We start from the raw sequence: 115,014 nt of genomic DNA on the forward strand, positions 1-115,014 counted from the left end.
ACCTAGCCCATCATGTGCACCCTCCTCCATTATTCACTCTCTCACCAATCACATCTCCCCCTCATTTCTGTCCCCCAATCAGAAAAGAGAAAAAGGAACTATTTTTCTCTCTCATCCCCCATCTCTCTCTCCCGTATGCTTTCTCTCCCTGCAAAACCTTCAAACGAGCTTCAAAGCTCACAGATCGAAACCAAAAACCACACCATTGTACTCATCTCATCTTCACGATCATAACCATGTTCTTGAAACCTGGTTTAGACGAGTTTTGACTTGTTAACTCGTGAGGTCCAAACTCAGGCACATTGAGTTTGACGTGTTTTCGAACGAGTTAGGACGTGTTGAAACTTGGGAAAGCTTCTACACGTCATTCTAAAGGTCCTAGGCTTGTTTTGGAAGAAGGTCGACGTGAAACGACCGAGTTTCGAAGAGTTCACTTTTGGTCGGAACTTTCGAGGCTTTTTCCGACGACCTCCGTCCACTTTTTGGACTCCAAACATGTATAACACGATTCTACTCTTTCCTAGCTTCAAATCCATATATAGTACGTCGAAAATGGTTGAGAAATGAAGGAGAATAGTGAATTTGAAATTTTTCCAGAAATCCGGCGAAAAACCGAGTTGCAGACGGCAGCGAATGGCGGAGACAACGAGGCTCACCAGAGAAGGAGGCGGAATATTCCTAACGGCGTCAGGTAACGCCGTTAACTTCTGTTAGCTTTTAATGGAATATTCCTGACAGACGTCAGGCACTGGCCTACGCGTGGGGCATGTCTAGCCGTGCCCTTGATGGCGCGTGGGGGCACATGAGCCGTCCAAAAAATTTTCTGAAAATTTGAGGATGTTTGTGACGTCGAGTAGGTCACGATGGTATATTTAAACCCTAGGTTTGAGCAAACTATGGGGGTTTTATTTAGGTTTCCGTATATGTGCTTTAATTAATTTTATTTTAGTTATTTCACATATAGGGGAAACGTATCTCGAGGACGTTCGAGGCCAAGCTAGGCTCGGGGGTTATGACCCAGCAACGTATTTGTGAGTGGGCAGTTTATTTTTATATCTATATGTATTTATAGTTTCCAAATTTCATAAATACACCACTTTGTGTATATATTGCCAAATAATTGATAACTACAATATAATTGTGATAAATGCTGCTATATGGTTGAGATATTACTGTCATGGCATTCATACATATTTGTACATGCTCAACTTGCTGCACCGCGGTGTTAGTACTCGCTCTAGGGCCAGGGCCAGTCCTTCACATGTATGTTCACATCGCACCATTCGCTCGCCTTTGATCCAAGTTCGGTGTCAGTCCTGTCGGGTAGATTGCATTAGAGAATCCGACTTATATGTGATGTGCTTATGCACCAATCTTCACGTGATCGTAGTACTAGAGCATATTGATTAGACTCAGTCATGTTTGTGTCAGAAATTATCTGCTCGAACTCGTGTGTCAGCTTAAATGGATGAGCACTTAGTTATACTTGATTTTCACATAACTATATTATTATGGCATTTGATACATCATGATTTGGCATACTTCTGGTTATATAGTGTTATATTATTGTTGTTTTATTGTTGACATACTTACGTTGTGTGTTTTAAGGAAACTATACTTGTTTTACGGCGAGGGGTTAGTATATTCGAAAATAAAAGATTTTCCTTTAAGCATTGTTTTGCTGACCCAGTCAACTTTGTTTTTCGCTCCTTCAGGACCTAGCACTCGAGGGATCGCAGTAATTCTGACATTCTCTTCTGATTTGACGTACGAACTTATCACTGTTGTGTAATAAGTGTACTTTAGTTACCTTGACTACTCTTTGTTGGAAATGTGCCCTAAAACCAATCATATGATGATACTTTACGGACATTTCACATGTTAAACTAATCTAGTTTAATATCAAGGGCAAAGATTATTGTTTGAGCCGTCTCATATAAATGTTATATGCTTAAACGATAAGTCCAAGGAATATGTGATTGGGAGAATGCAATCTAAAGAAGTTAGATTCATGAGACCATTCTTTCGTAGACACATCCTAAACGTTCCTGATCATAGGATTGCCAATTGGGCATTGACAGTCCGTTAAGATCAGTACGTGCTGTGTCTTCTCTCAGGGAGAGTGACTAGTCTCGAGTCATTGGTGTGTGTGACATCAAGATAAGTACGTAGGTGCTCAATAGAGAATGAGTTCACTGAACACGATCAACGAAGAGTTCTCATATTCATGTCACATGAGAACTCATGGTTGGGATAATGCAAAGTAGTCCTTTGACCTAAGGCATCATAGTTGTCTTGTGGTTAAGTCCTTGATCTTTGATTATGTCAAAGTCACTCCATCAGGAGGGTGTCCACGGCATAGTTGGGGTTAAGCCACTTAGCTATGGAGGCAAGTGAATGCGCAACAAGGGATCTCTAACCTTCAAACCGTTTGAGGGAGAATACTTTATGATATGATTAAGAATCTCTAGCCAGAGTATGAATGAGATTTAGGAAAGTCGTTCCAAATCACATTCAAGGTAATCATATAAGCACACGAATTACATCGGATAGTAGACATGAATAAACTATCAAACCAAACAATGTGGTCAAGAGTATTGTATTAGAGAAAGACCGTATTGCATTTGTAATCCTAAACTGAATAGGTTCTCTACCTCTTCTGATTAGCTTGGGTAACCATGATATGCTGCTAGGTGTCACTCTTAGTTTGTGGAAGCCCTAAACGTGTATAATCACTGAAGGGAGAATTGAAAGTAAGTTTCAATTCACAATCGATGTGAAATGGTTTTAATCGCCCACTGCCTCGCTAAAAGGAACCTAATGGATCGTACACCGTGTAAGGTGAAGATTGAAGAAACAATGGAGATGAGTAAGAATAATTAAATGGTTTAATTATTTATGGCAAGGATTAATTAATATGTTAATTAATCAAACGAATAAGTTCATTAAAGACATCGGGATAGTTTTGGACCTTAAGGCCCAATGGGCTTCGAACGTCAAGCCCATTGACTTAAGTTGCATGACAATTTAATGAATAAAGATTCACAAAGGCCCAAAAGCCCAAATCCCTTATATGGGCGGCCATGTGTGTTGAATTAGGGTTTTTGGTTCTTTAGGTCATTTAAAGAAGTGACTATATAAAGAACTTTATAGCCTAAAATTCATTAAGGATTTCTTTTGGAGAAAATTGGAGATAGCATGTCTCTCCCTTTCTCTCTAAAGAGGCCGGCCTCCTTGGAGGGTGTAGCTAGCAATCCTACTACTCCAAGGTCACTCATTTCTTCTCCAATCTAACCTTGGTGAAGATACTTAAAGGTTCTCAATTTTGGGAACTTGGAGAAACCTATTCTTCCATCCAAATCCATAGATTTTAGATGCAAGGAATGAAGGCCCTCTCTTTGGGTGATTAGCCTTTGCTTATGCAAAGAGGAATCTACAAAGGTATATATTTCTCAACTCACTTTGATTTGAGTTGAGTCTTGGTTCACCAATCTACTAGGCTTTGAATTTCATGGGTAATGTTTTGTTTTTGAATGCATGCAAGCATGATTCCGCCTTTTAATTGTTAAATGCATGCTATAGATGTTATTCAAATGAACATGTTTTCACAAAATCATCCTTCACTCTTTTGTAGTCTCACTATCTATTTCGCTTTGAATAAGTGTAGTGGGTTCATCCCACGATTGCGCACTCTTTCCCTTTCATTATTTAGTATAATTAGTTTTAATTTTATTCAATTTTTGTATCACTTACCCTTATGGTTACGTCACCTCACAGTATGCTGCTTCGACCTTTCCGGGTCGGGGTGTGTCAATTATTGTGTTGATGGCATCATTGGTTTGATCCCAAGGGGTTTTAAGGTATATGTATTATGCCTATAAAACAACATGAATTGCAACGTGCAACACTTTAAAGAACCAAACAAGTAAAAATCCAGCATTATACACCACAACTTTGTTCTTCTACTCAGAAAATGCATAAAGTGGAAAGAAAAAATAAAACTTTTAATCCCAATGGGTTTATTGTTAAATTTTACTTTTATGGTTTATTTCATCTTGTATTTGTTGGTATTTATGCAATACAATTCACATTTAAAGTTTACATTTGGTGTAAAAATATCATATCGGTTCAAATAAATTTCTCTTTTCATTAACCAAATCAAAGTACATCAGTAGCCGATATAAATACCAAACAAACTCAAAGACACAAAGGTTGTAACTATTGCAATCTTCAAACAACATATTTGTGCATGAAATCATGGGGCTCCTCGATTCAATATCAAGAATTGCCAGCATGAAATCATAAGGTTCCTCAATTCAATATCAAGAATTGCCAACATAAAAAACATAGCGAGTTCGTGGGCAAGTAACACCATTGGCTTGACAACAAACATGGTCAAAGTTTATTATTTTAAGTATTGCGGTAAATAAAATAGTGAGTCATTAGAGTAGCCTTCTACATTTAAAGTGAATAGCATCATAAAGATATCGTTATTCACTAGGGTAATAGAATTATAGTAATAATAAATTGATAATATTGGGGAGACCATATTATATGGACATACCACTAAAAGAGTCAATGCAAGAAGTCATTTATCTTTCAATGATGACTTTGCCACACAAGTATTATAATTAGAACTAATTATTTTTTAGTAATGCTAGAGAGACCAACTTATTTGAATGATCTTTCTAATTAATCAATATTTGAATTGAAAATTGTTATTGACACCCGCATATGTATGTACTAAAAAATAGTTGCTAGTCAATTGTGAGGCTAAAGCCCACTCCCTCTCCTTAGGGTGCGTTTGTTGCACCGAACCATCTCAGACTGAACTTGCTTCAGAGACTAAGCTAGATTGACTTAGACTAGACTAAGTTGGTCTAACTTAGTGAAACATTTGATGTAGTGTTGGACTAAGAAATAGTATAATGAAAATCAGTGAAATATCGACCGTATTTGAACAATCACCACAAAGTAATTCCATACAACATCATAAACTAACTCACAATCAAATTCTAAATTGAAAATTACCCAAGAAAATAACTATGCACAAAATATCAACAAAAACCTAAATCAGGTTTTACTGAGATGCAGATTAACCATTCTTGGTGCTTGGTGAAACACCTTTTGACGGACCTAGTTTTCTTAGGACGTAGATTAAGGAGAATGAGCTTCTTGTTCCTATAGACTTCTCTAAGAGCCACCCAAATCACAAACACAAACCAACAAAATTGATCAAATCAATTCATCAATCAATAACATTAGAGAGAGCTGCCCACCTTACTAAGCTCGTGGACCTTAATCCTTGCAATTACATATAAAAATTACGAAAAATAAATAAAAAATTAGACCGACCCAGATTCAAGTTCAGAAGAAATTAAATGAGGAAGATGATAATTTAGCAGATGGTAACGCAAACTAAGCAAACAACGCAGGTTGCCAATGCAATTGACTCAGACGAAGCAGTACGAGGTTCTTAACAGTTCAGTGATATTTGGGAGGCCTAGCTAAGAACTTTTAACGACTAAGAGAGTCGGGTTTACTCCCACTAAATTTAATCCTTGTACCTAACAAACATGGGACAACACCACTAACTAGTCTCCAATGAGAGTTAATGAACCCAAACAAACACACTTTTAGTGTAGATAACCATGAAACTCATAGAACACTATAAAAAATTATGAAACACTTGAAAGAATTTTTTATTTTTTTATTTTCACCATTAGATTTAAATTCAGACAATTAAATATTTATTTTTTTTACCATTGGATTTGATCATATTAGATCTTAGCCTTTTGATTCAATAAATTTATAAATATAAAACTAAACAAAAATACACCTATATAGTGGGCCAGTCCACTAACTCAGGGAGAATCCTGACCTAAAAATGCCACATAAACGAGTTTTTGGTCAACTCATATTTGCCCCAATGGTTGGAGAAGTTGAGATAAGTTTAGAACCTAAATTTTGAGTTTTACTTCAAGAATTAAAGTAGGTCTTAAAGAGTTATTCTTATTAAAAATTAAAAATAAATATTAATACTTCTGCTTAACTATATAGTTTTAAATTATAAGCTCACAACTTCTTCCACAATGCTTGTTAATCTGACTTCTAAGTGTTTTTAATAAAAAATAAAACAAAATTGTTACGGTCAAGTGGCTTCATTGCCTATAATGGGGCTCCACACTGAGTTTTTGTATTTGATTCTCCTTACTTTAAAGTCATATGTATGAAAAATAAAATGTATAATTAATGTTTCTCGCCAATACATTATAGATTCATGTTATGGAAATGATGTCTGAGACATATTAAGAGCTAAAACTATTCTCTCGTTAGACAACTTGATATGTTATGTTGTATACGATGAGTATGAGTGGCAGTAAGAGCCGCTTCAACCCACAAATTATGAGGTAAACCAGTAGTGTGGAGTAGGAAACGGATTAGAGTGGTGATGTGTTGCTGTTTCCTTTCGGCAAGCCCATTTTGTTGGGGTAAGTGTAGGCAAGAATGGTGTTGTTTGAGTAGTCTCATCGAGCCGAATTATTGTGTTAATGGCATCATTAGTTCGATCTCAAAAGGTTTTAAGGTATATGTATTATACCTATAAAACAACACAATTGCAAAGCACAATACTTTAAAGAACCAAATAAGTAAAAATCCATCATTATACACCACAACTCTATTCTCCTACTCAGAAAATGTAGAAAGTAGAAAGAAAAAAAAAACTTGTAATCCCACATGGTTTATTGATAATTTTTTTATTGTTAATTTCATCTTATATTTCATTGTAATTATGCAATAGGGTAAAAAAGACAATTCACATTTAAAGTTTAAGTTAAGTGTAGAAAGAGATTATATGAGTTCCCTTCATTAACTAAAGAAAAGTACATCGGTAGCAGGCTAACAGTCGACATAAATACCAAACAAACTCAAAGACACAAAGGTTGTAACTATTGCAATCTTCAAACAACATATTTGTGCATAAATCATGAAGTTCCTCGATTCACTATCAAGAATTGCCAACACGAAGAGCATAGCGAGTTAGGGGGCAAGTAATATCATTGGCTTGGCGACAAACATGGTTAAAGTTAACTTTAGTGACCTTCGATGTTAGAACTTTGACATCCTCAACTATCATGGTTTGTTATTGATAGTATGGTTGTGAGTAATCGCAGTTATTAAATTTTATTATTTTATGTATTGTAGTAAATAAAATATTGAGTCATTCGAGTAGCCGTTGATAGTTAAATGAATAGCATCATAAAGGATGTCATTATTCACTAAGGTAATATAATTATAGTAATAATAAATTGATAGTATTGGGGAGACCATTTACATATGGACATACTGCTAAAGAAGTCAATGCAAGAAGTCATTTATCTTTCAATGATGACTTTGAATTTGATCATATTAGATCTTAACCTTTTGATTCAATAAATTTTTAAATATAAACAAAAAAAAAATACGCATATATAGTGGGCCAGTCCATTAACCCAGGAAGAATCCTAGCATAAATTTGCCACATAAATGAGTTTTTGGTTAACTCATATTTGCCACAAGGGTTGGAGCAAGTTGAGATGAGTTTAGAACCTAAATTTTGAGTTTTACTTCAAGTTAAAGTAGGTCTTAAAAAGTCATTCTCATTAAAAAATTAAAAATAAATATTAATACTTCTGCTTAACTATATAAGCTCACAACTTCTTCCACAATACTTGTTAATCTGACTTCTAAGTGTTTTTAATAATAATAATAAAAAAACAAGTTGTTACGGTCAAGTGGCTTCATTGCCTCTAATGGGGCTCCACATTGAGTTTTCGTATTTGATTCTCCTTATTTTAAAGTCATATGTATGAAAAATAAAATGTATAATTAATGTTTCTCACCAATACATTACAGATTGATGTTATGGAAATGATGTCTGAGACGTATTAAGAGCTAAAAGTATTCTCTCGTTAGACAACTTGATATGTTCTATTATATATGATTAGTATGAGTGGCAGTAAAAGCCACTTCAACCCACAAATTATGAGGTAAGCCAGTAACAGGCCAGGCCCAGGCCCAGTGCCACCAAGGCAGTTGTCCAGGGCCCAAAACTGAAGAGAGCACAAAAAAAAACCCAAATAACTAGGTATAAAAAAATAATAAAATAAAATATGTCCAGAGCCCAAATAGGCAAGAGCCCAAGTACAAAAGATGAAAAAATGGCCCAGGTTTTAGGCATTACAAAAAATAAATAAATAAATAAAAACAAAAAACAAAAAAAAAAGACAAAACAAAACATTAGAGGGACCACTCGGTCCCCAATTAACCCTAACCCCCCCCCATATAATTCCACCCTTTCCCAATTTCCCACCCCCTTTGTTACCCATTTCCACCACTTCCCTCCCTAGTCCCTGTTGTCCCTGACCCTGACTCCTTTTTCCTTTCTCTCAATTCCATTGGCTGCAAGTGCCAAAAGTGATTTATTGTTTCCTAGTTGGCAAACTCAAGTCAACAGTTGCTGCGCGGCGCAGCCAGTCAGCCTCATCCTCAACTCAGAACCATTCACTATTGGACATTGTCTGCAAGTGCATTCACTCCCCACCAACCCTTTTGAGTTTTAAGGTAAACTAAGTTATAAAATTTGAATTATCAATTCATAAATCATAATTTAATATAAAAATTTGTAAGTGACATATAATTATATTATAATTGATGTATAGAATTGTTGTTATTGATGAATCGAATTCTTGATTAATTGAATTATTTGATTTCATTTCAAACCCAACTTTTAGGTTCAATTTTTATAATATGTTAGACGATGTGTTAGTGTCTTTATAATATATAATGTGTTGGAATGATAATTTTGATAGGAAATTTTTGTTATATCATGTGTAGGTAATTTTTGCAAACAAATTATTGAAACCATATCTTTTAGGAAACAACTCTCTGGTAATATGAAAAGATAAAAAAAAGCCAAAGGATAACGAAATTGCCGAAAGTTTAAGAGGATCTCTTAGTAAATTTTTCTCTACAAAGAATGAGTCAGTTAAAAATTTGAGAGAAAATGATGTTGGTGAAGAGTCACAAAATGTTGTTGGGGAGTCTCATGATCATGAAATTGACGGTTATGTGGAGAAAGATGTTAATGACGAGTCTCATAACCATGAAAATGGTAGTGATTTAGAAGAAAATGTTGGTGATGAGTCTCAAGACCATGAAAATAATGGTGATGTGGATGTAAATGTTGATGATGATCATATTGGTGTAGAGGAAAATATTGAATCTCCTGAACCTATTTTCCATTTAAACATTTATGATCTAAGAGTTTGGGATGATCTTAATGCAAAAATGAGAGACTTACTTGTAGAAAAGGGACCAATTCGAGAAATTAATCTCAATTATCGTAAGGACAAACTCTCTAGAAAATTTTCCTCACACTACTATGATCGAAAATTACGAACGAATGAAATTTATTATAGGAAATGGCTCGTATACTCAAAAGAGTTGGTTACTGACCTAGACTGGCAGATCAACTCAAATTGCCGAATTGCTACATGAATAGTTTTTTTTTTGGCGAAATAAGAGGTTTTTTTTTAAAGTGTTTTAGATTTCAGGTGATCCCAAAATTATTATTCTCTCTTATTATCGCGAATGGTTGCAAACAAATAGTATTACTTTTCATAAAGTACCCAATGCCCTTTGCTTTTCTTCATTGGGAACCGCCTCCAGAAGATAGTTTAAGGGAAAGGGATCCTCCTTGGATCCCTTCCTTTTAATCCACTAAGTCCGGGGATCCGAGCCATTGAAATTTGATCAAACGACTAAAATTATTAAAATTTTTAAAGTATGCCTATGTTTATAGCCGTTGGATCAAATTTCAATGGTCTAGATCTCCGGACTTGGTGGATTAGGAGGAAGGGATCCGGAGATGATCTATTTTTCTAGTTTAAGGTCTAGTTTGGTATTATTGAAATTTTTTTAAAAGCAGCTTTTTAAAATGCTGAGGTTAAAATTGTGTTTGGTAAATGAAAAAAAAAATGTCTTTGTCTCAATTTTGAATCCAAAACATCAAAAAGTAGAAACAACTCTACTCCTGCTTCTGAAAACAGTGCTTTTTTTTTCTTTTTTCATAGCACTGCAACCCAAACTAGCCCTAAACTCAATGTGGATGGTTGCAGAAAAGACCCTCTTACTTTTACTAGAGCAGGTGGTGTTCTTAGGAACTCTTTGGAGCTTGGGATACTAGGTTTTTAATCTTGGGCATGGAAAGATTCTCAACGCTGAAATTTAGGGCATCTTTTTGGGATTAAAACTTGCTTGAATAAAGGTTTTCAATGCCTTTTATTGGAGTTTGATTCTGCAATTTCTGTCCATCTTATATCACATGGTGCCACTAATAATCATCCTAATGGTGAATTCATTCAAGCTTGTCGTGCGATATTACTGTGTGATTGGAAATGTAATATTTGACATACCTATCGTAACATGAATTTTGTTGTTGATGCATTGGCCAACCTGAGCCTCTCTCATCTTTTGGGTCCGGTCTATTTTGAGCAAACTTCATCTTCTTGTAAGCTGTTATTATTTTCTGATAATATACTTCCTGATCCACGGTGGAATCAAAGAGTTCCGCAGACAAGTTCTTGTTGGGGAGATTCCGCCAGAGATGTTGCTCAACATGTCCTTTGCTCAGCTGCAGCAGAGGTACCCGCTGCCACCCAGGTATCTCGACTACATTTATTCCCAGTAAAACTATGACCGCAATGTCTATGCCGTCGAATTCAAGTTGTGTTCTGGTAGCCATTTGGTAGTTGGATCTCTTGAAGAAGAAGAGTCTTAGCTCGCACTTAGTCATCTCTAGTGTATTTCGATATTTAGCTTGTTCAATTTTCACAAATTATTGTTATTGTTTGGGATAAAATCTGAACTTTGGGCCAGAGAGAAAGTCGGCCCAAACCCAAGGCCCAGAGGAAAACTTAGGCGGCAGGAAAGAGGCTTTCGGCTAAAGCAGAAGTACGACAGATACCCTCAACCGACGCCATTCTCCCAGGGGAGCTGTGTGCTCGTCCGCCAGGAGATTCTTGCGACGAACAGTTATATTATTTTCTCGTAGGATTTCCTCATCTTTTGGTTTTGATTGCCAAACAAGAGAATTTGTTGCTAGAATAAATATAAAAAAAAAAGTGTTCGATTTTAAACGAAAATGCACTGTACGTATTATGGTTTTGCTTTTAGTAGTTGAGTTAGAATAAATTTGTAGCCATTGATTGCCTAATGAGTGTATTTTTAGAGCATTGATAGTTACAAACCATCACCGTTTTTAAATGACTGAAAGCATTTTTAGAAAAAATGTTTTAAAACCAATTCTTAGTAAATATGCAAGTTAATTATGGAAAAACACTTGAGGTGCTTTCTGCAAATTCTGCTTCTTGCAAGAAACATTTTAAGTACTTTTAAAACCCAAAAACATTTCTAAAAACGCTTTTAGTCATTTAAAAAAAAATTCTTAAACATTAGTCCATTTTGTTAGTAAATATTCAAGTTAATTATGAAAAAACACTTGAGGTGCTTCCTCCAAATTCTGCTTCTTGCAAAAAACACTTTAAGTACTTTTAGAATCCAAAAACATTTCTAAAAGCGCTTCTAGTCATTTAAAAAAAAAAGTTTCTTAAACATTAGTCCATTTTGTTATACATTGTATTACGCCTACGTATAAAAACTATTAATTTTCCTTTTTTCGTACTTCACGGTGGAATTTTTCAACATACTAATGACAAACAAACAATTTGTTGATCATACAAGCAAGACTTATTATTTATTTATTTTCCCTATACCATACCTCGTAGTAAACAACAATGTGCAGCTCTCACAATTACAGTATTGTCAAGTTTCATTAATCACATCTTTATCTGCCCTAATCTCTCGAAAACTCTGTAGATGTTTGAACAATTGTTATTGGTGTTTGTCCCTCCATGATATTTGTTTCTCTGGTTTGAGAAATTGGTGGAGAAAGAAACAAGCTTCAACCGAATCGACTTGATCCGCTCCAACAAAACCAAGTATCTTTACCACTGGCATCACTGTAATTCTGAGTTCAATATTTTCTATCAAAACAATCAATTTTACAACAGTGAACCCAAAAAATGGACGTCCTCGGGATCTCTACGCTGAATTGTACAGGAAAAGTACAAATTCCCCTTGCACAAGGCAGGATGTCATATAACGTATGACTTGATGAACACTCGAAAAACCAAAAAAGAGAAGGAAAAACGAGATACTGATTTACAGATTCCCGGGATATAAAAAAAGGAAACCTACATTTTTCTCTATAAGCATGTCCAACCATATAGAGTGGAAATTATGAAGACCTGAGACGACTGGAATCCAGGAGAGGTACTGGGTTGACAGAAATCATGCCGGAATGCAAAAGGAGGAGCTCAGAATCGGAGGCAAGACACAAACCAGATGAGGCCCAGCAGGATTGCAACTTATATTCGATTCACCAACATCTGGCAGACCAAGTTGTGGGGGACGAACATAACCCGCCACTAGAGGCACACATAATATTGAGATTTCTATCCTTGAACCTGCCATTGCAAGATTTATGAGCCAGAAGATATTTTCCTAGACAATAGAAAAATATGTGGAGTTTAAGTAGTTCACAAAACCTTGCTTTGACGAGAGAGAAACATGCCCTCTTTTCCTCCCAGCAATCATCCAATTCTCAGTATTTGCACCGACTTCATATAACACCTCATCCTGATGCACAAGCACTAAAATTATTAATACACTCCGAGTCATAGTCACCTATTGTACTCCTCAGCTTTTAACGACAGTTGAAACACTTGAAGATACAGAGACTTCAGTTCATGCAGTGACGACAAAGTACAAGGTGCAATTCTGATGACGATTCACAAGTTTCTACACATGTTTTTATTTTCCTTTCAAGTGAAACAACTCAACGCCATACACCATACCACCTCAGGTTTCAAGTGAAACAACTCAACAAGTACACTGCAATTACCTACAATTCTAGTAGACTTAAAAACACGGTTGAAAACTGACATTAGTGTTCGTTGACTTTGTTCAGAAATAAAAGTGAAAACCAGAAAAGTCGTAAATTATCAGCATTTTAAGATTTGATAATCGCAATCTAAATTGTCCAGTGTGATCGGGCTGTGACTTACATTGTTAGGAGAAACTTCATTTTCCTCAAAATCCTTCAATCTTTCAACCCTCCATGTCATAGTAACTAGCTGGCCAACCCTAAGGCCACCAGAAGAGAGAGGAAGAAAACCAACAGCCAGGACTGGATCAAGCACAGGCCTTTGCAAAGCAAGAGTGCTTCTGAAAATTAAGTCCCGTCTAGCCCCCTCAGACCCAGAAGATTCTGCGAACACAGGTGGGTGCGCTCCGCTGGTTCTATCACCAGAAATTCCATATCTAATGTTTAATATACTCTCTGACTGAAAAGCCTTAGCTTCATCTGCAGGAAAATCAAAATCGTATCATCAGTTCTGTCAAATGTACAAAAATGTGAAGTATGAAAAGATTCACAACTATATCCACATTTGCAAAATGAAATTGCAGCATGGCAGTGACTTGTTAGCGCTTGGTTTACGCATAATCTTTAAACGAAGTCCCAATCTTAACCTATTGCAGGAGATAAACAAGTGATTTTCCTTTACCGTAATCAGATAGTATGGAAGCTTAGAAACATGCAAGCAAGCATTTATAACATAAATGAACAATGCGTACCTTCAACATTAGTTTTCCCTAAGCATATACTGAATAGCATTCCTGCTCTAGAATTTGGAGAAACAACTAGTGGAAAGTAGGCTGAAGTCGGTCTCCCATCACCTTGTCCAGTATTAACAAATCCATCTTGAAGATCAAGCCAAGCATCAAAGATGGTCACCGTGGCTTTCACTTCAGAGTGTAGACTGACCTGGAAGTAATCAATTAATGCAGACGTATGAACCACCAACCTCCAAGGACTCCGCAGATATATTATACAAATAAACTTTCCTATTTAAAGGACTTATAAGTACTTATTTTGGTAATTGAAAAACAATCTTAGTGTAACATGATAGAATGCACTCTCAAATCATATCCAGCCAATGCACAAAAGCATTACTCATGCTAAGATAATGGGTTACAATAACTTTTTGTGGAAACAGAAACAATTTCCATGTTTCAACACATAGGATATCACACACTTCACGTCTTATTATCTAATCACCTAGCCAGGGATGCATCAGTAAACTTACATACAAAAGTGTGGTTTTGAAAACCATATCACACATACCTGGAGAAGCAAAGTACCATCATTGCATTTATCTGCAACTCGTGTGCTCACATGGAAAGGATCTGTAAAATGCACTGCTAGGGTCCTGCACAAATTAATAATCAATAAAAGACATCTACAATTTTGAAAGATAAGAACAAAAAGTAGAACAAAATAAAAGAAAAACACCTCTCAAATATCTGATTGTGAGATGCACCAAATTCAAGTTTGAGCGCTATCATCCTCATTCCATCCACAATGCTCTGTCTCTGGGGAGCCACTGCACAATGCATTATGTACAGGTAAGCAGTTGGGACTCAATAGAGTATTTAAACGTAGAACACACATATTCACAACCTGAAGATGATCCTACAGCAAGCTTTTCACTGATAGCACGAACTGGAATCCATAAAATAGACGTCAAATTGCTTGCCCAATGTGGAAACTCTACTCTATCATCAAACAGAGGCAACTGCTCAAAATTTTTATCGATAGCCAAAGAACCATCCTTTAGAGTGCCATTACAGTCAGCCACACCAACTGAACTCTTTGATGCATCAGTGTAGCTCTCCATCTCAATGAAATGTGAATCTTCAATTTTAAGACCAGGTCCAGTATCAACATACAAGATAGCACCTTTGAGAGAGTAGTTAATGGGTCTTACAATAATGCCCACCCACTGAGGTTCATTTATCAGCAGAGCAGCGGAAACAGCTGCAACAAGATCAACCAGAGGTCTTGGTTTGAATACCTGAGAAAGAAAGAAAGGGTCATTTAGATGGTACGATACCCTAAGTAAATCTTAAAAATGAACTGAAAAACTTCGTCGCAAAGTTATGTACTGCTTTTATTTACAAGTAAATTTAAAACAACAGGGATAAACTAGTATTTTGGGATATAATGGGTAGCAACAAGCTATATCTTCATAAGTTGCACCTTCAAGATAGGTCTAGGAGGCTTTTCATAACTCATGAAATCCTCGCTGTCTTCAGGGCCACCCTTGGAAAAGCTATGAGATCTGAATCTTAATTGCCCAATTTTCCCAGTGAGAACCCCCAAAACATATGAACCTGGTTTCTGGGGGGGTAAATCCAGGGTAACGGTGTTCCGACCAGGCTTTAATACAATTGCAGTAGAGCTCATTAATGCCTGAAAAATCAGAACAAATAATCTGTCATATCATAAACAATGTTCATACAACATTAGACCTGAAACGGTGAGATGAAAATGCATTGCAAGTCCAAGAAAGCTTACCTTAGCAACCTCATCAGTATTAAATATCGCATTCAATGTGAGACTAAGTGAATCAAGGGTTATATCATCAGGAAAGCCACTCCAAAATGTTACTGATAGAGTACCAGGATCTCCATCACATAATTCTAATGGAGGCCCAGGATTGCCAGAAAAAGTAATTAAAGATGACACATCTAGGGGCACTGGTTGCTCCATTTCGCCATGTGCAAGACGAACAACCTCTGACTGAAAAGCCTGGCGTTCCCTAGTCAAAAACAAGCCTTTATCCAATGAAAGCAACCTCACGCAAGATGATAGATAGCCAGCTTGATCATTGAGTATTTTCTGACACTCTGCTAAATTGGGGAGGACTTCTGCCAATAAATCCTGCCATCCTTCACCAGCGTAAAGTGCACAAACCTTTTCATATGACTTTGCTGCCAGATCATAGTTTCCATGCTTAAAACATACAGATGCTATTTCTCCATCAAGAACAACTCCATGTCTTTTCCACCAGGATCGATGATAATTGTCAGCAGCCCCTTTAGTTAGTTCAAGATATTTTTGCTGTCAAAACAAGAATTTGTGTACAAGACAAAAGATCAACAAAAAATATTATACAGCATGCATAGAGGAACTAATAATTTGAACAATCCTCCATGGATAGTAAACTAAAAATTAGCAACTGTTCATACCTCAAACTCTTCTGTAGACGACAAAGACTTCCACAGATCAGGATTAGAAACTGTGTTGTGCAGAGCATATTCAGCAGCAACATAAATTTCAGCAAGCCTCATGGGGCGATCAATTGAGCTCTCAGAAATTCCTGGTGAAGAGTTAGTACGCGCCATAACACTTGCTTGCACTTTTTGTAATGACGGCATCTTAAATGATGCATCTGAACCTGAACTGCCATCATACATCGTGACTCCATTATCACTCAAACATGCCATTTTTGAAAACATAAAAATAATAAAGGAAAGGAGAATATTTAGCAAGACTATTAAAAAACAAATGGGGTGTGATATCCACACACCCTTTTTTACTTCTCACACACCCCTCTAATTTTCGGCCGTTGGATCGGATGGATTGAAGAAGATCAACGAACATAAATTAACAAAGAGTGTGTGAAAAGTAAAATAGGGTGTGTGGATAGCACATCCCAAAACAAATTACTCTTAGAAACCGATAGCACTACATTTGCTACAATTCTTGAACTTCCATTACCCGTCAATAAAATTTTGGCGGCCATCAAACATTTCAACCACATTCCCGGCAGAAAGGGAAGCTCTCCTCCGATTAGCCTCACGTAACAGTAGAGAAGGTTCAAGAGGCAATGGTTTTCTCTGAATACCAAAGTGCTTGAACGATGGAGTTGACTGTAGAATTACCTGCAAAAGATAAATGACCAACTTTTTTTTGTCAAAAAAAGAAAGACAAAATGAAACAAAAAGTTAAGGGGCAGAAAATGCTTTTGCATTGCATGAAACTCTATAAAAGCCAACTGAACAACAACAACAACAAAGCCTTTTCCCACTAAGTGGGGTCGGCTATATGAATCCTAGAACGCCATTGCGCTCGGTTTTGTGTCATGTCCTCCGTTAGATCCAAGTACTCAAGTCTTTTCTTAGGGTCTCTTCCAAAGTTTTCCTAGGTCTTCCTCTACCCCTTCGGCCCTGAACCTCTGTCCCGTAGTCACATTTCCAAACCGGAGAGTCAGTAGGCCTTCTTTGCACATGTCCAAACCACCGAAACCGATTTTCTCTCATATTTCCTTCAATTTTGGCTACTCCTACTTTACCTCGGATATCCTCATTCCCAATCTTATCCTTTCTCGTGTGCCCATACATCCCACGAAGCATCCTCATCTCCGCTACACCCATTTTGTGTACGTGTTGATGCTTCACCGCCCAACATTCTGTGCCATACAACATCGCTGGCCTTATTGCCGTCCTATAAAATTTTCCCTTGAGCTTCAGTGGCCTACGACGGTCACACAACACGCCGGATGCACTCTTACACTTCATCCATCCAGCTTGTATTCTATGGTTGAGATCTCCATCTAATTCTCCGTTCTCTTGCAAGATAGATCCTAGGTAGCGAAAACGGTCACTTTTTGTGATCTTCGCTAGATTGCTCCGGTCATTAGTGTGGATAAGTATATAAATGGATAGAGATAGGAAAGCAAACACAAGATGTACGTGGTTCACCCAGATTGGCTACGTCCACGGAATAGAGGAGTTCTCATTAATTGTGAAGGGTTTACACAAGTACATAGGTTCAAGCTCTCCTTTAGTGAGTACAAGTGAATGATTTAGTACAAATGACATTAGGAAATATTGTGGGAGAATGATCTCGTAACCATGAAACTTCTAGGTACCGGAGTGTGGTATCGTCTTGACTTTCCTTATCTGTCTCATAGGTAGATGTGGCATCTTTTCTGGAAGTACTCTTCCTCCATCCAGGGGTGGTATCTGTAACTGGTGGAGATGCACAAGGTAATGTATCAATGTCACTTGAAGCTTACTTGTAGTTTCAGGCTTGGTCAAGCGCGATACAAACCACGGAGTAGGAGTCCTCTACTCCGTTAGATCCAAGTACTCAAGTCTTTTCTTAGGGTCTCTTCCAAAGTTTTCCTAGGTCTTCCTCTACCCCTTCGGCCCTGAACCTCTGTCCCGTAGTCACATTTCCAAACCGGAGAGTCAGTAGGCCTTCTTTGCACATGTCCAAACCACCGAAACCGATTTTCTCTCATATTTCCTTCAATTTTGGCTACTCCTACTTTACCTCGGATATCCTCATTCCCAATCTTATCCTTTCTCGTGTGCCCATACATCCCACGAAGCATCCTCATCTCCGCTACACCCATTTTGTGTACGTGTTGATGCTTCACCGCCCAACATTCTGTGCCATACAACATCGCTGGCCTTATTGCCGTCCTATAAAATTTTCCCTTGAGCTTCAGTGGCCTACGACGGTCACACAACACGCCGGATGCACTCTTACACTTCATCCATCCAGCTTGTATTCTATGGTTGAGATCTCCATCTAATTCTCCGTTCTCTTGCAAGATAGATCCTAGGTAGCGAAAACGGTCACTTTTTGTGATCTTCGCTAGATTGCTCCGGTCATTAGTGTGGATAAGTATATAAATGGATAGAGATAGGAAAGCAAACACAAGATGTACGTGGTTCACCCAGATTGGCTACGTCCACGGAATAGAGGAGTTCTCATTAATTGTGAAGGGTTTACACAAGTACATAGGTTCAAGCTCTCCTTTAGTGAGTACAAGTGAATGATTTAGTACAAATGACATTAGGAAATATTGTGGGAGAATGATCTCGTAACCATGAAACTTCTAGGTACCGGAGTGTGGTATCGTCTTGACTTTCCTTATCTGTCTCATAGGTAGATGTGGCATCTTTTCTGGAAGTACTCTTCCTCCATCCAGGGGTGGTATCTGTAACTGGTGGAGATGCACAAGGTAATGTATCAATGTCACTTGAAGCTTACTTGTAGTTTCAGGCTTGGTCAAGCGCGATACAAACCATGTAGTAGGAGTCCCCCAAGTCGCCGAGCTAGGGGATCTGCTGAAAGAGGTGACAGACAAGGTAAGCAATCAGAGCTCCGGCTGATTGTTCACATTCTCCCTATCTTGCAGGCAGCATGAAGGATAAAGAGAAGAAAAATGAGAAGAGATGATATGGGATACTTTTGCTTTTGAAGAAGTAACTTTCCACAGACTTATTCTTGAACTGAGCTGGAGGGTTTTCTGGTTTCCTCCAGAGTATAAGGCCGACTGAAGAATTTGAGGGTCAAAACAAGTCCATCCCATAAGGATTCGACGTAATCATGGAGTGCCGGCTGTCGACTACCTGACGCCCTCCCCCTCCTCCTTTATCCGGGCTTGGGACCGGCAATGTAAGATAAACTTACACGGCGGAGTTGATCATCATTCATCAATAATCAAAGGTCTAATTTCCTATACACCACCTTCGTTTACCCCATGTAACAAACACGGCACTAATACTATTGTAGTAGTTTGATAAAGGTGCTAACTGCTAAATCATGAAATCCACTTAACTATTTAGTTAAACTCACAATTATAAAGATATATTATGAAATTTGAGGGATTAGAAGATCTACTATGAAATTTTCATAAAATGGGTGAAATATTAATTTCATCACTTGAAATTAATTATGATGTTTTTTTGTTATATTAACACCGCAATCTACAGTAAAAATCCAAGGGATAAGAATGTCACAAATCTGTAACCGGGAGTGGTTGCATAATGCCTTTTAGCATGGCCAAAACTTCATACCACATGACAGGTCAAATAAGAAGATAAAAAGCATGAACAATAAACAATAAATCCCAATATTAGAATTTAGAAGTTTATGCTGATTTATACTAAATGTAGGCTGGACAGGCATAAATTGATGTAGTCTCAATTAAAGAAATTTACATCTAGATATTTTACCCGGAACTATATTAACATATTAGCTAACATTAGCTAGTCCTATTAAAGAATAAAAACTTTAGCTAATCCAATGCTACATTTACTGTATTAAGAACTTACCTTTTCTTTGGCCAGCACCTCAGATGAAGCATCAGGTGGAACTGAGGGCCAAACCGCAGGCTTGGGCCAGGGAAGCATGCTGAGTGAAGCACTGTTCAATGAGTAAACGGAAAGGACAATTAGTTTAGAAAAAACATCTGCAACTTTTAGGTGCAGTAAAACTAATTCCAATGATTACATGTCCAAGCTTGATTCTAGAATGCTAAAAGATGTTCTCATCTTCAAAGTTTCAATTGGTACCTGTTTCCAGGACTCCTTTCTATATTCGTCCCATATCCAATTAAATATGCAAGCCTCATGAACTGCATAAACATACAATACAGCCCTTGATTACTAAAGTGCAAGCATGTTAAAAACAAAGTTTCTAGTCAATTCTCAGTTGAACAATGGATTCAATTTCACTTGTATCAATGCACTCCAACAAAGGTGTAACAAGGGATTAAAGAACAAAACAAACGATATTTTTGAGTTCCTCTATTGCATATGAAACACAAAGAACTTTTACCTTAACCCTGCATAATGAATAAAGGTCGCCTTGAAGGCGGTAGAATTCTTTTTCTATATCAGGTGCTGCAAGTCCATCCTTATAATGTGAAGCAGTTTCATTGACTAAGGACATGCAAGCTGTTATCACCCACACTTCACGCATACAAAAGGGTAGAATACTCTGAGAACAACTCCAAAAGGAGAAAACAGGAAAGGTAAGAGAAAGAAAAGAAAATGGAAAAGTCAGATATGATCATTCATACTGAACTTCAACATATGTATGACATTACGTTAAAAACACTTTTAAACAAAATGAATACCAGATACCTCATATACAGCCAGAGACTTTGAGAAGCTTATAATGAATGAGTATCCCCTTGATGCAACTTCAAACGGGCGATTCAGCTTGAATAAAAGCTACATTTAACCATCTATTAGAGATGAATTTCAAATTTTGTTTCAGCAAAATAGCAAGTCAATTTCTGCGTAAACTAGATTCTGAAGGCACCACCATTGTTTTACTGAATGGTCAGATTATTTTTCGATTTGAAGTAATGGTCAATGAAACTTCTTATATGTCCATGGTAAACTTGTATTCATCACTTGCACCATGTGGTTAACGTAATTGTACACTTAAGTTCCAATTCTTCAACTTTATCAATGTAACAGGCACAAGTTTCAGTAGGGAGTATTTTACATCTTATGTTAGAGAGAGGGAGAGAGAGAGAGAGAGAGAGAGAGAGAGAGAGGGAGAGAAAGAGCACTATAATATGAAAAGGTTGAATGACCTTATCAAAGCACTTATCAACACATATGTGAAGCGTTAATCATAGAAATGCATTTTCAATGAGACAGAATGGAACAACAATTTACTCTATATGCCAAATGAAATTTTCCAGAGTAAACTAAAGGATCCAGCATCCAAACAAGCAGAAAATTTGAAAGTTTGAAACTAATGACATCACTGCATACTGCATAATGTTAATTCGTTTTTTTAACTGATTTAAGGTCACAGGCTTGAATCGACCATCTGTCTCACATACCTTTGCTTGGCAGGCAAACAGATACTGTCTAAATTCAAATTCTCTAAATGAGTCATCTTGAACAATTTGTGTCAATGATTTCTTTCCAGAATTGAGCAATGCTGCCTGATCATCACCATGGTCAACTCCTCCAAAGTCCTTCCGTTTTCCAGTCATTTCAACTGCATCAGATGAAAATGATATTGGTCTCCAGAACAAAAAAGAAAGAGAAAAGGTCCATTATTGATCAAAATCTTATCATTTAAAAGCACTACGCTTATAATGGAATTGCGATTTTCCAATTTTTAGTTTCCTTCAAAGTGGAGCAAGAACATACAAGCACACATTCAAGATCTCCCACTCACCGCTGAGTAGACAATCATTTTCACCAATCATTGGATCAAAATCAAAATGCTGACACTTATTCAAGAAGAAAAGGTCTTTAATGAGATTTGTATATTAGGCGATGTAATTAGAGCATGGTATGGATTTTAAGAAAATGAATTATGAGCTTGGCTCCCAGGGAATCTGGATCAAAATTGTGTGCATGTTTGTGTTTGTGTTTATGACGTAGATTCTTGTTTCCCTTGAGGAGATATGAACAACTACAGGATTGCAATAAGCAATTAACGGAATCATTTCAACCAAACTTGACAGCACAATAATTAAGACATGAAGTGAAGATTGAAAAAAAAAAACTGGTTTAGTGTAAAAAGATACACTCATTAAGTTTTTTTTTTTTTAATACCAGAAACAAACATTTTATGTACATCCTGTAGTCATAGAATGAAAACAATGAACGGATCTCAATATAAAATGACACGTACAGCAGTCAATGGTTGCTCATATCTACAACACAAGGTACCCAATTCATAAAGACTGCTATACCTTCATAAAGTAAGTTTCAAAATCAGTTAGTGTTTCATAAAGTAACACTAACTATAAAAGTGTTAAGAACTTAAAAAATGTAGAAAAATAAAAGATCCCCCATTGATGTACTTGAAGGCGGCATTTGTATTTCCATGTCAAAATAATATTTTCATTAAAAACACATGTAGAAATCATAACAGGTATCTCAACACTAAAAGTGATAATAAGATATATGCGTAATGCACCTGTTTCCAAATAACAAATTTCTAATTCATCATATTCACGTAAAGAATCTTCATGAAGATGAGCCATCTCAAACAAAAAAGCCAAGCTTTCCTGAAAAGAGAAGCAATTATGGTAAGACGACAGAAGATGATTAGTAACTTGAATTATATGGATCTGAAAACACAAAGGTTTGCGGTACTTGTGCCTCATATAATTGCCTAAAGTAGGATTTGAAATGTGCTTTTATAATACCAGAAAAGTATTTAGTAAGCTTTTCAATACAATTGATTTATGCATGAAATCCACATTCGAATCAACAACCCTTTAAATCCTCTTTTTGCCCGAAGCAGCTTAATAAAATTCTTCTAGTAAAAATTGATAAAAAATGGAACTACCTTCAGAATAAAAAAATTGCAGAAGTTCCAAACTGGCATGAAGCGTTGTTCACTGAGCTTGCGTATCTCGTCCTCATAAAATTGTACACGTCTATCTAATGTATTTCTGATGCACTCCATTATCTTGGATTCCAAGTCTTCCCAAAAGTTTGCTTCAGGAGAATATAAATCGAACTTGCAGCACCTGAGCAAAGCATATTATGATAAAGTAACATGATGTTAGGTAAACTGAATTTTAAACAAATATATCAAAATATTATTGAACTTTATATTATAACCTGTAAAATTATATTTGATAGTCTACTCATGTTTTATGGTAGAGATGATACCATATGCGACTTGCTGAAAAGAAATGAAAGACAATTTTATACATATAGGTAACTTTAAAACCCAACCCAATTATGATTATGCTGGTCAGCTGATCAGTCTACAACACTTGATGAAAACAAGATGCTTGCCAAGTTCATCTTAACAACCTTCAAGGAAACAGATGAAATCGACATCAACAGTCTTTACCCATCTCTGCCTTTGGCTAAAAAGTGTAAGTAAATGTTGTTATCAATTTAATATCAACATTGTCAAATTTGTATTGTTATAGACGAAGTATCTCAATATCGCATGTTGACTTAATTAACAAGCAGATGATGTAAAGCTTAAGTATGGTAAAAAACACTGACTAATCTTCATATTAGAATTTTGCTCTCTGGAACACCTAAATAGAAAAGGGGGGGAAAGGGGGGGGGGGGGGAACTAGGAATAGCTCAATGCTCAAGTTATCATATATAAAAGTCATCATTTTAGTATAAAATAATCACAGTACTCATTTCTCAATCGACCACTTTAAAAAAAAAAACCATATTTGATTACAAAAGCAATAAACTCACCTTTCTCTCTTCTTGGAACTGAAATCAACTTCAAGTTTGGCATATACTTTATTTGCCAATTTGGTGGCTTGATCATTATTCGGGTGAGCCTTGGATACAAAAACAATAAACCATTCCCGTTCATCATTTTGGACAATTAACTTTAGGCGTGGTTTAAGGATGGTCTTGAACTCATCAAGATCCTAATGAATAAAAACAAAAGATTGTTAGTTAACTATCAGATAAGCAGCATACAATCAAACTGCACATGGTTTGGTCTTATGATTACCATAATACTACCAGCACATGAAAATAATAATATTGATAGAAATATGTGGAACTAAACAATGGAATGACACTAAGTTTTATTGCTACAATTTCTTATCAAAACCTAACAAAATGCTCAAAGAGAAAGCTAGTTACTTTCCCAATTTGCATAAGTTAGTAAGCAAAGTACCCTTTACAACCGTCTAGTAGGAAAGCTATATACAAATCTGACTTGACAATTAATATCATAATGTAATAGACGTATAGTTGGCATTCTTCATATATATATATAAATAAAAAATAAAAAATAAAAAATAAATTTAGAAAGAGACAATTTTATTTGCTTTTCTTTTTACTGATAACTTGAGGTATCAAGATCCCCAATACAACTAATCGCAAAGGCATGTCTAGATCCTACAACCAGAATGGCTGGTACAAACAATTGGAGGGTTTCCCCATAGGGGTGTATGAATTGAACAAGAGACCTTTGTTTACTAGGCTTCTTATCTTGGCCCTTCCTAAGACTGGACTAACGCATGGATACAGATATAATACATTGGTTATGAAATAATAACATCAAGATAAGTGAGGTGAAGGAAATTGTGTCTTACCTCACAGGTGACGAGGACCGCAGTTGCATATGGCTCTCGAAACCAAAATAATGATTGCTCTTGTGGGAACCGGCTACGAAGCCTCGAATCTGTGGTTAGTATGAATTCAGCAGGGAAATTCTCTACAAACACGGGATTACGGGTTTTGTTATTTAAGCAAGCTCTTTTGAATGGCAAGTGTTCCTCAAACCCATTCTTGACAGTAGGCCACAAATCGCTCACATCTTCAACTGAAAATGAGCTCATGGTTAAACTGTTAGATGGGAACATGAAGAAAGGCCAATGATATAAACTACTACAGCAGAAACACACATTAGCCATCTGTTTCACTACTTGTGAGCTCAATACAGACTAAGAGCATGACTGGAATATTAGCAGAAATTGTCGAGGGATCGGTAGACTAGCCATTTGGCTGTCCATGGGTTCCCACATTAAGCATAATCATATACTTTTGTAAGATAAGCATAACCATACATGGCTGATAACATGACAATGTATGATTACAAATAACTAAATATAAATTGTCATTAAACAAATTACTAATGCCGCATGAGCTGTTCAGTAATTACACAAATCCAATAAATGATTTCTTGTTCTGGAAATACCGAAACAACAAATTTCGCACATTGTGCGAAAATTCATTCCCATTTCCGGACATTCAATTGAAGAACTACTAGTTCCCAAAAACACTCCGAAACTGACACACTAAAGGCATCATTTTACAAACATTAGGACGACAAAATTTGCACTTGCTGCATCACTTTAATAGCCAATTAGCTATCCCTATACTTAAACAAATATGAATATGTACTACCAAATAGCACAAATTAACACCTTTAATTACTTACAGAGGTCCCCAAACCTCAATCAAGAAGATCAGTAACTTCAAATGCGTAATTGATTAACAAAAAAGTGAAACAAGAATGGTTAATTTGAAATTACAGAAGAAAAATGGAAGCGGAAAATTGCATAGGAATGTCGAATTGGGAGATTTACCTGCAATCACGAGATGATCGAGGGAATTCTTGATCGTCTGGAACTGAGCAAGATAGTTCGCCATGTTCGACCTCGATCTATACCAGACGTATGCATTTGTTCATGATCGATCTAGAGAGAGAAAGAGATCTATACATACATGTATAGAGGGAGGCAGGGAGGGAGAGAGAGAGAGAGAGAGAGAGCTCTGAGTGAGGTGGTGGTTGTGTGGGTTTGCTCTATCACTGTGTAATTGGGGAATTGGATCGAATTTCGGTAATGCAAGCCGGTACTTCCGTTTTTTACCGGTTTTTTAACAGTTAGATTTGGAGGCTTTGATCTAACGGCTCAGAATAATTTTTTTTATTGTAACTAGGAAAATGGATATGGATGGTATACCGCATATTTTTATATAATTGGTAGAAAATTATATTTTTTAAGTTATTAACTTTTTAGTACACATATTCTACCGTTGATATAGTGACACATGGTGTACCACCACGTGTTTCGGTGAAAATTTTCTCCTTTTTTAACGGTTAGATATGGAGGCTTTGATCTAACGGCTCATAATAAACTTGAAAATAACCGTATAAATTATTCACATCCGCAACCATACAAAACCCATATTCCAGATAGGCGTTTAAGGGATGAGGCGCGCCAAAACCTCTCTGCAACTCCCAACTTCCAGCTCGAGCCTGCCATGGCATTCCCTCTATCCTCCGCCATTGTCTCTCACAAGCTATCTCTCAATGTTCCCATTGCTCCCTCCACTCGAAGGCCGAATTTAAAGCCAACCCATTTCATAGTTTGCTTCAATCGGAAAAATAGAATTTTACGGCTTAACTTTTTTGTATTCCATAATCCTGAATAAAAGTACATACAATCCTTGTTACAAAATGAAACAAGAATAAACGACACAATATCCTTCTTAAAATATGACTCTAATAATTACAAAATATTTATATTATTTTTCTCCTAAAATATAGACTTACGCCAATACTCCCCCTCAAGTTGGAGCATAGATGTTACGTATGCCCAACTTGATAAGTGAGTCATCGAACCTCCTACTACACACAGCATGAGTAGGATATCCGCAAGTTGTTCCTCTGAGTTCACGAATGGTATTTACACAAACTTCTTTTCTAGCTTTTCTTTGATAAAATGTCTATTAACCTCAACATGCTTAGTCCAGTCATGTTGCACTGGATTATCAGCTATTTCTCTAGCAGACTTATCGTCACAATACAATTTCATCGCCTCCTTCTGTTTAAAACCAAGACCCCAAAGCAACTTTCGTAGCCAAAGGATCTCACACACACCATGTGTCATACCCCTATACTTGGCTTCGGCAGAGGATCATGATACCACATTCTGCTTCTTGCTCCGCCACGTAATCAAATTACCTCCAACAAATGTGAAATACCCAGATGTAGACCGTTTGTTAGTCACATCACATGCCCAATCAACATCAGTAAATCCCTCAATCCTCATATGTCCATGATGTTCATACAAAATTCCCTTTCCCAGGGCAGACTTCAAATATGCCAAGATTCTCATTATTGCTGCCATATGATCCACACTTGGTGAGTGCATAAACTGAGTAACCACACTTATGGCATATGCAATATCCGGACGAGTGTGAGACAAATAAATCAGCCTCCCTTTTAGCCTTTGATATCTACCTTTGTCAACTAGCTTCTGATCTGGATAAATCCCCAAATAATGTTTCTTTGTGATGGGAATGTCCAAAGGTTTACATCCCATCATGCTTATTTCCTTTAGTAAATCCAGAACATATTTACATTGAGACAAGAAAATACCTCTAGAATCATCACCTGACGACTTCCACTCCAAGGAAATATTTCAAATCTCCCAAATTCTTCATCTCCGAATCATCACCCGGTATTATCATGTCATCCACATAAATAATTAAGGCCGTCACTTTACCACTTCTCCGTTTCACAAATAACGTGTGATCAGAGTGACTTCGATAATACCCAATCCTCTTCATAACTTGAGTGAATCTACCAAACCATGCACTAGGTGATTGCTTAAGCCCGTAAAGTGACTTTCGCAACCTACATACTCCGGTTTTGCCTCCGGCATTATACCCTGGAGGAAAATTCATGTATACTTCTTATTCCAAGTGCCCATGAAGAAAAACATTTTTTACATCAAACTGTTTCAGTGGCCAATTCAAATTTGCAGCTAAAGAAATAAGAACTCGTACTGTATTCATCTTCGCTATTGGTGAAAAAGTTTCCTAATAATCAATATTATATGTTTGTGTATAACCCTTTGCTCTAACCTTGCTTTATACCTGTCCACTGATCTGTCTGCCTTGTATTTGATTGTAAAGACCCATCTACATCCAACCAGTTTTTTTCCTTTTAGTAGCTCTGTTACCTCCCACATATCATTCTTATGCAGTGCCATCATTTCTTCATTTATTACAGCAGCCCATTTAGGATCCTTCAAGGCCTACTCAACTCTGGTTGGTGCTTGGATTGCTTCCACATTATTTACCTAGGTTTGACATTCCGGTGCAAGGTTTGAGCATGCCACATAATTAGTTATTGGATACTTCACTTTTCATTTAGGAGAAAACTTGTCAGGATGAACACCACGATTTTACCTTGGCGGCAACTTATACGTACTCATAATATTATCTGGATTAGTTACACGAGCATCAGTTGTACCTCAGAAATATTCAGAGAAGACACATTGGGTTGCACTATTGAGCTTCAGAGAAAGGGGGTACGGGTTCGGTAGATGCTGGTTCGGTAGACTCATGCCGATATTTTGCATCATACTAGGCAGACTGTTGCCGAGAAATATCAACTGTTTCAATGCCTGGCAGCTGAACATTAGTCCAATTTTCAGCAAGCTGTTGCCGAGAGCCTTCACTGTCTTCGCTGTCTTCATTCTTAGTAGTGTCTTGCCGAGAGCCGTCACAATTTTCGTTTTCAATACACGTTCCCCCTGAGCTACATATTACATTGTCTGGTATCTCCAACCACCCAAGATCACCACTAGTATTCTCTCCCAGGTGATGGAATCGAAGCATAAAAATACTCGGATTCCGAGAAAGTAACATCTATGGTTACATACTGTTGGGTTTTTGGCTCAAAATTAGGATGATGCAATAAATTAGGTTTGTGTTACTTATTTGGTTTTGGTGTCCTATTTGGGTTTGGTTTTGACTTCTTAGTTAGTTTCCTTGGTGGAGAGCTTTTATTAATTACCTATTTGATTAGGATTTGGATTTATTTCCTATTAGGATTCTTATTGTAACCTAAGTCCTATGCACTATAAATAGGACCTTAGGGTTAGTGTATTTAGTGTGGCTCATTCATGTGGCAATTTGGTGAGAGTCAATTTGTGAGTTTGTGAGTTAGAGAGTAATTTGGGAGAATCTTCTCCGTTAGTTTTGGATTCTTTACTCGTTTGGTATAGGGTTTGTAATTTGTGGGATTTGGGTTGTGAGAGTTTAAAAACTCTTTTGTAATCTCCGTTTGTTTAGTGAAATTCCTCGCCATGCTTCGCTCGTGGACGTAGGCTTTACGCCGAACCACGTAAATCTCTTGTGTTAGTTTGAAATTGTTTGTTTTAGCTTTCACTTACGATGTTGATATTGGTACTTTGTTAGAATTCACTTCCGTTTCGCATAAAAATACAACACATACATATGGTGAGTTTCAGGGTGGTAGCACTTATACCCTTTCTGTTGGGGAGTAAACCCAAGAAAGACACACCGGAAAGCACATGAATCTAATTTACTATCATGAATCTTGTGAATATGAACATAGGCTACACATCCAAACACACGAGGAGTAAGAGTTTTAGTGGACATTACGAGAACAAATTATGTCAACACTTGGAGATGTGTACGAAAGTTCACAACCCAGGATGGCATATGGTTAATCACATATATGACATAGGTAACGGCTTCATGCCAAAATTGTTTAGGCACGGATGCACCAATAAGCAAGGCATGAGAAATTTCCAAGATATGACGATTTTTCCTCTCAACAACCCCATTTTGTTGCGGAGTATACGGACAGGTGGTTTGATGAATAATTCCACGATCTTGTAAAAACCGGGATAACTCAGAATATATGTACTCTCTACCATTGTCAGAATGCAAAACTTTAATATCAGAGGAATACTGAGTTTTAATCATCTGTTGAAACAGACGAAACACATCACAAACCTCACTTTTATTTTTCAACACATACAACTGTAGAATTATCAGAGAGACGGGCCATACGGCCCACTTTCAACAACACCGATATTGTCCCCAACTTGGTAATTACCACCTGCATAATCCGTCAGGTGTGAGATTTTATCACATAACGCCTCGGTATTAGTTGAAGTGAGGTTAGGATATTTAAACTCTTATTTTTCTCATTGATACGGTCGATGTGGGACATTTTAACACGCCCTCTCACGTAGGACCCAATTAGTGGGTCACACCTGGGAGATCTACACATCGACAACCATGTGGAGCCAAGAGGACTCACCCTACAGGCGGGGCCAAGAGACCCACCATGATTATGCCGAGCCAAGGGAACCTACCCATCACGTGGCAGTACAGTACAAGCTCACTCCTTGGCTCTGATACCATGTAGAAATATTAGAGAGACATGTCATACGACCCACTTCCAACAACATCGATATTGTCCCCAACTTGGTAATTACCACCTGCATAATCCGTCAGGTGTGAGGTTTTATCATAAAAGGTCTCGGTATTAGTTGTAGTGAGGTTAGGATATTTAAACTCTTATTTTCTCATTGATACGGTCGATGTGAGACATTTCAACAACAACCACGTTATACAAGTGCAATCAATCACGAAAGTAACAAACCACCTAATTCTTGTAGTAGTACTAATAGGGAAAGGCCCCCACACATCAGAGTGTACTAGCGCAAACAAAGAAGATCTTCAATTCATACTTGGAGGGAATGAAGCACGATGAATTTTGGCTAAAATACATACTTCATATTTCAATTCTGAGTCTTCAATACCATTGAATAGATCAGGTAATATATGTTTCAAATAACCACACGATTCATGCCCCAAACGACGATGCAATAACAATACCTTCTGTAGATTACTATTACGTGACACATGAACCAAATTAGCTTTTCTAGGAACCACGTCATCCACATAATATAGCCCCTCTCTCTTAGTGCCACGCCTAATGATCTCCTTTGTCTGAATATCCTGAAGCAAGCAAAATGAAGGATATATTAATACAACACAATCTAATTGTTCAGTGACTTAAGGTATAGACAATAAGTGATGAGACAATGAAGGAACCAATAAACAATTATGTAAGGGAATAGAGGGTGTAAGGGACATTGTTCCCGCTCCAACAATAGCAACAGTAGTACCTTTGGCAGTTGCCACACACTTCCTATAAGGATCTTTCATGAACTGAGACAAAGTTATATCATACGTCATATGATCCATTTCACCAGAATCTAAAATCCAACTGGTATTGGTCATTGTAATAACAATTGAGACTACAATACACGATAATTACTAATGTGCAACAATTATACCAATACACTGTAATTGAAGCAGGAAAGCACAATGACAAGTATACAATACTATTGTGACAATTCTCTATATCGAAAACAATCAGCAAATATTACTTCCTCTTATGCAACACTCATGGAAAAGACAAGACCACATGGTTTCACACGCTGCCCAAGGCAGCAAGCAGCCACATCAGTTCCTTTTTTTTTTTATCAACACAATTTTAGAAGCTGCAATAAGGCATCAAGCAGAAATCAACTTCTATAGCTCTTACACAGGTAGATATCACGGCAATTGCGAACTGCGATTACAAGCAACAGCAATTGTAGAACAAACACACCAATACATGGCATAATTGCAAAAGCATAGCACCACACATGGTAGTAGCAAGATCACATTGCTGCAAATCCAATATACATGCCCTGACTGATTTCTGCAACAAGCAGCGCATAAACAAGTCGATCGAACACAGCAGCGGAAGAAAATATTGTTTTACAATTTCTAGGGTTACGACCAAGGTCTAAAATATCGATATTATCTTGATATTTCCATCGAAATTTCCGTGTTTTTGGACTACCAATATTTCTGATATCATCGATATTTTAGACCTTGATAGGAACTCTATGTGGTACTAAGTCACTCATGTATCTTACCATGTAATGTATAAAGTGTAAAATATTGTACTAATTCATTATATATAAATAATTATGGTGTGTTTAAACTTCTTTCATTAATTACTACATATTTTCTACACTCACAATGTTTGCCAGCTCGCTATATGATCAACTTAAATCAGTTAAATTCATCATGCAATGCATTTCCTTCCAATATTTTGTAATAAACTAATAGATAATTGACTAAATAAACATCCTGCAAAGTTTCAATAAAAATTTCCAAGTTTTTCTTACAATTTCCATGGTTTTTATTCAATTTTTATCGATATCGATAATATCCCGATACTTCCATCAAAATTTCCGTGTTTTTGGATTACCGATATTTCTGATATCATCGATATTTTAGACCTTAGTTACGGCAAACCTGGCTCTGATGTCAAATAGAATTTTACGGCTCAATTTTTTTATATTCCATAATCCTAAATAAAAGTGCATACAATCCTTGTTACAAAAGGAAACAAAAATAAAGAACACAATATCTTTCCTAAAACATGACTCTAATAATTACAAAATATTTACATTTCTTTTCTTTTAAAAAATAGACTTACGCCAAGAGGAAAAACCCAGAAAGATCAGGCCGCTCCAGAGTTCATTGCATGTCCAATGACAATCATCCAAAGGTTGGCCTTGATCCTACTCGTATACTTGGTTTCTTGAAATTCTGGTTTTCGGGTTTTCGAAAGCTCTAAAATTGTTGTGAAATTGTGATTTTTTATGTTATTTGTGAATGATTATAGTAATATAGTGTTTTGCTGTAGTTTTGATACGATGCATGCCCCAAACGACGATGCAATAATAATACCTTCTGTAGATTACTATTATATGACGCATGAACCAAATTAGTTCTTCTCGGAACCACGTCATCCACATAATATAGCCCCTCTCTCTTAGTGCCACGCCTAATGATCTCCTTTGTCTGAATATCCTGAAGCAAGCAAAATGAAGGATATATGATGAGACACAGACCATAAGTGATGAGACAATGAAGGAACCAATAAACAATTATGTAAGGGAAGAGAAGGTGTAAGAGACACTGTTCTTACTCTAACAACAGCAGCAGTAGTACCATTGGCAGTTGCCACACACTTCCTATAAGGATCTTTCATGGACTGAAACAAAGTTCTATCATACGTCATATGATCCGTTGCACCAGAATCTAAAATTCAACTGGTATTGGTCATTGTAATAACAATTGAGACTACAGTACACGATAATTACTAATATGCAACAATTATACCAATACGTAGTAATTGAAGCAGGAAAGCACGATGACAAGTATACAATACTGTTGTGACAATTCTCTATATCGAAAACAATCAGCATCTATTACTTCCTCTAATGCAACACTCACAAAAAAGACAAGACCACATGTTTTCACATGCTGCCCAAGGCAGCAAGTAGCTGCATCAGTTCCTTTTTTTTTTACCAACACAAATTTACACGTTGCAATAAGGCATCAAGCAGAAATCCACTTCTGTAGCTCTTACACGGGCATATATCACAACAATTGAGAACTACGATTACAAGCAACATCAATTGTAGAACAAACACACCAATACACGACACAATTGCAAAGGCAGAACACCACACATGGCAGCAACAAGATCACACTGCTGCAAATCCAATATATAAGGCCTGACCGATTTTTGCAACAAGCAGTGCAGGAACAAGTCAACCGAACATAGCTGCGGAAGAAAATATTGTTTTATAGTTTCAAGGGTTACTGCAAACCTGGCTCTTGAGGCCAAATAGAATTTTATGGCTTAACTTTTCTGTATTCCATAATCCTGAATAAAAAAACATTCAATCCTCGTTACAAAAAGAAAAAAAAAAGATTACAATATCCTTCCTAAAACATGGCTCTAATAATTACAAAATATATTTAGATTCCTTTTCTCCTAAAAAATAGACTTACGCCAATAGGAAAAACCCAGAAAGATCAGGCCGCTCCAAAGTTCATTGCATGTCCAATGACAATCATCCAAAGGTTGGCCTTGATCTTACTCATATACTTGGTTTCTTCAAATTCTGGTTTTTGGGTTTTCGAAAGCTCTGAAATTGTTGCGAAATTGTGATTTTGTATGTGATATGTGAAGCCTGTTAGATACCTAGTTGGACTTGACTAACATTATAAGTATTAATCTTATGTTGCCTATACGTTATAAACTGATTAAGGAGTTCTAAGCGTGGAAAACTACTTCTTTAATTAAGGATACGTGGATAACATGCAGCAAATGATAACTGTTTATCCACTGCTCGGTGAAAACTGCCGGCAACCGTAGGAAACTGATTTCCACGATAGATGGAAGTTAGATGAAAGATGTGTATATATAATCCAGTTCCCTACCCGTGAAGAGTTGTTCCGTAATATCTAGGGTTCTATCACCTTTGGAACTTAAAGTCTTAAACGAGTAGAAGAACTGCATTCTTTTCAACCAGAAGCATGACTGCTCCAGGTATCGCAACATAGTCAAACTAAATGTAATATGGGATACTTGTTATATAATGAACTTACTGCATTAATGCTTGACTGCAAATTGATTAAGTACAATATATATATATCGGTTTCCAACATTTGGTATTAGAGCCAAATAACAAGTCCTAGATTCGTTTCACTGCTTTATTATTATGATAAAAGTGTGATGATATGTTTGAAATACATTATATATCTCTCGAGTAATGCAGTACTTGATGTACTTCAGATATTCATCAAAGTGAATATTGTTATTGTATCTCTTGGCTATTAAAGGGGTCTTAAAAGATTCATGGCATGTTCATATATTTCTCAAAAAAAGGGAAATATATATAAATTGCATGAAGGTTAATAAATTGTATGAATCATTCCCTGTAAAAGTTTGCAATTGTCCAGTCCAAAGACTTGATATGTTTTTGCGATTATGGAATATTATAGCCAATATATGCAATATGGAAGCCAATTTATGATTTTCACTCAAAAGTGCGATGTAAACTTGCAGCAGTAACTGCCTACTCTTTTCTTTGTGACTAACGTTTCCTTGACTGCTCCAGTGAATTCATCTGCTCTTAGCCTTTCATCTGTTGAACCATTAAGTGGTGGCAATTTCAAACGGTGGAAGCAAGATATAGAGATCTTGCTAGGACTCATGGATCGCATGATTAAGGATAAAATTTTGCTCGCTTTGGATTTCTCAAATTTCGAAAACTGCATTGAGTGTTTTAAGGGGAAAATGACTAAAACTAAGAAAAAGACTTTAGTTCGAAGTAAAAAACTATTAGAAATTATCCACTCTGATGTTTGTGGATCTTTCCCAAATAAAACAATATGTGGGAACATTTATTTCGTGACTTTTATTGATGATTACTCAAGGTTTTCATACCTTTATTTGATCTCAGAAAAATCTTCAGTGTTGAATTGTTTCAAAGTATTTAAAACTGAAGTAGAGAAACAGTTGGAGTTGTCCATTAAAATTCTAAGGTCCGATAGAGGAGGTGAATACTATGGCAAGTACACTGAGGCATGTCAGGCCATCTCCAACCGATGGCTGGCCAGATGGCTCGTTTTAGCCCTTTGGCCCTCCAAGATTCTCCAAGGTATTAATATTTTAATGAACAGTAAAGAGCCATATTTGCCTCCGTCTCCAACCAAGGGCCAGAGGGCCAGAGGGCTCGTTTTAGCCCTTTCACAAAAAACCGTCTCCAACCGAGGGCCAAATATAATTTATTATTTAAAAACTACAACTTAAATTCAAATCCAACGGTTAAGTGACATCAACATGACGTCAAATCCAATGGCTTAGGAAGTTATAGGAAAAAAATAGAATTTAAAAAAAATATGAAACAAATTTTGTGAAATATAAGTTATAGAAAAAAATGGAATTGAAAAAAAAAAATATGAAACAAGTTTTGTGAAATAGAAGTTATAGGAAAAAAATGGAATTTAAAAAAAATATGAAATAAATTTTGTGAAATAGAAGTTATAGGAAAAAATAGAAAAAATCGAAGTTATATGAAAAAATAGAAGTTATATGAAAATTTTTGTAAATAAAAAATAATAATAAAAATGTAAAAAAAAAAAAAATCAAATGAAACCCAACAGCTAGCTGACTAGTTAGCCGTTATATTAAAAAAAAAATTCAAACTATTAGTGTCGGTTATAACTGACACTAATAGTAAATAAATTTTTTTTTGCCTATGAATACCTATTACTGTCGGTTATAATCGACAGTATTAAAAAATCCTTCTTTAATGCTGTCGATTATAACCGACAGCAATAGGGAAAATATATAAAAAAAATAGCCAGCTCGGGGCTGGCTGGCTGGCCGGAAGCAACCAGCCCTTTGGCCCTTTGAAATTCCGTGGGGCCTTCCCAGATTCCAGAGCCCTCTGGCCTAGCCCTCAGTTGAAGACGGTTTTAGGGCTATTTTCGGCCCTCTGGCCCTCTGGACCCTTCGGTTGGAGATGGCCTCAATCTAAGGGGCATTTTGCTCAATACTTAGAGGAGTGTGGTATACAAGCACAGTACACTACTACAGGCACGCCACAACAAAATGGAGTGGCTGAGAGGAGAAATAGAACACTGATCGAAATGGTTAGAAGCATGATGAGTTGTTCAACACTTCCACAGTTCTTATGGGGTGAAGCTGTGAAGATGTCAAATTACATCCTAAACCGAGTTCCTAGTAAGTCAGTTTGCAGAACTCCTTTCGAGTTGTGGACAGGGAGAAAGCCAAGTTTGAATCAAATGCATGTTTGGGGTTGTAGTGCAGAAGCTAGGATGTATAATCCTGCTGAAAAGAAATTAGATTCGAGAAAAATTTCATGTCACTTTGTGGGATTTCCTGATAAATCAAAGGGTTATAGATTTTATGCATTAAATCTCTCAAATAGAATATTTGAGTCCAATGCTTTCATATTGGAGATTTTAATTTGCAAAGTGGCACACCTGTTACAAATGTCAACACACATGTTACAAGTGTTGATACAACCTCTACTCCATCACATGCATCAACTAGTCAACCAATACAAGCATCTGTAAATGAAAGAAGGGTGATGCCACAACGAGTTAGGAGGTCAGTGATACCAGATGATTATTTTGTGTACTTTCAAGAGGTGGAACTGAATGCAGGCATATCGGATGATCCTGTTACTTATCAAGAAGCTATGAGTGGTTCACAATCTGAATTATGGCAGGAAGCAATGTATGATGAACTTAAATCCATGCAAACAAATAATGTTTGGACTTTAGTTCATGCACCAGATAATATCAAGGTAGTGGGGTGTAAATGGGTGTTCAAAACTAAAAAGGATTCGACTGGAAGAATTGAGCGGCACAAAGCCAGACTGGTGGCTAAGGGCTATACACAAACTGAGGGAGTTGACTACTCAGAAACCTTTTCTCCTGTATCGACTAAAGATTCACTTCGAATTGTGTTGGCCCTTGTGGCTCATTATAACCTAGAATTGCACCAGATGGATGTAAAGACAACCTTCTTGAATGGTGATTTGGAGGAAGATATTTATATGGAACAGCCTATTGGTTTCATTAAAGAAGGTGAGGAGAACATGGTTTGTAAGTTGAAAAAATCGTTGTACGGCCTAAAACAAGCCTCGAGACAATGGTTCTTGAAATTTGATGAAAAGGTAACTTCTTTTGGTTTTTGTGAAAATAAGATCGATGATTGTATTTATCTCAAGGTTATTAGATCTAGATTCATTTTATTCGTGCTTTATGTGGATGATATTCTCTTGGCAAGCAATGATCTTAATCTTGTGCTTGAAACTAAGAGATTGTTATCTAAAACCTTTGAGATGAAGGATATGGGAAATGCATCATATGTGCTTGGTATAGAGATCAAAAGAGATAGGGCTCGAGGATTGTTGGGACTCTCACAAAAGTCATACATTGAAAAAGTGTTGCACAGATTCAATCTGCAAACTTGTGCCAATGGAGAAGTACCAATGGGAAAGGGAGACAGGTTGAATAAGTCTCAGTGTCCGAGGAATGAAATTGAGAAACAAAGCATGGTCAATAAGCCTTATGCATCCCTAGTAGGAAGCTTGATGTATGCAAAGGTCTGCACTAGACCTGATTTGGCATTTGCCATCAGTGTGTTGGGAAGAAAGCAGTCGAACCCCGGTGAACAACATTGGGTTGCAGCCAAGAAAGTGTTACGATACTTGCAAAGGACAAAATCCTTTATGTTGGTTTACAAGAAAGTAGAGAACTTGGAACTAGTTGGCTACATAGATGCTGACTTTGCAGGTTGTGTGGATGACAGGAGATCCACGAGTGGCTACTTGTTCTTCTTGGCAGGAGCAGCTGTATCATGGAAAAGTGCTAAACAAAAAGCACTAGCCACATCAACCATGGAGGCTGAATTTATAGCATGCTTTGAAGCTACCAAGAGAGGCTTGTGGTTAAGAAATTTAATCAGCTGCATGACTATTGTTGATTCAATTTCGAGACCACTAACCATATACTGCGATAACAAAGCTGCAGTATTTTTCTCTAAGAATAACAAGAAGTCTGAGGCAACAAGGTTGATGGACATCAAATATCTATCAGTGAAAGAACATGTGAGAAAGGGTGAAATCACAATTGAGCACATTGAAACAAATTCAATGATAGCTGACCCTCTGACTAAGCCATTGGCAGTAGGAGCATTCAAGGATCATGTCTCTAAAATGGGAGTGCTTGAATCTGTAGAATCTGCTGAAGTGTGGGAGTGAGAAAAACTTATTGTAAGTCACATGTATATTTCAAATATGAATTCGAATGTCACTATGTTGTTCAATATCAAGACCTACTGTGTCATATGCACTTATTGAGCCTATTGGTTGTCTGAGTTGCTGACTGTATACATGTATATGTGTATTATGGTGTTTTGATGATTAGACATGAATAATTCGAGGGATGCAACTCGATGAATGCTCAGGATCTTCCAAAGATGATCCATGAAATGACTGTTTTGAATGAATGAAGGAATATAAATTCATTGAAAAGTCTAAAATTTATTTCTAGATATTAGTCTTAAGTGTTTGTGGTTTCAGGGTGCTTGTGTTGTCTATAAACACATGATTTTCTGAAGTTCGAATACTTGAATTAATTATAGTAGATGAAGGGAAGTTAGTAAGCGTGAAACTCGATGTGATCACATAAGGTATCAGTGTTATAAAGGGCATGACTTTTGTTGATGCACAAAACCGGAGCGGTCTTGGAAAACCGGAGCGGTCTTGGAACAACGTAAATCCGACCGTGAATCTGCACAAACGCTCAAGAACACGAAGAACACAAAGAACACAAGGATTTTATCGTGGTTCACCCCAATGTTTGGGCTACGTCCACACTGTAGTTGATTCTGTTTCTCTATACGTGTATGGATACAAGTGTTTGGGGGAAGTCCCCCCAGAGAAAGAAGAGAAGGGAGAGGAGAGCCTCGGTGGTGTGAGGTCTCTCCTGAATATAATGAGAGCTTCTTTTAGCCTTCTTAGGCTTGGCTCTTTGCCTCCCTTAGAATGAGGGAAGGAGTCCCCTTTTATAGAATAAGGGGCTCCTATTCTTTTACAAAGTATGGGCTTTAGTGTGAGGCCCAAATACAAGGCCCAATGCCCAAATATACGAGGCCCAATATATGGTACCAACAGGAGTCCCCCAAGTCTTCAGTCAAGAGAGTCTTTTGGCTGGAGACTTCAAATTCAGTCCATGTGTGGGCCGAAGTGACTAGATGCTATCTTGAACCAGTACTCAACATGAGTCAACGCTTAACATAAAGTAATACTCAGCTAGAGGTAGCACACGTTACGAGGTTGCCCGGCCGGAGGTGATGCCCGTTGCGAGGCTGCTTGGTTAGAGGCTTACGCTCGCGGTGAGAACTTGCTTGGTTAGAGGCTTATGCTCGCAGCGAGAGGTTGCTCGGCTGGAGTCGATGCTCATTGCAAGGTTGCTTGGCTACAGGCTTATGCTCGCGGCGAGAGGTTGCTCGGCCGGAGTCGATGCCCATTGCCAGGTTGCTCGGTAATAGGCTACGTTCGCAGCAAGGCGGCTCGGCTCGTGGCATTCCTGGTTGCAAGTACATACTTTATGTCAATGTGTACTTAGTATGAGTTGATTCTCGACATGACTTGGGTCTGTAAGTTGGGTTTGATTTTGTAAGTGCCCAAAATGAATGGTGTCTGAGCTTGTTGGTGTCCAAGCAAGTGGATGTCCTGGTTGGGCAAGAGATCAATGTTGATCAGTAGAGCTGGTTGCTCGATAATTCCTGACAACAAATGACAGCATAAGTATGATTGTATAAATCAATAACGTGGAATTAATCATGTGATATCATTTATAATAATTATATTATTTAATCATGAGTCATCATGATATAGAAATAATATAATAATTATTTTATAATAATTATTTTAATCATAATCATAAAAATAATAAAATAATAAAATATTCAAAGGAAAAGAATCTTCTCCCTTTTTTTTCGGTGGAGGCATGGTGGAGACATAATGGGTGGTTTTCTGAAAAGAAAACGTTTTTCTTTTTCTTTTCTTTTTCTTTTTCTTTTCTTTTTTCTTTTTCTTTTCTTTTTTCTTTTTCTTTTCTTTCTTTTCTTTTTCCTTTTCTTTCTTTTTCCTTTTCTTTCTTTTTCTTTTCTTTCTTTTCTTTTTCCTTTTCTTTCTTTTTTCTTTTCTTTCTTTCTTTCTTTCTTTTTTCTTTTCTTTCTTTTTTCTTTTCTTTTTCTTTCCTTGGCCGACAATGGGGTGTGGGATATTTCCCACCAAACCCGTTCCACTTTCTTGTTATTCCTTCTGTCTCTTCTTTTGCTGTTGGGTATGATGGAAGGTGGAGTGGAGCTTCCACTTCTTCTGTTCCTCACTAATGTTGCTGCACTCCCTCTTTTTCCTGATGTCCTGCACCTGCACTTGCACCTGCAAATCATGTGCAGTGGTACTACCCAGCTCCATCCCATTACAAGCAAATACAGATAGCTCCGGTCTTGGCAGCTATTGACCAAAATGTAAGACCTCCTCAGAGCTTCCTCGAGCTGCTCCAGAGGCTCCCTTGTCTCCGGATACCTCTTAAGCTCCGAGATTTTCAGTTGCTCCAACAAGTTCCCGATCAGCTTCCAATGCTGTGCAAATTGCCTGCAATTCTTCTTGTGCATTCGTGCCGTGTTTGCCGCCTTGACTATCAGTTCAATCAACCTCACAGCGTCTAGGCCCGTCAACTGAGTCACATTTGCAATTTCTCCCAAGTGATCCCACGACGCCATTTTCGCCTCTTCGAAAGCACTAAACCTTGACTTTTCAGCTTTTTTGTGAACACTTCACTGGATCACAGCTACAGATCTCATTTCACTATAATCATTTCAGTTTGACATTAAACAAAAGCATGAACCAAATTGAAGTTCTAAAGCAGCAATTACTCTGAAAAATTGCCCAAAAAAATTGAGTCATCATTTTCCAATGGCTCGAGCGATTTCCAAGACAACCCATCTGAGTTTAAGGAGAGAAAGACTTCCCCGATGCGGTCCAAGGAGAGAAAGATTTCAACAAGTCTCCTCCACTCTCTGAGAGCGAAGCCCTCCTCGGACAGCATCTCCGAAGGAGGCGGCAAAATTGGATCGTCGGACCCGCCAAAACCTTCATCGAAGCCCTGTCCATTCGATTCGGCGTAGATCGACGGAGGAGAGAAAGCCTCCGACGCAGGCTGAGTGGCGAAAGCATCGCCTGCGGCGGAGCCGTGGAAGATTGGGGAATCGGTAGCGGAGTCCTTGAGCGACTCGGTGTCGACGAAGGAGTCGAATCGCTGGGAGGGGAGTCGCGGGTCGTAACCCAGATAACCGTCGTCGTCGAACGGGCGAGTTGACACGGTGATCGGGACTGAGTCATCTTCGGGCTGAGTGAACGAGGCCATGATCCAGTCAAATGTACTGACACGCAAGAAACGTCTCTCTCGATCCCTTTCTCTCCTCTCAGTGTTAGCTCAAGCTGAGAAAGGATCGTTAGATTAGGATCGTGGTATATATACGATCAATGATTGAAGACCTATCTTTTGCATGGTGTTTCTGAGCGCAGTTGAGCGGGTCTCCGTTGAAAGTGTGTGAGCGCAGTTGAGCAGATTCACGGTGGTGGTGAGATTTGATGAAAAAAAATGAAAGAGAACCGACATAGCTTTTCGTGTCGTTTCCCACAGACGGCGCCAAATGTTGATGCACAAAACCGGAGCGGTCTTGGAACAACGTAAATCCGACCGTGAATCTGCACAAACGCTCAAGAACACGAAGAACACAAAGAACACAAGGATTTTATCGTGGTTCACCCCAATGTTTGGGCTACGTCCACACTGTAGTTGATTCTGTTTCTCTGTAAGTGTATGGATACAAGTGTTTGGGGGAAGTCCCCCCAGAGAAAGAAGAGAAGGGAGAGGAGAGCCTCGGTAGTGTGAGGTCTCTCCTGAATGTAATGAGAGCTTCTTTTAGCCTTCTTAGGCTTGGCTCTTTGCCTCCCTTAGAATGAGGGAAGGAGTCCCCTTTTATAGAATAAGGGGCTCCTATTCTTTTACAAAGTATGGGCTTTAGTGTGAGGCCCAATGCCCAAATATACGAGGCCCAATATATGGTACCAACAACTTTGATTATAATGTTTAGTCTGTGTCCATGTGGGAGAATGTTAGATACCTAGTTGGACTTGACTAACATTATAAGTATTAATCTTATGTTGCCTATACGTTATAAACACGTTATAAACTGATTAAGGAGTTGTAAGCGTGGAAAACTACTTCTTTAATTAAGGATACGTGGATAACATGCAACAAATGATAACTGTTTATCCACTGCTCGGTGAAAACTGCCAGCAACCGCAGGAAACTAATTTCCACGATAGATGGAAGTTAGATGAAAGCTGTGTATATATAATCCAGTTCCCTACCCGTGAAGAGTTGTTCCGCAATATCTAGGGTTCTATCACCTTTGGAACTTAAAGTCTTAAACGAGTAGAAGAACTGCATTCTTTTCAACCAGAAGCATGACTGCTCCAGTTATCACAACATAGTCGAACTAAATGTAATATGGGATACTTGTTATATAATGAACTTACTGCATTAATGCTTGACTGCAAATTGATTAAGTACAATATGTTGGAATTGAGAAGTTTACTAACTCAATACCAAAATATGTGGGTGATAAGTTTACAAACTCTATCACACCTCTCACTTTCACTCTCAATAAAATTGGACAAAGAAATAGAGAAATGAGGGAAGTAACAAGCTTTGAAAAGAAAACTTAGACTTTGACATATGAAAAGAGAGTTTTACAAAAATCAATAGCTTACAAGCTGAAAATGAGAATGGGAAATGGGATTCGGATGAGATGCTCTAAGGCTTAGCAAGATGGCCTATTTATACAAAACTGAAAAAATAAACAATCCAACAATACATATAATGAATGATGGTGTTCCACATCTTTACATCCTTTCAAACACATGCAGCAACTTTGATAGTTGGCATACACATGCATTGCATCATGGCAGGTTGTAATAACCACCTTTCGGCTTGCACACAGCAGCTCACATCTCTGCTGTCTTTCAATCTCCTTTCGGCTAACACATGGAGGAAGCAATGATCTTTTTAGTTGCTGAAAAACACCCTGGAAAGAAACTGACAGCTTGTTTTAACCATTAACAACCTGTTTTTATTTGATTTTCCAACACACCTCCTCAAATTAAAACGCCTTTATCCCTAGCATTTCACGTAGCAACTTGAATGGCTCAACTGGCAGTGGCTTAGTGAAGATATCTGCCACTTGTTCCTTCGTGTGACAATAGACAAGCTCAATTGTCTTTTGCTTCACATGATCCCTCAAAAAATGGAACCTGGTATCGATGTGCTTACTTCTTCCATGTTGGACTGGATTCCTAGCAAGCTTGATAGCTGAGATGTTATCCACATGAATCACAGTCGATTCCACTTGTGGATGACACACTGACTTCAACAGATTTCTTAACCAAATTGCCTCACACACGGTTGAGGCTACAGCAACGTACTCGGCTTCACACGATGACAAAGCAACAATTGATTGCTTCTTTGAAGTCCATGAGAAAGCTGTTGATCCTAGAAAAAACACATAGCCAGTTGTGCTTTTCCTTTCATCTTGGTCACCTCCCCAATCACTATCCGAATAACCAAATAATTTTGCATCTTCACCAAAATTATAAAACAGACCATAGTTTAGAATACCTCTTATGTACCTCAAGATTCTCTTGGCAGCCAGCCAATGAGACTCCATTGGTGTTTCCATGTACCGACTCACGAGTCCAACTCCATAAACTATATCAGGTCTTGTGATTGTAAGGTACCTTAGGCTTCCAACCAAGCTTTTGTACACGGTTGAGTTTACAAACTCACCTTCTCCTTCCTTGGACAGCTTCAATCCAGTTGCAACTGGAGTGTTGACAATATTGCACTTGTCCATATTGAATTTCTCCAATATATCTCTCATGTACTTTTGTTGAGAGATGTAGATACCGTCACTTTCTTGCTTCACCTCTATGCCAAGAAAGTATGACATTAATCCATTGTCAGTCATCTCGAATTCACTGAACATGGATTGCTTGAACTCTTAGAACATTGCTTCATTATTTCCTGTAAACAGCAAGTCATCTACATAGAGACAAATAATTAAGAACTCCCCTTTTGTACCATTCTTCATGTAAACTGAATGCTCGTATGGACATTTCTGAAATCCATTTTGGTGAAGGTAGTTATCAATCCTTGAGTTCCAAGCTCGTGGTGCTTGCTTGAGGCCATACAAAGCCTTCTTCAAACGATACACCTTTTTTTCTTCTCCTTGTACTTGGAAGCCTTCTGGTTGTTCCACGTACACTTCTTCCTCAAGTACTCCATTAAGGAAGGCTGACTTGACATCTAGTTGATAAATTTTCCATTTATGATGAGCGGCAAGAGAGATTAGTAATCTTACCGTGTCAAGTCTTGCAACTGGAGCATAGACTTCATCATAGTCCACTCCATACTTCTGTTTGTAGCCCTTTGCTACAAGCCTTGATTTGTACCGATCCACACTCCCATCTGCAGTGCGTTTGATCTTGTACACCCACTTGACACCAATTGCCTTCTGATTTGGTGGGAGCTTTGTCAACTCCCAAGTGTCATTCTTCTCGATGGCATGGATTTCTTCCTCCATGGCTATTCTCCAACGATCTTCTTCCACAGCTTCATTGAAAGAGAGAGGCTCGTGGTCTGCATACAAGCAGAAAAGGTTGGTTTCTTCTTCTTCTTCTTGTCCATATATCTCGGTGAGACTTCTTAGTCTCACTGGAGTTGAAGAGCTGCTTTCTTCACTAGATGTAGGACCACTCCTTGCAATTCTGTGCACTGGAGTTGTGGTGATTGTTTGAGCAGGTTGTTGCTCAACAGGTGGTACAACTTCTGGTTCTTCAAAATCAGTGGAAACGATCTTCTCTTTACTGACTTCTTTGTTGTTCCACTTCCATGCCTCTTCCTCATTGAAGATGACATCTCTACTAACCACTAGTTTGCCAGTTAGTGGGTTGTAGAGCTTGTATGCCTTGGACTCTTCACTATAGCCCACAAACACACACTTTTCACCTCGATCATCGAGCTTTCTCCTCTTGGCTTCTGGAACCTGAGCATATGCAACACACCCAAAAACTCTTAGGTGTGCAACACTCGGCTTGTATCCACTCCAAGCTTCTTGTGGTGTCATCCTCTTGACACTCTTTGTTAGACATCGATTCAACAAATAAATCGAACAAGCTACAGCTTCTGCCCACAATTATTTTGGCAAATTCTTCTCCTTAAGCATGGACCTTGTCATGTCAAGGATGGTTCGATTCTTTCTTTCGGCTATCCCATTTTGCTGTGGGGTATAGGCAGCAGTCAGTTGATGCCTAATTCCTTGCTCCTTGCAGTATGCTTGGAAAGCATTGGAGGTGTACTCTCCACCTCTATCTGATCTCACAGCCACAAGCTTGTGGTTGTTTTCAGCCTCTGTGAGCCTTGAACTCCTTGAAGATTTTTAGGGCAGCCGACTTCTCCTTGAGAAAATAAACCCAAGTCTTCCTACTGAAATCATCAATGCAAGTAATAAAATACCTATTACCTCCATAAGACATGGGATCCAATGGACCACATATATCTGTGTGCACCAACTGCAGTGGTGCCTTTGCTCTCCATGTATCACCAACAGGGAACGATAGTCGTGCTTGCTTGCCAAGCACACAACCTTCACATACTTGGCGTGTGGCTTCAATTTGGGGTAGACCACGAACCATTCCTCCACTTGACAGCAACTTTAGGCCATTGAAATGAAGATGGCCAAATCGAAGATGCCATTTCCATGACTCATCTTCCATTACACCGATGTTGCAGCTTCCAATCTTTGTGTTCAAATTCAACGGGAACATCCGGTTCTTTGACATTCGAATACGTGCAATAAGCTTTCTCCTTGCATTCCTGAGAGTGAGAAGCATGTTCTCCATATGTATAATGTACCCTTTCTGGAGCAGTTGACCAATGCTCAGAATGTTGCTCTTCATACCTGGTATGTAGTAGGTATCGGAGATGTATTCTTCTCTACCATCCTTCTGGATGATCTTGATCTTCCCTTTGCCTTCAACTGGCAACTTTGAGGAGTCACCAAGACTTACAGATCCATAGGCCCCATCTTTGAGTTCGGCAAAAAACTCCTTCTTTCCACACATGTGATTGCTTGCACCAGAGTCCAAATACCAAACATCTTGTTGGCTACTGGAATCATGGTGTGCTAGCAAGACTGTAAGTTCTTTATCAGTATTTCCACTTGATTCTGCCATGTTGACATGCTCACCATTTTTATGTGAACATTCATTGGCATAGTGTCCATATTGCTTACAGTTGTGACACTGGATATGCGCCTTTCCTCGAGTAGATCTCCACTCCTGAGACTGACCTCGATTTTGTGCATAGCCTCGACCTCTTCCTCGGGCTCGTCCTCGGCTACGGTTGGATGAACTCCCACGACGTGAGTTCCACTGCCCACGACCTCCATTTGGTTTGTCAATATTCAACTTTGACTCCAAAGCTTGCTCTAGTGTTGTGGGGCTTGCATTCTTCTGAATGCGTTGCTCGTGAACTAGGAGGGATCCTAGTAGCTCCTCTGCGCTCATCGCCTCCAAATCCTTGGATTCCTCAATGGCAGTCACCACATGCTCAAACTTAGATGTGAGTGACCGGAGTATCTTCTCCACAACTCGTACTTCATCGAGTCTCTCGCCATTTCTCCTCATCTGATTTACTATCACAATGAGCCTTGAGTGATAGTCGGAGATGCTTTCCCCTTCATTCATGTGAACAGTTTCAAAATCTGCTCGAAGTGACTGTAACCTCACTTTCTTGACTCGATCTACTCCTTTGTAGATTGTACTGAGTGTGTCCCATACTTGCTTGCTCGTTGTTGCTTCTGCAACCTTCTCGAACGTTGAATCTTCTAATCCTTGATAAAGAAGATACAACGCCTTCTGGTCCTTCTTTCGTAAATCCTTGAGAGTGTTACTTTGATCTGCAGTATATGTGGCTTCTTGCTCGGTAGTGGGTACAACATACCCACTACTGACAACTTCCCATAGCTCTTGTGATCCAAACAATGCTTTGAATTGGATGCACCATCTTTCATAATTTTCTTTCTTCAATGTGGGAACTTGGAGCTGCACTAAGTTGGATGCCATAACTGCTGCACCTGCCAGAATGGTATTCTGGCTCTGATACCAACTGTTGGAATTGAGAAGTTTACTAACTCAATACCAAAATATGTGGGTGATAAGTTTACAAACTCTATCACACCTATCACTTTCACTCTCAATAAAATTGGACAAAGAAATAGAGAAATGAGGGAAGTAACAAGCTTTGAAAAGAAAACTTGGACTTTGACATATGAAAAGAGAGTTTTACAAAAATCAATAGCTTACAAGCTGAAAATGAGAATGGGAAATGGGATTCGGATGGGATGCTCTAAGGCTTAGCAAGATGGCCTATTTATACAAAACTGAAAAAATAAACAATCCAACAATACATATAATGAATGATGGTGTTCCACATCTTTACATCCTTTCAAACACATGCAGCAACTTTGATAGTTGGCATACACATGCATTGCATCATGGCAGGTTGTAATAACCACCTTTCGGCTTGCACACAGCAGCTCACATCTCTGCTGTCTTTCAATCTCCTTTCGGCTAACACATGGAGGAAGCAATGATCTTTTTAGTTGCTGAAAAACACCCTGGAAAGAAACTGACAGCTTGTTTTAACCATTAACAACCTGTTTTTATTTGATTTTCCAACACAATATATATATATATATATATATCGGTTTCCAACAAAGCCTACATAGTTGGAATGATTGTAGTAATGTAGTGTTTTTCTGTAGTTTTGATACGATTCTGGTAGTTTTGATTGTCATTGGTTTGAATTTGAGTTTTGCGAAGGCGGGTGATATATGAAATAGTTGATGAGGAAGTCTACATTTGTACTTCTTTGGTATTAAATTGTTCTGTTCTTCTCCTCTTTAGTGTTTTTTTTTTTTTTTAATGCAGATTCTCTGAATTCATGCTGAATCAATGGCAGTTATACAATGGCTGTGTCCCGATTGCAAGTGCTAGAACTTAGGGCCGTTCCAAGTTTTTGAGGCAAATTTGAATTTTATACTAGTGGAAATGCTTTGTTACTGGGATATGCTCCATGATCGATATCAAGTTTAATTAGTTTTCTGTCACTTTTCAAATTTTGTATGTTAAAAAATGTGTTATTCTGTTATCGTCAGTTTACCTTCCACGACAAGAAGAGTCAAATGCAGCTCACTAACTCACGTTTCTCAGTGGCTTAAAATTATTGCCCTTTGTGAGGTCTTTCTTATTTGTTAGGAATATATAAAGTATTGCCCTTTGCGAGGTCTTTCTTTCCTTGACATGGGCTTTCAGTCATGCAGGAACTCAAAGATCAGCATAGTACTCTTACCAATTTCTACACATCAACTTCTCTACTTAAACAAATTTGAAAGTCTTATTGCTGTGATCCTTGTGTTTGTCCAAATATCTTCTCCACTTCCTTTGGTTGGTTGGGACGTTTTGCCCGTATCATCACCTGCAAATGCAGTTCTTTATTCACCAGACACCAAGGTTCCCAGAACAGGAGAACTAGCTTTAAGGAGTGCTATCCCTGCAAACACAAACATGAAAACAATACAGGTAGGTCCTTGTTGATGATTGATTTAAATACATGATCTCTTACCTTTGATATTAATCAGTTTTGGATCATCTTACTTTCATTTCTAGGACTCTTTGGAGGAAATTTTGTACTTGCTAAGAATTCCACGAGAAAGCCTTACGGAACCATGGAAGGAATTGTGAAGAAAGCTTTAAAGGTATCCACATAATACAATATAATTTAATAAGAAATTTTTATTTGGAATGCATATGATGTGTTAACTACAAAGGGAAGTAACTGTTAACAAAGGATTGGTTATAGCCTCTTGCGATAGATTAGATTGTTACCGAAATTAGTGTTATTTAAAGGAGCTTTCCTTCTTTTCTAACTGTCATGGCTCCTCTCTCATTTTATTTCAAAAAGTTGTCATATTTTAAGATGTCAGATCCACCAAGGGCCTCAAACATGGCCACCTGCCAGAAAACTATGTACTGATTGCTGAAATTTCCCTCCATATTGATTGTAATTGTGAAGAGCTTTAAAATACAGAAACCACATTCTCTTTTTAATTATATTCTGCAATTTGTAAGTTGAATTTTCACAGCATGCTACATGGTAATGTCTGATGTTCCACCTTCGATCATGCATCTATGCATGTTAGCAGTTGCATTTTACAATTTCTAAATTATATTTCCGTATATCAGATAGCAACAGACGAAAAGGATACAATTCTGGCTAGTGTACCAACAGACTTGAGGGAGAAGGGTTCCATATTATATGCATCTCTTATCAATGGAAAGGTATGTGAATGTCCCTTTGAAAGAAAGAAAAAAAATCATTACAAGGCTGTTATCATAATATCAACTTCTATGTCTCATGCGCCCGTATGATATCTGACTCAAATAATAGAAGAAAAACATTGAAACTATTGTTACTAGGGTTCCATAGTTAGGTTTTACAATTTATCTTTTTGCTTTTTTTGGAATTGATCAAATTTCACTTGACAATTATTTTTATGTGATATACTGTCATTTTTAAAGAATTGGCCTTATGCCAAATTCTACGTTTGTAAAGAAAACCTTGTTTATAATGTTAGATTATTACTCTTTCTGCACTCTTGCTGCTCATAATAAACTGTGGAGAAGAAAAGAAACAGAAGAGTAGATTTATGGTTCGGCATGTTAGTTTAAATAACTAGGATAACTCGGTCACTATCCGAAACTATAAGAAAGTTTTTTAATTTGTCTTAGTTTTCCAGAACGGATTGCAAGCCCTTCTTCAATGTATAAGGTTAAGGACCCAGATAAAGTATCAGTAGGCCTTGCATCTTCACTGGATACAATTGCAGAGCTGGGGTTGTTGCAGGTACCTACAAGCAAATAATAGCATTAGATTCAGTCGTTTTCCTGATCTTTTTTGTTGGTCCTATTGGACCCTGGTGTTCTTTGCTCTTTCGGTTTTGGCCTCTTTTGGATAATAAATTCTTTTGATTACCAAAACAAAACATTAGATCCTCCCTTTTATACTAGATAACTCAGTATCTGAATCAACAAATGGAAGCCTCTTCGGAAGCTATGGGAATAATAAAAGTTTATTTCTCTGATTATGCTATTTGGAACATACAGACAGAAACATAATTATGGCCCATTCCTGAGTTCCTCAGTAACAACTTAAGTTTTGGGGGCGGAGTGGTCTCACACTTTTGAAGCAGGTTCTTTAGCATGTAGCATAGATCCCTAGAATAAGGATAAAATGATGCAAAGGGACGAAACTAAAATAAATGTATGAGTTTTCCAGGATGTTCATAAGAACTTCATTGGTCTCTTTACAAAAGTCATACATCGCAAACCTATGTTTGAAAGACCTCCAAATATGTGATAATTTGGTAAATAGACTTTGCAATGACATCATCTGTGCTGTAAGTAGAATATCAATATTTTGTTTTAAGACGTGTAGGCTTACATTTACAGGGAGAGGGACTGTTGAACTTACAATTGAGAAAGGTGATGGTTCAACCATTTCTCCTGAAGCTGGTGGTGAACCAAGGAAGACTGCTACAATTCAGGTATAACATATCGCATATTTGAGTAATGGATAATTGTACGCCCAATCTGGAATCTTCTGATATTATTCTTTTTTATTTTTTGTTTTTCATAAGTTCTGGTTGTCGATGTTGTTGCTGTTTCTTGGTGAATGAGACAAAATATTCTGCTAATAGTGTTGTTTTGAAAACTATTTTCACTATATCGAGACTTGATACACTTAGTATGATATTTGGTTGTCGATGTTGATGCCTAAAGGTTGGCCAGAATTCATTGACAACTGTTTTAAAATCTGGAAATATGACGAATGTCATATATGGCTTGTTGTATCCATTAAGTTTTATGTTTATCTGTTGGAATTTGATGACCATTATTTTTTAGCATTATAATTTATACAAAGCTAATATGTAACTAATATACATCTTAGTAAGTATTTAGAATATGAATCAAATTTTCATTTATCCTAGGATATCAAGTCAAATACATTTATGTTAATTACATGCTTTGTCACATCTTGGCCCGGCCCCCACCACATTCCAGGTTCGACTCCACCGTAACACGATATTATCCGTTTTGGGCTCCGACCACGCCCTCACGGTTTTTGTTTCTAGGAACTCACACGAGAACTTCCCAGTTGATCACCCATCATGGAACCCGTTTAACTTCAGAGTTCCGGTGGAACCAGAAGCCAATGAGCTCCCAAAATGCCTCGTGCTAGGTAAAGATGAGAATATACATATAAGGCTTACATGATACACTCCCCTGGACGATGTGGGATGTTACATGCTTGATAACAACGGCTTAACGGGGCTGGGATTAACAGTAGGAAGAAATAAGTAATTGTGTCTTCTGATCAGTATACCTTTGTACAGGTTGTTATAGATGGATATTCAGCACCACTAACAGCTGGGAATTTCGCAAAACTGGTAAGGTATTTGAACCTCACATTGGCTAATTTTTCGAATTATGTGGATGGATGTTGCTTATTCCTATTTTTGTGCTTCTTTTACCTTTTATATGCATTGCCACTGCAGTTCATCCATATATTCTAGGGCCAACTAGAAGTGGCCAGAAGAAAAGGCCTAGTAATGTATTTTATTTTCAAATTTTCCCATCGAGATTGAAATCTCAATACTTGTTCTCGTTCTAAATCGCGTATTATCTCACCAATTACATGTGGTTGAACTGTCCTATTTTTCTTTATATGCTATATAATATGAAATGAAACTCTAATTATGTCGAGGCATTTTTTAAATCCTTATTTAGAGTTGAACCAGGGTGATCATAGTTCTGCTAGCCTTCTGTTGATTCCATCTAAATTTGAGTCTTTGGTTGTAATAGTCCTTGTGAACTTTTTATCGAGTTACATATGAATTTTACTTGGCTGAAGCATGCATAAACAATCTAAATTTCTTCAGGTAATTGATGAGGCATACAATGGGACAAAGCTCAGCTCTACTAACCAAACTATTCTCTCATATAATGGTCTTGACAAGAACAGTGGTAACAGTGTTCCTCTAGAGATAAAGCCATCTGGGCAATTTGAGCCCTTGTACAGAACAAAATTAGATGTGCAGGTATCCTTATGCCGTATACTTTTACAACTCCGTCATTTTGATCAACAAAATGATTTTCATGTATGCAATTGTCTTTGTTAGTTGATTTACATGTACTTTGTTTTTGTTTTTTCTTTCCCTCATGGAAGGATGGGGAGTTGCCAATTCTTCCACTGTCTGTTTACGGAGCAGTTGCAATGGCACATAGTGAAGTCTCTGAAGAGTACTCATCACCGTATCAGTTTTTCTTCCATCTGTATGGTAAAAGATATGTAAGTGCAATGCAAGCACCAACGTTTAAATTAATTAAACAACGAACTTGGGCTTTGACAAGCTTTAGAGTAACCATATAGTTTAGATGTTTGAACGTCGGATCCATGAGTTGTTTCACAGTTCTTTCATCTGAAAGTGACTTTACTGTTTCTTCATATCCTATAGGCTGGCTTGGGAGGATTATCATTTGATGAAGGAGAATTTTCAGTTTTCGGGTATGTATTTTGACTACTGAACTGTTCTTGCAGGTAACCAAACTCGGATTTAAATAAAATGATCCTGGGTTTTTTCTTTTTGCAGATACACAACTACTGGGAGAGAGATTCTTTCGCAGATAAAATCCGGAGATGTGATTCGATCTGCAAAGCTGGTCGAAGGTCAAGATTGTCTCGTATTCCCAGAATGACAAGTGATCACTGTTCTCTTATCAAACCAGGAATCTCCTTCATTCTTTGTAATTGTTGTATTTTAGAAGGTAGCAGCCTGATTTTCTTGGTGCAGGTTGTGCTGTCAAAGTTTGTGTAATCTTTTTCTTTTTCATTGAAGTTGAAGGTTCTCTTATTACAATTGGAAGAACTTTAATTCTTGGAAGAATTCACGCTTTCAACATGCCTTGTCATATATTGGGTCATTTAAGCCGTAATACATGTGGAAAATAAATTTTGGCTAACGGGGCAGCTCTGATACATTTTTGCAAATTTATCTAAAATCTACCTGGAATCGCTGGTATCATATTTCTTAGTATATCCAACCGAGGGCCAAAGGGTCATAGGACCAAATATAGCTCTGTGATAAAAAACCATCTTCAACGGCCAAACATAATTTATTATTTAAATTTAAAAACTACAACATCTTAAATTTAAAAACTACAACAACTTAATCTTAAAAACTACAACTTCAATTTAAAAACTACAACAACTTCAATTTATAGGAAAAAAATGAGAACGTTATTAAATGTTTGTAAAAATGTTGTTAAATGTTTTTTTTTATGCTGTATAATTTTTATGTTGTTTTATGTTATTTAATGTTGTTTCATGTTACTTATTGTTATTTAATGTTGTTTAATGGCTTAGGAAGTTATAAGAAAAAAAATAGAATTTTTAATTTTTTTTTAAATTGTAAAAAAAATAAAAATTTCATGTGACATCCGTCCCTAACTTGACAATTTTATTAATTTTAAATGAGGGAATTGACGAAAATGCCCTTAGAGGCGAGGGTGTTGACCTTCATGGACCAGCGTATAGTGAGACATACGAAATATTCTTTTAGTGTATCCTTGTAGTACTCGTCGCTACGAACGCGTGAGCTCAAGCGAAACCGAAATCGGAGCTACGATTAAAATTTTACTGAACTACGAATGTGAAGGACGTTTTAGTAATTTCACGTTTTAGAGAGTTATTTTTCTATTTTGTCATCTGTTGCTTTTTTTTGTGAGCCAATGGGACCCACACCATTCCTTCCCTCACTCCCATGTCCCCTTCTTTCTGGAGCACACACACTCTTTCATTTTTTTGTCAAACACTCTTCACTCTCTCCCATCTAACTCTTTCTTCACTCTCGTTCTTCCTCTGTAAATACAGAGACTTGCCATCACCACCACACCTCCAACGAGCTTCACTGAACCGCCACCTAGGTGCCACTACCTGTCATCCTTCCCAAAACTCAGATTCAAGTGGGATCGAACTCCTTCACCTCTCCGGTGGACCCCCTACCTCTCTCACTCACTCTGTGCTCACTGCACATAAGCAATCGTGGCGATCATTGATGCCCTGTTTCACAACCATCGTCGTCCATGTCTTCAACCTACCAAGAATGCAGCACCATGTATGAATGCCCTGTTTGGGCATCCAAATCCAAAACTCGAACTCTGAGCTCTTTGAGTATTTTTCCATCATTCCAGGTAAGGTAATACTCGAAATACCTTTGATCCTCTCTTTGTTGATGTTTTGAATGCTTACTAGGTTGTACATGTGTCTTAATGGTGCAGAAACCATGAATGTGAGCTTCCCCAGATTTCTGGAAAAACTAGTACCTGTGACCATTTAGCCCATTTTAGAGGATTTTTCTGGCCATCTCGGCGACGTTTGGCCTTCAAAACTGGTATAGGATTGTTCACTACATCTCTAGCTTCAAGTTAGTTTATGAATCATCAAATTTGGTTAAGTATCGAGTTAGAAATTAGCTCTGGAAGTTAGGAAGAAAATCTGGGAAAATTGCAGGAACTCGAAAGGAAGGCGAGTACAGTCGTACTTGCAGACGCGTGGAAGTGTGAGGGTGGTTGGCACATGCGGCATATGGCTGCCAATGTAGCCACCTTGTGGCAGCGCGTGCAGCGGCGCTGCAAGGAACCCGAGGTATCTCCTTAGGTTTCTCGACATGCTGGACCCAAATCCACCCTCCGTTTTCCGAAATTCGACCGTTTTAAAATAATTTCTTTATTAGCCGTACTTTGTACAAAAACGCGTTTCTACGTTAGTATGTTACGTATTTACATAAATGGTTTCGTTTCTAGGTGAAACGCATCGCAAGGACTCTCGATGCTATAAGACTGGTTCGACTCGACGACATGATCTGTGAGTGGGTCTTTTATTTGATATGCATATATTTATTTAGTTTCCATATATACATCTAATAACGAATTTTCTATATGAATACCATAATTAAATTAACATTTATAGAAAATGGCGTAACGATAAGAATTAGGAAATCATTATAAATTATACAGGATACCTTAGCTAAACTTACAACTATGAATAATTTTATGTTGACTAGAATTATCGAATCACTGTGGCATGATTATATTTATGTTATCTACTCATCATTGCTGCACCGGTGTTAGTACTCGCTTGGGCCAAGGCCAGTCTTTCACGTGTATGTGCACATTGCATCGTACGCTCACTTTGGATCCATTGTAGGTGCCAGTCCTGTCCTAGATTGCTATAGGCAATTACGACTCGTATGTGCTGCGCATAGCGCCAGTATTCACGTGATTGTAGTAGTAGAGCATATATCATTATTACACCCAGTCATGTTCATGTCAAAATACCTCTGCATGAACTCGTGTGTCAGCATATGTCGATGAGCACTTGATGTGATATGTTTAGTTGGGTAGGATATTGTGATTACTAGACCTTATGTGTTTATTTACGAAATGTTGTGACACATTGCATTATTGAGATATTGTTGGCTACGGTAAGTATTTTCATGCTATACGTAGTATGTATATTTTGGAAACTATACTTGTTTTACGGCGATGAGTTATAATGTTTTCAAAAAGGTTTTTATAAAATTTATTTTTTAGGCCCACTCACCCTTGTTTTTCGCCCCTCCAAGTTTTAGTGGTTGAGCTATCGTGTCGACGAGGATTTTTGGCAAACTGTTGTGATGGAAATACTACCAATGGTATAATTCCTCTATTACCTTTACTGTACTTTACTTATGCTCTGACATCACGTGTGAAATGGGTTCATTCCCGCTCACCAGCGCATTCTTGTATTTAGGCACTTTTATGTTTAAATTTATCCATTTTTTTCCACATCACTACACTTTATGGTTTCATCACTCTCTGGGTGTCGACTAGCATAGCTCGATTCGAAGTCCAGGTGGACATTTCGGGTCGGGATGTGTCAATTTAAATATAATGGCTAGTTGACATCAGCTAGCCGTTACATTCAAATTTGGGGCCTGGCTGGCTGGTTGGGTTGGGCCAGCCGGTTGGCCCTTTGGCCATTTTTTTGTCCTGTGGGTCCACCTAGCCCTCAGTTGGAGATGGTTTTCAGGCTATTTTCAGCCCTCTGGACCATTCGTTTGGAGATGGCCTAGTTATGAGGGGAAGAGGAGAGTAAAAATTGAACCTACATCAGGTGCATAGAAAAAATTGTGTTAAACCATTATGGTGAAACTTGGAATCGAGGATAACTCAAAAGATAGGTATGTTAAGGAATGATGTATTAAACCCTCAAAACTTGTAGATGATCTATTCGTGCATTCAGCTTCAATATTGGCATCTAAAGTTATAGACCAACATATGAGATTGCTTCCCTAGAAAACAGTAATATATAATCATAAACACTTATGCTAGAAGTGCTTTTATAATACACACATTGAAAAAATTATCTTCTATCTAAAGTGAAATATACAGTGGCCATCTTTGATAATTGGCTTATTCCAGTGGTTCTGTTTCAATAATGGTATTAGTCAAAACCGAATTAAACTGAACCGTTGAAAACTAGATGGTTCGGTTATATTTTTTGTGTTAAGCCAAACCAACTTATCTGCGCCCACCCATAACACCGCATGTCAGAAGTGAAGAAACATTGAAAAATATACCTAAAATAGAATATTGATTTGGATGTGAATCATGGACCTCTTGGGCATGTCTTGTCTGATATACATTTGCTTTTACAACCGTTCCAACAGTGGAAGGCACACTTTGTGCGACGAGATGCTAATACTGTGGCTCATCGGCTAGCTTGCAAAGGTTTAACTTTGGAGCAATCAGTTTCATGATTTGAAGAACTCTTTGATGTAATTGTTGATACTTTTGGAAGATAATTTGAATTCTTAATTTTGTTGGTGCGGGACGCTCTTTTTCTCTTCATTCCGGTTTTATGTACCGGGAAGGTTTTTATTGAGGCCCATTGTTAGCACCATTTCCATTTGCTTGTATGTTTTTCCACCATGAAATGAATATCCTACTTGATTTCAAAAAAAAGAAAAAAAAGAAAAAAAAGAAAAAAAAAGCAACTTCATTGGTGTTTTCCAAAACAAACTCTGATGGTGGTCTATAACCTTCGTATGTTGGTGGAGCCCATGGACCTAGGCAGAAACCCAAGACAATTTAGCCTAGGCCGCTACCCAAAAACAATATGCCGTCAGTCATGTTATTCCCTTTTTCATGTGTGCCCACATGCGTTAGTGAGCTCGACTTGAGTGACAACTTTTGATGTCGTGTGATTTCAACATTTTTATTTGTAGATGGTCTAAATTTTATTATACGTGACAGTGATTGCCTAGCCCCCCCCCCACCTTCTAGTCTAGGTAGAACAAGTTGAGTTGCTCTAAGGGTGCTTTTTTTGGGCTCGTTACCCTTCACTAGACTGGACTACACATTAGTGTAGTTGTCCTGTGTTTGTTACTTACACGGACTAAGTTTAATGGGATAAAGTGGGACTCGCATGGACTATCTCCTTTAATAGGAGGTCTTAGTGTGACCCTCAGAATACCATGGGATTGTTAAGACCTCGTCTGCTGGCTTCACCAACATTGCCTACACCTGCCAACCCAGAAACGCGGAGAACCTAGAATCTAGAATCAAGTTATCTCGTTTTGAATCGTGGAGAACCCAGAATTGCCAACTCTTCGTCCGCTCATTTCGAATCTCAGATAACCCAAAGCCCAGAACCCAGAGTCACCAACTCTTTGTTCGTTCGTTTTGAATTGCGGAGAACCCAAAGTCTCAAACTCTTCTTCTGCTCATTTTGAATCTTGAAGAACCCATAATCAAGTTGCGTTTTTTCTCTCTCTTCTTTGCTCTCTCTGCTCTTGTCGTTGTCTGTTCATTTCCAAGCTCGCCTAGGCCTTCGCTGGTAGACAAAGACAGAGAACTTAGCAGGCTAACAACCATTGTCGACGCCCACTTCCATATGCAACCATAGCTTCATCTTAGTCTTGTGCACATCTGCACAAACTCGATGGAATAAAAAAACCTAGATTCGGTGGAAGTGCAAAACCAATCTTCGAATTGTGAAACCCAAATTCGAATCACTAATTACAAATCCGAGAGAGAGTGTTCTGAAAAACTAACCTATTTTCAAAAGAGGGAGAGAGTGTTCATGCGATAGAGTTCTGAAAAAAATGAGAGAAATGAAAGGGAAGTGTTCCAAAAAAAGGAAAAGGAAAAAGAAAAAGAAAATTATTAGTTTGTTAGTCCGACACTGCATCAAACGCCTCACTAAGTTAGTCCAACTTAGTCTAGTCCAAGCCAGTCCAGCTTAGTTCCTGAAATAAGTCCGGTCCGAGATAGTCCGGTGCAACAAACGCACCCTAAGTGTACTACTTCTCCTTCACTCTACTACTGTCGATATTGTCTAATTTGCATAATGTGCCAATTAAATTTTTTGTTTTGGTGGCAATCATGTGCCAATTTAATGTTATGTGTGTAGATGTGAAAGTATAAGAGTTCCACATTGGTGAAAATAGAAATGTAGTATGTGCTTATAAGCAATTGAGTTTTTTTCCATATTGTCAGTTGATTTTATGGTAAAACCTTAACGTTTTTCATGACATGTATTTAAGTAATTGAATTTCTCCCTATTCTATCAATTAGTTTTATGGTGAATTTTCAACGACTCAACTTTCTTCACTAAGTAGAAAGAAAAAAGAAAAGAAGAAAAGAATTTTTTTTTGAGAGCTTGAAAAACAATCACTCATCTCTCTCTAAACCCTTCCAAACCAACCCTAATCTAGAAGCTTCACAGTCGCCGGCCCCTTGCTCCAGCTTGGGGCTAGCGGCAGCCCTTTTCCCCTTTCTTTTAGCCTATCTCCCTTTTCCCCTTTTTCCCTCTATCCTCCTTCCTCACCTTTACTTGTTTGTTCTTCCTTTATATCTTCTTCCCCCATGACTGATCCCTCCCCTGCGCCTCATGTAATACCCTGAAAAATTTAAATATATGAATTTGGTATTCATAATTATGAATATGTGAAAAGAATTGAGAATTTATATTAATTCATAAAATTTTAGTTTTAAATTAAACTAGTTACCAGGTTTAAAGTTTAGACATTAATTATTTAAAATACGTAGACCTTTCGAGGTCAAAATTTATATTTTTGAATAGAGCTATATCTTACGAACGCGTAGGCGCAAACTGTTCGTGAAACGGAGTTAAAACGAAGAAGTTATTAACGTTTAAAGTCGGGGATAAATTGGTAATTTTAAATATCTTTAGAAGGCTCCAGAAAATCTGGAGCCATGTGAAAAAGCCACGTGTGTGGCTGGTATGAAAGGAAGAAACAAAATGGATGGTTGTGATTAAAAGAAAATGATAGAAAGGAGAAAAAGGAGGGAAAAGGAGAGGAAGGAGGACCAATGGGGGAGGAGAGAAGGGGGAGCAGGGGATCCCGCGACCCAAGGATCGGACCCGACCCGATCGGGCCTATTGTGATTTTTTGGTAGGATTTGGTCACTTTTTCTGGTGAATTACATCAAGTTAACCATTGTAAAAACCCTTCATAACCTTCCCTCTTCCTATTACACCTAAAAAATCATGGGATTTGAACTTGAAATGGGTAGAACCCGCATGGTGGGGTGTGGCGGCTTTGGGTTCAAATTACGCAAAATTTGAAACTACTTAAGTCCAATTCCACCACCATTAGACTCCTTTTGAGTTGTGGAACAAAGCCCAAACAAGTTTAGGGTCGTCGGAGTTACTTTGAGGTCGAATTGAACACTCCCAAATTCAAGGGTTTCGGTTCATGGCCGATTTGAGGTGTTTCCTGGACAAATTGGGCTTGGCCGTATGTATGAAAGTTGTTCCTCTCACTAAGATCTACTTTCTTGTAAAATTTGGTAATTTTTGGAGATAGTTGATATTTTCCGGCGAATTCGGTGCGGCCGACCGCCACCGGTGACGGCGTGTGACCAGGGAGCCGACGCCGTATTTTTAAGCTAATTTTGATGTTCTGGAACTAAATTTAATAAGCATTTAATGTAATACACTTGTTTGAAGCTAGATGGTGATTGTTAGTTATGTGTAGAAATATCAAAGTTTAATAGAATTGAAATTTGTGAACTACGAATGTATTGATCCCTGTTTAGGGTACGTAGGCAGTCTAACGAGACGTTAGATGCAGCCATAATACCAGTAAGATTAAATATTCAAGAATTAATCTTTGAATTAGAGGTTGCTTGATAGAAGAATTTAGGAAATTAAGTTGATAACTTAATTGATTGTTATGGTAATTAAAAACATGGTTAATTTTATGGGAATTAAATCGTTTGCAGATTTAGAAGTAAGATAAAAGAAATAGTAGCAAACTAAACAAGAGTTTAGTTTGGACCTATCATTAATATTATTATTTCCCGAAATAAAGCAAATAATTCAGGGCAGGACGTTACACCTCACCTCCCACCCCATTTCTTTTTCCCCTATCGGCGTCTCCAACACTTCTCTCTAGTTGGGTGGAGTCAAGCTATTATCTTTCCCATCGATAATGGCCTAATTTTATTTCTCCTTCACTAATGAGTGTGTTGGTCGTGTTCATGACGGTGGTAGTGCGGGTACACATGGTGGTTTGTTGTGCAGATTCGAAGCCATTGAGGCTTTCTATCGGTTGAATTGGTTTACTGAGGCATGCAACTTGTTCTTTGGTTTTGGGTTAGTGGTGCTGATTGGCTACGACGTCGCTTCGGTGTCGGCAGTGACTTTGGTGTGACTTTCCTCTGCTCCGCACACCACTATTCTTTGCCAAGCAGATGCCCTCCAAGTTGTGGACATTGCTGTTGGAATTGGAAAATTGTTGCAACTTACCCATTTTGTTGCTTTAGTTTGCGGATAGCTATTGGAATATTGAGGATGAACAAATGATTTCAATTTTGCTATGCTATGATCCATGTGGCTTCGGTGTTCACAAATCTTATCTTTTGGTGCTAATGATTTTATGCAGGTTACCATGGGCTCGTGGCGGCGGCGACGACGATGTGACGGAGATTTTGGCGCGTCGTGGTATCTCCTCTGCAACCCAAGCCCAATACTTTTCTTGTCCTAGGCATCGACCCACCCATATGGTCCTGCAAGGCTGCAGCCCACGCCTCCTGCCACGATTGTACTCTTGTCTTTCCTGTGGACATGTCATTGGTTTTAGTTTAGGTTTAAGTTTCGTTTGTAGCGCAGTGAGAGGGTTAGGTTGGTAATTTTGTGCTACTTCGGTGATCTATTTGTGTCACTTATGCGATTTATGTGGTCTCGTTGTCAATGGCTTTATGTCAGGTTGCTAGTGTTTGGATTGTCTCGTCTGCCGTCTTTGTGACAATCCTATCCGGAACTTTTGTTTGTGGTCGTTTATTGTGGTAGCTGTATAGGGGTTTAAAATTATTTGTATCTTGCGCAAACCATCTCCATATCAAGAAATTGGTCATTGGAGAAGGATTTGGATCCCATCCAGATCCAAATTGTGGGGATCTTAGAGATCCTCACATCCTAACCGTTTATCGTACATTGTGCGGTCAGAAATTATTTTGAATTTATTTATTTAAAACTAAACACAAATGGTACCTAACGAAAACTGACAGCACGATGTACGATAAATAGCCATAATGTGAGGATCCCTAGAATACACACAAAGAAAATCTGGAGAAAACCCTCATCCACCGGAGAAATTATACCCATCTAACACCTCTTGTATCTGGTTGTTCTTATTAATGAAACTTTTGTCAAAGAAAAAAAAGGAAAAGAAAGAGAAAAAGAGTAGAACGACTGCGTCCTTTAGGAATATACAGGTCAACGTCCAATAATTTACATCTCCAACATTTGTTAATTTAAGTATATTTTCTGGTTAAACAAACAGTTACTTTTTTCATGGGAAAAAACTTACGGTACTGTTTATTTTAGCGAAAAATTACATTTTTATATTAAAAAATCAATCATGATATTATTTATTTTACTCTTTATTTTATCTTTATCAATAAAATTCAAAATTGTCATTAGTTTTCTCTTTTTTCACGTGGACTGCATTTCATCACTATATTCTCCCTCAAAAACTTAACATCTGCAAACATCCCTACACCACATTCTTTCCCCGAATTACAACCTTACACGATTAAACCTCCCTCTTTAAACATCAATCTAAGAACTTCTACCACCGTCCATCTCGAAGTCCCTACGAATCCAACGTAAAATAAAAAAACTCAAATCATAAAACGTAACGCAATTGATCATAATGTACCCCGCCACAACTACCATGCGAAAACAATCGGATTTCGCCATTACAACGCGGCGAGATACAAATTTCAGACTCTACTCAACTCAACTCGGTCTCTCTCGTCTCGGATCCAACGGTCAGCCATGGTCGCCATCCACTCTATAGCTGCTCAGAGCTTCCTCTCTCTCCCAAACCACAAACCCCGAAAACCCATTACCGCACACCCAAAACCCATCTCGACCTCCAATTTTCCCACCTCCAAACTCCCAAGAAACCCATCTTTCCCGAGAAACAAACAGAAAAGCAGGTGGCTTCTGAACTCGGTGGTCGAGCGAGAAGAGTGTGGTGTGATTCCGGTTCAGAGCTCCGACTGTACGGACCAGAAGGAAGGGGCGGTGGCGGCGAGCAGGGCGGATAGCGACGGCGGGGATCAGGGGGAGTTAGTGAGTCAGGTGGGCGGGTTCGGAGAAAGTGAGGGGAGGCTATCGTTTGAAGGTGCTGGTGGTTTTGGGTCTTCTGGGGTTTGAAGTGAGAGGGAGAGTGAGGAATTTGAGAGGTTGGTAGATAGGACTATCAATGCCGCTGTTATGCTTGCAGCTGGTACTTTTGCTCTCACTAAGTTGATCACCGTCGTTCAGGATTACTGGCATGTAAGTCAATCTCTTTGGTATTTAATTTCCATTTTATTTTGTTTAGAGAGATTAATTGCCATTTTATTTGTTTTCATGTGATTGTGTGTTAGAACTTGATGTGAATTATGCTAAAGGAAGATGGGTTTGGGGTGATGTTGGTTCTTAGTTAAGTTCGGTTTTCGCCTTTCTTGTTCTTTAAGGTTGCTTATTTTTCTTTGGTAATTAACATTGGCCACTTTTACACTGAGGTTTCAATTGCCTGAGTGCTTTTTGACTTTGAGTCCGAAGATTTAGAATTTTCAGTTCAATTGGTGGATTAAACTTGAGCTTAATCAGCCAAGGTCTAAAATATCGATGATATCAGAAATATCAGTAGTAAAAAAACACGGAAATTTCAATGGAAATATCAGGATATTATCGATATCGATAAAAATTGAATAAAAACCACGGAAATTGTAAGAAAAACTTAGAAATTTTTATTGAAACTTTGCAGGATGTTTATTTAATCAATTATCTATTAGTTTATCACAAAAAATTGGAAGGAAATGCATTGCATGATGAATTTAACTGATTTAAGTTGATTATATAGCGAGCTGGCAAATATTGTGAGTGTAGAAAATATGTAGTAATTAATGAAAGAAGTTTAAACACACCATAATCATTTATATATAATGAATTAGTACAATATTTTACACTTTATACATTGCATGGTAAGATACATAAGTGACTTAGTACCACATAGAGTTCCTATCAAGGTCTAAAATATCGATGATATCAGAAATATCGGTAGTCCAAAAACACGGAAATTTCAATGGAAATATCGGGATAATATCGATATTTTAGGCGATGGTATCAGCTATATCTGTGTGGATCAGGTTGTCTGTCTTATGATGAGTTGTGAATATGCTGGATTGATGCTGTATATTCAGATTAACTGTTGTTATCTTTATATGATCATCCATGAGGAGGCGAGAGTGAGGGGATGTTCTTATATAACTTACAAGGAAATAATGAAGTGGATACTGCTTTTGAAGGATTGTGATTATGCAAACTTGTTAATCCGAAGGAATCGTGATCTGAAACTGTTATGTCGAATCATGGATGGTTTTGCACTATAAAATGACAATCATGGGGGAGTAAAAAGGTCATAGAATGGTATGGATGGAACAAGCATGGTGAGATAAGTAAGTTGCTTGTTATGGATGGGAAAAAGAAAACAGAATTGGATGTAAATGATTGCTGGGAAACTTGGAGATTGCTGCCATTTCTGAAGTTGAATTTGGTGAAGAGGACTTGTCTCTTATGGTTAGAGTTGTATGACTATGTAGCAGTTAGTTGGTCCTGTCCGATTCGTTCATAGCTATCTTCAGGAAATTTCTTGATTAGTTCATAGTTATGTTTAGGAGATTTCATCATAGGCTGTGATTTGTGATTTGTATGTCTTAAACTATTTATTAATATAGGGCTGGCTCTGCTTGATTATATAATTTCCTATTTACATGTGCACTGCACTTTTAACAATTTGTCTATGGGACTTATGTGTTTGGTACTCATTTCAGGGTTGGACTCTATATGAGATCCTATGGTATGCACCTCAACACAACTGGTCTGCTTATGAGGAAGCTCTCAAGACTAACCCAGTTTTAGCCAAAATGGTGATTAGTGGTGTCGTGTACTCTGTAGGGGACTGGATTGCCCAGGTGTGTTGCTGTTGTGAAGTAAAAAATTTTAGTTCTTCCAGTTGGTGAAGTTAGTCCTTGACGTGCATATTGCTTGTCTGATCATTTTTGTAGTGCTTTGAAGGAAAACCTCAACTTGAATTTGATCGTACGTGAATGCTCAGATCAGGTCTTGTTGGATTTACTCTCCATGGTTCCCTCTCTCACTACTATTACCAGTTATGCGAGGTAAATTCCTTCTGCAGTTGTTTATTTTCAGAAGTCAAAATTTTCTTTTCTTCTTTTTATCCATAAGACAAATTTCCTGGGCTCCTTAAACAAACTTAAACTTGTTTCAGGAGCTTATTCCTTTCCAAGACTGGTGGGTGGTTCCTGTCAAAGTAGCCTTCGACCAAACTGTATGGGCAGCGATTTGGAACAGCATTTACTTTACAGTTTTGGGATTTTTGCGTTTTGAATCTCCCATAAGTATTTTTAGTGAACTTAAGGCAACATTTTGGCCGATGCTGACAGTAAGAGAACTTCTGCCTTTTTGTTTTGAAGTACTATCTTTTCATGCGCTCTTCAGTGTTTCGAGTCAAACGACCTGAAATTTAATTGATTCTCTGTCCTCTAGCTTGTGGACATTTGAAAAGTCAAGATCGTCCAAAGTCATTAATCAATTTGAACTGGAATTGTTAGTTCATACTATTTTTGTAGCAAGGTTCCATCAGTTGTCAATCAAAAAATGTTTGTGTATTAAACTTTATGCTGGCATGTATATTTGTGTCAGCTGTTTTGTGTCCATGTAGTGTTAGCTCTCTTTTCCGCTGTGATGTAGTTTAACCTTGGAATAAGAGTTTAGTGCCATTTATCTTATCAATAGGTCTATTCTCTAACCATAATATTTGACCTTACCTCGTGGTGTTAAAAATTGCTGTCCAAATGAACATGAATCTATTTTGTCTGAAAATTTTATCTAGCGGGTATAGTTTTAAAGAAACTTAAATTTTATCTTTACAAAATTTACATGTATTGGGTTTTTACCTTTAAACAATAATGTTTGCTTTCTCTGGCTGGGGCTTAGAATCAGGTAGTGCATATAGGGTAAAACTTTGTCAATCGTAAACTCCAAAATGTGATTTTTCCTTCCCAAACATGCATTTTCCTTCCTGAAGTCCAAAACACGCAAGGAAAAGCAGGATTTTTCAGAGAAATAAAAAGTGCTCATGGTTTATGGTCCGAGTCATGTTACGTGTGTTAAAAGTGCTGCTAATTTTAGTAGTTACATATTCCTTGGTTAAAGCTAGGGTTAAAAGAAATGTTTGTTTGACCAATTGACATATTTCTGTAATGTAATTTGTTATGCAGGCAGGGTGGAAGCTTTGGCCATTTGCACATCTTGTTACCTATGGTGTGATCCCTGTCGAACAAAGGCTCTTATGGGTGGACTGTGTAGAGTTAATCTGGGTGACTATACTCTCGACGTAAGTATTTAATATGGATAATTTGTACTTTCACTAGTGAGTGGAAAAGATTGATGATCATGACTTACTTTCCTCCTTTAAGAGCTTAATAACTATCCTCACTAAAATTGTTCATGTTTTCTTTCTAATTTGTTCTATCCTTGTCTTTGTTTATGTCTCGGGTTAGAACAAGTTACTCTAATTCTTCCCCTGCCTATGGATCGATCAACACACCGTAGTCGATGTTTCTTCATAAAAAAAGTTGATTGGAGAAGTTAAGCTAAAAAAAAAAAAAAAAAACAAATTCGAGGCAAATGTGATGTGTAAATATATGGCAGATAGTATATAGGGAGAGCGCGGTGGGGTGGTATATATTTCTATGTGCCTCAGGCAATGTTCTAGTCACATTTTGTATTGCTCTCAATTTCTATAGGAAGCATTCAACCATAATATTTTTGGAATGTTTAAACCTATGGTTTTGTTAGGTAATTACAAAGTTTGTTTTTGAGGGTTTAGGTGTTTAATTTCGTGCTGCAGCATCATGTCTTCGGTAGAATTTTCGTCTAACATTACTGATAATTTCTGTTTGCCAGTTACTCAAATGAAAAATCAGAAGCAAGAATTTCCGAGGCACCAGCTGAAGCAAATTCCAGTTCTTCAGACACAGGTCCTCTTGAGGTATTATACAAACCCTTTTAAACTGATTTCCTTACGTATATAAGAGCTGCAGATTACACACTGTGCTACATTTTTTTTTTTACTTCTTCCCCCTTCCATCAGAAGTAAAGAAATTGAAAACGACTAGAAGACCAGAGACGGATACATACATGAGGGAAATTGCTCAATGAGTGTGTGTAAAGACTAAAAGATCGATTCCATGATGGACCGCGACTGCAAAGGTGAAATACCTAGCGATGTGGAAATATGCCTTGGCTGGTTGTTTATGGTATATATATTGCACCGATCTCAGAACATGCACATGTACGTGATATGTATAGTTTGGGGAAAGTTGGATAAAATTTTCACAATTGAGATGTGTTTTCATGTTCTTGATGTGTCTTTTGATTTGGCGATATTGCTTATTTTTACTAGCCTATCAACACGAGCCTCGTTGTGAGATTGAATAGTTTTACTTACAGAATACTTGTGGAAAAAACTGTGGAAGAATTGATCATATTTGCAGGAGAGATGCATTGACCGAACAAGAATCTTTCAGAGTCAAAATTAATATACACAGATTGGTAAATAATTAATCATCCTCTATGGAACAAAAACAGCACTTAATAAAAGAAAGGTTTAGCAGCTTTAGCTAGCTCCTCCATTAAGCCATTGACATGTTAGAAAGCCGACTAGGCGTTGGTTGGAAATTCCACCACCGAAGACTTAAGCTACGATTTGGAGTAGATCTCAATGCCCTCCTCAAAATCTCCTTCTTTCCATAGTTCCTCAACCCCTTTTTGCCTCCCGGCGGCACTGCATACTGGTGCCGGCTACACCTTTTCAACCCAGGACGATTCGAGCACGTACAAACCTGTTTTCGAGGCCTCGGGGATGATACTGATGATGATGATGCCACCATACTACTCTTGTTGAGTGTTTGTAGCCTTTCTCCAATGTGACTATAGTGAGGGTTGTTCTTCTGCATTTTGTGAAGTTGAAAGCCAAAGGAGAAGAGAAGAATGGTGGTCTGTGTAATTTGATCTTTTGAATGTAGAATATATATCACGAGTAATGTGCTTGGGCTGTGAAGATATATAATATGATATGCTTATATGGTTGTATATGAGTGACCATAAGGGGAAGACCTTTTCCCAGTTCAAAATGGTTGGGCTCTGAGTGTTTGACCAGTCGATTACATATTATATCTCTTGTAATTCTCTTTGACTTAAGAGACTAACCAACACGATTCTCTCCGCATCCTCTCTTTAAGAAGATTTTGGGAATCTGTAAATCATATCTTTTTTTCGTACATTATGCGGTTAGTTTTTTTCAAGTACTGTTTATGTTCAATTTTAAATAAAAGAATTTTAAATAATTTCTAACCGCATAATTTACGATAAAATGACACAATTTACAAATTATCAAAATCTTCACAAAAGAGAATTCAGAGACCAAATGAAGACTTGGTCTCAAATATTAGACTTTTTATTATTTTTATTATTTATGTATAGGAGCGGAAACATTCTTGTCAAAGTATGATCGATGAATGGTCAATGCATGGGACGTGTCAATTGAAGAATGGTCAGGGTAGGGGACGTGTCAAACACCTTACATGTGTTTGGTATGACCATACGTAAGAAAGTTCTGCATGAGGTGGAAAATCGTGTACCAACAGGATCATCTAGGGATCGTTTTGGAAAGAATCTTGAAGATTTATAAATCATGTTTGTTCAGGAAAGAATCTTGAAGATTTATAAATCATGTTTGTTCATTTTATATTGTGTGGTTAGTTTTTATCAGGTACTGTTTATATTTAATTTTAAATAAAAATATTTAAAATAATTTAGGACCGTACAATGTACGATAAATAGACACAATTCATGAATTCTTATAATCCTTATAAAAAAGATCCAGCGAGGATTCGGATTCAATGGTGTAAACATATATCACTTCACATAGTATAATCAAGGGTTGCATCCCTCTATTGAGAGGAATGTACATATCACTTTCCTTGGTATAACATGGTTTTATCGTATAAATTTCCGTTCAATATTTTTAATTTTTATTTAGAGATCATCCTTATAAAGGCACATTTGAATAATTTTTATTATAGAAATGATTTTCAAATGTAGATTAAAAAAGCATACGCTTCTAATTATGAAAGTTTTACAATAAAAATATATTATTCGCCAGGGGTGATATGCATGCATTCTAGATACAAATATTATTCTTCAAAAATTGTTGTCCATACAGTCGTGCGTAAGTGGTCATCAGATGGCAATGCAAGTGAACTCACAACGTACAAGTGAACCTCACAATGAATCAATGACTAACAACTAAACACACTGTGTGATCGATTGTCACTAGTACGAGTACATAATCATGCATGAAAGATGAAACATGCGTGCATGATATAACTTCGTACTTGCCAACAAGTTTTGTACCATATGCATTAAACATGGGACTGAATTGTACTTTCTAATTGGTCGGGGTATTTTTCTGCCTGGAAGTTAGAACAACTTCGGAATCAACTGTCAAATGTCATTGCTAAGTTAGACTTCTATGCCACATTTTTTTAATGAAGACTTTTAAGTCAGTTTGTGCATTTTCATTATCCAAACAGCATAAAACATAATGAAAATCATTTTAATGTGTCGCTTAAACATGGGTTTTTTTACTATTCAATCATGTCCTAAATATGGTTTAGAATTAGTTATAATTCTTAACCTTTTTAGTAGGAAAGTAGCTTCATTTATATCTAGTACTGAAGATTCTCACCAGATGATAATTTTGATTTGGGTTGGTTTGGTTTGACTTTGTGAGGTTTTAATATGGATGTAGCATTATAGTTAAAATACAAGTAAAAAAGGATAGGGTAAATTACACAAAACCACCTTAACCATTGGTCGCACTACAATCTCATACCTCATATTTTAAACATTACAATGTCATACCTTAATTTATGAATTTGTTGCAATGTCATACCTCAATTAATTAATATGTCAAATTAATTGTTAAGTGATGACGTGACAAATGCATGATCCATATTTTGCTGACATGATAGCCAACTTGTGCCAACTAATAAAAATATTTAATTATTAAAATTATTTTAATTAATTTAAAATATTATTTATAAAATTTAAAAAAAAAAAAAACAAAAAACAACCTCACGGCCCTCACCCCACCCAACCCATCGTTCCCCTCACTTCTCTCTTGCCACGCATGAACCCATCACCACCATTTTTGCAAAAGGAATCAAACCCAATTTTGAATCGTAAATGGCAACACAACAAACAAAGCAAAAACCAAATGGCTTATTATGTTAACACCTCACATATTGTTGAATAAACCTCACATACTTAATACACCATACGTTTACTTTTTTAATTAAAAATTATCTTAATACACCCCATATACTTCCCCATAATACCTTCATACCCCACATTCTCAACATACACCTCACATTTTCTCCATACACCCCACCTTTTATGTACACCCCACATTTTTCATATCTTGTAACGGTCATTTTTAAACGTCTTATGATTTTGTTTTTCGTTCTACTCTGTTGTTTTTTGTTCATTTTTAAACGGCTTAGTTGGCTCATTGAACTGTGACTCGAGTTTTTTGCTTCACCATCTGAATCACACTCTAACATCTTAGAAATTAAACGTCTTATGATTTTGTTTTTTGTTCTACTCTGTTGTTCAGGCAAGGGCTTGCCTGTGTAGCTTATTAATTTTCAATGGTGATTTTGATACATGTGAACTTTTAAGTTGTTATTTGATGTAGTATTTGATGAAGCAATATTTGGCCCTTGTAATGAAACCAAAAGCTCTTAGCAATTTGTAGGCATTTTTCATATGAAAAATTATGGTTTGCTATAGCTATCGGATATCTCTGTGTTCATCCAATTTGTAGTATTCATGCTTCCTAAATGCTCTGTACTTTCTATTCTGTTAAATAAACCTAGTTGAAAATAACCATAAAAAAAATGAAAACTAACGATAAGGGCTTCAAATCTTTGCAATTTAATAAAAAATCATACACTAATTTTATTTAATAATAAAGATAAAAAAAATAAAAAATAAAAAAATCCAAATCGCCCCGAGTGCCCGTCCCTCCCCAACCACCACCACCACCCAAAAAACTCCATCAAACAACTTCCACTTGGTAGGTCGTGGTGGGCCCAACTACTCTTAAGCAATTAGGAAGACACCACCACATCAGCAAATTGCCTCTGTTTTTTCTTATATGGCAGACAAAATTTTGTTTGTTTTTCGTTTGGGTGCTTCAATTTTTGGCTATGATTTTTTATGCATTGGACATCGACATGTGAAGAGGAGAAATTTATTTGTACACAATACGAATATGTCGTCAAGCTGATGTTTTGAGACAAAAAGATAAATATATGTGTATATGTTTATTCACATATCTTTATTTTATTGACACAGAACGTTAAGTGATGGCATATTTATGCCATAAAATGTGTTATTTGTATTAGAGAAGGGATTCTTCTTGCAATCAGTGATACTATGTGATAACTATTTAACAAACAATTATCTATACCATCGGTTGTGTCACTGAAACAATGAATTAGTTGTAAGAGTATTCACATCAAAAAATACCGTCACATGGTGTAAATGACACAATTGACAAGTGACAAAGTGGGATAACGTAGGAGATGGTCAAGTACAAAATGGGGATAAACGACGTAAGTTTCAAACCTTATGAAATTGAACCAAGAATTAGATACTATTTATAAAACTTGACCAATAAGTAGATATTATTCAAGAAACGAAAATAAGAATTAGGCATTATTTATAAAACTAAACCAATAAGTGGAAACTATTTATGAAACTGGACTATACACTATTTATGAAACTGGAGTAAGAACTAGACCATATTTATGAAACATGACCAAGAATTAGGCACTATTTATGAAAGTGGACCAATAACTAGACACTATTTATGAAACTGGACTAAGAAAGAGACACTATTTATAAAACTATATCAATTACTATACATTATTTATGAAACTAGATCTAATAACTAGGCACTATTTATGAAACCTGACCAAGAACTAAACACTATTTATAAAAGTGGACAAAAAACTAGGCTCTATTTATGAAATTGAACCAATAAATAGTATAGTACCGTTCAGTTTCATAAATAGTGTTCATTTTCATAAACAGTGTACAGGTCTCTCACGTAATTTTTTTTATTTTTTATAAATTGTGTCATTTTCATTAAAATTTAAGTTTTTTTGTCATTTTTATTACAATTTACGGGTTTTTCATTAAAATTTATTACTTTTTCATTAAATAAAGTTATAGTATGGTTTTTGGTTAAAATAAACTTAGCCCAAGCCCTTTTCATGAAAGTTCCTTAAAAAAATGAAGAGTGGGAAGAGTTTTGATAGTTGATGAAGATAAATAGTAAAAATGATTTGTGATTTATTTAGAATTTTTTTATTTTTAAAACATATTGCATAGTAGGATACATAAATCATTTAGTATTAAAATTTAATGTGAGGTGCATTCAATATTTTATGGGGTGCTAATATAAAAAGCTAAACCAAATTCAGCCAAGAAAATCGAAGAAAGGCCATGTAATTTACATCAGAGAAAGAAAAGGAAACCAAATTAAGCAAGCAAGCAAGAATAGGCTGAGGAGCGAATTTAGGGTAAATGCAGGAGGAGCTGAGGAACAGGAGCTTCTTGACTCTGAGTCCGTAGCCGCTGTCAATGACGTTCTTTTACAGTCTGACATTATTACTCATCACGGTAATAGAATTGCTAAGTTGCAATCCTCAAAATAAAAAACCATTCGAATTAGGTCATTCGGTTTTCATCAAACTCACTCTACCAGCCAAAACAAATAAACTCAGACTGCAACCTACCCTTTAGCATCGGCAGGATCTTCTTTTTGGTAGATAGAGAAACTGGTTTTCTCTCTGTCTGTCTGATTGATTTATTCAACTTAATTTTGTTTGTTGTCTTCTAGAATGAAAAAGTCTTGAAAATGAAGGACAATAATTAATTTTAATCATACAGCTTTTAAATTCTAGATCTGCTTTCTTTTTAAAGCATGAAGAAGAAAAAGTGTCTGCTCTCTTTTCTTATGAACATTTTCCAAGGCCAAGATTGTAAATATTTGCACATAAGAATGTTACACAAGAATATTTAACTTTGCACGAGAGGTCATTGGTAGGTCAATTCTCCTCTCCGCTATCAGCTTGTATATAAAAAAAAGAAAAAAAATTGTCAAATAAGTATATATATGTTTGAGAAAGCATATGAGACGGGATGCTCCGGGAAGAACTGGGAAATGAAAACTATTGATGGCATTGTCTTCAATGTAGTTTAGACAGCCAAACATATGGGGTCAGTTGAGAATTCCTCTGCTCCTTGTTAATGTAATAGAGAGCGGTTCACTTGATGGTTTGGTTTGTTAATCCAAATGGTGCATCTCATAGATGAAACTTGGTGCGCCTGATTGGTTATTTAATATTCATGTGAAGGATGTTAATGTTTCAGAAATCTTGGAAGAAAATAATTTCAATTAGGAAATTGTAACCTTGTAATGTATGGGGCGAGATGTGTGGTGGGTTTCTAGGGTTTGCGAAAGCATCTTCCACAATGGGATCAAAGAAGATAATAGCGCATTTTCATGATCGCAATGATCTGCACCAAATTAAGCAGCAATGATGCGAAATTTAATAAAGTTGTTTTGTACTCTTTCCTTAGAGAGGTATGTAATGAAAGGGTATTTAATTTGTGTGGTTTTAAGATAATGATTCCTGTAGATGATTTTGCAAGAATGGTCGCGTATATAGTCAGCACAAAAGAAAAGCCATTTGTGAGGTAGCCTCTTGTTGTCAATTTGTGTGAAAAGGTCATGGAATATACTTAACCACGTCTTATCAGTCCAATGAAAGAAAATGACACACACTCTCTCAAATATCTTCAAAATCTTTTTGGAGATAGAAATATCATGAATTGAAAATAAATAAATAAATAAATCAGAGGTTTGGTGTAGGAAATTAAGGTAAAAGCAAACTCATATTTTTTCTTCAATGCCATACTTGAAATTTCAGGCTAGCTTCTTCTTGTGCAGCTTAATTAATATGGGTTATCTCTCTCAAGATGTTGATTCACACAAACACAAACAAACGAATATGAATTTATGTACTAAGAATAAAAGCGATTTTCTCTTACTAACCAGAATAATTATAAGGGTTGTCACCTGGGTACAATCTCCACTTATATATATATATATTTGATATCAAAAGTAATTTGCACAAGCATCCATCAAGAATAACTTTAATTAATTAACAATTCCGATTAATCTTTACAAGTAATATTTTATATTAAATTTATCCAAACTATGAGAGAAGAATTCGAACTCAGATCTAGAGGGGAGTACACTTAGTCTAGCCAACTTGGCTAAGCCTAGCATTTAGAAAGAAAAAACAAACTTAACTAATCTCACGTCTACAATTTATCCTTAATTTCTATATTCAGTCTTTCACCTCCAAAAGAGACATAAGAAAGATATAAAGTTCCCTTTTGTAAGGAAAATTTGTTCAGTTCATTTCTGAAAATGTCATACCGCTTATTTTAAAAGCTAATTATTTCATGCAAAATCTCACAATGGTGACTTGGTATGTCACAAAAAGAGAACTTGAGCTTTCCAATTTGTTTTCTTTGAATTATCTTACTTTTGTATGCTTAATTATATGTATTTCTTATTTTCAAATGAGTGATTTCATGTAATTGATTAGTTAATTTCATAAAATGGATAGAGTAAAAATGAAAAACTGAATGTGATTGAAGATATTGGAGCATGTTTTGGAGCCTGGGATTATGAGAGAAATCGGATAAAAAGATTTCGACTAGCGCGGAAACTAATACAAATACTTAATTATTTAGTGCTGAAATTCTCTCAAATGCAATAGTAAATCGACAGACCACACTTCATAGTCTAATCACCATTGAACCACTCAACGGAGAAGGGTGCAGAAAGTAATTAGACTTTGACTATCGAAGTTAACCGTGACTAAAAGAATTAACGACAACAAAGCATGACTAACCTTAATACCGATATGATAATATCTGATCTGACAACAAATCATGCGTGATTTAATTAAAAGCAATGGAACCCCATGTTCATACTACAAATTAGTTACATGTTTATAATTCTTTTCCAACCAATTATTAAGAAGAAATTTCTTGTAATGCTGTCTACTACTGGTGATAGCTTTTTAATTTTTTACTTCGTGTATGATATTACCGTAAAATCTAACTTGAATATGCGAATATATGCGAAGCGTACATGTGAAATTATACATATAAAACTGCTACTGCTTCACCTCAAACAAGTCATTTGAAAATCTGGAAAAATGAAAAGGAAGAATTAATACCACAAAGGCGTATAGATAATATGGACTTCACCTTCAGATTGCATGTTCTTTCTTTTTACAATTTATTTTAAGTAGATGTGGAGAGGAAGAAAATGGTGTATTACGAAGAGATCCTTACCTTGTGGGTTCATGGTGTTCGATGCGAGAGAAAGCCAAAAACCTAGCAAGAAACTACTAGCTAGCTATACCTAGCATAATTTATGTCTGATCACAACACATTAATCATGTATAGAACTTCAAGCACATATATATGAGGTTGATGATCAAGATGAAAGTTAAAGTATAAAGATGTAAAAGAAATAAAAACACAGTAGTACAATTTTTGCCTTCTTTAGTTTATAAATATAATTGGGAAGAAATAGAAGTTCTACAATAAGGTTTAATATACAAGTGTATATTAATGTATTCTACAGAAAAATATAACATATCTAATCTTTTTTTTTTCTACAACAAAAGCAAGCACCTCATCCTCCTTTTCTCTCATCGTCTCTACATATGAAAAAAATAAAGGGAGCAAAAATAAATATAGATTTATATTTCTATCAGCAGAACACACCTCACCTGAATTTATAGCAGCTACCTTTTTGTCAAAGGAATTTGCTGATGCCACTCTTCATCATTATCTGGACCGTTTGATTAATTTCCTAAGAAACAAAATCTCAATCTCCCCTAAGTATCCAAAATCTATACAAACAATTTATACCCTATTTATGATCCCCTAATTAACAAGAGCATAAATATATCTAACATGATCATCGTAATCTTCTTCAAACCTTTGCCAATCGATCCATCGATCTCAATACGTGCCATAATCATCAAATTCATCAACCCTCTATCCCAAATTGGAGTCAGAATACCAATTCCTCCCAGGCAGTTGATACGGCGTCCGGAATAGACCGTCGCCAAGTGACCCCAATACTGCATGTTGGTGCAATGGTGGAGTCTGAGGAAGCTGGGAAAGTAGATTGGCAATAGAAGTAGAATTGTTATTAGTAGCACCGCCATTAATCCCATCACCATTAGAATTAGTACCAGTGTCCAATTGGTGTAGTTGTATTCTCTTGCTTGATGAAGGATCAGCAGCCGTCTGGTCATCCTCCTCCTGATTATTCCAGTACAGGGATGGAACTATTGGCCGTTTTTGTGGCAGCTGATGAGTAGAAGCCGATCCGTCGGTGCTGCTCATCATCCCGTCAAAAAAAATTTGGTTATTTTCCATGAAAGGCGGCCCATAACTCAAATTAGACTTTGGAAGGTGCAGCTTCATATTCTGATGGTGGCCCACATGACTTATAGATGGTGGCATCAACGGTCCCAAGATGTCCTCCATGGAATCCTCCCTCTCATGATCCATCGGCCTATGTGTGTTGTTCTTCTTGTAAATTCTACACAGCACCCAATCATCAAGCTACACATAAACAAAAACACATTAATTCAATTTATTAATCTCCAAATTAAATTAACAAATAAAACGTACGTACAAATTCTACCATGGGGTCCAAAAACCAAATTTAAATATCATTAGTGAACTATTATAGAAGTGCTTAGTTCTGGATTACCCTCAAGGAGTTCTTCTTGTTGCCCAAGTCACACCCTGGTGGTTTGTTGTTGGGCTTGTTATCAGCAAGCCTGTACTCGTGCATAATCCAATTGGTTTTAATTCCTTTCGGGGGTTTTCCTCCATAGAACACAAGTGCTTTTTTCACACCAACTTTCTGAATACCGCCGGAAGTCAGCACCGGCTTATCAGTCCCCGTCGCCTTCCAATACCCGGAAGTCGCCGCCCTATTTGGTCTCGCTCCGTTCGGGTATTTCCGGTCCCTAGGACTGAAAAAATACCACTCTTGCTCTCCAAACGTAGCCTTAGCTGAACCAAGAAAGAAAAACGAAAAAGAAGGAAACACATAATACAATCAGTATTATTGTTGTCGGTAACATATATACACATGTTATAAGAAAGAATTTTATATACACCTGCCGTATGCAAGAAATTTAATTTCGTGCATACCTGGGAGCTCCCAGGGGTCGAACTTGTAAAGGTCGACGTCAGCGATGATGGAAACCGGAAGGGGAGCGGAGGTGGCCTTTTTCTTGAGATAGTGGACAACTAGCTCTTCATCTGTCGGGTGGAAGCGGAACCCAGGTGGGAGGTTTGGCAGCGGAGGAGGTGGTGGCTGTGGCGGCTGCAGCTGCTGCTGTTGTGAGCCCGTTGACGAGTCGGTGCTCTCCATCTTTGGTTTATGGGTTCGGAGGGTTCCTTTGCAGCCAAGCACATATTACATATCACACAATTTACATATAAAGCTTTAAATGTCGTTTGGAGGTGGCAGACTTGCAGGGCCCCTGTTTTAAGTATGTGAAGGGGAATATCGAGCTGCAGTTGCCTGCATGGTTTTTAAACAATGGAACCAATGGTAGAAGGCCACGTAACGGGATCAGGGGTAGATTAGACAGTTTATGAGATGTATAATTACTGCGTTAATCATGATTACGGAGGTGGCCTAATTTTGAGCATGGGATTGAGAGTGACTTTGTGGTGGTTAGCCTAGGGAGAGGGAGAGAAAGTGAGGTCATGGGGATATGGAGGTGATGGAAACCCTAGGACGACGCGAACTGGAAGGTGGGCCGTTGATAGGCCAACACGTGTAATTCGCAAACGTGAGAGAGAACGACACGTGTACTGTGAGGTGAGGTGGGGCCCACAGACCACACAAGGTAACAAAAAGATATAGACGGATAAGTCTGGGGTGGGAACAAGCTTTATGCTTCAGTTGTCATGCTTTTGTAGCGCATAATACCGCCAATTTTTGACAAGGACCCCACTTCACCAAGAAACCATGGGAGAGACTAAGATCAATTGGACATAATTTTCACTTCAATCTTTTCATCGCTTAGTGTAGGGATCGAAATTCGTTTTAGTTTTATAATGTGATGTATAAAAACCCATCACCTAGCCGGAATATGTGCGTGTAATGCGATGACAGATAATATGTACGACGTTTAAAATAAAAGTGAGTAGATTGAGAGTCAGATATTGCCATTACTATAACAAATATGACATTGATAAACAAATTTCATTAAGATGACATGGATTGCTATATGTATACAATGTTTATCTAAACTACATATTAATAAACTGTTTTTTTTTTAACCAAAATATAGGATGAAAAGACATTTTTGTCTTCTATCACAACAAAAAAGTTAAGAATAGTAATGTAATTTCACAAAACAAAATTTTAATTTTTTTTAAACCTCACATACAGGTGATTTTATCATTTCTATTTTTTTTAAAAGTAAACAAATAAAAAATAAACCTCCCTCCCTCTCTCCCCACTCCCACTTCTCTCTCACTCTCTTCCTCTCTCCTTCAATTTTAAAAACAAAAGTAAAATATTTCACACACAAAATTTCACACACTTTGTGTGTGGGCATCTAGTATTGTATAAATACATTTCAATCTTGTTGATTTAGCTGGGAATAATAAATTATTTGAATGTGACCCACGTGCTAATTACATGAAAATGTGGATTAAATGATAATACAATATTGGTGTCATGTAAACAATTGTGGTCTTGTGATGTACACATGAGGGCATGGCAATCCCTATATACCCTAATAATACTGGTATGTATCATGCATGGGCTCAGGTGGTGTTAAGATGTCATATATCAAACCCTAGGAGTCTCTTTTCCATGCATGATGTGTTTTCTGGAAAAAAAAAAGTTTAGTAAATTATTGCCTTTCAGGGTATTAATTGGAATATTATAAATTTAGTACTACCAATTGACTTCTAGGTGTAATGTTACATAACGGGTGTGGTAGTTAAGCACTTAATTTTTTAGATAAAAAAGGTGAAATTAAATATATCATCCATTCAACATTTGATGAGTTATATTATTATCTTGTAGTGATTTGGAATTACCAGAAACTCATGGTGCTGGTAGTGCATCAGTTGCAGAGTTTTTCATCACACCAAGAAATATCATGGGGGTGTCAATATTTGTTGTAGAGACGGATATTCATAAGGAGGTTCACGTGGTCATATTAAGTGGCAAAGTACGACAATTACATAATCAAGATATTTATTATTTAACACTGTCACATGATCATATTAAGTGACAAAATACTACAATTACATAACCAAAACGTTTATTATCTAACATGGTCACGTGATCATATTGAGTGGCAAAATACTATAATTACATATAGTAATACTAGGGAGACTAAATTTGTAGATAAAATTTAGTAAACTAAATGACTTAGAAGTTAGTGATTGAATTATTACTTAAGTGTTGATAAACGTGCTCATTTCTTATTGGTGACACATAATTTAGATTGCAAATTTTGTCTACAAACTTAATCTCCAAGCATTACTCAATTACATAACTAAAACATTTATTACTTAACGTTGCTCAAGTGACAGGAATAACCCTACACAAGTTCTGACTTGTTCTACCATCCAGTGCAAACAATAAGAGAGAGCTGAGAACTTACCATGGATTGGGCTGCCGGGAGAGCCATAGAGTACCTTTAAGAGTGTTTGACCACGTACCAACCAAGCAGCAATGGCTCAAGAACTCTAATGGGTTGAGGCCAAAATGATGACGGGGGACTATGGGGGTGGGGTCTGAGTGCTGGTTCCGTCAACACCAAAAGGGACCCAATGTTTGTGATCACTTCTTGCTATCCAATATTACTTATCATCGTCATCGGAGATGAATTTTTCAATACGTCGGTAATACAATCTGGTACACTAAGAGTGGTTAGATACTTAAAAAAATCAAACTAATTAATTATGACATTTAATATACAAAGTTGTGTTCCCAGAATACTAAAAAACTTATTATCATCACAAATCCTAACATCACACAATCACATCTTTGCATCTTAATTAATTCTTACACCTCCACTCATTCATTCACACTCACACAACACAAGCATAAATGTAGACACGAAGTCTCACACTTTTAAAAGATTACTATGAAAATCACACGCACGTACGCACGGTGCCTCCAACCCCCTCTCAATTTTGATCATCTTAATTAATCAAACAACACTGATATAAAAATTAACTAATCAAACAACAATTTGATTCACTATTGATGTGAAATAAATAAATTTACGTGGGTTCTCAAGGAACATATACTATCAGAAATTAGTGTTTGCCTGACAAATTCTACCCGATGGGAATACATACTGGGCAAAGATACTTACTCCGACGAAATCAAAAAATCCAAATTATTCAGTAAATTATGCCTACAACACCTTTTTTTTAATTAAACGTCATTTCCTTCTTTAATTTTTATGCATCTCAAATAACCCAAATTTTAAGCTGCAACCTTTGTTGAGAATTATTCACGAAGGTAACGCCTTTGAATAACACTCTATTATATCGTAGTTCTCTCACTATTTCTATTTTGGTTTTGAATTTCTTTAGTACAAATGCTGCTTTACACTAATTTACACTAAGGATGATGGAGATTTTTTGAACACAGGACACATCAAATTGCTGAAAACTATCATAATCACCAGGTAAATCCCCCAATTGATTCTTATAAAACCATATAAATTTATCACACTGATCAACGTGCTACACTTAAATATTACATAACTCCAATAAAAAGAAGAAAAAAAATCCCTTACATATATAGTTTCTTCTTATTCACTCTTTAATTAAACTCAACTTTATAACCTTGGTTTGCTCATGTCTACGTAATTTGAGCGTCCTCCAGGCATATGCACGCAAATGAACTAATCTTCTTGATTGACTTTCTCCTTAATTTGTTCTATATGTCAAATAAACTCCTATATATAAGAAAAAAAAAACATAATCTTTAAAGGAGAATGAAATATGCAACTGTTGCTTATTTAGTTATTTAACCAATAGTTACAAAACGTAAGACAACACACACACACGCATACACTTTCTTTGTGAAGTTGTAGACATGTAAATTTTGGTGAATTAAATATTCAACAATATATTTAATTTTGACGTGCTAGGGCATACGTGGCATTACTCCATGTGTCTCACAAATTGTACACATGACATATGACATAAAAAACTGGACGAGTCACTGAAGGTGTCATGCGTTGACATTCGACGGAGTGTAATTAAGGAATTATCTTTATTAATTTTTTAATTAGTTTTAATTTAAATCAAACAAGTTAATTGATTTAAATTTAAAACAAATGAAATGTCAAATCAAGGATGAAATGTGATTGATTATTTGATTATCTTACGAAGTCAAATCCCGAACCAAGCGGTTATTTTGTCAATTAATCAAGTCTAAAATCAAAACCAAATTAAGCCTTAATCAAAACTTCCAGAGCCTATAAATATGTGGTTCCAAGACAAAGGAGGGACCCTTCAGAAACACATCCACATACCCCAACGCTCAAACTCCAAAACTCTTAAACACTCAAAAGATTCAGAAAGCACTCCACATTCTTCGCCACACCCGAAAAGAACCATCAAGCACCACTACACGTGCCGGTTTCTCCATTGCCACAAGCCAAATCCTTGCAGCATTCATGGGTTTGAGATCGAGTTACTTCGACCCTAGGATCAACAAGCCCACACACAATTCTACAACCCTGAGATCAAATCAAAAGATTCAAACTTTGTAAAGAGATTGTAACTCTCAACCTTACATTAATACAATTTATTATTTTGTACATGTTTTCTTGTTTTATTTGTTGCAAAAAATTTGTGTTTACAGAAGGACATTGATACCCCACTTGTAATTTGGTATAAAAAATGATATACAATTCATGTTTTCCTTTGCAAGTACAAAGGACAAGCTAGAGATAATCTACAGATCTTTGCAAAAATCCAGTCAACTCAATTGATCGTCAGAAATACCTAGCTAGCTAATCCAACTATTTCGATGCTTGCATATACTTTTCTGGGCTGCAGTAATGATTGAATAAAGAATTGTATGAATAATTAGCAAGTATTTAATTAAAGAGACATTTTAGATATGGTTCCTAGTCACTAGTGTCCGTTGATTCAAACCTTATTAGTTTTTAAATTTTGATTAAAACCCTTAACTTTGTACACATCAACATGTTAGCATTAATAATCCATATCAACTATTTTATATTTTAAATTAAACATTATATTAAATATTGTAATATAGACATCCTTTAAAGCAATTTTTTTTTTGTCCGAAGATTTAAATCAATTAAATAAAATAAATTACGACATTTTATGGGATATAAATCCCATAAGATTTGAAATTTAACGTTTATGGGACTAAAAAACAAACTCCACCCTTAGAAAACCTAAAGCCAATGAAAAATTGGTGATTAAAATGCGGAAAATAAGTTATGAAAAAAAATTGTTTTTTTATTGAATGAAAATAATAGTTGTAAATTAATAAGAAAAAATGTCATGGTAAAAGATAAATGTTCCCATAAGAATGTACCTATATACAATTGTATAGTAATTCACAAGAATGTACCCATATACAATGTCAACATTAAAACCCATATGTGAGAAAAAATAAAAACAATGTAGCCATATAAATTCTTAATGTCAAAAATGGTTAAAGGATAGAAAAATGGAAGCAAATCATAAGACCAAATTACTTAAGGGTACACACTATATAAATCTTATAAGAAAAAGTTAGACACGGGTACAAAAAATCTAGAAAAAATAAAAATAAAAAGAAGTTATAATGGTAGCATAGAATTAAAGTTGGGTACATGGATTAAGGAACAAGAGCAAAGAATGTACCCAAGAAAATTAAAATTGCGCTCGTAGCAATATATATAATGGTCATATGTTATGATGCAATATGAAGGTCATTGAGAAAAAATAAGTTTGATTTTTTTTTTTGGCGAAACTTAAATTTGAATATAAATATTCCATATAATAATGTTGAACTTGAGTGAGAGAATTTTGGGATTTTCAGTAACAAATGTTATTCAACCTTTTGAACGTGAAATGTGGGAGAAATTATAAATGAAATTTTTTTTGTAAAAAAATAAAAAAGATGACATGGAGGTATGTTATTAGTAAAATGCTGAGGTGCACAAAGTCAAGGGACCTTGACAAAAAACTAAAAACCAATAAGGTTTTAATCTATGAACCTTGGTGACTAGGGACTGGATTCTAATTTTTTCACAATAGAGGATCATTGATTAGTTTCAATTGAATTTTTACTATTAGACTATTTGTTTTTTTTTTAGTACATCGATATTTTTACACTAAGGGGAAAGGGAGTTCGGCTAAGCCACACAATGGGTAGCCTAATTTGGTATCGAATTCGCCATTCACGAGATTCAAAAATAAGACCTCTCACTTCCAAGTGAAGAAAAGTACCACCAAACCGTAGTATTGAGTGAGAATAATTTTCTTAATGGGTTGAAAACTTGATGTAGTTGTCACATCGTTATGCTTTCACATACCCCCGAACCATATAGCTAGGAAAAGTCATCACATAGTTATGCTTTCACATATCCCTGAACCATATATGAAAAGTACTCTTGTATTATTCACGCGCGTGATGCTTGTGCACATGTTCGGAAGTTACTACAATGTGATGAAAGTTGCAATAGGGAGAGGAAAACTAGGGTGCGGAAGAGAGAAAGTGAATGAGTATGTAGAATGTGGAGTTTTGATTCATGTGGCACCCATGTAGTGTGATGTTACAAGCCATACAACATATATTTCTATAGTATAGGGGTGTAAGTTGGATTAGAAGTTTCAATTCCAGACAAAAATTATTTTATTTTGAACACCCAATTCAAATCTGACATATGAAATTCTAAAACTTGGAAAAATATTATATTGAATTGAAGTTCGAATATATCATAAAAATTTCAAAATACATTGAAATTTCAAGCATAAATTGCCGACAATGTTTTTACATGATGTTGAAATAAAAACGATCTAATGACTAAAAAAACAAAATGAGTTTTCCCATGGAAACTAAAGTGAGCACTAGTCTCACATAATTCCAATATCACCCATAAAGGAACTCCACTAATTCGTTCTCTTAAATTGCTCACTTTGTTAGTGTATGATAGTTTCATTAAGTATTTTAATTAGAATGGGCTTTCAATTTTGATTTCTCAATTTATTGGAGATAATTAAAATTTTGATTTATCATTTAAAGAATTTTGAAATATCAAGTTCCAAAATTTTCCAAAAGTATTTGACGTTTTTGGAAGTTTTGAAAAAAGAAAAAAAAAAAAACAGGAAGAAAATTAAGGAATCTTTATAGATTAAATATCAATTTTGAAATTTTTTTTAGCTAAAATATCATGTTTTTAGTTTAAGTACCAATGGAAAAGTCAATCAACAAAATTCTATAAATACTACTATATTCAAAATGATTACATGATTGCCACTCAATCTTATCACATTTTTTACCTATCTCAGTTTTCTCCTGCGACTAGTTGATCAAATTTTTCGGTCGCAATGTGACATTCAATAAAACATGCTAGGTTATAAATAACTGAAGATGAAAAGTTGCACATATTATTTTTTTACTTAACTGTTGCAATTTTTCGACCACAATGACCGTGACCGGCAACAATGTCTGGCACTGGCATTGATGACCTGTGGGTCGTGTACAATGGGACAACAATATAATGTTCATATGCTTACAAGTGTATTTGCCCACAATTTGTGGCTTAATCCAAATAGAATGAGAAGGGATTGGTAGTTTTCCTCAAAGTTGATTTTTTTTCTTAAAATCTTTATTAAAATTGATATTTTAATATGATTTGCTTATTAAAAGATCATTTTAGTTCCGAAAAAAAAAAAACTTTAGATTGGAAATGGAACCCCCCCCCCCTCCCCCTCCTCCAAATCATCCAATTAAAAGATCATTTTAGTTCCGAAAAAAAAATAATTTAGATTGGAAATGGAAACCACCCCCCAAGTGGAAAACTAATGAAAATGACTTGAAACTTTGAGTTTTAATGATAAGGACAAAATAAAGGGTAAAGTGAATAGTACCAGGATTGACTTTTTAGTGTAAAAATGTGGTTTTTCGTTAAAGTGAACAGTACCGGGTGCTTTTCGTTAAAATTCCCAAAAAAAAATCCAAAAATCAAGTAATGTGTTTCAGTTTATCTGAACACGGTCACGTGACTTTACCATTCTAATCAAAGTGTAACATGATTGATAAAGATATATTAAGCTCTCTAGAAGAATATAAATTGTGAGGATAAGGGCTGCCAGTGCCAAATATGTTTATATTATTACGATGATGAGATCGAGCATGATTCCACATTAAAGGCCTAATTTTCTCCTTCCCCTCTCACAGACTTGGGCAAAGTCACAATTGCATGACCTCTCTCACATGTGAAAGAAAACTGGCTAGAGTCTCTGTTAGTTAGCATATTATAATTCATACCATACGTAATCGCATAAGTTGGGTAGAGAACACCAAATTCTGCAAAGTGCATGTGTGAGAGCTCTACACAACGTGCAAAAACACACTGGCCCTTAAAATTTTGACCCTAATCACATTTGCTTTTTGTAAAACATCATAATCACACTGAAATTAAAATGATGGCTTTATCTTGCTCGCTAGCTTGTGGATTTGCGTTTCTAAGTTGGCCATCACATACGAAAGCATGGAATGGATGTGGATTCATAGCTTTCTTTTATTACAAGATTCCTCTTGCGTCGCATGCATCAGCCTTTACCTGGCCTAAGTGACTTGTAGTGACCAACTTTCGACCACCTTTCACAAAACCCTTCTAAAAATTCTCATGAAGTTATAACATTTTTAACTATGTACGTGGTTGGATTTTGTTACTTGGTTCATTTGTGACGTACACTTTATCATCTTAAATTGCTTGTCACACTCACATATATATATATATGCAAGCAAGCAAGCTAGATAATGTAATTGTCATTGAACTAGAATCATCAAATTATAGTCAAAGATATACATGTTGTTGATGTCAGTAAAACTATATAAATCGACCAAAAGTATCATGAATCACCAGACCACAACGAAAGGATCATGAATGTTTATCCGATTGGTAAATACATAGCTGGGTTTTCTCTGCACGAGATTATAGCCGCAAAATGATGCTTACGTCGCAGATCATTGTCATAAATAGAGATATAAATGCAATATATTCTATGAACCTGTTGTTGTAGCCTATATTTAACTGACAAGGAGAGGGAGGCCAGCGGCACAGAGAAAATATAGAGAGATACGTGTTTGTAGGGTTGTGTAAAGGATGTGTTATCCCCCCTACGCAGTGCTTTTATTTATAGTAATAAGGGGAAGAAGAAATCCTTCACCTCCAAGGAATACAAGTCCTAATAGGGAAGAATAACTAGAATCAAATATAATCTAGGATTTACACAATCACACTTAAATACAAAGTTTATAACACTCCCCCCTTGAGTGTGTAAATACTCAAGTAGATTTGGCATCATGTAGAGTTGAGGAAGTCCACTCGTCGGCACTGATTCTAGGAACACAATAGTCTCAATAAGGTAGGAACTTGCATAAGGAAGCAAGTCTAAAAAAAAAACCCTATGGCTATGGTAAAAATATGAGTATGGACAAAATCCATAGTCTAAGGAAAATGCGTGAGTAATGCAAAACCAAATGAAACGTCTACGGGATGTCATCAGAGATATGATCAACTCAAGGTGGATGCCTTGTCAAAATCTCGTTAGATAGCAAAAACCCAATGGGAAAAATGTTCCTAATCGTAGGGAAAAAGAGTACATTAAGATCAAGCAAGTATACTTCTGGATACTTCCCCTGAGTTTGACATAATTCCAAAGAGAACTAACAATGGTACAACTCACAAAGTTTACGCATACCAATTCCTTGAACAAGCTTCTAAAACGTCGCATTCGGTAGTGATTTGGTGAAGTGGTCGGCCAAATTGTCTTGTGAACGGATTTGCGTGACTTCAATCTTCCGATGCTCTTGTTGTTGATATGAAAAGAAGAACTTTGGCACAATGTGCTTAGTGTCGTCTCCTTTGATGTAACCCTTCTTGAGATGTTCGATGCAAGTTGTGTTGTCTTCATAGATCATCATTGGGACGTCAACGACGGGGTAAAGATCGCAAAAGCTTCGAATATGGCCCACCACAACTACTCTCAGCCAGAAATATTCTCGAGTTGCTTTGTATAAGGCGAGAATTTTAGTATGGTTAGACTAAATGGCAACTAAGGTCTGTTTGGTAAACCTCCAAGAGATTGCAATGCCTCAAATGGTAAAGACATAACCTATTTGAGAGCGCGCCTTGTGCGGATTAGGTAAGTATCTTACGTCGGCATAACCAGCAAAGCGAGAATTGACTCGAGATAAAGGGGTACAGCAAGGCAAGAATCAACTCGAGATAAGTATTTTACGTCGGCATAACCAGTAAGGATAGAACATGCCCAGATCTGTAATACCCTTAAGGTAACGGAATATGTCTTTAACACCAATCCAGTGTCTGCGTGTTGATGCATTACTATATCTTGCCAAAAGATTAACAGCGGAGGAGATGTTGGGTCTAGTGCATTAAGCTATGTATAATAAAGTGTTATCACACTTAGATAAGGAACTTTAGGCTCCAAAATCTCTTCATCATCCTCCTTCGAACGGAAGGGATCTTGTTTTTTATTTAGCGATCGAACGACCATAAGAGTACTCGAAGGCTTTGCTTTATCCTCGTTAAAATGGTGCAACACCTTCTGGGTGTAGTTCGATTGATGTACTAGGATTCCATCCAAACGGTGCTCTATCTTGAGACCAAGATAGTATCGCGTCTTTCCTAGATTTTTCATCTCAAATTCCTACTTCAGGTGCACGACAGTTCTCTGGAGCTCTTCAGGAGTTCCGATGAGATTTATGTCATCAACATATACTGTAATAATCACAAAACTGGAATGTGACTTCTTAATGAACACACAAGGGCATAGTTCGTTGTTCACATATCCCTGACTAGTCAAATACTCACTCAGACGGTTATACCATATTCTTCCAGATTGTTTCAAACCGTAGAGTGAACGCCTCACCCAAATTTAGAGCGTGTTTCGGGATTTGGAAATATATGATCTAATCAATGTAAGTCCTTCAGGAACATTCATATAAATTTTCGTATCAAGATCCCCATAGAGATACGCAGTTACTACGTCCATCAGCTGCATACTTAGTTTTTCAAACACTACCAAACTGATTAGGTAGTGAAAAGTAATCACATCTATAACGGGTGAATAAGTTTCGTCATAGTCAATCTCGGGGTGTTGTGAGAAGCCTTGCTCAACAAGATGAGCTTTGTAACTGTAGACATGTAAATTTCGTTGCATGCAAATAATACATCACAAAGCTCCACGTGGCATATGCTCATCACAAATAGACAAGTCATCAATGGCATGTGGCACAAATCAAGCAAATGAAGAATAAAACTTCCCCAAATTTCGGCAAGGGGCCCAAATTGCTCCTAAAACTTGAAAGAAAGCTAAACCCTCCTCATAAAACAAGCAAGAATTGAAGATTGCTCACAAAATAGGTAACAAGCCCTATAATTCGGCCAAGGCAAGGGAAAGTAGCTGAAATTAAGACACAAAACATGCATAAATTCTCCCATGGACGAATCAAGACACAAATCAAAGCCAAATCCATCCAAAGGCAAGCTTTGAGAAGTTTATAAATACAAGGTCCTAAGACAAACATAAGGTCGACAATTTCTACATTCAAGGCCGAAATTCTCACAAAAGGAGAACCTCTGCCAAATCTTTGAAGACTAATACGCTGCTAAAACTCTCTTTGAAAAACGCACAACCAAAGCCAAAGCTTTCATTCGACCAAAACTAAAGCATCCCCTTGAAGAATCAATAAGCACTTGTGCCGATTTGTTCAAGACTTTGTTGCAAACTCAAAACTTATAACTACATTCGATTCAAGATCAAGTCACCAAGACCCTTGAAACAACGAAGTCCTACATCAACATCACCTTTGCTGCAGCTTTGAGGTGAAGACTATCCAAGCATCATTTCAAGCTCAAAACTTGAAGCAATCATTCAATTGTTCGTATGAGATTAAGTCATCGCGACCCTTGGATCAACAACCTACACATCTACATCAAATTTAAAGACTGAATAAGAGGAAAATTGTAAACAAATATTGTAACCTACAAATTCAAATCAATACAAATCTACTTTGTACATGTGTTCTCGTTTCGTTCGTTACAGAATTTTTGCGTTTACAAATTTGGCACGCCCAATGAGACCTCTTAGCCTCTCATCTTTGTCTTCAAATCCACAAGAAACACATATGGCATCAAGAAAAGATCAAGTTGTTCCCGTAATCAATGCGAAGAACAAGAACATCCTTGCCACAAGTAGTGGCACTTTGGGCGTCATAACCCGAAGCAAGGCAAGAGCTTTCTCTGCCGTGCCTTCCACCCCTACATCAACTATGTTGAATGAGTAAGAGCTCTCTCTGTCGTGCCTTCCACTTGATAAGCTCATATTTATATATATATTTACATCAAATTCACTTGTCTTTTCTTAGTTAGTTCCTTATATTTTTGAGCTATTTACTTTGTTTTTGTGTTTTGTGGGATTTGTCAAGCAAATAAAAGAAAAATAGCACAAGTAGGATTTTTAGTAACAAATTCGTCAAAACTACCTGTGCAGATCAGCTGACTTTGGAAGCAAGTTGCGAATAGCTCAGAATGAATTAGAGAATGACTCTTATATGCTTGGAAATCTACGGATGTCTATTTTCTGGATCATTTCGCGGATTGTTAATATCATTTTTCTAGAAGTTATGGCCGTTTTAACACTGAAAGGTTTCCAAGACGCTGAGCAGTTTGTAACTGCAATGAAAGCAATAAACCCAATAAATCTAGCAGCCAAAACTGATGCAGCCAAGAACAAGTCAGCTGACACATATTCAAATATCAGAGGAAATGAAATTAAAAATGAGGATTAAGAGGGAGTAATTGGCATAAAGGCTACCTAAAGTGTTACAATTGTTTTACCACATTTCCTCTCACTTATTGTCATCACTAAATGGTAGTGGGTTAGTTAAGGAGAAGAAAATGATGCAGCAAGAATGGGTTTAAAAGCAGCATTGGGGAAGGAAGGAAGGAGAGAGAAGGCCTTAGTCGATTTCTTTCGGTTCTATCTTCTCAAACTCATGTCTATCTTTTGTTTTTATTTAAGGATTGTGTGTAACTAAATTTTTAGTAGTTAGGGGCTGTTTTGAAGCCCCGAATATGATTGCAATTTTGTTATGACATTTCGTTGAATTACTTTTATGAATGGATGAAAATTGGTTCACTACTTGTCTCATTGATGAATTCTTTATTTGTTTTCTATGGATGCATACGTAGTAAACATATCTAGGATTCTAATGCTATGAATATGTGTGTGCCTACCCTTGTCGAATGAGGACCTACATATATTCTAGAGTAGTACTTGTTAATTGCGATTAACATGTGAATCAAATTCTAGGATAAGTAAGACAACGCCAGTACTTACGATGCCTTGTGATAACTCAAACTCTTTTCATTCTTAATGATTTCTACTTGTTAAATCTATGAACACGCCATTCTAGATTGCATGCTAGGGACTAAGTTAAGTTGAAAACGCCATTCTCTTAACATACTACGTAAGAAAGAGTAATAGGTTGAGTTCTAACATTGAGCCAACTTGAGCATCTTCATCCGGAAATAAAAGGAATTTGAATGAAACATAACATGTTTGCATGATTATTTGGTGGTGGATAGCAATACCCCTAACTCGTTTTTCTTAATTTATGAATTACTTAATATATGTTTCTGTCCTGTTTTTGTTCGATTTAATTTAAGTATCAAATCAACTCAAAAAATCCCAAAAATTTGTAGAAGTGTAGCTCTGTGTGTCTAGTGTTTGCTTATAAAATTTAGTAGACTTTAGATTAGTGTAAGTCAGTCTAATAATTATTTTTCGATGGCTGGTCAGTAGGGACAGCAACCAGTTTTTGTGACATTTTAAGTAGTTAGATAAAACAATCTTCTGCGGGAAAGACCCTTATTTTCATATGCTACAATTGACAAATCTTAGCTTTAATAAGGAAAATCAATAGGATATTTGTGTGCTACTTTGTGGTGTGCTTTTAATCCTATCACCACTCCTACATCAACTCTGCCGAAAGAGCAAGAGCACCTGAGGCACGAGCCATAATCACCCTGGCCTCGCTAAGGGCGCCAACGACCAAGATGCACTTACCAATGATGAAGAATGGTGGATGTTGGTGACCTACAAAAAGACAAAAAAGCTAAGACCATAAGCCACACGGCCAAAGGTGGAGCAAGGGAGAAAGCACTACCGCATCAATAATAGGAAGCTCAAAAGAAACATAAGAGTTGCTGAGCCAACGTACGCTGGGGAACCTATGGAACAAGAGCCACACATTCCCATCTCCTTGAATGAGTACTTCCCGAACACTACTCCAATATATGCTATCACCGTCGGAGCAAAAACCGACGAGAAATCTGATTTCTGTCGGAATTTTGGTAAAAATCCAACATAAAACAATGTAAGGTCGCATTTTCAAAGCGACACTATTGCTAGCGTCACGAAAGGGCTTTAGCATTGGTTGTGTGGCTTAAACCGACACTAAACAGCGTCGCTTTAAAGCGACACTAAAATTAACGTCGGTTTAAAGCAACGCATACGTACAGGTTACGTCGCTTTAAGGTGATGTTCATTAGCAATTTAATTGTAAAATATCCATCCTACTGTCGCTTTTAAACGACACTGAAATAATATTAAATCAATTTAATATCCCATAAACCGACGTCAAATAACAATTAAACAAATAAAATATGCAAACTAATAACGGTCTTAACCGACACCACCTTTGTTAATAATAATAAAAAAAACCGACAAACTGCATTCGTCTTCAATTCATTGTAACAGAAAAAATTTATATAATTATATTAATAAATTCCAAGGCCAAAATAAACATTAATGAAAATAATTAACAAGAAAAATAGTGCCAAAATACACAAATATTGTACATACATTAATAAAAATAATTAACAATAAAAATAGTGCCAAAATACACAAATATTGTACATCTAACGTTCCACTTAATATACAAAAACTCATCCGTCATAACAACTACTAAATCCGACATTACAAACATAACATAAAAAAACAAAAAAGATAGAACGATTAAAGTGTCATATTTAACCGACAAGAAAGCGAACCAAATAAACTACGGAACCGAATCTGCACCTGAACGTGGCACAGATCCTTCTCGTCCTTGAGGCCTATATTTGATGCCAACATCCTCGACAAGTCCACATTAGATCCAACACCCTCAAGCATTTCAGCAAACCCCCCCAGCTGGAAATTCAGGACAAGGAGCAGCCATCTCGGGTCAATATATTGGCACTTGATAAGGCGGCTCCTGCATGTAAGGCATGGGAGGCTACTGCATGTATGGCATAGGCGGCTGCTGCATGTATGTCGTGGGCTGCATAGGCATCGGATACATAGGATACGGAGGTTGCTGATTATGGCCAGCATACGGATATGTAGGGGGTGACTGACTTTGACCCGTCTGTTGAGGAGGAGGAGGCTGACTCTGGCCTGACTGTTGGGTTCCCGGGCTATATGGTGGTTGTGGTTGTGGCTGAAATCTTTGGAAAAGCCACGCAAACATCTGACTTTGCTTGTTCTCTAGGTCCGAAATTCGTTTATTGTTATTTTTGTCCCTCAATTTCAACTCATTATTTTGAGTCATCAGCAATGCCATTGCACTGTTAGATGACCTCTTGGAGGAAATTGATGTAGAAGACAAAGAAGACGCAAAGGACACCATATCAGGAGTCACCCCATGACCGTACCCTCTGACTCTATTATACCTCTCAGGACCCATTGTATCAACATACACTTGGGTCCTAAGATCTTCATTATCCTCTTGCCCCGACTGAATCAAAGTTTGCAGATTGCTCTCCATTGTTGCCTAGCATTACAATTTTTAAAAATAAAAATTCAATCGTAAAACAGAAAAATAAGCTATAGATAATAAAAATTAATAACAATGAAATACTAACACAGTAAAATAAATTACCCCTATACGCTCCGATTCTTCATCAATCCAAGTTTCATTTTTTCGTGTATGACATTCACGAAAAAAGGTAACAGGATCGGCTTCTTTCCCATGCTTCTTCCGCTTTACCAAAAATAAAATTTCACACAAACAATTTTAGGCAAACCTCATTAAAATTAAAATTTATAACAACTATAGAATATTTAAAATAACATTTCTTCAAATTGTACAATCCATACATATTCTTGCCGCTTTCTTGCAAAAGATTTTGTACCAGTAGTATGGTTCATTGTTTTCCTTTGCCGATTAGTCTTGTTTTTTTCAACAACCTCCTGAAAATAAAAATAAAAAAATTATTACACAAATTTATAGTTATAATGAAATAAACTACATCGATTACCTTTGTTTTATCTCCACTCCAGTATGCCAACAAACTACCCCACTAGGTAGGATTCACATCAGGAGGAGGCTGGCGACGCTCCTCTGCTGCTCTCTCGGTATAATACTTTTTTTTAACTTATTTCTAAACTCTTTATGTGCATGCTCAGCAACCTTAAGCGTCATAAAGCGGATCAAAGGCATTTTTGGTATATCTGCATCTTCAAAAACAATATTTCCCTACATCCATAAAAAAAAATAAAAAAAATCAACCAAGTCAAATATTATAACAATGATTGAATTATTCTTTTATTTTCTAATAAAAATAAAAATACCTATATCTTAATTCTATTCCAAAAAGTTTCCTTATCTACATCCTTAATCTTACGCCAATGCTTCGCCAATGGGAGATTTCTGTGGTCTCTAACCTCTGATGCCACATATTTTGAAAATGCACTAGAATTATCACTAATGCATTTTCCGGACATATCAAACGAACAAAGCTGTTTCGTCCATTTGGGAACTGAAGGTCCTCGCCTCCGTTGAGATGTTCCTTGTTCATACAAAAAACACAATTAAAACACACCAAAAAAGTAGGAAACAAATGTAAATTTTCAGCTTATAAGAATAATAGAAGATTAAAAACACAAAAAAAAAACGAAACTAATAATAATATGGAAAAATAACCAGCTTCGACCTCCTCCTCTTCCACATGAAGTTCCTCATAACGTTGATGATCACTACTACTATCCATAGCAAAAGTAAAGGAATCACGAAAGAAATGCGGAATACAGAAGATGGAGAAAGAGAGGGAGTGAAATGAGGGAGTGAAGGGAGTGAAATGAGAGAGACGGAAATAGGTCGTAGAAGCTTAAATATGTAAAAAAACTTAGCGTCGAAATATGCAAACATTACGTCGCTTCAAACCGACACAACCTCTGACACACTTTTGACTGCAAGGATTCTGGCGTCGAAATAGGGTCATATTGCGTCGTTTAAAACCGACGTTAGTCTGACAGATTTTCCTAGCGTTGAAATAGAAGACAATTGCGTCGGTTTGAACCGACGTTCTTCTGACTGACAGTCATTGCAGTGGCCTCAGAACTGGACGTGCGAATGAACCGATGCATCGAAATCATAAATGCTTGCATCGAAACAATAAGTGGTTGCGTCGGTTTAAACCGACGCATGAAACGAGGCGTCGAAATAATAAGTGGTTGCGTCGAAATAATAAGTAGTTACGTCGGTTCAAACCGACGCCACTACTTATTATTTCGACGCAACCATTTATTATTTCGATGCCTCGGTTCATTCGCACGTCCAATTCCACCCTAATTCTTCCAATCCATTTCCCCGTGCAAAAAAAACCGGGAAAATTCCCGCCCAACATAAAAAAAAAGAGTTTAACTAAAAACAAAATGGAAACGCAGGAGAAAAAAAAAAGTTTTACCCAAAATTAAAAAATAAGCAGTTATGTTATTTCATATAATATTTTAATATATAAAATTTAACTTATACATAATACTTAATAAAAAACAGAAATATAATTTTATGATCATTTTGATATAGATGCCTTATATTTGAATTTTTTTAATCAAACATCTATAACTTTGAAACTTTTGATCAAACATTCTTCTGTTAATTTGTAATTAAAATTTTGATTTTTATTGTAAATAATTGACCAACTAGTTCATAAAATAATATGATAAATATTCTAAAATCACCACAAACGTCCTATCTTATCTTATCATAATTCGTTTAAAATGAATTTTTCTTATGCAAATAATTTGTTGTATTAAATTATAAAAACATATAAACATCATATTAACATACAATTATGAAATATAACATGCACAAATATTAAATATAATGTACCAATTTGTATTAATCTGGGTATAACACAAGATTTTGTGATATCCACTAGTGTAAATATTTCAAATGGAAGATCGCATTTATTCACTGTATTCATATAGGGTGAAGGAGGGTAAATATAAAAAATCATCAAAATCGGAGTTAAAATAACCGTTAAATCGTGATTTTTCGTTAATAACCGTCGAATAAGTTTTTCCCGTTACTTTGTCTCAGAATGTTTTTTTTTTGCAATTCTTGGCGTATGCGATCTCGAATTATATACAAACATGTTTGACGGTTCGATCGTTGAAATTAGTTTCTTAGAATTCGTATTCCATCAAAACGATAGATTCACTAACACTTAAAAAGTTTATTCATACTTTCATTAAGTATAACACAAGATTTTGTGACATCCACTAGTGTAAATATTTCAAATTGAAGATCGCATTCATACACTGTATTCATATAGGGTGAAGGAGTGTACATATAAAAAATCATCAAAATCGGAGTTAAAATAACTGTTAAATCGTGATTTTTCGTTAATAACCGTCGAATAAGTTTTTCCCATTACTTTGTCTCAGAATGCTTTTTTTTTTGCAATTCTTGGCGTATGCGATCTCGAATTATATACAAACATGTTTGACGGTTCAATCGTTGAAATTAGTTTCTTAGAATTCGTATTCCATCAAAACGATAGATTCACTAACACTTAAAGAGTTTATTCATACTTTCATTAAGTATAACACAAGATTTTGTGATATCCACTAGTGTAAATATTTCAAATGGAAGATCGCATTTATTCACTGTATTCATATAGGGTGAAGGAGTGTAAATATAAAAAATCATCAAAATCGGAGTTAAAATAACTGTTAAATTGTGATTTTTCGTTAATAACCGTCGAATAAGTTTTTCCCGTTACTTTGTCTCAGAATGTTTTTTTTTTGCAATTCTTGGCGTATGCGATCTCGAATTATATACAAACATGTTTGACGGTTCGATCGTTGAAATTAATTTCTTAGAATTCGTATTCCATCAAAACGATAGATTCACTAACACTTAAAGAGTTTATTCATACTTTCATTAAGTATAACACAAGATTTTGTGACATCCACTAGTGTAAATATTTCAAATTGAAGATCGCATTCATTCACTATATTCATATAGGGTGAAGGAGTGTACATATAAAAAATCATCAAAATCGGAGTTAAAATAACCGTTAAATCGTGATTTTTCGTTAATAACCGTCGAATAAGTTTTTCCCGTTACTTTGTCTCAGAATGTTTTTTTTTTTCAATTCTTGGCGTATGCGATCTCGAATTATATACAAACATGTTTGACGGTTCAATCGTTGAAATTAGTTTCTTAGAATTCGTATTCCATCAAAACGATAGATTCACTAACACTTAAATAGTTTATTCATACTTTCATTAAGTATAACACAAGATTTTGTGACATCCACTAGTGTAAATATTTCAAATTGAAGATCGCATTCATTCACTGTATTCATATAGGATGAAGGAGTGTACATATAAAAAATCATCAAAATCGGAATTAAAATAACCGTTAAATCGTGATTTTTCGTTAATAACCGTCGAAAAAGTTTTTCCCGTTACTTTGTCTCAGAATGTTTTTTTTTTGCAATTCTTGGCATATGCGATCTCGAATTATATACAAACATGTTTGACGGTTCGATCGTTGAAATTAGTTTCTTAGAATTCGTATTCCATCAAAACGATAGATTCACTAACACTTGAAGAGTTTATTCATACTTTCATTAAGTATAACACAAGATTTTGTGATATCCACTAGCGTAAATATTTCAAATTGAAGATCGATCGTTTTTTAGGGGTATAAAATTGTTAAATAAAAGAATTTAATATATATATATATATATAATTATTATAGTTTTTAGAAGTATAAAATTGTTAAATAAAAAGAAAAATATTGTAATTAACAACTCAAAAAATTTCGTGAACTGTAAATAAGAAAAAATAATCATCCTTTTTTCGCATTAATACATATAATTCACAACAGGTTTTTATCTTGCATCGAAATAGACTGACATTGCGTCGAAATAGCCTAAGATTGCGTCGGATCAAACCGACGTAACATGACAGTCTGGAAATTCCTTCTTGCTTAGCTCCTTAATTTGTCGCATAGTTAACCTTTCTCGACGATGTTTAGTTTTCAAGAATTCCTCATGTTGGCTACACAATTATGTCCAAATTTAGATAATTAATTTTTCAAAGTTAAGAAAATCAATAAAACATTAAAACGTATGATTAAACGTTCTTACCTACTAAATGGGTTCACTTCATCACAATTATTTAAAATGTATCTATGGCACTGATCAAGAGCATTTAGATTGAGCTCCACATGTTCTCCTGAACCCATATAACATCCTTTGGAGTCAAAAATTGATAACCCACCAGACACTCCATGTCCAATACCATCTTCATTTCGGCTTCTACGGGTACGACGAGACTCGACACCTTTAAGATACATGGAACAGAAGGACAAGCACTCATCCACCAAATATGCTTCAGCAATAGAACCTTCAAGACGACCCTTATTACGAACATAGTGTTTCAACGTTTGCAAATACCTATAATTATAAACGAAACACAAACAAATATAATTATAAATTAAAGTTATGACTACAATTGTAAAAAATTTATAAAAAATTATTAATTACCGTTCAATTGGATATATCCATCTATAGGGAACAGACCCTGCAAGAGCTGCTTCATCTGCTAAGTGAACTGGAAGGTGCACCATTATATCAAAAAATGCAAGAGGAAATATTTTTTCAAGTTGACATAATGTCAAGGAAATTCTTGAACTCAGTTCCTTGAATCCTTCCTCAGACTCCTTCTTACTACACAACTGTCTGAAAATTGCACTCAACTCTAATAATACCATAGTAACAGCTTTAGGCAAAACCGGGCGTATTGCAAGCGGGAGTAACTGTTGCATTAACACATGGCAATCATGACTTTTCAACCCATGTATTTTTCGTTCATTCACGTGCACACATCGCGATAAATTTGATGAATATCCATTGGGGACCCGAATAGTAGACAACACATTGCAAAACGCAGTTTTTTCTTCTCTTTTCAACGTGAACAAAGCTGGAGGTAGAAATGTTCTATTTCCTTCTCTACGTGGGTGTTGACTGCGTCTTATGTTCAAGATTTCAAGATCTGCACGTGCAGCCAATCCATCTTTAGACTTTTCTATACCTAGCAATGTTCCCACCACACTGTCACATATATTCTTCTCGATATGCATAACATCAAGATTGTGTCTAGCAGTTACCACTTGTACTGCTCGAAGTTCTTTTTCTATGTTGCCCAACTGAAGCATTTTTCTTTGGTTTTCCAAAAGTAAATCTCAATGTACAAAGTTCTTCAAGACATTGTAAACCAGTCCACTGCCTTGGTGCACTACGATGCTCTCGACGACCATTAAAAGCTGTGGTTTGCCTTCGAAACCTAAGATTATCTTCAAGAAAGCGTCGATGCCCCATATAACAAATTTTACGACTTGCCGGCAAGTAAATAGATTCTTTATCATGCATGCAATGTAGGCAGGCTTTATAGCCATGTGTACTCCATCCTGACAACATTCCATAAGCCGGAAAATCACTTATAGTCCATAAGACAGTAGCCTTCATCGTAAAACTTTGGTTGGAATACGCATCATAAGTTGGAGTGCCTACCTCCCATAACTCATTCAACTCGTCAATCAGTGGACGCATGTATACACCAACCTTTTTACCAGGACTGCGCGGTCCTGGTATTAAAAGAGACAACAACAAATTTGGTTGCTTCATGCACATCCAAGGCGGCAAATTGTAAACAGAAAGCACCACATGCCATGTGCTATGGTCATTCCTCATTTTTCCAAAAGGATTAAATCCATCACTGGCCAACCCTAATCGGACATTTTGAATTTTTGACGCAAAATCCGGATATAAATTATCCAAATGCTTCCATGCTGGAGAATCTGAAGGATGTCTCATAAACTCATCTTTAGGACATTCAATTGCATGCCACCTCATATGTTCAGCCGTATGCTTCGACATAAAAAATCATTGCAATCGTGGTTTTAAAGGAAAATACCATATAACCTTAGCTGCGATCTTTTTTCTCGACCTATCCGCTGCGTTGGTAATTTTATATCTTGATCACCACAAACCGAGCACACGGTCAAATCTGAAGTATCTTTCCAATAGATCATGCATCATTGGGACATGCATCAATTTTCACATACGTCAGACCCAAGTCATTTATAAGTTTTTTTGCCTTATAACAAGATTCAGGCAAATAATCCTCTTCAGGCAACATTCTTTTAATTAACTCCAGTAAAGTTGTGAAGATCTCGTCTGGCATTCCTGCTAAACACTTGATCTGATACAGTCTTACAACTGTTTCTAATTTCTTAAACTCCTTACACCCTGGCCACAAATCTTGATCTGCCTCTTCAAGCAACCTAAAAAAAGTCTCCACCTCTTCTGGACGCCCTTCCCCAATAGACGGTTCAGTAGACGGCCCAACACCTTCTTCTGTTAATGGTTGGACAAATACATCATTAAGAAAGTCGTGCATGCCAATCACCTCATCTCCTGTTTCTTCTTCTCCAATTGCCACATTTTGCTCTCCAATGTTTTGCTCGCCATGATGTCGCCATCAAGCATTTTTATAATCTTTATCCATATCATACAATATGAGATGTTCAATAATAGTGTTCCTAACAAAAGTATATCGATTACAACATCTTTTGCAAGGACATTTAAACTTATCAGGACCAACACCATTTGCAACTGCTTGATCCAAAAACAAATTAATTCCAGCTGTATACGCTTCAAAATTTCGGGGTACCATCAACCAACTCTTGTCCATGTTTTACCAGTTTACGAGGGTAAAATATTACGCTGACACTAAGATGCCTACAATCTTGCAATCCCTATCATGTAGGCATAACTATTAGAATTTTCAATTTCTATCTTTTAACCCTCGAACTCTATCACGATTGCAATCTTTTAATTTTCAACACCTATTATAGTAAAAAAAAATTAAAATAACAACAAAAAGTTATCAAAATTATGCTAATCTAATCCATTCTAGTAAATAACAACCAAAAGTTATCAAAATAACAATAAATTAAAATAACAATTATAGTGCAAAAGTTATATTTAATATTGTTAATTTAACATAAATGCTTATTTAAATTATTCATTCCATTTTCTCATAACAATTCAAATTGTAAAAAAAATTAATTTAACATAATATATTCTTATATTACTAAAAATGATAAGTTTATGTTATATTAATATTGTTAATTTAACATAAATGCTTATAAATATTATTCATTTCATTTTCTCATAACCATTCAAATTGCAAAAAAAAAATTATTTAACATAATATATTTTTATATTACTAAATATTATAAGTTTATGTTATATTTAATATTGTTAATTTAACATAAATGCTTATAAATATTATTCATTTCATTTTCTCATAACCATTCAAATTGCAAAACAAAATTAATTTAACACTGAAATAATATTACTAAATATTATAACTTTATGTTATATTTAATATTGTTAATTTAACATAAATGCTTATAAATATTATTCATTCCATTTTCTCATAAAAATTCAAATTGCAAAAAACAATTATTTAACATAATATATTCTTATATTACTAAATATTATAAGTTTATGTTATATTTAATATTTTTAATTTAACATAAATGCTTATAAATATTATTCATTCCATTTTCTCATAACAATTCAAATTGCAAAAAAAAATTAATTTAACATAATATATTCTTATATTACTAAATATTATAATTTTATGTTATATTTAATATTGTTAATTTAACATAAATGCTTATAAATATTATTCATTCCATTTTCTCATAACAATTCAAATTATTCTCATCTAATCCATTCTAGTAAATAACAACAAAAAATCATCAAAATAACAACAAATTAAAATAATAATTACAGTGCAAAAAAATTTAATTTAACATAATATATTCATATATTACTCAATATTATAAGTTTATGTTATATTTAATATTGTTAATTTCGTTTATAAATGTGTATAAATATTATTCATTCCATTTTCTCATAACAATTGAAATTATTCTCATCTAATCCATTCTAGTAAATAACAACAAAAAATTATCAAAATAACAACAAATTAAAATAACAATTAGAGTGCAAAAAAATTTAATTTAACATAATATATTCTTAAATTACTCAATATTATAAGTTTATGTTATATTTAATGTTGTTAATTTAACATAAATGCTTATAAATAATATTCATTCCATTTTCTCATAACAATTCAAGTGACAAAATTAATTAATTCGCCTAAATATTAATTAATTTAACAAAAATAGTAGAAATTTATCTAACTACTTAAATTACAATTTTTAAATAAATAAACTTGTGTATTATACAATTTAAAAATTAAAGAATTTAGTGATAGAAACCTGAATTATAGAAGAATTCCGTCGTCGATCAATTCTTTATGTACTCAACCAGCTCAAATAAATTCCCTACAAAAATAAATTGTATCTAAAAATTAAACATAAAACATACCTTTGTGAAGAATGAACTTGCAAGCAAGAAAAACTGGTGAAAGAGAGAATAAAAATATTACAAGCAAGAAAAACTTACCTTTGTGAAGAATGAACTTGCAAGAACTCGGGAAGAAGAAATTGCAATGGTGAAAGAGAGAACTAGAAGGCTTCGTAAATCATGAGAATGAGATAAATGCAAGAGAAGAAGAAGAAAACACGGGGGAGGGTATATAAAGACTATCAATCTGTTGCTTACAACCGACACCGGGTTTCAAAATATTAAAAAAAATAAAATATATGTCGCTAAGAACCGACACAGGATTTAAAATATATAAAAACAACAATTAGTGTAGCTTCTATATGCGACACCCATACTTTATATTGCTTAAAAGCGACACTGTTTTATTTAAAGCGACGCTAGTATTTAAAATTATTAAAATGTGTGTCGGTTATAAGCGACATTAACTGTTTACATCGGTTTAAAAGCGACGTAGGCTTTGTAAATCTGACGTCATATTCAGTGGGTGTCGCAACTCTCTTGTGCGCCACTATATTATATTAAATCGACGCAACAACTGACACTATAAGGCTCTTTTATAGTAGTGGAAGGGCTTATTCCGACAGTGCACTACCGTTGCCTACCACATGGTTGAAATAGAGATAGAAGAGCCCTCAAAAGGCAAAGTTATTGCCATTGTGGAAGAGAAAACTCCCACACCCAAAGAAAGCCTACTAGCACACTTTAGCATCGAGAAGGCACTACGATTGCCCAATGTGATATCAAAAGCACTAGTAGTGGTGATACATGTGACATATAGGATGACACATAGGACTCCTACCCAAGCTACACCTTATTCTCTCGTATATGGCGTGGAAGTTGTTCTGCCGCTTGAAAGTTAAATCCCCTCACTAAGGATGGGTATACAAGAAGACTTAATTGAAGAGGAAAACGCAAAGCTATGACTTCAAGATTTGGAAGCACTTGACGAAATGAGACTTGAAGCTTAACAATACTGCCAAAACAAAATCAAAATCATCATCAAAATCACCACCAAAACTGCCAAAACCATAAAAAACAATCCATCACCCCTTTGAACAACGTCATGACTTGATCCCTCCTTAACCGAAGGCACGTAGGCAACTTGAAATTCCAAACTTCAAGTACAGTCACATCATCAACAAAAACACAAACACTTTGAAGAATAAAGAGTAAATTCAAGAATGTGAATACTTTATTTCTTTAAATGAAGAATTTGGCTACAAAGCCGTATTACAAAATGAGCAAAAAACAAACACGGCTTCTCCAACAGTCGACAAGGTGTTATTCCAAGTCATAGCTCCGTTACGGATATGATCACTAAAAAGCTCAAACGAAGCTGGTGGATTGTCATGAACATGGTGTGAAGGATTCAAAATAAGAATCCTCGACATGCACGCCTTCTTCTTCATATTTGGACGACCACGACTCGATATGCATCAAGTTGTCTTTTGCAAGAAGAATAAGCGTCTTAGGGCTAGTTAACGGCGCATAAAGTTTCAATGTTGTTCCCCTAACTTGTGAATTACCTTCCTTCATAAGAATAGGGATGGTGTTGCTCTTAAAGCACTCGAAAAATACCATGGTTGCAAAAAAAAAAAAAAAGACAGCATAAGCATAAGGTGAGATAGCAAGAAAGAAAAAAAAAGAAGAAGATCGCTTTAATAAAGCAAAAGACATGCGAGACAAACCTCGTGAGCGTTGAATGATGGCGATGACAAAGTCACAACAACGAAAAGAAATCAGCCACAAAGCTTGAGCAGCACAGCAAAGAGGGCAGCTGCAAGACGTTCCTTCAAAGCACGCTACCATAGCAAAAGAAAACCAAAATTCTATGCAATCGCACTACGCAACCCCATATCGATTATGCAAGCAGTTTCTTACACTGCCCGGCAACGTCACCACCAAGGGAAAAACCGTGACCAAAAGGCACTACACAGTGTAACCTTATTGCAGTCTTTTGAACAACATCACATGGTAAAAAATGACGCACTGCAACAAGCTTCAAGTAGCCACGGCAATAACAGCAGCAAGCAGTCATGGCAACAACAGCAGTAAGCAGCTATGGCAACAACAACAACACGCACATGGCAAGGGTGTTTTGTGACAAAAAGCACACACCCAATTGTACTATAAATAGGGGTCAATTGCTTCTTAATGTTATAAGGGAGAGTACATACCAACTAGCAAAACGAAAATCAAAAGAAGGAAGTACATTCAAACCAAAAAAAGAAAGCAAATTCCAACAAAAAAATGGCAAGTTTCAGCCAATCTGCGCAAGCAGGACATTTTTGGTGATAATTAAACTTTCTAGAGGAGTTTTGATGCAAGGCCAATTAGAGAAGGAAGCAAACAGGCTGATGATCGTTTTATCCAAATTTCATAATTTTCCCTAAAGCCAAAATTTCTAGTTTTCAAAGTTAATCCCGCAGAAGTTGTTTTCCCATTAGAACTGCACAGCTATGGGAATATGACGAGTTGAAGGCTTTCCCAATTTTTCCTAGTGGTGTGCGATATATGCCTGAAAAGATAAGAGATAAAGCTACGTTTTCCATTTTTTTATAGAATTTTCTAAAAGATAAATCGACCTCAAACGTGGCATGAAAGTCAGATGACATGTTTCCCAAACCAAGGACAAGTCTTCAAGTTTCCCAAACCAAAAGGGAAAATACCCTCTTTACTATGGAAAAGAAAAAGGGAAAGGAAAAAAAAATGCAAATCCTACTTACCCAAGGACAAGCATTAAATCTTTCCAAAACCTTGAAGGAAATCACCAAAGCTTTCCAACACTTTGAAGGAGATCACCCTGATTACCAAAATTGAAGGAGGTTCCCACTTAAGGAAGGAAAAACATTTTTCCTACAACCACAAGAAAAAAAATTCAAAATACACCAAATGTATTTTGTCAAAATTATGGAAAATCAATACGCACAATAAGTATGTGCCGATTTATCCATTTCCAAAATTTCATTCAAGATCATGCCTTTATGGCCCTTGATTTTTTTTTTTTCTTTCAAGAACAAGCCTCTACGACCCTTGAAGAAAAATTTCATTCAAGATCAAGCCTCAACGGCCCTTGATGAAATTCATCATTTCAATTCAAGAAATACGCCTCAACAACCCTTGAAGAAATGTCTCGTTCAAGAAATACGCCTCTACGACTCTTTGAAGAAGCAAACTAATTCAAGATCAAGTTTCGACATGACACACTCCGACCCGAAATGTCCACTAGGACTTCGAATTGAGCTATGATGGCCGACAGCTGGAAGGTGACGAAGCCATAAAGTGTAGTGATGTGGAAGATGTGAATAAATTTAAACCTAAAAGTGCCTAAATATAACAGTGCGCTAGTGAGCGAGAGTGTGATGACAGAGCATAAGTAAAGTATAGTAAGGTAGGATAAGGATTATACCATCATAGGTAGCCACCCATACTGAGATTTGCCAAGAATCCTCGTCGATACGAAAGCTCGGCTATTAAAACCTTGAGAGGCGAAAAACAAAGGTGAGTGGGCCTGAAAATAAAGTTTTAGTAAAAACCTTTTGAAAACATTATAACCCCTCACCGTAAAACAAGTATAGTTTCCCGAAAATCATATTGAGTATAGGTATGAAATCAAATGCAAAACAATAGTAAATCCATAAGTATGCCACATAGTAATATAAGTAAAATTAGGTGTTCAATCAATCTATACTAGCACACAAGTCGGATTCGCCTAATGTGACCTGTACGACTGAACTGATGCTCATCAATCTATGCTAGCACACAAGTTCGGAGTTGCCTAATGCAACTTGTACGACAGGACTGGGTGTAATCATAATATACGCTATAGTGCTACAATCACGTGAAAACTGGCGCTATTCGCGGTCACTTACGTGTCAGAGTTTCTTAATGCAACCTGTACTACAAGACTGGCACCTATTTCAATCTAGGGCGAGCATGCGGTGCAGAGGTGAACATACACGTGAAAGACTGGCCTTGGCCCTGGGCGAGTACTAACACTGGGGAGCAACAATGATGAGCAGACTACATAAATATAAGCATGCCATAACGATTCAATAATTTTAGTCAACATAATAAACTTACATGTGTATCTCGTAGCATATTTCGTAACAGTATAACATTTCTTATAACATTATTTAATCATGGCATTCATATAGCAAAATCATCATTAATGAATGTATATATGGAAACTAACCAATATATATATATATATATATATATATATATATTAAAGAAAAGATCCACTCACAGATCACGTCATTAAGTCGAACCCGTTCGAACTAGAATAGCGAAGTCATCGATAATAATCGTACCTAAGCATAATATTAGGACCCATTAGTAAAAATCCACTAAAAAAATTAAACTTGGGAAAACAGAGTGCGAATTTGGAATCAGGGCGTCGAAATACACTAAGAAAGGTCCCCGGCAAATTTTATAAAAAGTCAACGAGAAGGTCGACGGTCAACCCTAAAAGTCAACTGAGACGCCCCGGCGGTCAACTACATTAAAACTTTAGAGTTTCACTAAATGGATGTCAAAAATGGACTCAAGATGTCAAAATTAGCGAATAAGGGTTTCCGAGAAAGTTTCAAAAAAGTCTCACAAGGAATATCCTAAAGAATATTCAAGGAACAGGAATATTCCAGAATCTATTTGGAAGTGGACTGGGCTAAAATAGTGGCCCAAAGTTTTGGGTCGACTAGGCTAAGGATTTGGGCCAAGGTTGGATCGGGTTTTGGGCCCAGTTTGGGTTTCGACCCTTTTTTTTTTCTCCTTCTTCTTTTCCAGCAGGTCCTCGAATTCTGGGGAAATATGGTCGGAAAAAGTTCCACAACTCGGATTAACTACAAAACTCCACCTAAATTCATCATTTAAAGATCAAAATGAAGCTAGGATGGTAGGGGTTCGAATGATACCATTTTAGGTCTCCACCGTGGCTGGAAAATAGCCGGAAGACGCCTGCAACTTACGGGTCTTTGCCGGAAAACTAGGGAAATTTCCCCCGAGGTATTTCTACATCAAAACGTCACCAAAACATCTCAAATTTATCATAATCCTACATTAAAACGAGATTTAAGAAGTTCTTAGATGTTTTCAAAGCTTACCTTAGCTGGGAATAACGAGAGCTCTCCGGGAAAAATCTTTGAACAATAATGGTGCCACTGCTTCGGGAGAGAAAGAGGAATGTCACGTTCCCAGGACTTAGGTTTCATGACGAAGGATGGTATGGTGGTGCGGTCATGCTCGCCAGAGCAACAAATGTGTGATGGTGAAGTGCGGTTTCCTGTAGAAAAATGGTGAGTAAGAGAGAAAGTGATAGAGAAAGATGAAAGAGAGAGAGAGTTGAGAGGGTTAGAGGGAATGGTGAGGTGGTAATTATCCATTAGAAGAGTGAGATGAGGGAGGTTTCAAATGCAAGAGAAAGAATGGGAAATTTCGGGAAAGTGGGAGACACGGAGACAAAGGGGATAGGTGACCCAAGTGGGTGGGTCCTAAGCACACATATATCCCATAAGAAAATAATAAAATAATAAAGTTGAATATCTAAAATAGTAGATTTATTAAAATGCCCTTATGCTTTGTAGTTCCGTAAAATCTTCATTGCAGTTCCAAATTTGATTCCGTTTACGTCCGCATGTTCGTAGCGATGAGTTATACAAGGTATGTTAAAAGAATATTTTGTACATCTTACTATATGCTGGTTAACGAAAGTTAACACCTTCACCTCTAAGGGTAATTTTGTCAATTCACCCCTTTTAAAATTAATAAAATCGTAAAATTAGGGACGAGTTGTCACACGATGACCCTTGAGTTAGAACATTGTGGGACTTCAAAACATGTTTTCTACGTGTGACAAGCACATACCTACAACGCACCTTAAAGTGGGGGTATTTGTAGACACGCAAATTTCGTTGCATGCAAATAATACATCACAAAGCTCCACGTGGCATATGACTCATCACAAGTAGACAAGTCATCAATGACATGTGGTTACAAGTCATCAATGACATGTGGTACAAATCAAGCAAAGGAAGAATAAAACTTCCCCAAATTTTAGCAAAAGGGGGATCTCTCCTTAAAATCGGCAAGAGGCCCATGGATGAATCAAGACACAAATCAAAGCCAAATCAATCCAAAGGCAAGGTTTGAGAAGTCTATAAAAACAAGGTCTTAAGATAAGTATAAGGTCGACAATTTCTACATTCAAGGCCGAAATTCTCACAAAATGAGAACCTCTACCAAATCTTTGAAGACTAATACGCTGCCAAAGCTCTATTCGAAAAACGCATAACCAAAGCTGAAGTACTCATTTGAAGAATAAACAAGCACTTGTGCCGATTCGTTCAAGATTTTGTTGCAAGCTCAAAACATGTAACGACATTTGATTCCAGATCAAGTCACTAAGACCTTTGAATCAACGAAGTCCTACATCAACATCATTGTTGCCGCATCTTTTAGGTGAAGATCATCCAAGCATCGTTTCAAGCTTAAAACTTGAAGCAATCGTTCAATTGTTCGTCTGAGATTAAGTAATCGAGACCCTTGGATCAACAACCTACGCATCTACATCAAATTTGAAGATTGAATCAGAGGAAAATTGTAAACAGAGAATGTAACCTACAAATTCAAATTTGGATTGCTTATTTTCAGTTTGACCAATCGGTTTTACATCGACATTCATCAACAGAATGGGGTTCAATGTCATCACTCAACATAATCTCAGTAGCTACTACATATGCTAATGCATCGTCGACGACCATCTCATCTTTTACAGCAAACATCATCCAAGCTAGCATAATGAACCAAAATCTCACGATTATGAAGGGGTGGATTCGTCTCTCTAAGGACGCTTTTGTAATCTAGAATTTCCTCATAAGTTGGATATAATGAGTAGGCAACTGTCAGATTCACGGTAGGTTATTCAGAGGCATGTGCCATGGGTTTCCTTTTTCGAGGGTGTGAATCATTTGAACCAAGAGGTCTGTTACGCTTTTGTGTAAGGGTAGAGGATTGGCTAGCCATTAATCTACGTGGATCAGCCAAAGTGGTGTCTCGGGCTTCCAAGAGGGAAGTCCGTTGTACATTTGGTACATTCATCTTTGTAGGCATATTTGCAGCTAGAATATGTGATCTTATCACTTACGCTAGATCGGTCAAAGCATTTGGCATGCTCTGAGCTACGCTCTGAAGATCTAATATACGCTACACTTCAGTTTCAGACTGAGTGGTGCGGGGATCTAAATGAGACAAAGTGGGACTTGTCCACGATAATTTACATCGTTCATCATGAACATTGACTTTCTTATCTCCCCCTAACGACAGGAAGACTGTCTCATAGAAGTGACAATCCGTGAAATGAGCGGTAAATAGATCACCTGTCAAAGGTTCTAAGTAACGAATGATTGAAAGAGAATCATATCCGACATAGATTCTCATCCTTCGTTGAGGCCTCATTTTTTTATGTAAGGGCGGCGAAATCGGCATATAGACCGTATAGCAAAAAACATGCAGATGTGATATGTCGGGTCGTATTTGGTAACCAACTGAAGGGCGATATGTGGTTGGGTCGCATCAGGTCTTAGACGTACCAACATGGCTGTGTGCAATATTGCATCACCCCAAGCAGCGATCGAGAGCTTGGTACGTATGACTAACGATAGAGCAATATTTTGTAAGTACTTAATGAATGCATCTGCTAGGTCGTTCTGGGTGTGAACATGGGGTACTGGATGTTCAACTTCAACCCCAACCGACATGCAATAGTCATCAAAAGTTTTAGATGTGAATTCTCCATCATTATCCAGTCGAATAGTTGATCAGATAATCAAGGTGGTGAGCCCTGAGCTGGATAACCTGAGCCAACAGTTTGGAGAATGTAGCGTTCCTTGTGGACAATAAGCACATGTGTGACCAAAGTGTGTAAGAGTCAACTAAAATCATAAAATATCTAAATGGTCCGCATAGAAGATGAATTGGTCCATAAATGTCCCCTGAATCCTTTGTAGAAAAATAGGAGGATTCGAACAAATCTTGTCATAAGAAGGCTTAATAATAAGTTTTTTCATGGAGTAGGTTTGACATGCGATTCTTTGAATCGAACCTAAACTTCAAGTTAGTAGATGCCCTGTGTGATGATTTAAGGATACAACGCATCGTTGTTCGTCCAGGGTGTCCCAAATGATCATGCCAAAGTGTAATTTTATGCGCGGTCCCATAGGTAGGGTCGGCCACATAGTGGTTTCCTCTAGGCCGTATGGTCGTAATATACAGACCATTCGGGATACGCTCCATTTTCTCTAGAATACGCTTCTAACCATATTCGTATGAAGTTATGCACATAAATTCTACTCTATTTTCTACATAGGTTTTAGCGTGGTAATTATTATCTCTAATGTTCTTGAAACTCAGCAACGTTCTTCCGGAATGTAGAGAATAAAGTGCCTCATCAATTGTCAAGATTGTACCATTGGACAACATTATACGTGCCTTACCGTATCTTTCGATTAGGTTGGATAGGCCTGAGAGGGTTGTCAAAGGTGCATTCTTAGGTATGAAGTTAGTGAAATAGATGCATTCATGCAAAACAGTATGCATGGTTGCACTATATGCCATAGGGTAACAGTATGCGTGGTTGCACTATCGGCCCCATTATTCTAAAATTTAACTAAAACTAGTTTTTGTCTAAGACTCTAATCTTCTATAGGGTAACGACCTTTTAAACATAAAAAACATTCATCTTGGTACTCTTAGGTTCATCCACTTACATAAAGTTTGATTCAAATTTCTTACGACGAGAATGATATTCAGCTATAACTGTCTAAGGGGAACGATAAACACAGGACCAATGGTCCTTTAAACCACAACGATAGCACATGTTCGCATCCATTGTGTCAAGTGCTTTGCCTTTATTCTTGAAGTCTGGGGCCTTAGGAGCAAGGTTAGGGCGTTTCTGGGCTCGGTTTCCTCATTTAGATGGGCCTTGGTTCTGTTGACCTTGATGGGGTGGCTTCTGGCCGCCTTTACTACGCCTATATTGGCTTTTGGGATGTTGGTTCGTTATGCTTCAGGCACAGCAGTTGCCCCAATAGGTTTAACTTGATGATTTTTCATCAACAGTTAATTCTATTTTTCAACGAGAAGTAAAACAGAGATCAAATTTGAAAACTAAGTGAACTTTTAAGCCCTACATATTGTTGCAGGGCAATATTAGTAGTAGAGACAGCTGAATAGGCCTTCTCCTGAAGATCCTATTCAATCAAGGTCTCGTTACAAAACTTGAGAAGTGATCGGATTTGACAAACTTCATAATTATATTCGTTCACAGACTTAAAGTCTTGGAAGCACAAATGTTGCTAGTCATGTGTTACTTCAGGCAAAGAGATGTCATTTTGCTGATCAAAACGATCAACCAAAGTGACCCAAAGTGCTTGTACTCGGTTTGCGGTGCATCGGATGATGATCATGATAGTGGCTTTCTTAACTTTGCCAACCGGGTTGTTCGTCTCATCTTCAATGGCGGAATGCAAATTCTTTGCAGTGACGTGGAGCTTCACATCTTGGACCCACTTGAGGTAGTTTCTTCCAGAGACCTCCAAAGCGGTGAAGTCGAGTTTGTTCAAATTCGACATGTTCCTATCACAAAAGAAATAGACAAGATGTGGTTAGCGTAATGGAGAAAAAATCAATCCATTCATATAGGAATAGAACATTCAGGTTCTAATATATATGCATTGGTTTAAATTATCATGAAAAAAACATTGGTTTTTCATGGGTGATGTTTTTAAGGACAACTTCAGGTTTTCAAACAGGGCATGTTTCTAGAAACTTCAGGTTTCAAAATAATTATGAACCTCAGGTTTATATGTTCTTCCAGACAAACATAAATATATATACATAAATATGCAAATAGATCTTCAGGTCTAGATAATAATTGAATTAATTATTTGGACTTCAGGCCAAAATTAAAGTGTGGGTGAAAAATTATAAAACCCAAATTGTTTAAGAAAAAAAAAACAACTAAGCTCAAGGCTAAAAAACATAGACCAAAACCCACGGGTAGGTTGAGCAAAATTGGTGCCGTGGTCTATGCCCAAAAAAATTGGGCTAGATTGGGCTCGAGCTGATCAAGCCAAAAAGTAGAAACCCAAAAAGAAGCTCTGATCTAGTGCGTTGTGGACACATGTACCCGGGTAGACGTAATCATGTGTGTCACAGTACATGAGAGCACCATAGTTGTGTAGAGCTGTGGTCGGGTGTGTCATGATGCAGGTGCACCAACTCACCGGCTATAGCCTGGAATCTGGTGCAGTTCTATGCATGGGGACACCAAAGCCCTATGGGCTAGTGACGAATTAGGCCGAGTTAATGGTTTAGGCCACTGCAGGCGAGCCCAAAAAGGAAAAAATTTCAGGTCGAGAAAACCAAGGCCCAATTGAGCTCGGGTTTGAACAAAAAACAACCCAGCCTCGCTTGGTGCGATCACCAAGGATGAAGGTCAGCTCTGCCGCTGTAGGCTGCCATGGTTTGGGATAACAATTCTCGGGGCAAGGAGTCAACGGGGCTCACGAATTTGAACAAAGATAGAGAAATCCCAACGTTTCAACCAAAACCCTAGAAATTCAAATCAAAAAATTGAAAAATCCAATGAGATTCAATAAAATCTCAATCAAGCGTTGTTAGGGACAAGCTGCAGGTCATCAATATTGAACTAAACATGGTAAATACTAATATTAAACTAAACATGGTAAATATTAAAAATATATATGACAATGTTTGAGAATTTCTTATATATTCATTAATCTCCAAAGTGGAGTCTATATAGGAGTTACAATTGGTATTACATATGTACTTCACCAATGTGGGACAATAAACTACTATTTACACTCTAACTAATATATAACTCGCAACACTCCCCCTGAAGTTGATGCAAAGATGTCACGCACGCCCAACATGTCAAGCGAGTTGGAAAACACACTATTAGACACAGCCTTAGTAAGAGCATCAGCAAGTTGATATTTAGATCTCACAAACGGAAATATAATAATTTCAGCATACAATTTTTCCTTAATGAAATGTCGATCAATCTCCACATGTTTTGTTCGATCATGTTGCACTGGATTATGAGCAATCTTAATAGCAGCCTTGTTATCACAATGAAGTTTCAGAGCACCTTTGGGGTTAAACCCAAGATTTCTCAACAATTTTTTCAACCACAACAACTCACATACACCATGCGACATACCACGAAACTCAGCTTCTGCACTTGACCTAGCCACCACTTTTTGTTTCTTGCTTCTCCAAGTAACTAAATTACCACCCACAAACATAAAGTATCCAGATGTAGATCGCCGATCAGTGATAGAACTTGCCTAATCTGCATTTGTATACCCTTCGACATTCAAATGACCATTCTTGGAGAAAAAAACAGGCCTCTGCCAGGAGCCGTCTTCAAGTACCTCAAAATACGGGTTACTGCATCCATATGAGCTTCACTAGGTGAATGCATAAACTGACTTACCACATTAACTGCATAAGCAATGTCAAGGCGAGTGTGAGACAAATAAATTAATCTCCTCACAAGCCTCTGATACCGTTCCTTATGAGTAGGAACTTGCTCTGGAAATAAGCCCAGACAATGATTCTGCTCAATCGGAGTATCAACAAGTTTGCAATCTAACATACCTGTTTCAGCTAACAAATCAAGAACATATTTCCGTTGAGACAGAAAAATACCATGCTTGGATCGTGCAACCTCGATTCCAAGAAAATACTTCAATTTACCCAATTCTTTTATCTTAAACTCAGTAGCTAGGTACTTTTGAAGACGTTGTATCTCCTTCTGATCATCACCAGTCACTATCATGTCATCAACATAAATAATCAATGCAGTTAGCTTACCATTTTGTCGCTTTAGAAACAAAGTATGATCTGAATGACTCTGGATATACCAAAACTTCTTCATTGAACTTGTAAACCTCCCAAACCATGCTCTAGGAGATTGTTTCAAACCATACAAGGCCTTTCGTAACCTGCATACAACACCTTTTCCAGGAGATATTCCAATACTAGGTGGGAGATCCATATACACTTCCTCCTTAAGATCACTATGTAGATGGGTGTTTACTATTAAGCACAAAGAAGATGGTTCTATTGACCGGTATAAAGCTAGATTAGTTGTTAAGGGTTATACTCAAACCTATGGGGTGGACTATCAGGAGACATTTGCTCATGTTGCCAAACTTAATACTGTGCATGTTCTTCTGTCCTTAGCAACAAAGGCCAA

General features: G+C 36.7%; 3 protein-coding genes, 2 long non-coding RNA genes and 2 pseudogenes across 6 annotated transcripts; 2 read left to right on the forward strand and 5 right to left on the reverse strand.

Moving 5' to 3' along the window:
* Nucleotides 1-12,003: 12,003 nt before the first annotated feature.
* On the reverse strand, nt 12,004-26,066 carry LOC126591402 (trafficking protein particle complex II-specific subunit 130 homolog). Its single transcript, XM_050257075.1, has 21 exons — nt 25,818-26,066; nt 24,822-25,051; nt 23,965-24,146; nt 23,081-23,264; nt 22,706-22,796; nt 21,612-21,772; nt 20,896-20,985; nt 20,588-20,749; nt 20,323-20,384; nt 20,083-20,173; nt 16,730-16,893; nt 16,198-16,411; nt 15,524-16,069; nt 15,206-15,418; nt 14,627-15,020; nt 14,459-14,549; nt 14,291-14,375; nt 13,741-13,930; nt 13,170-13,468; nt 12,651-12,741; nt 12,004-12,569 (listed from the first exon to the last, which is right to left on the reverse strand). The coding sequence occupies exons 1-21, from the start codon at nt 25,879-25,881 to the stop codon at nt 12,394-12,396; spliced, it is 3,780 nt and encodes a 1,259-aa protein (XP_050113032.1). The 5' UTR covers nt 25,882-26,066; the 3' UTR covers nt 12,004-12,393.
* A 430-nt stretch (nt 26,067-26,496) lies between these two features.
* On the forward strand, nt 26,497-53,505 carry LOC126588370 (peptidyl-prolyl cis-trans isomerase CYP37, chloroplastic-like; annotated as a pseudogene).
* Nucleotides 53,506-62,876: 9,371 nt separating this feature from the next.
* LOC126588259 (uncharacterized) lies at nt 62,877-67,796 on the forward strand (annotated as a pseudogene).
* Nucleotides 67,797-67,892: 96 nt separating this feature from the next.
* Nucleotides 67,893-68,565, reverse strand: LOC126588260 (uncharacterized). Its single transcript, XM_050253344.1, has one exon. It carries the CDS (start codon nt 68,391-68,393, stop codon nt 68,070-68,072), a length of 324 nt encoding a protein of 107 aa, XP_050109301.1. The 5' UTR covers nt 68,394-68,565; the 3' UTR covers nt 67,893-68,069.
* Nucleotides 68,566-76,335: 7,770 nt separating this feature from the next.
* On the reverse strand, nt 76,336-78,165 carry LOC126591548 (NAC transcription factor 56-like). The gene is made up of 3 exons (XM_050257265.1): nt 77,839-78,165; nt 77,390-77,697; nt 76,336-77,238 (listed from the first exon to the last, which is right to left on the reverse strand). The coding sequence occupies exons 1-3, from the start codon at nt 78,059-78,061 to the stop codon at nt 76,663-76,665; spliced, it is 1,107 nt and encodes a 368-aa protein (XP_050113222.1). The 5' UTR covers nt 78,062-78,165; the 3' UTR covers nt 76,336-76,662.
* A 15,573-nt stretch (nt 78,166-93,738) lies between these two features.
* LOC126588643 (uncharacterized) lies at nt 93,739-102,660 on the reverse strand. Its single transcript, XR_007611542.1, has 4 exons — nt 102,602-102,660; nt 94,105-94,197; nt 93,887-93,988; nt 93,739-93,778 (listed from the first exon to the last, which is right to left on the reverse strand). It is a non-coding gene; the product is annotated as an uncharacterized LOC126588643 (long non-coding RNA).
* A 1,245-nt stretch (nt 102,661-103,905) lies between these two features.
* On the reverse strand, nt 103,906-108,092 carry LOC126590778 (uncharacterized). 2 transcript variants are annotated; one of them, XR_007612155.1, is made up of 4 exons: nt 107,837-108,092; nt 107,648-107,744; nt 106,981-107,044; nt 103,906-106,211 (listed from the first exon to the last, which is right to left on the reverse strand). It is a non-coding gene; the product is annotated as an uncharacterized LOC126590778 (long non-coding RNA). The 2 variants fall into 2 exon arrangements; XR_007612154.1 differs by having other exon boundaries at nt 103,906-106,242.
* Nucleotides 108,093-115,014: the final 6,922 nt, after the last annotated feature.

Source organism: Malus sylvestris, chromosome 11 (assembly GCF_916048215.2).
Source record: "Malus sylvestris chromosome 11, drMalSylv7.2, whole genome shotgun sequence".
Classification (NCBI taxonomy): domain Eukaryota; kingdom Viridiplantae; phylum Streptophyta; class Magnoliopsida; order Rosales; family Rosaceae; genus Malus; species Malus sylvestris.

Excerpts from the sequence above, each read along its gene's own strand:
- LOC126588260 (XM_050253344.1), bottom strand. The coding sequence starts at position 68,393 with ATGCAGAAGAACAACCCTCACTATAGTCACATTGGAGAAAGGCTACAA.
- LOC126591402 (XM_050257075.1), bottom strand. The coding sequence starts at position 25,881 with ATGGCGAACTATCTTGCTCAGTTCCAGACGATCAAGAATTCCCTCGAT. Across the intron at positions 25,052-25,817 it reads CGATCATCTCGTGATTGCAG|TTGAAGATGTGAGCGATTTG; the intron begins GTAAATCTCCCA and ends GCTCATTTTCAG. Across the intron at positions 16,070-16,197 it reads CGTCTACAGAAGAGTTTGAG|CAAAAATATCTTGAACTAAC; the intron begins GTATGAACAGTT and ends TTGTTTTGACAG.
- LOC126591548 (XM_050257265.1), bottom strand. The coding sequence starts at position 78,061 with ATGGAGAGCACCGACTCGTCAACGGGCTCACAACAGCAGCAGCTGCAG. Across the intron at positions 77,698-77,838 it reads CGACCCCTGGGAGCTCCCAG|CTAAGGCTACGTTTGGAGAG; the intron begins GTATGCACGAAA and ends TTCTTGGTTCAG. Across the intron at positions 77,239-77,389 it reads ACAAGAAGAACTCCTTGAGG|CTTGATGATTGGGTGCTGTG; the intron begins GTAATCCAGAAC and ends GTTTATGTGTAG.